Source organism: Mytilus galloprovincialis, chromosome 10, assembly GCF_965363235.1.
Source record: "Mytilus galloprovincialis chromosome 10, xbMytGall1.hap1.1, whole genome shotgun sequence".
Taxonomy (NCBI): Eukaryota; Metazoa; Mollusca; class Bivalvia; order Mytilida; family Mytilidae; genus Mytilus; species Mytilus galloprovincialis.
In genome coordinates, this window is record NC_134847.1 from 63764555 (window position 1) to 63908733 (window position 144179).

General features: G+C 32.0%; 3 protein-coding genes and 2 long non-coding RNA genes across 6 annotated transcripts in view; 2 read left to right on the plus strand and 3 right to left on the minus strand.

Annotated features, from left to right (window-relative positions):
• The first annotated feature begins 2124 nt into the window (after window positions 1–2124).
• Window positions 2125–24102, plus strand: LOC143048097 (uncharacterized). Its single transcript, XM_076221547.1, has 13 exons — window positions 2125–2411; window positions 9021–9193; window positions 10027–10134; window positions 12782–12875; window positions 14088–14137; window positions 14745–14826; window positions 15315–15400; window positions 17308–17502; window positions 19853–19945; window positions 20335–20452; window positions 21809–21945; window positions 22825–22904; window positions 23152–24102. The coding sequence occupies exons 1-13, from the start codon at window positions 2246–2248 to the stop codon at window positions 23576–23578; spliced, it is 1809 nt and encodes a 602-aa protein (XP_076077662.1). The 5' UTR covers window positions 2125–2245; the 3' UTR covers window positions 23579–24102.
• Window positions 24103–39938: 15836 nt separating this feature from the next.
• Window positions 39939–64852, plus strand: LOC143048100 (organic cation transporter protein-like). The gene is made up of 10 exons (XM_076221551.1): window positions 39939–40179; window positions 52002–52182; window positions 53448–53551; window positions 54270–54424; window positions 55272–55440; window positions 55733–55954; window positions 58414–58637; window positions 58975–59156; window positions 62601–62752; window positions 64095–64852. Exons 1-10 carry the CDS (start codon window positions 40028–40030, stop codon window positions 64165–64167), a joined length of 1614 nt encoding a protein of 537 aa, XP_076077666.1. The 5' UTR covers window positions 39939–40027; the 3' UTR covers window positions 64168–64852.
• Window positions 64853–67350: 2498 nt separating this feature from the next.
• Window positions 67351–106434, minus strand: LOC143048101 (perlucin-like protein). Its single transcript, XM_076221552.1, has 7 exons — window positions 106352–106434; window positions 98779–99039; window positions 76087–76169; window positions 74812–74899; window positions 73860–73973; window positions 73145–73246; window positions 67351–67427 (listed from the first exon to the last, which is right to left on the minus strand). The coding sequence occupies exons 2-7, from the start codon at window positions 99014–99016 to the stop codon at window positions 67420–67422; spliced, it is 633 nt and encodes a 210-aa protein (XP_076077667.1). The 5' UTR covers window positions 99017–99039; window positions 106352–106434; the 3' UTR covers window positions 67351–67419.
• Window positions 87833–98517, minus strand: LOC143048102 (uncharacterized). The gene is made up of 5 exons (XR_012969739.1): window positions 98424–98517; window positions 93220–93307; window positions 91308–91421; window positions 89121–89222; window positions 87833–87915 (listed from the first exon to the last, which is right to left on the minus strand). It is a non-coding gene; the product is annotated as an uncharacterized LOC143048102 (long non-coding RNA).
• Window positions 106435–122198: 15764 nt separating the features above from the next.
• The window catches only part of LOC143048103 (uncharacterized), a 24760-nt gene continuing 2779 nt past the window's right edge, over window positions 122199–144179 (minus strand). The window contains exons 1-11 of one of the 2 annotated variants that reach the window (XR_012969741.1): window positions 136339–136429; window positions 133890–134039; window positions 131991–132147; window positions 130668–130771; window positions 128700–128854; window positions 127996–128164; window positions 127350–127574; window positions 126391–126617; window positions 124898–125079; window positions 124382–124533; window positions 122199–122468 (exon numbers count right to left, since the gene is read on the minus strand). This is a non-coding gene — a long non-coding RNA (uncharacterized LOC143048103). Of the gene's footprint in view, window positions 122469–124381; window positions 124534–124897; window positions 125080–126390; window positions 126618–127349; window positions 127575–127995; window positions 128165–128699; window positions 128855–130667; window positions 130772–131990; window positions 132148–133889; window positions 134040–136338; window positions 136430–144179 lie in introns of those variants that run through there. The other variant, XR_012969740.1, reaches the window with a different exon arrangement.

Genomic DNA, 144179 nt, shown 5'->3' on the forward strand with positions numbered 1-144179 from the left:
TTACAATCACCAAAGTCTCCTAGAGTGATGCTCCCATCCATATATCATTTTTTTAAGATTTAAAAAGAGAAAAGAAAACATGGAAAGAAAAATTAAAATATATCTGAGAAATAAAAGGAAGTCAGAAATATTATCAGAGTTCATTTTTAAATCTCAAGCAGCACAACCGATGGAAATTAATTTGGAATTGCATTTGTCTCGAATTTGGAAATTTTCTTGAGAGTTTGATTCAATTCAGTCAAATATTAAAATAAAAATATCTCTAAGAGATCCAAACAGCTCAACTCGGGTTGTATAAAATTGTCTGATTTTGTATGGATTATGCATGAAAAACCCAATTTTGTGTGATAAAAAAATACACCATATAATTTGAAGATAGCTCTAATAATATGCTTTCAGATAAGAAAAAGAAATAATGAGATCACCCGACTCCTTTTCTGGCTAAATAATGATACAAGTAAAGTCACAGCACATTCTATTATAAAAGTTACTTTATCTGATTTAACTCCTCTTTTATTATTTTTGGATAAAGTACAACCGTAGATATGATAAAATAAACTCATCATAGATACCAGGATTGAAATTTTGTATTTCCACTAGACGCGCGCTTCGTCTACAGTAGACTCATCAGTGGCTCTCTAATATTTTTTTTTATTTATAAAAGACGAAAAAAGTACGGAATTGAAGAGCATAAAGGACCAACAATTTCTAAAAGTTTTGCCAAATACACCTTGGGTAATCTATTCATGAGGTAAAACAGCCTTTGTATTTCAAAAATTCAAAGTTTTGTTAACAATTAATTTATAATTATGACCGTATCAATAAAAATTCATGTCAATACAGATGTGACGACAACTGGGTTGATAATACCCTCGGGGAATAAAAACTCCACCAGCAGTGGCATCGAGGTTGTAAATAAACTTATCAGAGATACCAGCATTGAAATTTTGTAGTTGCGCTAGACCAAGTGAGGAATTAGACAGTTGTTGTCTATTCGCTGAATATGTTTGAGCTTTTGATTTTGCCATTTGATAGAGGACTTTCCGTTTTGAATTTTCCTCAGAGAACGGTGTTTTTGTTATTTTACTTTTTATTTTCTCTAACCTGTCCTCATATTTTAACATAGCCAAAACATATAAATATATATGTAAGAAATCTTCCTATTTCAGACATAATAGCAAAATCACTTGCTTTTATTTTGTGTAATCTTTGAGATATGTCTTTTGAATAAACCTTTTGTCAAATGTATTAATTTTTCTTCTTACATGCAACTGAAGTGGTTGAGTTCCCCATATTTCATTGCCACCATACATTAGAATAGTTTAATTGTATGACCATAAAGATGCATTAAAGTGTAGACACTAGGATTTGATGATGTTAGGCATTGTTGTAATTTAAAACAAGCTTTCAATATTTCTTGCATAGCTCATCTTTACACTATGTAAATATACTATACGTTTATCGCTTCATTTTATATGTCAACTTGTATTTGTAAAGTAGAAGGATCGAGTGCTGGATAAATGTTATAAAACGTTTTGAAGGGGGTTTTCTCCAATTCGGAGGCAAATAGATTTACATTGACGGACACATTTTGAAAATCAATAATTATGATTATATAAATTAATTAGTTAAACAATATATTAATTGACAATTTATTACAGAACAGTTCATCAGTTAAAGTCTAAAATTTCCCGAATACTCTTTCTAATCGTTAAAATGAAAACAAACCGCATTTTTCAATGCAGTGTTGTCATATTATGCTCATTGTTAAAGGCCGTTTGGTTACCTACAGTTTCTTAAATTCACTTCAATTGTACTCTGGTGAATATATGTCTCATTTGCATACCACATCCCACATCTAATTTTCATGATAATCGAATTGAATATGTTACGAGAGTGTAAGTGTCAGACAATAATCCTTCCGTTACAACTATATTTCCCTAAAGACATGTAATAATGAATAAGAATATAACAACTAAGAACTACAAATTATCGAATTTATGAATAAATAATTCGGATGATGCACATGATAAAGTTAAAAGATATAACTCATCACGATTCCGAATGATATTTCTGTTAAATATTAATAAAGATTGACGTTTATCGTCATGGAACAAAATATTTTCAAAGCAAGCGCAAAAACTACTATATATGAGTTTAAAACATGACAAATGGATGTTACTAAGGAAAAGTTAGAATACAACAATTGTTTTTCGACCAATACTTTTGAACGTTTAAAAAGAAAATGAATGACAAAAAAAGTACGGTAACTTTCAAAATTGACGAAACATCTGAAGATATATCAAGTCAAAACTCTGAGGATAAAGATGAGGAGTGTAAAAAGGTCATATATCCAGAGGAAATTTCATCAGATTTTGATACAGATTTGGATATAGTACCCCCCAAAAAAGGTAATATATAATATTAGTATTTTCTGTCCGTAAGGAATAAACATGGCCTAAAAGTATTCAATTGTATCAGTTTTTAAATAATAGGATAGGAAAGTTGTCCATTTGATGTTCAGCAACTAACAGATGAAGGTTCTGTTCATTATTTAAATAACAAATTTATGAGGATCCAAACAGTGTTATACATTAGTAAAAATGCTTAAATTTTAAGCTTAACAAAAGGATAAGTAGGCAGAAGCGACCAAGGGAAAACAGATTTTATCAAACAGGAAAAAGACAGTAACATGACCTGAAAAAAAAAAATAACGACAGATCACAAATACTATTGTTTATAAAAGTTATTATTTTGAAACTTAAATACCGAATTCATATAGTTTCTTAAATACGACCAACATAACTGAATGTATGCTCTGGATGTTTCTATTCGTTTTCCCATTTTTATTAGCTCACCTGGCCCAAAGGGCCAAGTGAACTTTTCTCATCAATTGGCGTCCGTCGTCCGTCGTCGTCGTTAACTTTTACAAAAATCTTCTCCTCTGAAATACTGGGCCAAATTTAACCAAACTTGGCCACAATCATCATTATGGTATCGAGTTTTAAAAATGTGTCTGGTGACCCGGCCAACCAACCAAGATGGCTGCAATGGCTAAAATAGAACATAGGGGTAAAATGTAGATTTTGGATTATAACTCGGAAACCAAAGCATTAAGAGCAAATCTGACAGGGATAAAATTGTTAACAAAGTCAAGATCTATTTGTCCTGAAATTTTCAGATGAATCGAACAACCGGTTGTTGGGTTGCTGCCCCTGAATTGGCAATTTTAAGGAAATTTTGCTGTTTTTGGTTATCATCTTGAATATTATTATATGTATAGATAGAGATAAACTGAAAACAGCAATAATGATTAACAAAGTAAGATCTACAAATAAGTCAACATGACTAAAATGGTCAGTTGACCCCTGAAGGAGTAATTGTCCTTTATAGTAATTTTTTATCAATTTTTCGTAAATTTTTGTAATCTTCTACGCACATCTTCTCCTCTGAAACTGATGGGCGAAATTGAACCAAACTTGTCCACAATCATTATAAGGGTATCTAGTTTAAAAAAAATAGTGTGCGGTGACCCAGCCAACAAACCAAGATGGTCGCCATTGCTAAAAATAGAAGATAGGGGTAAAATGTAGATGTTTGCTTATAACTCTTGAAACCAAAGCATTCAGAGCAAATCTGACAAGGGGTTAATTTGTTTATCAAGTCATTATCTATCTGCCCTAAAATTTACAGATGAATTGGACAACTGGTTGTTGGGTTGCTGCCCCTAATTGGTAATTTTTAAGGAAATTTTACCGTTTTTGGTTATTATCTCGAACACTATTATAGATACAGATAAACTGTAAATAGCAATAATGTTCATCAAAGTAAGATCTACAAATAAATCTACATGACCTAAATGGTCAGTTGACCCCTTAAGGTTGCATTTCTGTAAATATTGACAATGCAATTTCCCATAGAAACTCCTTTTACGGCTAAAACTGTAACACTTTTACTATGAATTTTTGAAAAAAGCTCAAAATATAGTGCTGTGTGGCATATTTTCAACGTTTATATGCCCTGAACTTGTCAGAGTTTAAACTAACACTAATTTTCTTAACTACCCCTACCTCGAATGAAAGGTTACCACAGATTTCAATATAAACAGTATGCACATGTTTATTTACTGGTAACATTCACAAGTTATGTCTCTGTGAGATGGAACACAGAGAGCATAACTGGGAACCAGTATGTAAACAAACTTAATTTTCAATGAATATTCAAGATCTCCCCAAAAGAGGCGTGTTTTGAGAAACAGCTGTATTCACAAAGTGCAACCTTAAGGACCTATTGCCCTTTATAGTCAATTTTTAACAATTTTCATTAATTTGGTAAATTTTTGTAAATTTTTACATAAAATATTTTCCTCTGTAACTAAAGGGCCAAGTTCATTATAGATAGAGAAAATTGTAAGTAGCAAGAATGTTCAGTAAAGTAAGATCTACAAACGCATCACCATCACCAAAACACAATTTTGTCATGAATCCATCTGTGTCCTTTGTTTAATATGCACATAGACCAAGATGAGCGACACAGGCTCTTAAGAGCCTCTAGTTTAAGGGCTCTAGCTCTTAAAAAATCAGTGTCGACTTACATGTATGTGATATTCACAAAATCAATATGGCTCGCCTCAAAATATTTAAAAGCAACGACACTAAAAACAGTATACAAGCGTTTTGTGCTGTGCATGTACTAATTTTGTGTCATAGACGGATACCCAATAATTTTTGTTTTACTATTATGGTGAACGTGTTACGATTGCCACCATGATTTGAATTCCGTTATGGGGTATCTACGTCACATATAACCACAAATATGTTATAAGTCGAAGTCATAGCTCCATGGTGTCCTCTTTCCGCGGTTGTTAAATCATGGAAAAGAAAATGCACACCTTTTCACAGCACATGAGTTCGCCTCAGCACTTGGTTTGTTTTTCTGTTTATTATGTATTTTAAGGGCTGTCGTGCGTCGTTAAGTCGTTGTTTTCTTTTAAGCGTGATGTTCCTGTTTTCTTCGACCTTTGCTTGTTTTATTTTTAACCACCCACCCTCCCACTAATTTTTGGTTTCGCACCCTTTGTATATATTTATATATATGGTTTACATTTTTCTTGTTATGATTTAAATGATATGTACGGAAAATTTAATGGAGAATGATAAAGTTCCGCTGACTAATTTTCGTTATCAGTTAACGTGCGTCTGGCGTACTGAATTACAATCCTGGTACCATTGATAACTATTTACACAACTGGGTCGATGCCACTGCTGGTGGACGTTTCGTCCCCTAAGGGTATCACCAGCCCAGTAGTCAACATTTCGGTGTTGACATTAATATCAATAATGTGGTCATTTTTATAAATCTCCCGTTACAAAACTTTCAATTTTTCGAAAAACTAAGAATTTTCTTATCCCAGGTATAGATTACCTTAGCCGTATTTGGCACAACTTCTTGGAATTTTGGATCCGCAATGGTCTTCAACTTTGTACATGTTTGGCTTTATACATATTTTGATATGAGCGTCACTGATGAGTCTTATAAAGACGAAACGCGCGTCTGGCGTACTAAATTACAATCCTGGTACCTTTGATAACTATTTACACCACTGGGTCGATGCCACTGCTGGTGAACGTTTCGTCCCCGAGGGTATCACCAGCCCAGTAGTCAACCTTTCGGTGTTGACATGAATATCAATAACGTGGTAATTTTTATAAATTTCCTGTTTACAAAACTTTCAATTTTTCGAAAAACTAAGAATTTTCTTATCCCAGGCATAGATTACCTTAGTCGTATGTGGCACAAATTTTTGGAATTTTTAATCTTCAATGCTCTTCAACTTTGTACATGTTTGGCTTTATATATATTTTGATATGAGCGCACTGATGAGTCTTATGTAGAAGAAACGTGCGTCTGGCGTACTAAATGACAATCCTGGTACCTTTGATAACTATGTACACCACTGGGTCGATGCCACTGCTGGTGAACATTTCGTCTCTGAGGGTATCACCAGCCCAGTAGTCAACATTTCGGTGTTGACATAAAGTTCAATAATGTGGTCATTTTTATAAATTTCCTGTTTACAAAACTTTCAATTTTTCGAAAAACTAAGGATTTTCTTATCCCAGGCATAGATTACCTTAGCCGTATTTGGCACAACTTTTTGGTATTTTGGATCCTCAATGCTCTTCAACTTTGTACATGTTTGGCTTTATACATATTTTGATATGAGCGTCATTGATGAGTCTTATGTAGACGAACCGCGCGTCTGGCGTACTAAATTACAATCCTGGCACCTTTGATAATTATTGATACGTTTTTCGTATGTTATCGTTGTCACAACTATTTACATTTTGTAAGCCCAAATGGATCCGTTGTTGATACACAATCGAGACAAAATAATACCTACACAGTAATAATTGGGACATGTTTTGAAAAAGTAAATGTCAGTTCAATTTAGACTGTTCGAAATCTAGATTTAATTCAGATCTAGTTTTATCGGGTATTATCAAGGCAAATCAAGTACAAATTATACGGTCATTTCAGTTGATTGAAATTGGCCATTCAACCTTTTCTTTGCCTGTAACCAATATTATACCAGAATAAATCAGCAGGCCGCAAATGTTGTATATGTTTCCAAGCTGAATCGACACTCCCGGGCTTGTGGTTCTTACCAGGTCTGACTTCTTTGACTTCGACGTTTTTGAAATAAGGGTTCTTATGATAGTATATAGTTATCACGATAGAACTATCGTCATATTCATATGTTTTTTCGGACGACATTATGATTGCTACTTACAAGAAAGCTTTTGAAGCAAGGGTTCTAAATAGAAATGACGTGTGCATGATTTGTTCATTATTATAAAACACTTTTATTTTTGAAATTCTTTATTTTCTATTTCCTCATCTTTACAATACGTAAATGCGTTGTGTTTTTTTTTTTTTTTTTTATATTAGAAGAATAATAATTATAGTGTTATTAACTGGTTGTTTCTGTATTGGCACTGGTATAGATTCAAGGTTTTTCTGTATTGGCCTCGAGACCCGTAGGGTCAATACAGAAACAGCCAGTTCATAACACTTTTATTAAATGATTATAAGTTAAAAACCGGAAGGGAACGTCCCGTATTAGTCTATGGGTCAATACGGCTTTCTCCCGCTTTTTTCTGTATTGGTCCTGTATTTTCCGTTCAAAACTTTAAGACGTTACAAAACATTGCACATCATTCAATCTGTTTATTTTATGATTTTAATTTTAAAAATATTATACAAATGTTTTTCTGCATGACGATACTTCCAAAGTTAAGTAATGGCTTAAGAAAATTGAAAACCGGAAGTGGACGTCCTGTATTAGCCCTAGGGAAAATAAGACTTTTTTTCCCGCTTTTTTCTGTAATGACTCTGTTTTTTTCCGTATTGGCCCTGTTCGAAGAGCAATATTAAATCTTGATTTATATCGACAGTGGAACGTTTTCAGTATTGCACATGCTGATTTATCCGTATAAAGGCGTATTTGCTCATATCATTTAATAAAATATAATAATGACTTGAACATAAGTGTCATTGCTTATATTACATAAGCCCCCCTCCTCCAATATAAACTTAATAGAATAGACTATTATTGACGCAACCTACATGTACAACATTAAAAACATATACTGACATATTGTGTTGTTATGGCCTATACAATTACAGGAAAAACTACATTATTTTTTACATAATTATTTATTTAATGAAACACTTGAGTCATTGATGCACATAGATAGGTTCATTTAATGAAACAATTTATTCTTTCACTCTTTTATGATACCATTAAATGCCAATCCAGTGCTGCTCATTACCTTTCCAGACAATGCAGTATGTTGTTGATATATACAGTTAAATTTTATTCGTTTGATGTGTTTGATGTGGTTGATCTTTTGATTTGGTCAACAATTAAGGGACTTTCCGTTTTGAATTTTCCTTGAAGTTCGATATTTTTGTTGTTTTTCTTTAAACTGAGCGAATATTCGGAACATCAACTGAACAGATCGTAATTGACTTTAAGCGAATTGCCTGAACAGTACTGCATTAACTGCAATGGATCAATTTTTGAAAGGATTAAAAGACCAAAAATGACTAAATAATTTATTGTTAAGTTTTTCAAGATCTCTTAAGATCAAAATTGGTTTACTATCGAAGACAATGGGTTTATGCAGAGTATTAATTTGCTCCTGTTTCTTATTCTAATGTTTAGAATGCTTAAAACGTATACTACTAGTATGTTTGTAAATAAGGAGATGTGATATGATTGCAAAAGAGATAAATATCCCCCAGAACATTATCACTTGTCATAACTTGGGCAACACAACGGGTGCTACATGTGGAGCAATGTTCACCCTTCGGGAGCACCTGAGATCACCACAATTTTTTGGTGGGGTTCATGTTGCTTTGTCTTTAGTTTTCTATGTTGTGTATTGTGTTCTATTATTTGTTTGTTTGTCTTTTTTCTTTTTAAGCCATGGCGTTGACAGTTTATTTTCGATCTATGAGTTTGTCTGTCACTCTGGTATGTTTCACCCCTCTTTTACTTCATACCAGATACCGGTAATGTAGATACAACTGGTTTCACAGATCAAAATAAGTTTACATGAAAACAAATACATTTGTTTTGAAATCAATCTGAAATACCGATACTATTGTATTTGCCGCAATGATATATAGCAGAAGGATGTGAACATTGTGATTGTAAAAATAAATGCCTTCTGTTGCATCGTCTTCATATTAAATACAGTTGTTAATCCGAGAAATAGACAGTTCACAAACTCTATACAACTAGTTAAGCATTAGTGTAGAATTTATGAACATATTTTGTTCAAAAATTGAGTTCTTACTTCAAATATGACATAATCTATTTTACTGCTTAACAGATAAAATGAAAATCACATTGCATGGGAACTTGCTCCAAGACAGAAACACCTTTACACAATTAATGATTAACTAAAATGAATGTTAACGTTAATACGAAATTGCATTTGTAATTTTAGAACAGAAAACAAATGCAGAAACTTGTATTCATATATATAAAACGGCTTGTTTCAATCTTGGAAATCATACTCCGCAGCAGAAGATAATAGATACTTTGGATAAACCAATGATGTCTTTATCTTCACGATCCATAGGACCAACAGCAATTAGACCACTGTGTTTGGCTTTAACAGTAAGTAAACTAGGATAGATAAGGTCAAGATCCTTAAAATGTTGTTGGGTCCTTAACCTTCTTCAACTTCGTAAATAAAGGCAAAAGCAGTATACCTCTATTCAAAGGTCTTAATTTGACCTTTTTTAAATATCTTTTGTGATTCGGATGTAGCTGATGAGTCTTTTACAATTGAACCTAATATCTATGATGAGTTTTTTTACTGGATGGCTGACACAAAGATTCAGCTTAACAACCTGACCACTGTATTGATGATATATACATGACCAATAGGAAATAAGTCAGTCAAGTACTGAACTACTAAAATGTCTTAGTTAAGACCCACAGGAACATACCTTCAACGAAATACTGACTTTTGACGGATGAGAGACAAGACTAAATTGTATCAAATAATGATCGAATTTAAATTCAAATAGAGAAACTAGTTCCATGGACGTGTCAAATATTTTAACATAAAATATTTAAAACATTCTATAAGATATATTGAAAAAAATCAAATCAGGGATGGAAAAATAAACATTTGCATAAACATTTCTTTACTTTATAATTTACAAAGTTATTTCCTACACATATTCTCCATTTTACGTCTTTTCGTATTCATTAAAAAATCGCTTATATAGCTTTTCAAGTTCTTCGTTTTGTGTTTTCATTTTTTTCATATATTAAACAAGCGTAACATCAACAAACCAAACCAGTGGAATTATCATTAAGTTTTCCTGTCAAAGTTCAATTTATTAAAGTCTTGGTCGCATTTTGATTATGATATTTTCAAGCAAACTCGTATGAAGCGACTTGTCACATATGATATATAGCTTAAATGACTTATGTTTTAGGAAAACATGAAAATAGAAACACTTAACCTGGATGCAGTTGACCTTCAGGATGAAGGATGCAAATATGTTTCCGAAATGTTATTGGAAAATTCTTCAATTTGTAGACTTGTAAGTTATGTATATCAATAATATAACCAAAATAAAGGCAAACATTAAAAGAAGGCATGTAACAGACACCTTCGTGATTAAATCCAGAATGCGGACAGCTATGACTGTTCTAATGTTACCAGCTCCTTTACCAAAGTAGACTTCATTAGTTATCTTTGATTACCAATTTAGATATAGCATCACTTACTTAGTTTCAAATTGAGTTTGTCATTACATCGATATGAAACGAGAGGCAGCCTGGTGATGATAATTACGAAGAAGTTTTTTGAACCAGCGCATGTATATATATTAAGTCCTATGTGAACGTTTTTATACGCCCGTCGTCTTTTAGACGGGACGTATTATGGTATACCGTTGTCCGTCCGTCCGTCGTCCACACTTCGGACAATAACTCAAAAACACTTTCACCAATTTCCATGAAACTTAAGTGAATTGTTTATATCTATTGACGTAAGCTCCCTTTCAATTTTTATAAATTTCAGATTTTAAGTTTTGGATTTATGGGGCTTTATTCATAAAAAAGGGGGATTTTCAACACTTCGGACAATAACTCAAAAAGGCTTTCACCAATGCCCATGAAACTTTGGTGAATTGTTTATATCTATTGATGTAAGCTCCCTTTCAATTTTTATAAATTTCAGATTTTATGTTTTGGATTTATGGGGCTTTATTCATGAAAAAAGGAGGATTTTCAACACTTCGGACAATAACTCAAAAAGGCTTTCACCAATGTCCATGAAACTTTGGTGAATTGTTTATATCTATTGATGTAAGCTCCCTTTCAATTTTTATAAATTTCAGATTTTAAGTTTTGGATATATGGGGCTTTATTCATAAAAAAAGGGGGATTTTCAACACTTCGGACAATAACTCAAAAAGGCTTTCACCAATGCCCATGAAACTTTGGTGAATTGTTTATATCTATTGATGTAAGCTCCCTTTCAATTTTTATAAATTTCAGATTTTATGTTTTGGATTTATGGGGCTTTATTCATGAAAAAAGGAGGATTTTCAACACTTCGGACAATAACTCAAAAAGGCTTTCACCAATGTCCATGAAACTTTGGTGAATTGTTTATATCTATTGATGTAAGCTCCCTTTCAATTTTTATAAATTTCAGATTTTAAGTTTTGGATATATGGGGCTTTATTCATAAAAAAAGGGGGATTTTCAACACTTCGGACAATAACTCAAAAAGGCTTTCACCAATGCCCATGAAACTTTGGTGAATTGTTTATATCTATTGATGTAAGCTCCCTTTCAATTTTTATAAATTTCAGATTTTATGTTTTGGATTTATGGGGCTTTATTCATGAAAAAAGGAGGATTTTCAACACTTCGGACAATAACTCAAAAAGGCTTTCACCAATGTCCATGAAACTTTGGTGAATTGTTTATATCTATTGATGTAAGCTCCCTTTCAATTTTTATAAATTTCAGATTTTAAGTTTTGGATATATGGGGCTTTATTCATAAAAAAAGGGGGATTTTCAACACTTCGGACAATAACTCAAAAAGGCTTTCACCAATGCCCATGAAACTTTGGTGAATTGTTTATATCTATTGATGTAAGCTCCCTTTCAATTTTTATAAATTTCAGATTTTATGTTTTGGATTTATGGGGCTTTATTCATGAAAAAAGGAGGATTTTCAACACTTCGGACAATAACTCAAAAAGGCTTTCACCAATGTCCATGAAACTTTGGTGAATTGTTTATATCTATTGATGTAAGCTCCCTTTCAATTTTTATAAATTTCAGATTTTAAGTTTTGATATATGGGGCTTTATTCATAAAAAAAGGGGGATTTTCAACACTTCGGACAATAACTCAAAAAGGCTTTCACCAATGTCCATGAAACTTTGGTGAATTTTTTATATCTATTGATGTAAGCTCCCTTTCAATTTTTATAAATTTCAGATTTTACATTTCCGTGTTATGAATTTTTATGCTTAAAAAAGGGGGGATTTTCCAATTTTGGGACAATAACTAACACTTTCACAAAATTTTATGCAACTTTGATAAATTGTTTATATCTATTGACATAAGCTCCCTTTCCATTTTTATAAATTTTAGATTTTACTTTTTCTTAAGTAATGAATTTTTATACTTAAAAAAGGGGGATTTTATGAAACTTTGGTGAATATATTAATGTAACATCCCTTTTGATTTGTATATATATTTCTAGTTGATCATATAAATTCATTTAAAGCATAAAAGACAAGTTAAAAGAGCAACGGGCGTATCATGTGCTAAAGCACAGCCCTTTATTACATGTTATTGAAATAAAATCCTATACGTGTTATAGACAAAAAATAATCATAGGCTGAATGTTGATCATAAGCATGATTGCTAGTTAACTTTCGACCTGATAACCAATCAAAACAGAAAGAATGTGGTGAGTGTAAACATTTTTCAATAATAAAGAGCATATAAAAAAGAAGATGTGGTATGATTGCCCATGAGATAACTATCCACAAAAGACCAAAATGACACAGAAATTAACAACTATAGGTCACCGTACGGCCTTCAACAATGAACATGTACGTATTTCATAATTTCTTTTATAAAATTAAGTACTATACCAAGTTTAGTAGATTACCTTTCATTTCAATAACGATGAAACTTTATTTGTTATTTTTTTCAGAATATTTCCAAAAATGGACTTGGTCCTACAGCAGCAAAATATTTATCGATTGCTATGATGCAATCACAGTTTCTCCAACAACTGAATTTATCAGGTAATAACATCGATTTGATAGATAAATGTTTTTTTCTTCACATTTATAAATTATTTGCGAGTGTTGAATAATACAATTTGTGAATTAGCTGTAATCTAAAGGATTATTAGATTATTAAAATCTGTTACACGGTGTCTTATGTAGACGAAACGCGCGTCTGTCGTACTAAATTATAATCCTGGTACTTTTGATAACTATTTACACCACTGGGTCGATGCCACTGCTGGTGGACGTTTCGTCCCCGAGGGTATCACCAGCCCAGTAGTCAGCACTTCGGTGTTGACATGAATATCAATAATGTGATCATTTTTATAAATTTCCTGATACAAAACTTTGAATTTTTCGAAAAACTAAGGATTTTCTTGTCCCAGGAATAGATTACCTTAGCCGTATTGGGCACAACTTTTTGGAATTTTGGATTATCTATGCTCTTCAACTTTGCATTGTTTGGCTTTATAACTATTTTGATATGAGCGTCACTGATGAGTCTTATGTAGACGAAACGCGCGTCTGGCGTACTAAATTATAATCCTGGTACTTTTGATAACTAATCACAACTGAAATACCGTTAAATTATTAGTTAAATGTTCTGAAACTGGGACGTTCTCAATATGTCACAAAGTGTTGTTGTACCATATCGAAAACATTACAAAATTGCTACACATTAAAACTGTACATTTCTATTTTCATCTGCGACAGATGATCAATCTATGACGTCCAGAAAATAACCTTCATTGCACTCTTTCAAAATATCCTGATATTTGAATCAAGCTCTTTTACATTATTTCGACTATAACATTAACAATTTAACTAAAATATGTTATTTATCAAGCATAAACTGAAAATGGAAATTGGGAATGTGTCACAGAGACAACCACCCAATCATAGAGCAGACAACAGCCGGAGGCCACCCATGTGTCTTATTTTTACAGTGTACTTTAGCAGTGTACTTTTATTGACAATTTATCTATTACAATATAGACAATATTTTATTAGCACAAACACATTTACATTAAATGGTTATGGCATACAAAATTAAGACAATAAACTGACAATAGTTAAATTGATTATAATTATATTAGAGTGACAGTGGTATTGTATGTATAAAAAGTTTTAGAAACGTCTGATACAGAGTACATAGGATAAAATTAAGTGTCATTAATTGAAATTACATAAGTTTTTTTTCTAGAAATATCATTTTTTTTATTGTAGAAAATAAGTTTGACTTTGAGGCCGCTCTTAGTTTATCAAGAGCTATTGCAGTAAGTTGAACATATTTAGGAACTCTCTTAATTAGTTATTTTATGTAAAACATTAACGTATGAGATTCTGTACGAATAAAAATAATACCTTTAAATTATCAATCAATTTAACTAAAAACAAATTTAAACAATAAACAAACAAAAAACCTTAAAAAAGAAAACCGAACACAATTATCAAAAGATGTGGTATACTTGACAATGAGACAAATCTCCAACAGAAACAAGACAACCTATAAGGTAAGAAACTATATAGTATTTTTCTTTGTTAAGTTAATATAATTTAAAGAATACTAGACAACTTTTTTAAATACTTAAAAAAAACACAAAAATCATTGCAATAACACTATTATGGAATTGCTCGTCGCTTTCAAAAGGCAAAGTTCTGTCCCTATCCAACATGCCATAATTTTAAAAATGGCAGTTTGAGGAATAAAGCTTCCTTTAAATCTTCCTCGACCACCTTTTTCTACTTTCTACTGATTGTTTATTTGATCTCGTCTTGAATATGCATACACTATTTGTCATTTGACTCGAAGTAAACAATATTCAATCAATCAATGGGAATATTTTACAGTGCTAAAACTTTATTTACATGTATTTATTTCAGAAGAATGATAGAATCTACAACATCGATTTAAGTAAGAATGGATTTTGTTCAAGAAGTGGAAACGTTTTAGGTTCTGCAATAGGTAAGTTTTTGTATGAACATTATAAGTATTTCATTAGATGGATATCAAAAATTGTATGTATGCCCCTGCTTATGTATAATTTTCAATCTTTATCATCGTTTACTGTAATTGTTGCGAATTTACATAAACAGGTTTATAATCAGAAATTAAACATAACATTTCAATTATTTGGATATGCAAATAAATTGATAGCAATCATACGCAGTAATTTTTCTTTTCTAATTATAAACTGATGAATTCTTATGATGTCCCAATATCTATTATTTTTTTCTTCTTCTAAATTTCTGACATTAATTGGTCATTGAAGCCGATAATTATAAAAACTCTTACAAGAGTTAGTTGCATAAGCACTTGTCTCAGTAATAAATAAATCTTATATACCTCAATATATATTAAGGTATACAGGAAAACTTTTTCTGTGTTTAGTTGTGTTCATTGGCATCTTGAGAAAATGCTCAATAAGATTTAGATATCATTTGTTTTCATAGCTGAAAATAAAAAGCTGGAAAAACTGAATCTGAGTTGGAATGAGATCAGAGGTAAAGGTGCCGTAGCAGTTTTTAAAGGAATTATGGTAAGCATTGTCTTTGAATATCTGTATCCAAACTGATGGTCATTCATTAATGAAGCATACTTTAAAATTTGCAAAGCTAAAAAGAAAACACGTTCATTATACCGGTTTTCTATATTGATTTTGTGATACAATTGGATCTTGTTTCGAATGTGACCTATATAAACGGACAAGAGCTAAGGCATAGCAGGCAATGTTTACACAGTCGATACCTACTCCTATCCCAATTAGGGGCAATATGATCTTTATTGGTACAGTTGTTGAGAATTGTATTCATGAAGTCGATCGAACGATATGTTATGTTTAAAATTTAACAGACAATTATAGATATGTACGACATAAGTCAATTATGCCAAAAATATTGACAGTAGAAAATGCAAATGGGGTTTCAAACCATCACCCGTTTCTTGTCCTGTAGATTTGTAAAAAGTCAAACTAGCGCAGTCTTAAATTTTATACACATTTCAAGAAATTTTTTTTACATTTTGTTTGCAGAAACACATGTTATTTTCACTTTTTAAAAATATAATTATACTGTGCTGTCGACTTTTATATAAAAAAAAACAGTATTGCGTTAAAAACAATATGTTGGCAGAGTTACCGGTGACCATTGGTCTTTTGTGATCTAAAATATCCTTGTTCCTGTTCTCCTTCGCATCGCCATTTAAAAAGATATTTGCAATCGACAATTCTACAATTCATCATTGATGTCTCTAACAAAGTATAATTTAAATCTCCTCATACAAAGCTCTGATTCCTTTCACGGATTTGGCTATACTTTTTGGAACTTTTGGATTATAGCTCTACATCTTTTATATAAGCTTTGGATTTTACATATTTTGGTCACGAGCATCACTGAAGAGACATGTTTTGTCGAAATGCGCATCTGGTGTAGAAAAATTGGTACCCTTAATGTTATTACTACCACTGGGTCGATGCCTCTGCTGGTGGACTGTTAGTCCCCGAGGGTATCACCAGCCCAGTAGCCAGTACTCCGGTACTGGCATGAAAATACGGATTTTTTGTGTTATTAAATTTGCTGTTCCAAAATGTTAAAAATTATTATAAATTAAGGAATGTATCTCCCTCATGCAAAGCTCTGATTTCTTTCACGGATTTGGCTATACTTTTTGTAACTTTTGGATTATAGCTCTACATCTTTTATATAAGCTTTGGATTTTACATAGGTCCAAAAAGTATAGCCAAATCCGTGAAAGGAATCAGAGCTTTGCATGAGGGAGATACATTACGTAATTTATAATAATTTCTATCATTTTGTAACATTTTAATAACACAAAAAATCCGTATTTTCAAGCCAGTACCGAAGTACTGGCTAGCTACTGGGCTGGTGATACCCTCGGGGACTTATAGTCCACCAGCAGAGGCATCGACCCAGTGATAGTAATAAACTAAGCTGACTCCATGCATGCATGGACGAAGGCAACTAACTAAATCTGTTGTGTAATTCAATGCAAGCATGGACTAAGCTAACGTTAGTTGCCTTCGTCCATGCAAGCATGGACTAAGTATGTTGTGTTAGTCCATGAAATCATGGACTTATTCAGCGTTAGTTGCCTTCGTCCATGCAAACATTGATTAAGCGTAATTCCGAGTTTTCAGGTTTACATAACACGAAAAGATTTAGCCATACTATCAAGTGTGTGCAATTTATTTCTTAAGATGAGTTATAATGCACTATATGTCTTTAAATCATAATGAATAGGTTGAATATGAAAAAATCAATTTTTAAGAAAAAAATGATAGTTACATCAAATTAAAAAAAAACTAACTACATTATGAAATTAAGCTATAAGAAGAAATGGAAGTTTTCTTAACTTGATGTTGATTTCCAGTTTTATTTAATACCTTGTTTTTATAGATTGTGCCTGTATAAGACATTTTGGTTGTAGGTAAATACATCCTTGAATTCCATAGATTTATCTTGGAATGGGTTAGGTTATGAAGGCACCTTATCGTTGTGTGAAGCATTGAAAAGAAACAGAACTCTTCAGACCCTCGACATTTCAAATAATAGAATTAACTGGAAAGCTGCTGAGATCCTTAGTAGAGCACTATCAAAGAACACTACTTTACAGGTTTTAAATGTACGATATGATTTTTTACATTTACTTGATTTATAGTGACGCATTATCAGTTTCTCTAATTATCTTACTGTTTGAAACATGCGTAAAATCAAGTAAGCAATATAACTGTCATATTCATGACATCAGATCATTTAAGCAAACACCTATTGTAAACCCTTTGGATATTGATACACCTCTATGGTTTATCCGACTGAATTCAACCAAGAACTTAAACATGTACTAAGCATGCGGCATTTAGGAATAAAAACAAATACTAATCTTGTCGGCTTCAAAATAGACTATTTGTCGGAACAGGTTGATATTTCATCCTGGTGACTCTATACTTTTTAGCTCACCTGGCCCGAAGGGCCAAGTGAGCTTTTCCCATCACTTGGCGTCCGTCGTCCGTCGTCGTCGTCCGTCGTCGTTAACTTTTACAAAAATCTTCTCCTCTGAAACTACTGGGCCAAATTAAACCAAACTTAACCACAATCATCATTGGGGTATCTAGTTTAAAAAATGTGTGGCGTGACCCGGCCAACCAACCAAGATGGCCGCCATGGCTAAAAATAGAACATAGGGGTAAAATGCATTTTTTGGCTTATAACTCAAAAACCAAAGCATTTAGAGCAAATCTGACATGGGGGTAAAATTGTTTATCAGGTCAAGATCTTTCTGTCCTCAAATTTTCAGATGAATCGGACAACCCGTTGTTGGGTTGCTGCCCCTGAATTGGTAATTTTAGAGATTTTTTACTGTTTTTGGTCATTATCTTGAATATTATTATAGATAGAGATAAACTGTAAACAGCAATAATGTTCAGCAAAGTTTGATTTAAAAATAAGTCAACATGACCAAAATGGTCAGTTGACCCCTTTAGGAGTTATTGACCTTTATAGTCAATTTTTAAACATTTTTCGTAAATCTTAGAAATCTTTTACAAAAATCTTCTCCTCTGAAACTACTGGGTCAAATTAATCCAAACTTGGCCACAATTCTCTTTGGGGTATCTAGTTTAAAAAATGTGTGGTGTGACCCGGCCAACCAACCAAGATGGCCGCCATGTTTAAAAATAGAACATAGGGGTAAAATGCAGTTTTTGGCTTATAACTCAAAAACCAAAGCATTTAGAGCAAATCTGACATGGGTTAAAAGTGTTTATCAGGTCAGGATCTATCTGTCCTGAAATTTTCAGATGAATCGGACAACTTGTTGTTGGGTTGCTGCCCCTGAATTGATATTTTTAAGGAAATTTTGCTGTTTTGGGTTATTATCTTGAATATTATTATAGATAGAGATAAACTGTAAACAGCAATAATGTTCAGCAAAGTTAGATTTACAAATAAGTCAACATGACCGAAATGGTCAGTTGACCCCTTTAGGAGTTATTGCCCTTTATAGTCAATTTTTAACCATTTTTCGTAAATCTTAGAAATCTTTTACAAAAATCTTCTCTGAAATTACTGGGCCAAATTAATCCAAACTTGGCCACAATCATCTTTGGGGTATCAAATTGAAAAAAATGTGTTCGGTGACCCGGCCATCCAACCAAAATGGCTGCCACGGCTAAAAATAGAACATAGGGGTAAAATAGCAAGATCTATCTGCCCTGATATTTTCACAAGGATCGTACAACCCGTTGTTAGGTTACTGCCCTGAGTTGGTAATTTTAAGGAAATTTTGCCGTTTTTTGTTATTATCTTGAACATTATTATAGATAGAGATAAACTGTAAACAGCAATAATGTTCAGCAAAATAAGATCTACAAATAACTTTCATGACCAAAATAGTCAATTGACCCCTTAAGGAGTTATTGCCCTTTATAGTTAATTTTTTGCATTTTTCATAAATTTTTGTAAATTTTTAGAAAATATTTTCCACTGAAATTACTGGGCCAAGTTCATTATAGATAGAGATAATTGTAGCAACAAGAATGTTCAGTAAAGTAAGATCTACAAACACATCACCATCACTAAAACACCATTTTGTCATGAATTTATCTGTGTCCATTGTTTATTATGCACATAGACCAAGGTGAGCGACACAGGCTCTTGAGAGCCTCTAGTTGAGCTAACTAGTTAAAATATTACTCACGTGCCGGTCAAATACAAATGTACTATTCTGTTATTCCAAAAAAAAGGTAAGTGTAAAAAAATATTATATGAAGATGAATGATTATAGATGTATAAAGATATTTGGATTTATTAATGGAATATCTCCAGAATTAAATGTAATTCGTTTTTTTTACCGTAGTATTTCCAATTTCCATAAAACTTCTCTTATCCGAAAAAGGGTAAGTCTACTTAATCTTTGTTGCCAACATTGGTGTTGCATTACACTTCGTATTTTAACATAGGGGTTTTGTTATTAGATAGGAAACAATCCAATAACCACAACAGGTGCGATGGACCTTGTCGAAGCTGCAGAAACAAAAACCAGCGTCTTGAAATCACTGGATCTGACGGTAAATTTTACTCTTCATTCTAATCAGAAAGATTTTATCTAGTTGAAAAAAACCTATGCAGCTATTTTTAGGGCTTTATTATTTGCCAGTCTGTAACTTTTACCCCTTAAATGAACATCCGCTTTATTGTTTATCGTTAAACACAGTCAGGTTTACTAGTGGTGCCGATGGTTTAATAGTTAATGCTTGCCTCAGGCGTAGGATTTCTTTGGATTGTTCAATATTTTGGATACTAGTGTTAACTTTCCAACCTTTCCGAAGTATAACATCCTACAATTACTTCTGTAAAAAGCAGATCATGTCAAATAAATAATTGAAAAGCTAGAGAGAATATGTATATATTATTTGACATTAAGTTATATAATAATACATTATTTATTTCTATATAGGATATACCTGTATTAAGTGAGACAACCCTTCTTGCATTTGTGATAAATAGACAAAGACCTTTCCAGTTTACACATGGAGATGTAGTCCATACACCAGACGTTCTTGGACAAAGATTTGGTATGTTACTGACTTTTGAAAGGAAACATCTGATACAAGATTCTGATATATACCATGTATATAATGCATATACAAAACTTATTTCGGACAAATTTTCATTTTAAGACAAGTTTTACGTTTAATCATTCTAGAAAAACATTCAAAATATAAAACGTATGGATAAGGATAAGATTTTTTTTTAAAGATACCTGTGCGTTTGGATAAACAGTGTAGAGTACTAGACTACATTGACCATCATAAGTTTTTAATTTTGAATAAAAGTCATATGAAAAGAAAGACCGGTGAAAAATAAGTTTTCCAATTCTTAAACCAATGCATACATATATCATCAACTTAGTCTTCTGTGTACGATATTATCATTTTTTTCGCTTACATTTCGTTTAATGGTCAATAAATATTACAATCGGTCAGTGTTGTTGTGAAAATATGGCAGGTAATTAATGGCCGTGTTTTGAAGCCGAAGTTTAAAGATTATCACCCGTGTGTAAACAATCAACACAGAAGCATTGATATTCAGGTAAGCACGTGTTTAACAGGTACAATAAGATATAGTTTATCTTGATGTCGGGCGATGTTTACGTGTAATTTTCCTTTCGCACTTGCGTATTGCGATCAACGAATTTTTATGAGAAAGATCATGCTGCATACGGAAAACTTGTCGGCGAATTGTTTGCTGGAAGCAAGCAATAAAAAAAAGTAAACTTCTTTTATATTTGGACAAATTTAGAATTTTCCTGAGAAAAAAGTATACATACATACGTTATATATTAAAAACTAACCATTTTGTTATTAAAAAACCATATGCATATTTTTTTTTTAAATTTGAAGTTTCATATGACTTAAGCATATATACGAAATTAAGAAAATATTATAATTCAAGGGGAGGTAGGTGTTAATTCCATAGATTTTTTTTAAGAATGTTGTGTGATAAAAAAATATATTAGAATTTAAAAGTTCAATTTGAAAAGATAGCTCTTATAATGTGATTCCAGGAAATAAAAGAAAAATTTGGATCAGTGGTCATGGTACTCATTTTCGTGCTCCAACACAGAATAGGTGAAATCATGATACATTCCTGTATAAAAAAAGTTATCACTCCTTAATTGACAATGTTGATAGATATAGACGCAAACAAAACATATTCTGTATTTGTAAGAAAATTATAAAATATAATAAACTCAATATTTTCTTCATTTAGTTGAAATACATTCTTCTCTCGAATTTGCCCATTTCATTTAAGATCTAGACCGATTATTTCCTCCTATTTCACAATCCAATTTGTTTGAAGAAACCCCACCTACCTTAAAACAACTTTAAGAATTGTTCTTCAAATATTACAGACAATTATTCTTACAGTTTTACAAGCAACAGCAATGCAGCGTTTACTGGCTTACATGAAACGTTTAGGAATAAGACCTGTGGAACTCCTCAGAGGATTTGATAAAAATGTACAATTTGACATTACAAAGGACGAATTCATCAAGCGTTTAAAGGTAGTTTTAAATCTTCAGTATAAAGAATTTATTATTTCCCTTTAAGTCGTATGAAACGAATGACTGGTGAAAAAATATTGTTTCTTGATTTCTTATACTAATGCATGTATATATCATAAACTTAGTCTTCTGTGCATATAATTTAATCATTTTTTACGCATCCATATCGTATAATCGTGATTTGTTTTTCTCTCAGTCTGTTATGATGTGAAAATATGACAGCTTATTAATTGTCGTGTTTTGAAGCCGTAGTTTACCGATTGTCCCCTTATAGTAAACAATCATAAAAAAACATGGATATTGAGCACGTGTATAGCATTTACAATAACCTAATAGTTTATTTCAATGACAGATCCATTCGTATAGCGATCACCTGATTTTTACGAGTAAGGTCACGGCGCTCAGTTCACTGCATACGGAAAACATATCCGTATTCAGCGAATTGTTAACTGGAAGCAAACATTTAAAAAAAAGTAAATTATTCTAAATTTGGACAAATTATAGAATTTACTTGAAAAAACAGTATTTATAAACAAGTTTTATAATAAAAACTAGCCATTTAATTGTAAAAAGCATATGTAGCATTCATTTTTTAATTTAAATTTTCCTATGACTTTAAAAAAGTAGACATATAAATTTAAGATGTTTTCGAGTCTTGTTTTCCTTCTACTCATATACACAATACCATAAAGAAAGAAAAAACCCTGATACTGTTTAATAACCAAACGCTTATATGGACATATATTTCTCAAACTGAATCACTAAAACAGGAATCCATCCATTTTTGTATACAACTTTTTACAATAAACAATTAAATTTTATTTTCGCCGTTGCTAATCAGCAATTTTTTTTTAACTAAATGTAACATTATATTTTTAGAAATGTGGTGTCCATTTGTTCAAGTTTGAGATGGATGCACTAGCAGACTCTATAGCTGTACATGGAAATATAAATTACAAGTATATATTAAACCAACATTACATTACAGTGAATTTTAGTATGACTTCAATGAATAGAGCCGATTTATTAAAAAAAACTACGGTTAATTTTACAAAATAGTTAACTGAATTTCCTTTTTTTATTACAAATGTATTCATATTGAAACAATTAAATGAATTATTTCGACAAATACTTGAATTGCATTGTAATCGAAGTCTCCTATGACAGTGGTAGAGGTCGACTAAATGTCTGAATTTTGTTTGTCAGGAAGCTTGTGGACGCAGTTAAGGAAGAAATATATGGCGAAAGAAGATTGAAGATCAAAGAAAGACAACAAATAAAAAAAGTCAAAGAACATCACAAACGAATATTAGATCTAAACCTACCAACAAAAGTTGTATCTACTGATGACGAAGAGCTTATTGTAATAACAAAACAACAAGGAGGCACACAAATAAAGAAACTACCATCGATTGCTTCTACAAGTTATCACAGTATCTTGTCGTCTGCTAGTAAAATTTCAATATCAAATAAGGAAGATGAAACATTATCTGCACGAGGTAAAAAGACAACTGGTATATCTTACAGTGCGCCGCTTGGTGGAACAGCAGAGAAAGCTAAAAATAGAAAGAAAAAACGACGCATAAAGAAACAACCTAACGTCAAGAGTTGGATGTCCAAAGCTGCAGTTTGATAATGAAAATGTACTTTAAATAGATACAGACATGTTATTATTTTTATAATAGATAATATGTTAGTTTGAACGTACAAAAGTTCTGTTTTAAAATAAACAAGCTAAGAGTTTCTTTTCAAAGATAAGAAAAAGATCACAGGATACCAGTCCAGTACCAAATGCAGTCCATAAATAAATCCACAATCTTTTAAATGGGATATTGTACCGAGATAGAAACGATGTAAAGGTGCTTAAAATTGTAGTATATATATTTAAACTGTCAACTCCTGTTAAATGTAAAGTAATATAATTGTCTGTGTTTCTATATTGGGTACAGAAGTACGTGATTTTGCAATTTTCTTTAAATTTAACAAGTTTATATATAGCAAATGTTAAATGGTTGCCATCGACACCAATTTACACCAATTTACATATTTTGTTTTAAGTTTCATTGCACAGTTACGTTGTCCCCGCAGATAAAGCCCCAAACAACATCGTTTTTGTGTGTAAAACTTGTGGCGAAAGAATAAACTATTAGTTTCTGATTAATGTTTTATTAATAATATAGATGTTACAACAATACAGTCCACATTGATACTGATTTAAAGTTCTAATTGTTTGTGTTCGGCCCACGTTTTCAAGGGAGATAATTTCTGTTCATTAAACAAACTTGCTAAAATAAGTATCACAAATTTCTGATAATAAATGTAAAGTTAAACTGAATTGAATTATTAATAGTCCATATAGAAAAATATTGTTCACAGAATGTCAGTTAATAAAATAACTCGCGTCCTTCGCGACACTCCCAAGGAACAGAAAGTATTTAACACAAATTAAAGTCAATGTTCACTATGAAGACGTCCACTCATGGATTTTCTGTTTTGCTTGTTTCGCAGCACGTCTCTGAGGTCTAGTAAATGTGGTTTGCGTCTCACACTTTGAGTTTTGTTCAACATTATTAACATTGTCAGTTTGTTCAACATTGTTATCATGACATTCCAAAGGATATAAGAAGTTCAAAGTTCTGTTTAATGTTTTCTTCGATGGCAATAATACCTTTGCTGATCTACATTGTTCGTCACTACTTTTGGATAAGTTTATGATTTTACCAATTTTCCACATTCCTCTCGGAAGATTGTCCTTGATCAAAACAATGTCACCAATCTGTGGATACTGATTTGAGCGCACTCTTTTCTCTTTAAGTTTCACGGTTGTTCTTTCACGAATGCTGAGCAGATAATCATCACGCCACACTTTCCAGAATCTGTTTAAATGTTTTTGACCTTTTTTTCAAATTTCCAAAAGATTATCAGTTGAACTAAAGTGTGGTTTATATTCTGGATCTTCATCATTATCGGTTCGCTCTGGTATTCCGGTGTGTTTATTTAGAGTGAGGAAACAAGACGGTGTTAACACAATATCAGAGTCAATATCCTCACCAATGTATGCTAATGGTCTACTATTTACCACGGCTTCAACTTCTGTTAAAAGTGTTCGTAATTGTTCAACGCTCAAACAAACCTTTCCTATGGTTTTTCGCAATGAACGCTTTGCAAGTCCAACTAGTCTCTCGTAAAAACCACCCATCCAAGGGGCTAATTCTACTATGAATTTCCAACTTATGCCCTTGTTAGACACATAGTTTTGAATGTCCGAATCATAAAGAACCTTTTTCCATTCCTGTTGTACTACATTACTTGCAGCTTTAAACTGTAGAGCATTATCTGAAATAATTTGTATTGGGGTTCCACAACGGGCAACAAATCTTCGGAATCCAAGTAAAAATTGATCGATAGTCATATCAAGCATCAGTTCCGGATGAATTGAACGCACAACTAAGCAGGTGTATAAACAGACCAATACTTTTTCAGATCCATTCACAGTTTTTACATAAAGTGGACCAAAGTAGTCTATTCCGGTGTACGTGTACGGACTTGATTCAGTTACTCTGTTCTTGGGGAGTGGAGGGATGAGCGGCATCTTATACGGCCCTCCTTCATAACGGATGCAGTTTCCACAAGTTCGTAAAACATGTCGGACTGTTGATCTACCTTGCGGAATCCAATATTTTTGTCTTATTTGTGATAACGTTTGAGCAACTCCAACATGTAACAAGTTCCTATGGTAGCTGTAAATCAGAAGTTTTGTAAATGCTTCTTTCTTTGGTAGCAAGATAATCGTTTTGCGTTTTCGGAAATGTCTGCCTGTTCAATTCTACCTACACATCGAATTAATCCGTTGTTGTCTATTGTAAGACCCAATTGACGTATAATATTACTTGACTTGTTTTTAGTTATATCATGAATCTCCTTTGCAAAATGTTTCCTTTGAATGTGAACAATCCACATGAATTTTGCATCTTCAATTTCCTTTGCCGTAAGCGGTCCAGAAATAGTGCCCTTTTTTAGTTTTTTTAATAAATCTTTGTACCCAAGCAGTTATTCTCAATAGTCTAATCAAACTAGAAAAGTTTTCGCATTTCATACCATACGGTGATTCTAATTTACGATCGCAATTAACTCCTGAAGGGGGCTCCCCAACAAGAAGTTCGGTCTGTTGGTAACTAGTGTTTGGTTTAATTTCTGATTTATAAAGATTAACATTTTCAGTTGTCAAATTATAAGACCAAGTTGGCCATTGATCGTTGGAAAACAGGAGCCAAGACGGTCCTTTCCACCATAGATTGTTCGATTTAATTTCACTGAAATGTGTTCCACGGCTTGCAATGTCAGCTGGATTTATATCGGTTGATACATAACGAATTTCGGTATCAGTGCATTTTCTGATTTTTTTTAAACGATTTTCGACAAATGTTGACATTTGTTTTTTCGACGCTATCCAATGAATGACACATTGCGAATCTGTCCATAAAACTTTCTTCTCTACAGTGATCTTGAGATTGCTTTCAATAAATGCTAAGCATCTTATTCCAATGATGACGACAAGAAGTTCTAATCTCGGTATGCTGACTTTCTTAATTGGAGCAAGGCGGGTTTTGAAATAAATCAAGTCGACTCGGCATGATTCATCTGTTTCATGACGCAAATAAATTGCACAAGCATAAGCCTTTGTTGATGCATCACAAAAACAAAGTAACTGATATGAACACTTGCCATCTAATCCTATGTACCTATCAAAGGTATGGGTTTGTATTTGTTTAATGTCAAATGCAATTTCTTTCCATAAGTCGCAGTCATTTTCGGATAACTTAAAATCCCATTCAACTTTTTTACTCCATAATGTTTGTAATAATAATTTTCCTAGCAAAGTAGCTGGTGAAAAGAATCCTTACGGATCAAATATTGATGCAATTGATTGCAAAATTTCTCTCTTCGTACTTGACAATTCTAAAGTTTCTAATTTGGGTCCAGACATTGAAAGTTTATCATCTTTGATAGTCCAATTAATGCCAAGTACTTTCATTCTCTCTCTGTTTGTTTGATCCTGCTTTGGTATATCGGACATGAACTGTGCTGAGTTTGAACACCAATCCCTAAGATTCATTGAAGCTTCTTGAAAAATGCATTTCGATTCCGTATACAGTTCTTTCAATTCATCATTAGTATTGACTCCTGTAAGCAAACTATCTACATAGATATTATCTTGAATCTTCGTAGCAACTGGTGTATTATACTTCCGCAGATGCAAATCAATGGTTGCGGCCAAAAGAAACGGGCTTGAAATTACCCCAAACGGAACACGGCAAAATCTATATATCTGAACGTTATTGATATTAAATAACGGCATTGTTCTGTCTTTTACCCAGAAAAATCTGGTCACATCTCTGTCTGGGTTCTGTAAGCCGAGTTGCAAAAAGGCTTTTTCGATGTCAGCAACAGCGGCATTCGGAAACGGAGTAACAATCCACAAAGATCTTTCAACATCACGGGTTCTCTGTATAAACAGTTATTCAGACTTTTATTATCATCTCTTGTTTTCGCTGATGCATCATACACAATCCTAACCTTTATTGTCGGCTTTGTTGAATCTACAACTGCATGATGTGGTATATAATGAGTTATATGATCCTCATGTTTTTGGTCACATCAACCTTTTCGATAATCCCTTTTTTGCATTGCTCATTGATAATTTTATCATAATTTTCAAACAGTTCCGGTTTGTTTCTCAATCTAAGCAACAAGGACCGATATCTTCCGTACGCAAGTTCCTTGTTGTCATTAAGTGTTTCTAGTTCGGATTTCCACGGCCAACATACCAAGTATCGTTCATTCGTGTACTCAACAGAATTGTTAAATTTTTCTAATGCCTTCGTGTCATTACAATATTCAGACGGTTCACTGATGCCTATAGTTTGAAGATTCCAAAAATCTTCTAGCGGTGGTTTTATAGGCATTGATTTGTCAATAGCAGTAACGGCTCATGAGTCTAATAATGGGAGAGCATTTGTTCCATAGTTTAAGATTAACATACTGGGCTCTTCAAAGCCGTCTGATTTTTCAGAAGTTCGACCGGTGATAATCCAACCAAATTTTGAACCTAGCAAGTATAGTCCTGGCTGAATTTCAATTTTCTCGGGTAAAATTATGTCTAAGTAATAATCGTTACCTATGAGGAGCTCAATTGTTGTTTTCTCATTTTCTGTTGGAAGGGTGTCCGCAAGAGTAAAGTTATTCCACAAATATTCATAATTTTGACAGTTTTTAATCGAAACGGGTCTCCTAAGTACACTTCCTGTAATTTTCGGAACTACATTTGCACTTATTTTCATTTTTTCCCATCCACTAATTTCATCTGTAGTGTGACCTTTTCTGTTTTCACTAATTTCGGCTTATCGGACCCAAAGGTAATAACAGATACTTCTTCAACGGATTCAACTTTCAATCTAAGTTTTTTAGCTAATGTTCCAGAAACATATGTGCGTTGAGTCCAGCAACACTCTTATTTCCTCATTACAAGTGTCTGACGTATTGGTAAAAACGGTTTTCGCAGTCTGCATTAACACAATATCACCCGACGAAAGAAAGGATGGCTCAGTTGTAAGACTAACGTTAACGGATTCTGTTGATTCGACAGCTTCATCGACTAAATTAGAAATTTCAGTTCTATTCGTGGGAAATTTCTTCAAACACAAACTTCTGTGGTGTTTTTTCGTTTTACTACAATAAACACATTTACGGTCGCTTGAACACTCACGTAATCTATGACCTGACTTTAAACAAATATAACATAATCCATTAAGTTGTGCTTTTCTGTCTTCAACAGTTTTATACAGACTACACTCATCTGACCAGTGGCTGCCTTTGCAGTAAATGCATAATTTCTTCACTTCAGTTCGTGTCGGTGTAAACGGCATATCATTTGTTGTGGAAAACAATGCTTCACCGGAGCTTCTCACATTTTGCGGTTTACCATATGACGGTTTATATCTAGACTGCACGTTTGCATAAGACGGCTGCTGCGGTTTAGAATCATTAGTTTTTTCCTTTGACTGAATTTCTGCGGCTTCACGTGCGGCTATGTAGGATTTTAGTAAATCACGTAGTTTGTCGACTGTCCATCTATCAGATCCTTTCTGGATTTCTAGTTGAACTAACACCGCTTCAGGAAGTTTGGTTGTTATCATTGAAATAAAAACATCTTGATCTATATTCCGATTAAGCGCTTCAAGGCTTCTCAAATTACGTTCAATCTTGACATAGAGAAATCTGAGTTCTGATGTACGGTTTGACGCGCACGACAAATTTATAAGTTCAACGTAATGTGCATTCACTGCGTTCTGTATATCACCAAATCTGTCTTTTAGAATGTCTATCGCAACATCATAATTTTCATTTGATAGCTGTAACCCAGATATTGCACTTTGAGCTGTGCCATGTAATTTACTCTTTAAGTATGAACATTTTTCAACATTTGACAGTTTAGTGTTTTTGTGAACAGTTACTTCAAATTGGTCCCAAAATTCTTTAAACTTCTGTTTATCTCCATTATAACCCATTATTTCCAGTTTTGGTAATTTTACAGCTGCTTGATTTAGTTCATCATGTTGAGGTTTAGCATTTTGTAATTGCATTTGTTGCATCATTAAGGTCTTTCCCCTTCGTGAGGAAAGACCTTATTGTTTTTCTTCCGTTTTTTTTTCTTTTTCTTTTTTTTCTTCCAACATTTTTTTGACATGGCCTCCCCTCGTTTCTATTGGAGTTATTAAGACCAAATTTGGACCATCGCTAGACCTCACCAAGATGTATTACCAAATGACCCTGTTAAGGATTTCATCATCCCCTTTAGGAGTTATCTCCCTTTTATTGATTTTTTTCAACATGGCCCCCCCCTCGTTGGTTTTAAAGATATCATGACCTTAATTGGACATAATGTAGATCTCATCATGATGTATTACCTTGTGAGGCTGAATGGAATTTCATTGTCCCCTATGAGAGTTATATCCCCTTGAAATAATTTCTTTCCTTTGCATTTTTCTCAAAAAGTATAAGAGATAGAATCGATTTAAAAACGGCAACATGTAAAGGAACAGTTGGCAATGTTAATGAACATGTACAATCATTTTGTTATAAACCCTTATAAGGAGTTATTCCCCTTGAAAAATTGTACATAATTTTAGAAAAATTGTATTTCGAGAACCAGAAGTCGGAGAGACTTGGGACTTCACCAATAATCTTTAATTCATGTGACCTTTAATATGCAGTCAAGGTCAAAGGTCACTGAGTGCAAAAACAATTTACGCTGCAATTTCAAGCTTACATATTAGGAAAACGATAAGACTTTGCTGCATACATACAGCGTATAAAATGTTCCTCTCGACGAGTTCTTCATTTTGTATGATAAGTCTTAAAATGTCCGACTGTCTGTTCAAAAGTTACAACAGGATGATTCTTAAAAGTATAGTATTTTGTGTATATCTTTTTAAAGGTAACAGATATCAACCTACTATAAACTTCAAAGATGGTCAGTAATTCAAGACCGTCAATTTGTGGTCAATGTCAGGTCATGATGAAATTTCACCTTGACCTTCACAGTATACTATGACCTTGACCTTGAGATATTTGAAAGGTCAAGTGGTCCTGAGTTGAATGGTGCTAGTCCCATGTCCTGTCGACTTCCGGTTCTTAAGTTTAGTATTGCATCATATATTTGATGATTAATTGTGACCTTGGTGAACTTTGAAATTGTCCCAATCCTTTTTCTATAATATTGTCCTTCAACTGTAGATCATTTATCATTTAACAGATTTGAGATATCTATTGTCGTTTTAGAGATAATGTGAAGTTTTGCGAGCGGAGGCATGTATTTCTGAATCAACAAGAGCTTACCACTTAAAATGTTTTAGAAATTGAAGAGGTTAACATAGTTATATGTTTGCCCAAATACCAAAAACATTCCATGGAAAAAAACGCCAAAAATTCAATTTGAAATTTTCAAGTTTTGCATTGACTTTGTAAATTTCATAACTTCTATTTGTAGTTGATATTGCATCATTTTTTGCACTTTGTCAAATGGGGTCATCTGATATATCAAATTGAAGGTCTTAATAAACTCTACTTAAAAATGAAAATTTTAAACCCCCTTTTCATCCCAGAGGGACGGGTGGGGTCATTTAGTGCAAACATTCAAATTTCTCAGATGGTACGGTTGTCGCATATCAAATGAAAGAACATAAAGCGTACATTTCAAATTTCAAATTGTGGTCTCCCAAAAATGGGTTGGATGGGGTTATTGAGTGCAAAAAATAAATTTTCTTTTAAGATAGGGTTGTTGTATATCAAATGAAAGGTCATAATGTGTACATTTGAAATATCAAATTCCTGACCTCCAAAAATTAGTTGGATGAAGTGCAAAAATCAAACTTTCTGGAGAATGGCGTTGTTGCATATCAAATGAAGGATCATCAAGTCTTTGTTACATATATATCATACTTCCGATCTCGAAAATGTAGGCGGAAGAGGTCATTAAGTCTAAAAAGCGAACAGTGTCAGAAGGTATGCTTGTCATATATCAAACGAAAGGTCGTACAAAGTACATTACAAAAACATCACTTTTACTGGAAAGACCTTTCAATTGTTTTACAAACAATTGAGATACTAGTTTGTATTTGTATTTCTATTAATTGTTCAATTTTAGAATCTGGTTCTGGTTTTGATAAGTTTTTGTATTTTTCCTGTAGGAAATTGTCAATCAGTTTGAGCTCTTCCTTGCGGCTTGTTACCTCTGTTATTATATTAAAGTACAATTCACTTTCTTTTTGAAATGTTTTCAGGTCTTCTTCGGCTTTGGCAGTTTCTAATGCGATTGATAACCTTTCTAAAGTTTCTTCAAATTTTGGCCAAATTCATCAAATCTGCGATACGATTTGTTTACCTTTCTGATTTGGGATTCAAGATCAAAATCGGACACTTCCGTTGTCAAGAGTTCTTCAGATTTACCAAGTTCGACTTCTAATAAATTTTTATATCGTGATTTAAGGCCTTTCAGATATGCGAGTGACATTTTGAATGTTTACGTTTTGTCGTTTGTATGTATCGGAAATTATTGTCAGTTTCTATCACTTTCTCCCGGGTTCCGGCACCATTCAATGTGGCGAAAGAATAAACTATTAGTTACTATCACGACACTTACCAAAGAGGAAATCCTGGATAATCATAGGTCTGTTATATGTTCCTTTGGAATTTCAACCAAAGATGAAGAACTGGGTCTTCCATCACTGTATTGGATACCTATTAAACTACATAAGTGTCCTTACAAACAACGGTATATTGCTGGGTCTTCCAAGTGCTCCACGAAACCTCTTTCTAAATTATTAACATCCATTTTATCAGCAATCAAAGACGGGCTTCAAAGTTATTGTGAAACTGCCTATTCTGGAGGTGGCGTGAATCAGATGTGGATACTTAAAAATTCCAAAGATCTTTTAGAGTACATACAATCTAACTTTCTTTCATCTTGTAACAATATTAAAACATTTGACTTCTCTATATTATTATAATATTCCACATTCCAAACTAAGAGACAAATTGAAAGAGTTGGTATTGCTTTGCTTCATAAAAAGGAATGGCCAACGAAGATACAAGTATCTTGTCTTAAGGAGGGATAAATCCTACTTTGTAAAGGATCACTCTGATTCAAACAAAAAATTCTCTGAAACTGATATTATCAAGATGCTTGATTTTGAGTGACAACATATTTGTTACGTTCGGAGGACGTGTTTTTCAACAGATTGTCGGCATTCTAATGAGAACAAAATGTGCCCCTCTACTTGCCGACTTGTTTCTTTATTTTTACGAGGCTGACTTCATGCAGGAACTTCTTAGGAAGCAATATCCTTTAACTCTACTTTCCGCTATATAGAAGATGTTCTTTCACTAAATAATTCAAAATTTGGTGACTACTAGTATGTGGAACGCATCTATCCCATCGAGCTACAGATAAAGGATACTACAGTTAAGTCGGCCCCATATCTTGACTTACATCTAGAAATTGACAATGAGGGTCGGTTGAAAACAAAACTTTACTACAAAAGTAGCAACATTCAAACAACACCTGCATACGGGGTATACATCTCCCAATTGATACGATATTCACGTGCTTGCATTTCCTATCATTATTTTCTTGATAGAGGGTTGCTGCTCACAAGGAAGCTATTAAACCAAGAGTTCCAAATGGGGAAGTTGAAATCATCCCTTCGTAAATTTCACGGACGCCATCACGAGTTGGTTGATCGTTATGGAATAAGTGTTTCACATATGTGACCAGCCACGACATATCCAGGCTTATGGAGGTAGAAAGTCATTGTGAGAAAAACGCCATTAACTATATGTGACTAACCACTTTAAGGCTTAGGAGGGTACATTGTCTAAAATTTGCTTTTTGTATATTTATCTAGAAGATCTAGTCATGTTTTTATGACATTTTTGTTGTAAAAGCAACGAGTCATTTCGAATACCGGTATGGAAATGAGACTGTTCTATGACGACTTTTATTTATTGAAGGCACTAATTTATAAAACACAAAATTGTATTTATTGGCTCTTGGTGCTGTTCAATAGCGTATTTGAATAAAATATCAAAGACTTAAATTTACTACAATACAAACAATTCTGATCTCTATTTTGGAACATGTAATTTAAACTTGTTGAAATGAAGTTAGCTTAAAATTTGTCAATATAAACTTTAAAAATTCCTTTTTTTTAATTTAGATTTATTATGCATGTCTCTAAACATAGTATGCGACGCGTAACAGTTTATGAGGTGTTCTCATATATGCATTTAATTCGGTGAATTTATTATGGATATATTTCAGACTTCATTTATGAAAAAAAATCTTTAGAGCAGTCTCAGCATTTTTGTTTTGTTTGTAACTCTATTCTAGAACATGTAATTTAAACTTGTTGAAATATGTTTAAAATTTGTCAAAATAAGCTTTAAGAATTCCGTTTTTTTTTAGATTTATTATGCATGTCTCTTTACATAGTATGCAACACGTAACAGTTTATAAGTAGGTGTTCTCTTAAATGCATTTAATACGGTGCATTTATTATTATGGATATATTTCAGACTTCATTTATGAAAGGAAATCTATAGAGCAGAAAATTTTTTTTTTGTATCAATTTAAAATGTAGATTCAAATATTTTTCACTTCACACAATAAACTAAAACTTCTTCAAAACTTATATTATGATGTATAATTTGGCGTCCGCAAAAAAGAAGCCAAGGAAAGTGTTCATCTCTTCTTTGCAATACGTGTTTCATTGAAATTGTTAAGATTATAACACACTATTGACTGCTGTACTCCTATTTTTGACAATTTACCTATATTATTTCTGTTTGTTTTGTTCACACATCGTTGTCAATGTAATGTATTTTGATGCCACTGTCATACACGTGCAAGGTTTAGCTAGTTATAGAACCAAGTTTAATCCTTCATTATCTAAGGAAATGTCTGTACCAAGTCAAAAATATGACAGTTGTTATCCATTCGTTTGATGTTTTTTAAGCTTTTGATTTTGAATTTTCATCGGAATTCAGTATTTTTGTGCTTTTACTTCTTATATAGTTATCAAAAGTACCAGGATTATAATTTAAACGCCAGACGCGCGTTTCGTCTACATAAGACTCATCAGTGACGCCCAGATTAAAATAGTAAAAAAGCCAAACAAATACAAAGTTGAAGAGCATTGAGGACCCAAAATTCCAAAACGTTGTGCCAAATACGGCTAAGGTATTCTACTCCTAAAATAGAATTAAAACCAAGGAAACAGGTCACATACAAGAGGAAAACTATGGAACAACAGAAACACTGAACTGTTGTATAAACAAACCAAGAATAAGAAAAGACAAAGGCAAACAAACACAACATAGGTAACTAAAGACTAAGCAAAATGAATCTCTACAAAAACTGAGGGTGATCTTGGGTGTTCTGGAAGGGTAGGCAGATCGTAGTGTTGCTCATGTTAGTACAAACCAGGTAATAAGTTTAATTCGGTAGGACACATTCGGGGAAAGGGGACAGGATTGTAGTTATCACTTGGAACTCTTGGTTTAAAAGCTTCCTTGTGAGAAACAATCATCTATTAACGAAATCATGATAGGAAATACAAGCCCTGGAGTATCATTTAAACTGGGAATGATACAACACAAAAATGAAGTTCATTATTTGGAACCAATCGTAACTAATCGGCCATTCTCGGTAAGCAGTACAATAACCTCGTATGCACTACGGAAAAAATAAACTTATATTGTTCGCCGGAAGTATATACCCTAGCTTTAAAATATAGTTCCTCGGAAGTGAAACTAATCTAAGATGGAGTCGAAAATAAATCTCGCTAGAGAAAAACTCAAGACCTTTCCATTAAAAGACAAACAAATAGATACTTTACAGGCTTTACAACTTGGGAATGATTGTGTTAGCATTCTTCCGACTGGATACGGGAAAAGTTATTCAAATGCTGTCATGAGTCCGTATAAAAGAGGAAACTGGGATTGTTATTGGTGTTTGCCAACTGACTTCAATCATGCAGGATCAAGTGATGGCTCTTAAAAAAAAAGGTATCCGTGCTTCATTTGTAAATCTCCAAGCAACTAAAGTTTACAGTTACAGCAGTGATAATGAGGACTCCAATGAATCCAAGCCGCAAACTGTGAGTATTACAAAAAAAATCTGAAGTTAATGCAGTTAATGCTTGTGCTAACAATTGCATTCCTGCCACTATATGCGGGGATTTCCCCCATGGAGGCTCCAAAATGAAAATTTTGAAAGAAGAATTCTGTTCTCAATTTTAAACAAAACAGTAAATTTTACAATGGCCATAGGCTTGTTATTTCTTCGTGCAACCAGAAAGGTCGAGTAGTTCCGATTATATTGGGAACCTTAAATCATATCTTTTGTCGTAACGTTTTCTTTCCAACCGACCCTTTTTGTCAATTTCTAGATGTAAGTCAAAATATGAGGACGACTTAAATGTATTTGCTGGATCCTTTGTATCAAGTTTGATGTGATAGATGGATTTAACATAATCACCAAACTTCGAATTATTCAGTATGAGAATATCATCTATATAGCGGAAGGAAAGTTAAAGTATACTGATAACGTAATTCCTTTCTTTCTTTTTTCATTCTTCCAAAGAAGTTTCTGTGTAAAATCAGCCTCATATGAAAAAAGAAACAAGTCGGCAAGAAGAAGGGTAGAGTTATTAACTCTGGGTATGCCTCCAAACGTAACAAATATGTTGTCAATCAAGAAATCAGGCATCTTGGTAATGTCAGTTTTAGAGGGTTTTTTTTAAGATTGTATTTACTCTATAACTTTGAAAACCGGCTTTGATTTGCTGACAAATTGTGTTAATAATTAAGAAAGAGCTTGAATGACCTAGCAATATTGCTGTTTGTAAGGATTAATATGTAATTTAGGCATCCAATACAGTGATGGAAGATCCAGTTTTTCATCTTTGGTAGAAATTACTACGGAACAAAGAACAGACCTATAATTACCCAGTATTTCCTCTTTAGTAAAAGTCAACTTTTCAAGTGAATCGGCAATGCCTAATTCATTTTTCAAGCAGTTTATCTAATTTGATTATAAAGTTGATTGGACTTCAACTTCATCAAAAACTACCTCGACCAAAAACTTTAACCAAAATTTTAACCTGAAGCGGGACAAACGGACAAACGAACGGACGCACATACCAGAAAACATAATGCCCATAGATGGGGCATAAAAATGATGTTACTGTCGGCTTTACCTGCAAGGATAACAATTAATTGTCAGGTTAGTAGGACACGTGTTTTGCATCATTTGGGTCTTTAAAGATTGATGTACCATGTGTAAAAACAGAAACATTTTTTATTTTACTTTTTCCTTCCAAATTCTGATTTGTATCAATGACCTCACAGACTTATTCAATTCTTTCTCTCGTTGATTGAGGTCTTTCCGTTTTGGATTTTTCTCGGAGTACGATATTTATGTTTTTATGGTTTTTTTTAACCTATTGCCTGTCATAATGTTCAATGTTTTAAAGTTGTGTTTTCAATTGATGGATATAGGCTAAATATATTTCTGGTTTTAGGACAACAAATTTCGCATCCAAGAGTTATTACTAATGTTAAGGTCACCAGTAATAATGTTTCAATCCTGATGATAAATGTACGAGGAACTACCACAGGTGAAATCAGGAGGTTTAGACTTAAAGTCGTCAATATTGAGATTCTGCAACATGTGTTTATTATTGAAAATTTTAGCTGCAATTGATTTAGATTAGGTATATATGTTTTCCCCATTTCTCTACAGAAAAAGAAAAACATATACAAAGACAAACAAAATGAATACTGTGACACGTAATAACAATGATAAACAACGGGTGTACTTGTAATCTATCAGGACCATCATGCATTTTCGAAATTTGATAATAGTTATCAAAAAGGGTTGGTATTTTCCGATGATTTATTTAGAAACTTTCTTATCATGCCATGGTGAATTTATATAAAGTCTTTGTAGAAGCTGCAAGCTCTAGAATACCGAATGAGCTGGGAAATGTATATCTCATATGCCGGTGAAGTTTGTGTACTAGTGCTTATGTAAATTTCGTCTCGTAATACGTTATCAAATAAAATTAAATATGAAATATAAATGTCTAAGTTGTAAATTATTTACTGTCACAAACCGTTTTCAACACCGGCTGTAATTAATGTATCTGTAATCATTAACGAACGCTGATGTATGTTTTTTTTTTATTTTATTCTATATACGGGCTTTAGTGAAAATAAAGACAAATACATCTTACTATTTTCTTTACTCTTTTACTGTTTGAATGAAAATTCCACTTAACAGTTTTATAATCTGTTATGTCCTAGTATGTAAGGGATATCAAGGAGTCTATCTCTAATTAAGGACATGTTTTCTAGACAAAAATGCGCTTCTTAAAATCGGGTTAAGGCATGGCTAATTGATTCCATTTAAGTGGACCTAGTAGATACAATATATGGCTTAAGACTTTTCACTACTGACAAGGATCGTAAATCCATGTTAGCGATAAATGTCTTTAGAATCTGTGATTATCAAACAAACCGAAAAAATAGGTGGTAGGTTCCAAAAAGAAATTCAGGGACATAATGGAAAATCAATCTACCATGCCAAAAGTATAAGAGTATACCAAACGCAACACATAAAACTAATGACCACGAACCAGCGAAATAACATGTATCAGTATTTGATCTGATCAATAATACCTTGTTATCGTATTCATGCAATTGTCAAATTCAAACAATGTAAAACAATTTCATTGTTTGGTATTTTAAATGTAAATAAGATCAGCTTAACAGTTATTCGGTGTAACGGTTTCAATTAATACATACTATTATACATTTCACTATGTACCTTTAAATAAACGTGTTCGCTTTTAACTTCGGATCAAGAACAATGACATAATGAGATTTCAAACAATAAGTTGATATACAAAAACAAAGTTAAATAAAACGATATAATCATAACAAAAGAATTATGATTCAAAAATAAAAATCACTTTCAATGTTGAATTAGAATGAAAAGTAGAAAACATAGAAGAATTGTTTTTCGATGAGTGTTATATTTGAAAATAAGATGATGTGGTATGATTATCGATGAGACAACTCTCTACTAGAGAACAATGTTGAATTGGAATGAAAAGAAGAAAACAAACAAGAATTGTTTTTGAGAAGTGTTCTAGATAAAAATAAGATGCGGTATCATTATCATTGAGACAACTCTCTACCAGAGATAAAATAACGTAGAATGTTAGCAACTGTAGGTCAACGTATGTCCTTCAATATTAGCAAAAATATGGAGATTGTGTTTGGTAGTTAGATCAATGTATAATTAGGAAAACTAAAAAAGATTTCTTAAAGTTGAGAAGCTTTACAGTTTTTTTTTATGAAATTGAAAAATAAAGACCTATTGAGATAGATATTATACCTAGGGAAGGTTGTGTGTTGCATTCATGAGTTAGACATATATCTGTGTCTTAAATGCAATACAAAGGGAACCTTGGAATTTATTCATTTCATGATACATGATAATCAATGTTTTCATGAATAATGTCTCCGATTACAATGTAATGTTGTGTGTACTTAAAACGAATTATGAATGTGCAAAAGGTTTCCTGTTTGGTGACAATGATACGGATTACCCTTGGGGAGGGGAGGGAATGTTTCAGTCATGCAGTAAATTACGACCGGAAAGGAGGGGGGTTAACCATTCATGTATGGTAAACAGTGATTGTTTGAGATAGTTGAAGATCATAACTTCTGGGTGTTGGTTTTATTCAAAACAGAGAAATTGTCAAAGGCAGTGAAACCAATTAATAATTGAATAATTCGGAAAACAAATAATTATGCGCTTTACATTTTTTGAGGAAAAAAACTGTTGGTTTTTGATACGGGATAAGCATATATTTTTTGTGAATAGTGTTTTCAGTGTAAGAAAGGACACAAATCAATTGTTATGTAAATATTGCACACAGTTAAGGCCGTGAACATGTTAACATACTATGAGCCAAGGCTCCGTGTTGAAGGCCGTACATTGACCTATAATTGTGAACTTTTATAAATTGTTATTTGGATGGAGAGTTGTTTCATTGGCACTCATACCACATCTTCCTATATCTATGAATATGAACCATACTTTGTTTGCAAATGACCTGAGAGATAACTAACTTGCCATAGCGAAGAAGCGTGCTCTTGTATAAGTTTTGATGTCTAGGTACATATGAACACCTAATCATTTCCACCAAAAAATATAATGTAATTGCATTCAGTAAATGGACATCCATGTAGTTACGTACACATTCAATTTGTTTTCAACACGAATCGCTTTATATTGTTGCATAATGTGGAGATCTGAACAATAATTCAAATGATATTATTCTGATTTCATTAGCTTACAGTCTGATATCCTTGGGTATGGTTCGGTGATATTAAATGTACAATTTAGTATTTAAATGTGAACCACTTCACGATACGCATTACTGTAATTATGTTGAATAAGGAATACGACAGCATTTTTCAGCACTTAGGTGGATTTGGTATATATCAGAAATTTCAATTACTGTTGTTAGCACTTCCAACTTTATTCGATGCCACTACGACGATGATGCTTGTTTTCATGTTAGGAGATCAACCACACAGGTAATAATCTATCAATTTGATGTCCATTTTTCCATTTCATGCACTTTTAGATAATTCGTGTAAATTCTGCGTTATTTTCTCATAAATTATGTTACTACAATGTGTTAAATTTTATTCAAATGTCAAAGTCCGTTTTAGACTGAAATGTAGGTGCCAATGAAAACCACTTTACTCTATAATGTCGGAATTACAGATCTGCAAAATATAGTTAAGTGGAAAACAATGTTGTGAAATTAATGGAGTTCATCAAAGCAATCTGCGGACCGTAGTCTGCAGAAATCCCTTGTGGGCCAGTTTCATAAAGCTGTCTTATGATAGTCCGAAATAAGAAAATCTCTTAAAGTTTGTCATAAAGTGAGGAGTACACGAGAGGTGTCTTATGATAGTCATACGTTTATTTATATCAATTCAACTCCTCGTTTTAAATATTAATTTTGCAAATTATCTAATTATCCATTCTCCTTTCGCATGTGTAAGTTACAAGTCAAATTAATGAAAGTTTCCTAAAATAAGAAGTGTCCTCAATGTGGTCCAAAAGTTAGAATATATACGTATTATAGGTAGTCCTAATAGTTACGATGTTCAAAGTTGAAATAAAAACAACAAATATGTAGTAAACTAAATATTTAAAATACTTTTGAATACAATATTAAACTTTTATACATTAGAATAAAACCAATTAAACCAAATATTCTAATATAATATTTATTTAATATACAATTGTGTTGCATAATTTAAAATTTGTATAAAAATTTGATCCTAAACATACTTCCAGATATCATTTATAGTATTCAATTTGATCTTTTTTTAATAATAAGCATATTACAAGAACTCTGTCTGTGTGTTCTATAACTTAAATGATGCATATGAGATATTCCGGAGTCATTCGGTGAGCTGCTTTTATAACTAAAATTGATTTTCTATATACAAAATAATAAGAAATGGGCAGCAAGCATAGCTCTACAAAATGTTTTAGTGACGATGTCATTTTATCAAGCTTATTTTAAAAAGTTCGTGAAGCTATTTTTTAAATTTTGAAATTAGATCATCATCAGCAATTGTTTTGCTCCTCAAGACATGGTGAAATAAAAGTTTAAATGTGGAAACCATTGGACTTTTTTTTCAACTAAGACTAATAAAATACATGTATGGAAATCGAGAGGACATTTGGACAAAACTAGTTTATATAGATAAAATTTGAAGCACGAATAACGCACAAAGTTTTGTGTCTAAACTAAGGTTTGTCTTTGTATGAAATTAAATGAAATTCATTTGTATTGTTTTTAATCATAAATAATAACGTTTCTACTATTAGGACTATTCGCATATAAACCGTACATCTATTTAAAATCTAATAGATCTTTTTAATGTATCAATTACCATGTTTATGCTATATACGTAGACACGCTAATTCATACATTAAAAAAGTTGTTTTGAATTTTAAAGAGATATACGCATATAAAACTTTTTTAATGTATGAAATAGCGTATTTAAAGGGGCACTAGCTACGAGATGTATAAACAATCTAAAATATGATTTTTGTTGTTCAATCATTAATGAAAGTGATGTGTTGAAATAATAATTCGTTTTCAGAAGCCATTATGCTTCACTTTTGTCAAAACAATAGAAGAAACATTGATAATGTATTATTCACTTACAAGTTAATAAGTCAACCTAATTTAACAAAATAGTCTAGAATATTTGTTATATATTCAATTATGTTGCACGATTCGAAAATTCGTAAACAAACTTGATCCATAACATACTTTAAGATATCAGTTATAATATTTCATTTGAGTTTATTTTTGTATAATAAGCATATAACAAGAACTTTGTCTGGGTGTTCCAGAACTAACATGATGCACATGAGATATTCCGAAGTCATTCGGTGATATGGTTATAAAACTAAAATTGATTTTCTATATACAAAATAATAAAAAATGGGCAGCAAGCATAGCTCTACAAAAATACTAGTTACGATGCCATTTTTTTCACGCTTATTTTAAAAAGTTCGTGCTGCTTTTTGTAAGCTTAAAAATTATATGATCATCAGCAACGTTTTTGCACCTCATCATGGTGAAATAATAGTTTTAATGTTGAAATCATTTGACTTCTTTTTCAACTAAGGCTGATCCAATACATGTATGGAAATCGAGAGGACATTTGGACAAAACTAGTTTATATAGATAAAATTTGAAGCACGAATATCGCACAAAGTTTTGTGTCTATACTTAGGTTTGTTTTTGTATGAAATTGAAAGAAATTCATATGTATTGTTTTTAGTTATATATAATAACGTTTCTGTTAGGACTATACACATATATAACGTTATATATATTAAAATGTAATACCCCGTAGGACCCTTTTAATGTATAAATTAGCATGTTTACGTTATAATGTATACTTAAGGGCATACAGTTTTGATCCCATGATGAGATTTTGATGAAAATTTGTATATAGGCTATTTTTACCTGATTAAATCAAATGTGTAATGAAAAATATACCTTCATGTCCTACTTTTGCGTAACATGAGGTCGAAAGTTCAGATATTTGCTCAAAAGTTTTATTTGTGGACGTATTTTCCTTTCGATTGCAATCAATAGCTTTTGTTTTAAAAGATAATTACAAGCTGTTTTTGTTAAATTATTTGTAATTTCTGTTTTATAGAAACGTCCTGTATAGTTATGCATTTTATTTTTACAAATAACTCATAATTATCAAATGTTCATGAATGTAGAAAAAAGTAGTTTTTGCTGTATATCTGTCAAATTAAAAACAAATGCATTGTTGACTTTTTTTCAAATAATCTTCAAACGTCATCAAACTTAATGCCATTTTATAAAAAAAGTCCATGAACTCGTGTTCAAGTTAAATCAGTTTGAATGATAAGAATCAGTCGAGCAATGCATCTTTTCCCGATATGACACAGCTTACGTCGTAAAAATAACATTTTACGGTAGCACCGTGTAGCTGTAGCGTATGCCCTTTCAATTGCTACATTAAAAAGATGCATTATATTTTAAATTGATATACGCATGTATAACTTTTTAATATACCAATTAGCGTGTCTCAGTTACATTCTTAGACATTTATATATATATATTTATTTATTTACACGAATTAAATATACAGACTATAATTTCAGACTTGTATCACCATCACTAGTGATCCACTGGATAAAATCTGGCGTAGAGTTATCACTCGTTCAGACGTACTTATAATTTAATTATTTCTGTGACTGCATCCTACATTACTATGTAAAATTTTCGACGAAAGATAATTCATCTGATCTGTAATATTCCATCTGCATGCCTTTTATATCATGTTATGTATTACGACGCTAGAAAAAAAAAACTGACGAAGAAAGGTTAAATCAGGATATAAATAAGAGAGACTTTTATCATAACCGCACAAATAAATAATTGTAAGACTGACTATTTCTCAAAAGCTGTACAGACTAATTTAAAAACGAGTGAAATCTCAAAACATCTAAAAGATTTAAATGCAGAATCAAAATCCCCAATAGCAAGTGTAACATTTCAAGGATCTAATGTCAATGAACCAGAAAAAATTTCCAAGCTGTGTATAAAATGAAAGAAAACATATTTTATACATACATTCGTATAAACAAGTGAAAACTCTACGATAGATGCATCCATTAGATTACAAGTGAAGTCAAACACATATTGTACTCATTATAACCCTAAATATCAGCACAACAATGGAAAATCTGCTTATTTGCTGGGATTGCAAATTTTGCAAATTTGCAGATTTAACGTTTGTGTGCTGATATTTAGGATATATATAGTTTGCAAGAGACATTAGGCTTACTGAGTGAAATCAAATAAATAATGTTGGAAATAAAACGATATTAAAAAAATAAGTTCTAACCAAATGGATGAGTGTCGCTTATATATTTCTGAACAGATTTAAAAATAGAAGTATTTATAGTATACGAAAATAATCGATTTCCTACGGAATCCCTAGAAGTTAATGACTATAATTTTATCTCAAAAAGACTGTGATGATTAAAATTTTAATCCTCTGGCGAATGCTCCCTTTCATAGTGAATACGATATATTATGTCTTCTTGTGAGTTGTGTTGACTAGTCCATGATATAGTAAAATTTGATTTCGGTGTTGGACAGAACGTTTACAGGTATGCGGTAAAACCGAGACTAGGGGGATCCTAATTTAAGATTGTATTTATTAGGTTTAAATGTCATAGACTGAAGTAATTGGAGAACAAAAAAATATTTCTTTCTTGTAGGCATTTTAAAGGAAAGATAGAATAGATAATTCAGTTATCAAAGAGTATGGGGAATCAAGCCGTTTTTAAAACAAATACGTATATCGGGTATAATATTACTTATTTTACTGTCATGTTTGTTTGTTATATCCCCTGATCCTATGTTTGATTGTAAGAGATCAGTTTGTCCATACATTCCTTTTTCATTCGTTCTCAACACAAAAGAATAAAATGAAAATAAAATTTTACTGATTTCAAATTTTGGCATAATTTTGATTCCATTTATTTATATTTCAAAATGGGCTGATTTGAACTTTTTATATTTCATTAGATTTTAATGAGATGTATAGGCACACCAGGGGTATCAATGTCATTTTCCATAATGCACATTTCCAGGGATATTACTGTCAAAAATGATTGCTTCAATTTTCGAACGAGTCATATTAATATAACTTTTAGAAAATGTTCACGACTCTTTTCACATTTTTGTCTCAGCATTATTTAAAAAAAAACCTTTTATTCCTTTTTTATGTTGATAACGTTGCAGGGTCGAATTGGGAATGGGGAGGGAGTGAAGACAAATAATCGCTCTGTTATTTAGTTTTTGAGACGCATTTAATTAACCTTGCTTGTTTGCAGTCATATCAGCACATAGCTTGTTATTTCACTAATTTTTTTTTTATTATGAAAACATTTTATGCTGGTCATTCGTAGTCTATTTTTAAAACATTTGTCAGCAAAATTTTTTTTTTTTTAAATTAAACTAGAAAGACCAGATAGTACCGATTCATATTGCCATAGAAAAATGTAAAATCACAAAACTACTGAAATCCGAGGAAAATTAAAACGAAAATCCCCTAATCAAATGGCAAAATCAAAAGCTCAAACACACCAAACGAATGAATAACAACTGTCATATTCCTGACTTGGTACAGGCATTTTCTTATGTAGAAAGTGGTAGAATGAACCTGGTTGTATAGCTAGCTTTATCTCTCACTTGTATGAAAGACGTATCAAATTTCATTAAATTGACAACGATATCGATGTGTCAACAAAACAATTAGACACAATATGTAAAGTCATAAATGGGTTATAGCAGACAACATTGTGTTATAATCTTAATCACTATAAAAACAAACAAATATGTAACAAAGATGCACAAAAAGTGCTATATCAAATTTAACAACCTGATTTATTGCTTTTTTATTATACAATTTTATTAATCTATGAGTAATCAACCTATATAGGTGCATTTCTGTAAATACCTACTATGCAATTTCCGTTTACGGCTAACACTGTACCACTTTTACTATGAAGTTTTGATTTTTTTTTAATTTTTTCTCCTATAATGGAAAGTTCATATGCAGTTACTATTTTTTTTCAAATGTCAAAATATAGGGCTGTGCGGTATATTTTCAACGTTTATATGCCGTGAACTTCTAAGAGTTTAAACTTACACTAAAATTCTTTACTTCCTCAACCTTGACTGTAGGGTTCCCACATATTTCAATGTGACCAAAATGCATATGCCTATTTACTGGTAACATTCCCAAGTTATGTCTCTACGAGATGAAACATAGAGATCATATATGTGAACGTTAACAGAACTAATTATCTAACAATAGTATACATATCCCCAAAAGAGGCGTGGTTTGTGCAACCTAAAAAATTAAAAGAAATTCAGTACTGGGACCGAATCCTTACCCTGACAGTCATATGGTTAGATTAACATTATGTCTGACGTAGAATCGCGCGTTTGATGTACATTAGTTGATCAGCATGAAAACTTCGCACAGGTAGATATAAAATAATTTCGTCGTTCAAAGTATGAACAGTCTATAGTTCTTATCCGCATATCCGCATATCCTCTGCAGAATCTAAATAGAAGTTTCCCTTTTCCTTACTGCTGCTTGTCTATATGCTATTGTGAACTTCCAAAAAAGAGCCACATCGTTATGTATCAAAGAAACACAAAAACTTTTTTTTTTAGTTCTGTGATTCAAATTTGGATAAGTGAAATCCATGCGCTGTGATAAGGTATCAATTTGATAATAGAAAAAATAGACGTAATCAAGATTTCATTCCAAATCTGTAATTATGAAACTTCTTTTTAAAGTGTTACTGTGTCTGCGAAATTTGAGATGTTCAAACAGTTTCTTAAAGAACTAATTGCTCTTAAAGGAAAATAAGTAAAGCTAAACTATGTATTTATTACTTTTATGCAAATCATAAGAAGACGACACCTAACACTCATATTAACAAGATATAAAGAGTTTTTGGTATCTATGAAACGTTTTCTAAAGCCCAGATTAGTTTTCTCTCAACCGATTAATGACTTTTGAACAGCGGTATACTACTGTTGCCTGCATTTCTATCTAACTTTTAGTTATGGGTGTGGTTAGGTGACATTAAAAATTCTAGAATTTGAAATTGATACTGTTAGTCACAAGAGCATTTAATAATTTAGTTAAGGAAAAAAAAATAACCTAAACATATTGACAGATATCTCTTTTCGAGATATTTGATTTTTTAAATGACGTGAAAAGGTTGACTCGGACCTTATATTAAACATTATCATTAAAAATGTCTTTTAACGAGCTACTGAAGTCTTTTGTGTAAAGAGAATGGGTAACATGGGACAAACTATACTGACGAACTTAAGAAACGCAACACTAGTTAATTTGTTTTAATTCCCATTTTAAAATTTGCCAGACGTTTTAATTTAGATTTCATAATGACATTAATTACTTTTTTGTCTAAAAGAAGTTTGCATTTTGAAAGTTGTACTGATTACGTCATTTTTAATATTCAAATCAAATAGTATGAACTGTAACCATTTTCCATTTTATCGATGAAAGGCAATGACTACCTGTAATCGACGTCAACATGACTGTAAAAAAATAAACCAATGTGAATTCTTGTTGGAAGGACAGAAAGAAGGGTTTCTATCGTGAAATTATCCGGTAACTACACGATCATGTTTTCATGCCCGACATATTTTTATGGGCTGTTTTACAGAGATACAACGTCGATTAAAACTCATTTAAGTGAGGGTATTGTAGTCCAGTGGCTACAAGCATATTTCAGACGAATTGTGCACATCCTGCTACAAGCATGAAAACTGTCATACACCTTCTTAAACTATTAAATTACTCTTTAAATTCAGATAGGGAGGCATTTGAAAAAAATGTCTCACTTCCGGTAAAATTAAAAAAGGCGGACATCATACCTTACTTAATCAGCCAAATATCGAAGACTATTATGTGAAAAGGTGTTATTATCATGCTACTATCGTAATATTTGGTTTAAACCTTTTCTATTTACTACTTTTAGACAAATTATATAGATTAGATGTCTTCAAAAACACTTATTCCGGTAAAATCCGTTATTGTGGACATTGTAAAACATAAGCTTATTTTTTAGGCAGAGAAATTCAAACGTGTTTTAACGTATTGCTGCTATCACTATATTGTGCAAGAACCTTTATTTGGTGCTTCTCAAATATGAAGGTATGGGGCATAGTCTTCAAAACCCCTACTTCCGATAATGTCCAATATGGTGGACATAGAAATGTCAATTTTTAATTTAAATATTTCAAAATGTAAAAAAAAAGTTTTTTGCTGGTCATTTAACTTTTGGCTTTAAGTTGTCCTCAAAATTACTAATTTTCTATTATGTTTTAAATGTTTTAAACACTTCCGGTAAAAAATAAATATGGCGTAAATTTCAGAGATGTGTCCTCAGTCCATCTTTATATCTTCGATGTAGAGTTTTGGATAGATTGATTCAAACAAAATAAAGTTACTAAAGTATTATGCTTTAAAAAACATTTTAAGAATTACTACTAATTGTCCACAAATACATGTCTCACAATCAACATCACAAGCATTCAAAGCAGTGCACGGGAGACCCGATTTTCCACAATTATAACGACGGCGGCATCCTTTCTTACATCCTTAATGTACAAACTCCTCACAAGATGTTGAGTCCTCAGAAAAAGTTTTTAAAAGGATTCCCATGGATCCTCTTTATCCCATCCAATAGCGCCTGGACTGGATAGCAGAAGAGCCAATTCCAAGCTCGTCCCCTAACACCCTAAAACATCATATCTCCGACATAGTCCTTTTTCCTTTTCAAGCAAACAAAGAACCGTATCACAACTGGTAAAGGCAGGAATCACAGGAAGTGTGATAACTTATGGCCTATTGCTTTTAAAAGGTCATGCATAGAAATTTATGTAAAGCTTATTGCCCTTCCAAACACAAGCAATAAGTCGTCTACCCCTATGTCACGGAATAGCGAAACAGTAATGACAGCATCATCATTAACGACTGTTCGAATCATGACTTGTTTAAGTCCGTGTTTTACTGAATCAGACACATGCATCATGATTCTAGTTTCAGCCTCGTAATGTGAACATGGTGCTAAACTTGAAACATCATCATTTGGGGGATAAGATAGAACACCCTAAGCATTTGTTGCTACAACTACCATACGCATCCAAGACTTCATCCACTCTTGTTACATTTTCTAGGTGTTTCTTAAGGTAAGGTCTTAATACAACATACTCGTTAGGAAATACTTATTATTTATTATTACAATTTTTCTATAGCGCTAAATCTAAAACAATATTACTCAAAGCGCTTTACATCACATGTTAAACGAAATATACACACAGACAGTGATAAAAATATAAAACATGAACACACAAAATAAATATTTAAGTGTTAAAACTTTCCTAGATAAAAGGATTAATAATGTGGAAATTTTTACAAAAAAGTGGAATATATATATCAATGAATCAAAATAAAATTATACTGAATAAAGTTGGTAAAATAAAATAGCCAAAAAAGTCTAAAATAAGATTGCTATTAAAAATTATCAAATATAAGTTAAAAATTTGAAAACGTATTCAAAAGATGAAAAAGGAATATTACCATGTAAAAATATAATTACTGAAATGAAAAAAAATATGTGTGCTACTAAAAACATACAATGTACATATTATAAATGAAACATATCTCCAGTTAAAAGAAAGGTTCGATAAATCAAAAGCAGGCTAACGTCTATGGCACAATGTATCACAGAAACGAATTTAAGGGATTAAAAATGCTTGTCGAAAAAAGTGAGTTTTTAAGTTCTTTTTGAATACAGGCACTGACTTTGCATTTTGAAGTTTTTTTGGTAATGCATTCCAAAGGATGGCCGCTGCTTGATCAAATCTTCTATTGCCGTAGGTTTTGGTTCGCACAATAGGAGTTACGAGTGTTAAGTTGTTTTCAGACCTTAATGATCTTGATGGCCTGTATAAATTTACAAGTTCACTAAGATATAATGGCGCTTCATGTTTCACGGACTTGAATACATATAATAATATTTTGTATTGCACCCTGTATTGCACAGGCAGCCAGTGAAGAGACTCAAGTGTCGAAGTAATGTGTTCGTATTTCTTTTTTCTTGTAACCACTCGCGCAGCAGTGTTCTGAACCCTTTGTAGTCTCTGAATCATGTAAGCTGGTAGTCCATAAAGTAAAGCGTTGCCATAATCCAATCTAGAAATAATTAACGAATTGACCAGAGTTTTACATGCATCCTCGTTGATGTACGGACGTATGCGGCCTATATTTCGTATTTGATAAAAACATGATCTCGAAACTGAACTGACTTGTTGGTGCATTGACAGAGTCTTATCAAAATGAACACCCAGATTTTTAATACACTCAGAACTTGTAATGATGTTTCCTTTAAAGGTGAGATTGCAATCCTTCAAATCTTTCACTCGGTTTTTCGGAGCAAATAGCATCAGTTCTGTTTTGTCCTCGTTCAGTTTAAGCATGTTTTCACACATCCAGGAACTTATATCGGCCAAACAGTCCTCAATTCGATTCGATGTGTTTTTCCAGTTATCAAGAGGTTCGAAAACTAAATAGATCTGCGTATCATCGGCGTAACATTGATAAGACATGTTGTGACGTCTACAGATTTCGCCGATCGGCTTCGAAAATATAGTATATAGCTTTGGGCCAAGGACGGAGCCCTGCGGCACACCGCAAGTAAGACGAAATTCGTTGGAGTGGGCCGAGCCTACTGCTATACGCTGTGTCCTATCTCGGAGGTAAGAGAGTAACCATTTCAGAGCAGAACCTGAGATTCCAAAAGCATATTCTAATCTAGCTTCGATAATGTTATGGTCAATCACATCAAACGCCGCTGAAAGGTCGAGCATCAATAAAACGGCACAACAGTTTTTGTCTAGCGCACTTGCAATGTCATGGTGAACTCGAAGTAACGTTGTTTCGGTTGAGTGAAATACCTTGAAACAACAGTAGGTGTAGTCTCGGCTGCGTACATAGACAATAGTTTGAAGGCTTGTAACAACAGTGGATGTAGTCTCGGATGCGCACATAGACAATAGTTTGAAGGTTGCTACTAGAAGAAAGAGCTAGGAGAAAGGGAATACACAGACGAGTCCATGTTCAAAACAAATCCTACAATTTTGCAAAGTTTTTGAGAAATGACGACAATAATAAAGAACTTTTAAGTTTTCATTCACAGCATCTTGCTCAATAAAATTTTGAGGAAAAGGTAGTTGTAGCAACAAATGCTCAGGATGTTCTGTGTTATCCATCACATGATGATGTATCAAGTTTAGAAACATGTTAACATGAAGAGGCTGACACTAGAATCATGATGCATGTGTCTGATGCAAATGAGTCATGTTTCGAACAGTCGATACTGATGTTGCTGTCATTGCTGTTTTGCTATTCCGTGACATAGGGGCAGACGAACTTTGGCTTGCGTCAAACACACGAAGCAATGCATGTGTTTTTTTTAAATTGATAGATGCATTTTGTGCTTTTTTGTTAAATACTTGTTTATTTTGAGATTGCAAGAATTGTTTCACGAAGAAAACAAAAACAAAAATATCATCCCTGGGTTCAAATTTGATTTCGCTTTGAGAAGTTTGTTCGACTTCAATTATTCGGTATGCTACACAAAACATGTTTCACCCCACAGGGTTTTGCGCCTGTCTCAAGTCAGGAGCCTCTGGCCTTTGTTAGTCTGGTATGTTTTTTTTTTATTTTAGTTTATTTATATGTTTTGGAGTTTAGTGTGACGACCATTTTCACTGGAATAGTACACATTTTTGTTAAGGGGAGATCTGAATCCTCCTGGTGCCGAATTTTCCCGTTGTGTTAAAGACCAATTGGTTGCTTTTGACTGCTTTCTGCTTTTTTGTCGGGTTTGATGTCTTTTTGATACATTCCATTTTTCTGTTCTCAATTCTATCAATACCATCAGGTAAGTGAGATGTTGAATTTCTTAAAACATGGTATGGTTAGCCTGAATAGTAGTTATATGAGGATCAATCATGATTTGGTAAAATAAAAAAATCAACACAAGGTGTGTTGCGGTTTAGTATATTTTACCCTGTATCGTAGGGAAAACACAAGGAGTTCGAACATCGGACAAACATCCCTCTAAACCTGACATGACTTCATCCTTTATGGAGTATGACATATTTGTACTTTTTTCTTTTTTTTTATTAACAAGGTATATATTTTCATTTCAGATGTCGACTTCCTGACGTTGAAGACAATGTGTATTCACACCCACCCATCTTCCATTCGGGTGCCTTAAATATCAGCGCATATAATACTAGTCAATGCTATCTGAACATAAATGGTACAAACAGTCCGTGCAATGACTGGGTGTATGACACAACATATTACCAATCTACACTCATTTCAAAGGTTGGTATCATTTGATTTTTTGTTTAACAGTAATTGTCTTCCTGTAACTTCATTATTCATATTGTTTTCAAATTTTGCAATTTAAAATATACCGCATGCAATTTAAGTGAACCTTCTTAATCTTACAGATGATATGAGTTTCATCCCCGTGTTTTAACTATTGTAATTGACCTAACTATATATATTTACAATATTGTCACTTATCTTTTTTGTGTGTGTATTTATCTAAATTTAACACTTTCTCCCTATTTAGGATTTATATCCCCCCCCCCTAACACATTTTTTTTAAGACCATTAATTGCCTTTTTGATTTGGCAAGTGTGAGTTTACGAAAAACGTCGACCATGCGAGGTGACGTTTAACTGGAAAGAACACAATTTATTTGCAGATAAATGTAAAAGAAAAAGAAAATCTGCTTACATATTACAAAATGTTATAAGAAAAATTGTCACCGTAGTATTTTTCGACTTTTTTAAGCATATATTCACAACTTCACAATTGTTCCCAACGCTTTTAGTCGCTTCGACACCTGCCTATTGTTGAAGACCATGCTTTTACCTCTTAATGTTTTTCGTGCTTTTGTGTCACTCATTTGCATACTAATTTACGTAACTACACACCTCTATTTACATGAGCAATCACACACATATCTATTTCTTTTCTTAAATCTTCTTAATGGACTTATGAACATGAACCCGAAAGTCATAAATATTTGTTAACTATATGTATGATTTGAAAATTGATAAAAATTTCGAGGTATTTTTAAACGTTTCTGGCATAAATTGAATACACATTTCATCATATTTCAGAAATTCTGATAATAATCTTAGATGGCTCCCTGATTATATTTTATTGAATGTTACGTTATTACTGAATTTAGGTTATCTGCATCTCATATATGTACGAAACTTCTAGATATTTAAAAATGTGCTTATATTCATGAAAATGTCTCCTATATTTATATGTACAAAACTTTGATGTTTAAACATGTGCATGAATTCGTCAAAAGGTCTGATAGATTTCTTCTTATATATAACTGAATTATAGGCAGTCCAATTTTACTAAAAGATCTTTTAATCAAATACTATAAACATATATTGTTTGTACCAGGAACATGTATTTTGCGCAATAGATCGATATCAGTATGTTTATGTCTGTACTCTCTAACAATACTGTGTCACATGCTGCTATAATCACACGAAGCATTCTAACGGATGTATTGATATTTAAAACAACTTTTTTCATTGCTATTTTTTGTATTGTAGTTCAATATGGTTTGTCAGGACAAGTTTATGCGCAGTCATATTTTACTTTCTCATTTCTTTGGAACGTTTTTTAACGCCATTTTTTGTGGACTGCTTTGTGATGTGTAAGTATTATTTCCAGTCCATAATATATTTTCCACGCATTTACTCCATTTATAATTCTTTGATAGAAAAAAGTTATCAAAGGTACAAGGTTTATAATTTAGTACGCCAGACGCGCGTATCGTCTACATATGACTCATCAGTGACGCTCATATCAAAATATTATAAAGCCAAATAAGTACAAAGTTGAAGAACATTGAGGATCCAAAATTCCAAAAAGTTGTGCCAAATACGGCTAAGGTAATCTATGCCTGGGATAAGAAAATCCTTAGTTTTTCGGAAAATTCAAAGTTTTGTAAAGCTGTTGCTGATGGAGAAAATAATCACGTCAATTACATCAGTAGTGTATTGAAAAGAATGACAACAATAATCTTTCCAAAAAGTCTGTTTGACCTTAACATTTTATATAACCACATGTTGTGTTGTCACAACAGCAAACATTTGTTAACAAAGTACCAAAAAAGATAGTTTTACAAACGCCATTGTACCAATCTGCGCAAAAATGAGGTCAGTACTCTGTAGCGAAGTTGCCGTACTCAATGTTTTGAAAAAGTACAAAGATACGATGTTGGAGATCAAACAGTTTAAAACACAACCACGAGGATGAAATAAAATGAACTTCATTAATATGTCACTACGCTGTAGGTTTGTTTACACTAATCACTAACTAGCGTACTATTTTGTTATTTATATTTAATCATACATTTGTATTCTTTGCAGATGGGGTAGAAAACCAACGTTGATTTTAGGAATTTTTCTTTTGATTATACCAAATGTCATTCGTCCTTGGATTCCACACCTATTTCTAGTTGCCATATGTGAATTTCTTAATGCAACTGGTAGCAATTTATCATACGTCGTTCCTTTTACTATGTGTAAGTTGTGTTATATTTATTTTTTCATATTGCTTATTATTGTATCTAAGAATTCATGTATCGGTTAAATTCATTAATCTATTCATAGGAAATTTTAACCATATAAATGAGATAACATTTAACAGTAACTAGTTTTAATGGCTTTTGCTTTAGAATATGTTTAGATACAAAAATAAAACTGTATACTAAAGTTTGGAACTATAGGTTCAACTCTCCCGAATTCCTGTTAGCAAAGTTATATATACAGTGCAAGTGTTTTATTAACTCAGGAATAGATTACCTTAGCCGTATTTGACAAAACTTGTAGGGGAATTTTGGATCCTCAATGCTCTTCAAATTTTGTACTTGTTTGGCTTCATAAATATTTTGATCTGAGCGTCACTGATGAGTTTTATGTAGACGAAGGCGCGTCTTGCGTATTAAATTATATTCCTGGTACATTTGATAACTATTATAAGTAGGTTTATACATTATCCTTAGTTTACTTTAACTAACAATTAACTATCTATAATGATAATTGAATAACAAAAAGCCAATGGGCGGCGATGCAATATATAGACAATCTAAGCTCGACAAATACAGTCGAGCAATACGAGCCAATTGTAAAATTAGAACATCATGAAGTTCCTGCACTGTTTTAGTAAATTGATCTATGGTCATTTGATTTAATAGTTTAGTGCGTAATGTTTTTGCCTCAAAGTTAAGTTTGTATATGTTACTCATTTACAATAAGAGAAGGTGCTCATTTTTGGTTTCCTATGTCGTTGTGTTGTTGTTATATTAACGCACACCAACGCACACCCTGACTTAAGTTTTAATCATACAAGACTTATTTATTTTTTTCTAGTGACAGAATTGGTAGACCCTGCACATCGTGTTCTAGCTTCCTTTACAATATATATGGCATATTGTATCGGATGTTACGTTTTGTTGGTATATGCTTATTTTATCAGGGATTGGGAAACCCTGATACAAGTCGTCTCCGTGCCTATAACGATTTGCCTTTTCGTGATGTTGTAAGTAATTCTGCAATGTTACAGGAAGTTATATTTCCGTACACCAAACTTCAAACAATAATTGTAGTAAAATATGTATTGAATTTATAAAGAGTTAATGAATAACGTAAATCTTTGAAAGTTTCTATGGTCATGTGATATTTTCAAAGCAGAAAAGAAATCTGCTTGCATACTGATACGTCGACAACTCTTATAAAATTCATATATTAACTTTAAAATAAATACATACATATAAAATTGACAACTATCCTACCTTTCTTTGTTCGACCTATTTGATATTTTCTCTTCACAGATTTGTGCCGGAATCACCAAGATGGCTTTTGCTCAAAGGTCGAACGAAAGAAGCCATGAACATTTTCAAACGCACAGCAAAATTTAATAAAACTAAAGTTGATTTTAATCCAGAAGATATTACAGTAAAAGAGGGGAAACGGTTATCATTCACAACAGGCTTAAAAATAATGTTCAAATCTAAGCCAATGATGGGACGGTTTTTTATTTTAATGATTAACTGGTGAGTAATTTAAATATTTCCTCTATTACAGTAACGATACATTTGTATCGTAAAATTTGTGTATGAAAACCTATTGTAGCTTTATTTCATTAGTGGTGTCCAAAGGGAAACCGATGCAAAACAAATATTGTCCCTTTTTGAAGGCGCCGGTCAATATTAGACGTTTAGTACAATTGTGGAAGAATTTGTATTCCTCTATACGTTTTAAAAATATAACATCAACAACCTCTCGAATGAGAGATGAATCAAAATTAATCTTCTTTTAAATGTATTTTTTTTACCTAACGATGTATTCTGCTGTGGCTATCAAAATATTAATGGATACATCTTTGTTTGCTGATTGTTTTAAACATTTTTTTACTACTAATTGTTTATAGATATAAAAAAATGTGGTAAGATTTTCAATGAGACCACTCTCCATCCAAGTAACAATTTGTAAAAAGTAAACCATTATAGGTCATATTACACAGAGCCTTGACTTACAATTAACAGCAATCTATAAGGGGCCCCAAAATAACTTAAACAGTGTAAAACCGTTCAAACAGGAAATCCAACGGTAAATATCGACAAGCGGCAAAAAGAAAAGGTAAATTTCTTATTTACATTCTGCAGAAGATATGCCTAAAAGAACTATAGATTATATTCTTTACATGCTTTGAACGACAAAATCATTTTATATCTCTACCTGTGTGTCGTTTACATTTTGACGTCAAACACCCAATTCTACGTTAGACTTAATGTTTATCTAACTATTCGGATCTAGTACTTAAAAATATTTCAATTGTTTATGGGTGGATTTGATATGCGTATAAATAAAATTCAAAAATAAGAAAGCAATGAATGAGGTTGTTAAATTTGATATATGCCTTTTTGTGCTTCTTTGTTAAATATTTGTTTGTTTTTATTATGATTAAGATACATGTGGTACTTGTACATCCTGGCATTTATGTTATTGTTTATGATAATTCTCGTATTTTTGTTTTTCATTTTTGCTAATGTGCTTTGTCTATATGCCTTTTAGTGATTCTTCAATACAGATAGCGTAGCTCTGTACTTAAACATTCCGTTATTGTGCTATCGTAAAACATATTTGTTCGCTTGTCTTTCATTTTTGCTATGTGCTTTGTCTATATGTCTTTTTATGTTTTTTTGATACATATATGACGTGGCTCTGTACTTTTACATCCCGTCATTGTGTTATTTTACTATAGAAAATTTGTGTATTCTTGTCTCTAAATGTTGCTAATATGCTTGACCTATATGCTCATTTTGTGCTTCTTTGTTACATTTTTTTTTTAGTGATTAAGATTATAACACAATATTGACTGTTGTACCCCTTTTTGACATTTTTATCTATTACATGTATGTTTGTTTGTTTTATTCACGCATCGTTGTCAATATAACGGAATTTGATGCAACTGCCAAACAAGTGAGAGGTTTAGCTAGCTATAAAATCAGGTTCAATCCACCATTTTCTACATGAGAAAATACCGTACTAAGTCAGGAATATGACAGTTGTTATCCATTCGTGTGATTTGTTTGAGCTTTTGATTTTGAACTTATATCTAGAAATTGACTATGAAAGTCGGTTGAAAAAAAAAGAGTTCCAAAGGGTGATATTTGAATCTTCTGTTCGTAAATTGTACGGACGCCATCACGTGTTTGTTGACCGTTATGGAATATCCGTTGCACAGATGATATCGGATATAATCCTTATGTCGTAACTACAAGCCCGTTTCCTTTTAACGAATGTGACCTACCGAATTAGACTATTTACCGGCTTTGTATAATATGGGCAACACGACGGCAGCCACATGTGAAGCAGGATTTGCTTACCCTTTGTAAGCACCTGATATCACCCCCAGTTTTTGGTTGGGTTCGTGTTGCTGTTGTTTACCTATTTGTAAAATTTCTACCTAATGTGTCTGTTTGTTTTGATCACACATCGTTGTCAATATAATGGAATTTGATGCGACAGTCATACAAGTCAGAGGTTTAGCGAGCTTTAGAACCAGGTTTAATCCACCATTTTCTACACTTGAAAATGCCTGTACCAAGTCAGGAATATGACTGTTATCCATTCGTTTGATGTGTTTGTGCTTTTGATTTTGCCATTGGATTCGGGACTTTCCGCTTAGAATTTTCCTCGGTAGTTCAGTATTTTTGTGATTTTATTTCTTATCTATATAAAAAAAACCGAGAAACTTATAAACACCGTCAACAAACGACCTTTAGCTGTATCTAATATCTTCAATTGTCTTATGAATTTTGTTGTTTCCGTAATGTTCAGTACGATCTTAACTTCCAATACTAACCATTGAGTTGTGTGAATGCTAGTACATGCATATTAATGAATTGCACTTAAGACAATTTGGCATATTGTTGGGTTTCAGCCAGAATTACGAATTCCAAACAAATCAATTTTCGTTTGTCAATATTTACATGCTTTTATTATTTAGGTTTGCCATCAGCTTAATATACTATGGAATTTCCATGAATACTGGTGATCTTGGGGGCAATGTATATGCTAACTATGCAATCTCCACAACAGCCGAAACTGTTGCAGTGCTATTGTGTTTTTACGCTGACAAATTACCGAGAAAGAAAATTTACTGTACAGCTATGATATTGGGTAGTACTGGATGTCTCAGTACAATTTTTACATCTATGTACGCAAGTGGAGGTAAATATCTTAAATTTTAAATGGGGTAGTTTCGTGATATTTCATTACTTAGCATTGATATTATATTTCTTTTAAATCAATTCTACGTTCAACTTAGTCACTATTTGTACCCAGCAAAAATGTATTTAAATTTGATAACTTTTGAAAAGGTATCATGTTTTATCTAGAAGATATAATTATATTTTTGTTTTAATTATTCATATAAAAAGCCGCAAATTCGATGTAGTAATTAGGATGAAACATCAGTAGCTATCTAGTTTTTAATCTTTTGTAAATGTGCAATAGATTTGTCAGATTACATATTTTTTTCTTTTAAATGACTTAAACATTTTTTCAGCACTACATTGGGTAACTATTGGACTAGCCATGATTGGAAAGTTAGGCGTTACAACTGCTTTTTTTCTAATTTATCTCATCACATCAGAATGTTTTCCAACAGTAATACGCGCCTCTATGTTCGGACTATGTAGTTCTGGTGCTAGAATTGGATCAATGTCTTCTTCTTACATTGGGAAATTGGTTTGTACTTTTTATAAGCATTTTTTTTATCATTTAAAAAAAAATACTGTTTTAGAGGTTTAATATTTTGATATAACACCAAGTCAATCGGAAAATAAATCAGTGACGTATTACTGATTTAAGACTAGTGCTGAATATGTAATATCTCATTCAAATTAAAATTTCTATTCTCCTGTGTTTTAATTGCAATTTTTAATTAACTCCTACATGTATGAAAGCAACACCAGCCATGTGAATTAATCCTCAGTCAAAATATCGCAATCGATAATAGGAAACGTTAGGTTAAACTACAGACGACTATACTGATATCAAAAGAGTGTAAGACCGCGAAAACATGTCGTTATTGAATTGACACACCATCACAACCAATATAAGAGGTTTACCGTGTTAGTATACAACACCTGTTTATGAAGTTTTCATAATGTGAACATGCACGAGCGTAATGTATTACATTAACTGAGATATGAAAATGCCGTACGAAGGAGGAGAGGGTTTGTGACTGCTGTGTCAAAGTAGAAGTCGTCCATCTATTTCAATATCGAGAAAAAATATTTATTGAGTGACACAAATCAACAATATATCTGAAAGTGACAATTTGCAATTAACAGCGTTCTAATCAGTTGGATTTATGCCAATGGCGAGTTGCTTATATTCAAGTGAACGAAATATAAACATTTTTACTAAAAGAGAGATGAAAGATATCAAAAGGACATTCAATTTCGAAAGTCGAAATTATCTGACCACCCCATGTCAAAAAAAAAGTCTAATACAAACAATAATACACAAAAAAATATTATATAAAAACTAAAGACTGGGTAACACTAAGCCCACTAAAACAGGGGATGATCTCTCGTGCTACCCGTTATAATTCAGAATCTGAAACGGTCATTACATAATCAACAAATAAACACGTTTTGAACTAGCTCAGAGAATATCTTACAGTATTGTTTGCGAATGATGCTTATACCGGTTTAGTAATATGTAGAGCGAATAATGCTTATACCGGTTTAGTAATATGTAGAACTCTCTTTTAAAAAGTGAAGGTGTTGGTACGTAAATTAATGTTTCCATCAGAAACTATGCTATTGTGTGGAAGTCGGTAAACTTACAAAATATTCCAAAAATGGAGATACCTGTTGTTGAGTTATATGCATCTAAATACCTTAGACATACTAAGGGTGGTTCGTTTTGATTTAGTCATTAAAGACTAGATTGAGAAAAAATAGTTTCCTAATAGAAGACACCTTTGTTCATTGAATTGTTGTTCGATCGAAAATAAAAGACGAGCATTGATTGGTCCATGAATGCAAGATACACAAGGACTATATAAAAAAGAAGATGTGGTATGATTGCCAATGAGACAAATGTCCACAAGAGACCAAAATGACACAGACATTAACAACTATAGGTCACCGTACGGCCTTCAACAATGAGCAAAGCCAATACCGCATAGTCAGCTATAAAAGGCCCCGATAAGACAATGTAAAACAATTCAAACGAGAAAACTAACGGCCTTATGTATATAAAAAAGGAACGAAAAACAAATATGTAACACATAAACAAACGACAACCACTGAATTACAGGCTCCTGACTTTGGACAGGCACATACATAAATAATGTGGCGGGGTTAAACATGTTAGCGGGATCCCAACTCTCCCCTAACCTGGGACAGTGGTATAACAGTACAACCTAAGAACGAACTATAAAAATCAGTTGAAAAAGGCTTAACTCATCAGATGGACAAAAATACAAGTGGACGTGGCCGGGTACTTATACATCCCGACACAAAAAGACACAATGAACATATCTGAGAGTACTCGAAGTTATCTTATAGATAGTTCAAAGCCACTAACAACTAATAAAAAAATCATGCATCTAAGACTAAACTATCAATCCGTACACATCCAACATGCAATGGATTTAGTGTAAAGACGTCATAAACAGCCAGAGAAAAACATGACCTTGTGCAATGCCAAGTTACAGGTATCGACAGATTGTAGATCCATGAATATGTATATGTATATAACATACTAGCAATATTTAGTTAGCTTTTAATTTACTGATAACAAAATCAATATTTATACCAATAAAAACAATATTCAATGATCTTATTACAGTGTTGAATAGGTAACCTTTTAAAATAAGTTTATTTAAAGGAGCGACAAGTTTACATGGATCATTTATAAATTTCCGGGCACGGTTAACAACATTTCCGTAAAAATGAGGATGTGCTATCCCGTTTGAAAACAACTAAACTTCTAAACCGAATCTTTATATCTATGGAAAAATTTAGTAAAGGTTTTAAGTAATTTATGGTAACGATATCCCTGCTTTAATAATTTACCAGTAATACATAGATTGCGTTCGTTGAAATCTAAAACGTCACAACAGACACGGGCATAGCGAACGAGCTGTGAAATATAAACACCGTCAGGTGGTGCCAAAGGAACATCACCATCTAAAAATGGAAAATTAACAGTAGGGAACAAAAAATCATCTTTTTTTGTCGTAAACTTGAGTGTGGAGTTTCCCGTTTAAAACCGAAATATCTAAATCCAGGAAAGGACAGTTATTACCGAATAAATTTGATTTATTTAAAGTAAGTTCCTTGGGGTAAATTTCAGCAGTATAATGAAAAAATTCTGGAATATTTAACGAAAAAATATCATCAAGATAACGGTAAGTGTTGTTGAATTTATCAATTAAATGCAATTTCGACGGGTCTTTACTGAGTTTAGTCATAAACTGTGATTCGTAACAGTACAAAAACAAGTCTGCTATTAAAGGGGCACAATTAGTGCCCATGGGGATACCTACAACCTGTCGATAAACTTTGTTGCCGAAACGTACATAAATATTATCAAGGAGAAAATTAACAGCTTCAATCATCTCATCACACCTCCAGTAAGTATATCTAGCATATTTACCTTTCTCATTAGAGAAGAAGGCTTTAAATGAGTTGCAGCAAATGTATTTGCATTCAGCTTTACCAAACGACCATTTAATTAGATAGGAACACTTTTGTTTAATAAGATAGTGTGGAAGTGTAGTGTAAAGAGTAGAAAAATCAACACTGTCAACAGAATCAAAAGGACCACCAAAAGCACGTCATTTATCTAAAACATCCAAAGAATTGTTTACACTCCAAAAATGGTTTCTACCACTATGTTCATATATTTTATTACAATAGTTTATGATAAGCTCTTTAATAGTAGTTAATGAACTAGTTAAGAGCACTGAAAGATTAGTTGTAGAACACTTACTAAAGGCCGAGATGAAACGATATTTAAATGTTTTTTTGTGTAGTTTAGGTAGCCAATACATAGAAGGGACCTTCAAACTTTGTTGAAGAAAACCTTGAAATTACTTATTATATGTTTTAAGTTTTTATTTATTGTTCATACTTGATCCGTTTGATAGTAGATAAGTAATGCTCATTGTAGGGAGTACTGATAGATACAAAATTTGGAACTGCTCTACCTCTTATAATAGTTGGATCTGTCGGAACACTAGCTGGGATTCTGTCTTTGTTGTTACCAGAAACAAGAAATACTGAATTACCCGAGACATTCGAAGAAGCATTGCATATTGAAAGGTTAGTATGACATGTTAGTTAGTATATAATATTATCAGCATTCTTTGTCCGTTCTCATGAACTTTTTATGTGTTTTGATTGGTTTCCGACCCTTGAGAGAGAAAAAATATTTAAAAACAAAAGTTGATGCAAAAATGTTAACTCATCACGTGTTCCATGGCGATATAAACCTTTAATGGTGTTTACAAGTAGGATTTTATTTATTGTTTGAACGATAAGAAAGCTAAAAAAAAAATCGTCGGCATAACATATACCGGTATTGACAAATGTATTCAATTTGTTTTCATATTACTACTTAATGAGAATTCACCTTTCAAAAATATTCATTATGGGGAAACATGGTCATGAGAAATTCTTCATGGTGTAATGGGCCAATATTTTACTGAAAGATATAAAATATATGACTGAAGAAAGTCGGGCTCGTTTTGTTTCGTTTGTTTTGACTCAGGTTCTTTAAAATGTCGCTGTCAATTGAATTCACTTCTGCTATACCAATATACTAAATCATACATCTTGAGAAGTTGCCATATTCTTGACTTAGTGCAGGGCATTTTAAGAAAACGAATAACTTGGTATAGTTAGTTATCAAAGGTACCAGGATTATAATTTAGTACGCCAGACGCGCGTTTCGTCTACATAAGACTCATCAGTGACGCTCATATCAAAATAGCTATAAAGCCAAACAAGTACAAAGTTGAAGAGCATTGAGGATCCAAAATTCCAAAAAGTTGTACCAAATACGGCTAAGGTAATATATTCCTGGGATAAGAACATCCTTAGTTTTACGATTAATTCAAAGTTTTGTATACAGGAAATTTATAAAAATGACCACATAATTGATATTCATGTCAACACCGAAGTGCTGACTACTGGGCTGGTGATACCCTCGGGGACGAAACGTCAACCAGCAGTGGTATCGACCCAGTGGTGTAAATAGTTCTCAAAGGTACCAGGATTATAATTTAGTACGCCAGACGCGCGTTTCGTCTACATAAGACTCATCAGTGACGCTCATATCAAATTAGTTATAAAGCAAAACAAGTACAAAGTTGAAGAGCATTGTCATGAACTATTAAATTGAGGGACGGGAGTTTAGATTAGTGTATGTTGTTCAAGGGCAATGAATGGAGTCATGCGATGAATAAACGAAAAAAATACCGTTTGTGATTAAGGTCTGTATATAAATTGAATATATTGATGCACTGCTATAGTAATGACCATACAAATTCACTCACAATATAGCACTGCACTTCCTTATATATTTGTCAATATAATAAGAAATTATAAAGGATTAAGTATTGAGTTTTTGAACTGTGCTGATATTTTAAATCATTGATTTCAGCAATATCGAAGACCAGTCACTAGACTCTTCTGAATCAAAAATCGCTATGGTATCAGTTAAGGATGAACAGTGAAAGAAAATTAATGCGTCATAAAAAAAAATAAAAAAATAGTTAGTTCACACTGTATGATTGTAAACCATGATTGGTACTTTTACATAGAATGACTTTTCGAACATCTTTGATACTATTTCCTTTGATACTGGGCATTTTTTCATTGTAGCCTTTTAAAAATTTTACACATGTTTTGTCAATGAACGTTATTATTTTTCCATTCATATGACAGGAAAATGTACATTATAATTTAGAAACGAATGGAAAATTCTTATCGCTCTTAAGATAGATTATCATTATTTAACTTATAAGTTATATTTGAAATAAAGAGTTCCTTTTCTTCTTACACTATCGCACAATAATGTAAAAACAACTTTATACTATGTTTTGCGTTATTCATTTCCTTTCGGTTTCCGCTACTGAGATCAAACAAGTATTACATTAGGTACTAATAGTGCACCCTAACTAGCCGACTTGTATCTGTAGAAAAGTTATTTCAAACGGGATAGCACATCCTCATTTTTACGGAAATATTGTTTACTGTGCCCGGAAATTTAGAAACATGAACCTGGTAAACTTATCTATACTTAAAATAAACTTATTCTAAAAGGTTACCAATTCAATACTGTAATTAGATCATTGAATATTGTTTTTATTGGTATTAATATTTATTTTGTTATTAGTGAATTAAAAGCAATCTGAATATTATTGTTATATGCATATTCATGGATTTACAATATGTCGATACCTGTATCTTGGCATTGCAAAAGGTCATGTTTTCTCTGACTGTTTATGACGTCTTTACACTAAATCAATTGGATGTTGGGTGTGTACTGATTGATAATTTAGTCTTATATACGTTATTTGTTTTATTAGTTGTTGGTGGCTTTGAATCAGCTATCAGTAACTGCGAGTACTCTCAGATCTGTACTTAAGTGTCTTTTTGTTGTTGGGATATACAAGTACCTGGCCATTTCCACTCTGTGTAGTATTTGTATCCATCTGATGAGTTGAGCATATTTCAGCTGAATTTTATAGTTCGTTCTTATGTTGTACTGTTACACAAATGTTCCATGTTAGGGAAGGTTTAGGATTCCCCTAACATTTTAAAACCCGCCACATTCTGTGTGTATGTGACCGTCCCAGGTCAGGAGCCTGTACTTCAGTGTTGTCGTTTGTTCGTGTGTTACATATTTGTTTTTCTTTCATTTTTTGTGCATACATTATGCCGTTAGTTTTCTCGTTCAAACTGTTTAACATTTTCATTTTGATGCCTTTTCTAGCTGATTATGTGGTATGGGCTTTGCTCATTGTTGAAGGTCGTATGGTGACTTTTAATGGTTATTTTCTATGTCATTTAATCTCGTGTGGAGAGTTGTCTCATTGGCAATCATACCACATCTTCCTTTTTTTTTTACATTATCCCCGTTTTTATTAAGAAACCTTCTAAAAGTCAAACAGAAAAATTATCATAGAAAATACGTAAGACATATTGAAGATGACCTTCTACAAAAAAAAAACCGTTCCAGTGAGTCTTTGCATCTTTCATATTTCAATGAAACTGATACCATACAGAATAAAATATCTAAAACACATCCCGATATTTTCCAAACAATAAACTATGACAAACGTGATTATTTTGCATATGTTTACTTCTTGTTTCTCAGCTGTCCCATCGTTTAGCGTTTTCATGTCTCTATCAATAGGTTACAAGCATGCATGTTCGCTAAAACGAAAAGCGAACGATACCAAAGGGACATTCTAACTCATTAGTCGAAAATAAACTGACAACGCCATGTCTAAAGAAGACCAACACATGAAAAACAGTCCACAAAACTCAACATAGAAAAACTAAATACTGAGTTACACGAACCCAATTAAAACTGTGGAGTGATATACTATGGCGTGGGCTAAACTACTTTATCACAGTGATAAGGAAGGAAAACTAAAATCAAAATTATATACGTGTGATTTAAGGTCAGTATCACGAATTGGTTGGCTGATACGATGTTTGTGTGTCTTATCTCACTTGCTAAATGTTTTGCCGGCTTATCACTCACTCATTCCACACAATTCCGGCAGTCATTGTTTGTACACTTAGTAACTTTGCAGGCAGTATTCCTGTATTGACTACTATCTGGTTTGAAATTAAAGCAACAATAGTTTACTGATGTCCAAGGATAAAAGAATGCTATCTTATTAAGAATGATTTCAGCATTTATCAAATCCATGTACAACATCCAACTTAATACACCATAATCCAATCTTGGACTATCATAATATACAATCCATGCTCTTTCATTAGTATTGTTAGTTAAAACTTAAAAAAAAACTCTTTTTGTATTGGTATTACAAATACAACAGCATATATATCAACATTATGAAAAACACAACTTTGGCAAGATATCTGAAAGCACTTTCAAAACTCTCTGCAGGAAAGCAACTAAACTTTGAAACGTATTAACAGACATATTGTTAATGCTCAAGCTCAGCAGCAAAACTCAATGAGTTTGATTTAATTATATGTCTCATCAAATCGGATGTGGCACTGAGCGTCACTGATGAGTCTTATGTAGACGAAACGCGCGTCTAGCGTATCAAATTATAATCCTGGTACCTTTGATAACTATATGCAATACAACATTTACCAAACTTGAAAAAAGAAGTTGGGTAACATAATTTCACATATCATTTAAGAGCTCCCTTATTTTTCAATCTTAACGTTACGACAATCTAAAACCATAGATTGATCAAAATAATTATATATATAACACTTGAGCTATTGGTGCAAATTTGTTTTCGTTACATCTGGAATTCAGGAGGGTTTAATGCAGCTTAAATTGTCGTCCTTTCTTATCATTTATAACCTCTCTGGTTATTTCCTTGGCAATTCATTTCAACAATAGTCATGATTTGCTGTCTAATATATTATAAAGGCACACATCTCAAATATGCTTTTGACAAAATATAATCAACTTCATTTTGTATTACAACTTCATTATTTTGTACAGCTTAACAAGCATTCATTTTCCTACATTTGTACGTACCATCAATAATGACAATATTGAAGCAAAGATATCGTTTTCTGCCGTCGAGTATTTATATTCAATGAATTTGCAAAACGAGGAAACTATAAAATAAACTTGTACGGGCATCATTTCGTTGATTTTAATCAAAAAGACAAATAAATATAACAATATGCGATAGATTGATTGTACTTTATTCAGTTTGTTTTCAACTGCATGCAATCTTCTTTAACTCTAAATGAACTCCTTACACGCCTACAAAATAAAGTTGAAACATGTGTGAATACTGTAAATGTCTACCTCCGAAATTCATAGATTTCATTAAATATTTGAAAACTATCTCCATGTAATAAAATTGCTTGGTTTATTCATTGTTGGTGGAAAAACAATAGTACACAAAACACAACATAGAAAACTGAAGACTGAGCAACACAAACCCTAACAAAACATAGGGTTAATCTGATAAGCTCAACAAGGGTAGGCAGATTATATCCTACGTGTGACACCTGTCCTGTAGCTCACGTTAGAACAAACCCAGTGATTAGTCTTATTCAGTAAGTCACATTCGGGTAAAAGTGGACGACATTGTAAGAACATCAATAAGAGTTCATATTCGTAGTCAACTATGAAACGAATATTCCATAGCGATCAACTAACTCGTAATTGTTTCAACTGCACAACTTATACATTTGCACTCAGTCTAACATAGCTTACCTGTGATGACAAGAATGTGATCAAGCTTTGATATGAACAATTGAAGTAAGTATAGAAAAGAAAAAAAAAAGGTTTTTGTGTTCATTTTGGTTTCTTCTTTTTATTTAGCTTTTTGACTTTGCTTAACTTTTAGCGAAATAGTTTAATTTGCTTACTTTGCAATCTTAGTTTTGCTTTCCCTTTTTGTCGCATAAATGCATGCCTTAGCTTGTTATATATAGTTATATGCTACATGTATATGAATGCTTAATCTGTTGTTTTAGTTTTGCTTTTTTCATATGTTTAGTAAATGCATGTCATAGCTTGTTATAGATACTTATAGATATGCTATAATAAGTAATATTATATGCTAAATTTGTTGATTTAGTTTTGCTTGTTTCATATTATATCAAGTAAATGTATGCTTGAGGTATAGCTTAGTCAATGGGCAGCATTATGGTTAAAACTTGTACATACACAATTACAGAAATGTAAGACTAAATTTATGATTTAAATTTTTTTGACGCAAGATATAAATCTTTTTACATCTCAACAGTGTAACGGTCAGAACATTGATAGTTTCAAGTAAAATATAATGAAGTATATATCCTTTATTCATGTATCATTACCACTTAACTCTACATTTCATAAACAAAAACTTTGGATTTAAACTATACATCAAGCATGAATTTTTAGAGGAAATCACTGTCAGTTTAAGTGAGCTGTATTATATGTTGGTGATTCTTAGATCTCTCTTATCTATCTATATAATGCCTTGTGTAAGTTAACATTGAGATGTGAATTGCAGATGACATCATGCAGTACTGACGTTGATATGAATTTTAGGCAAGTTTGACCAGATCAGATGAGAGAGCACAAAACAATGGACATTTTGTGGTAACGTGCTTCTTGTGTGATCTCTTTTCTTTTGCCATATTGATCCTGTTCATTATTCAATGTATAATATAGTTTACCAATTTGAATAAATATTTTATGATAAAGGTGTCAAGATAATGACATGTATTACAAATAATGATGTAGATCAATATACATTAAAGCTTAAATATACTAAAAACAAATTTAAGTTATCTCCCCTTGACCACAAGTGTAAATCTGCATTAGAATATGAAATATCTTAGTCTTTTAAATGTGTTTCCCTTTAACTTGTCTTTGTTTATTTCATGTATATATTTTATATAAAATATGGAATTTTGTTACTTGGCACATGTATGGTATATTTTTGAAGCAAATAGAGCATTATGTAAACAGTCCTGATATCTCAACTGAACCTTTCATTCCTTTGTATTGGCAGTTGTCCACTTTCAATTCTTTGAAGATTTATTATTGTAATGGAGGGTAAAAATATTAAAATAATGTCTCATAATTGTCAAGGACTTCAAATGAAAGAAAAAAGGGGGGACATTTTTAATCATTTGCATTCAAAATTTTTTGATATATATTGTCTTCAAGGCACACACTTTGAAGAACAAGATGAAACCCTGATAAGAAACCAGTGGAAAGATCACTGTATTTTCAATTCTCTCGCATCTAATCAACGAGGAGTTGCTATCCTGTTTAAAAATAATTTTGAATATAAAATACACCAAGTTAAAAAAGATGAGGATGGTCATTTTTTGGGATTGGATATTAATATTGAAGACAAGAGATTTACTCTGATAAATGTGTATGGGCCGAATACTGATAATCCTTGCTTCTATGACAAACTAACAGAAATCATAGACTTTTTTGATAATCAACTGTGTCTGATCTGTGGGGACTTTAATCTTGTTCAGAATTTTGACCTAGATACCCATAACTATAAACATATAAATAATCCAAAATCAAGGGATAAAATTTTAGAAATTATAAAATATAAGACTCTTGTGGATCCATTTAGAGAGAGATACCCCGATCTTAAAAGATTTACATGGAGAAAACAAAATCCATTTAAACAATCACGGTTAGATTTCTTTTTGATCTCTGAAAGTCTTATAGATGACATATGTGATATAAACATTAGCAATAGCTACAGATCAGACCATTCACCAGTAATTTTGACCTTAAAGATAAATGAGTTTATAAAAGGCAGGGGGCTCTGGAAATTCAACAACCCTCTCCTTCAAGATACTGAATATGTAAAATTAATTAAAAAAAAACAATTATTAGCACAGTTGAGCAATATGCAGTGCTAGGTTATAGCAGAGATGCTTTAAACAGTATTATTGATGATTTTGATATACAATTTACAATCAGTGACCAATTATTTTTTGAAACACTTCTCAATGAGATCAGAGGTAAGACTATTTCTTATTCGCCATATATAAAAAGGAAAAGGGTAAAACAGGGAAAAAAACTTACAGAAGAAATACAAAAACTAGAACAAAACACAATCACTGAGGACAATATAAATGTAATAGAGATTAAAAATGTGAACTTAGAATTTTGCGACAAAACAAGATTAAAGGTCAATATGTTAGGTCAAGAACCCAGTGGATTGAAGAAGGAGAGAGACCAACTAATTATTTTTGTAACCTAGAAACCCAAAATTTTATAAATAAAACTATTAAAAAAATTATTATTAATGATAACACTGTAGTAGAAAATCAAAAAGATATATTGACGCAAACAAAATTATTTTATGAGAAGCTTTACAGAAGACAAGAGTGTATAAAAGATGTCAATCTATCAGGGAAATTACCATTTCAAACACCTAAATTAAAAGATAATGAAAAAGATTCTTTAGAAGGTAATATTACATTTAGTGAGCTAACACAAGCATTAAAAAGGATGAAAAATAACAAAAGCCCTGGTTCAGATGGCTTCACAGCAGAATTTTTTAAAGTTTTTTGGATAGATATTGGAAAATTTGTCTTCAGGTCAATAAATGATGCATATGAAATAGGGGAAATGTCTGTCACACAGAAGCAGGGAGTAATCACATGTATCCCAAATGAAGGTAAATCAAGACAGTTTTTAAAATATTGGCGTCCAATTACCCTTTTAAACTCAACTTATAAATTAGCATCTAGCTGTATAGCAGAGAGAATAAAGTCAGTTCTTAATAAACTAATTAATTCTGACCAAACAGCCTTATTCCGGAGAAATTTATTGGGGAAAACTGTAGACTAATATACGATATTTTACATTTCACGGAGGAAAATGACATCCCTGGTATATTACTCTTGATTGATTTTGAAAAAGCATTCGACTCTATCTCCTGGTCATTTTTATTTGAGACACTTAAATATTTTAATTTTGGAGAATCCATCATGAACTGGATAAAAACATTTTATAATAATATTTCTTCAACAGTAACTCAAAATTGTTGTCTGTCAGATTTTTTTCGTGTGGAAAGATCTTTGTCTCTTTACCTTTTCTTGCTATGTGCAGAAATACTTAGCATTTTAGTCAGAAATAGTAATGATATTAAAGGTAATACGATAGATGATACAGAGTTTATATTGTCTCAATATGCTGATGATACATCACTTATTTTAGATGGATCTCATTCCTCTTTAGATGCATCCCTCCGTATCTTACAATTCTATGCTGAGATATCAGGACTGAAAATTAACTTAGATAAAACAAATGTTATATGGATAGGAAAAAAACATAGTCAAGATAAAATATGCGTAAAGTGGGGATTGAAATGGGGTTCCAGTACCTTCAAATCATTGGGTATCACTTTTTGTGTTGATTTGAATAGAATGTTAAATCTAAATTATGCTCCTCGAATTCAAGAAATAGAAAGTATTATACAAAAATGGTCAAAACAGTCGCTTACTCCGCTTGGTAAAATAACTATTATAAAATCTTTAATTATATCAAAATTGAATCATCTGTTCTTATCCATCCCAAGTCCAGATGAAAATGTACTACAACAACTCAATAGTAAAATTTATGCTTTCATTTGGGATGTTAAACCCGACAAGGTAAATCGGGAGCTCTTATGTCAAGAATACTGCAGAGGTGGTTTAAAAATGATTAATTTGAGAAATTTTATACAAGGGCTAAAATTGTAATTTTGACCTGGGTTAGAAGATTATTTAATTCAAATTCAAAAGTGTTTATTATAGAAGTTGGGCACAAAACGGGGTATGGACTGTGAATGACCTTCTAGATGAGCAAGGAAATATATTGTCGTATCAAGATTTTGAACGGATATATACTTTGAAACCCACATTTTTACAATTATATGGTATTAAAGTAGCATTAAAAAAATGGTTACAATCTATGAGAATCAACACTGAAAGGGAAAAACAACAACAAGCTTTGTTACCTTTTAATAAACATTTTTTTCAAGTCAAACAAAGGTTCAAAAGACATGTATAATATATTAAATCAATGTGTGATACCAGTTGTAATAGCAGCTGAGAGAAAATGAGAGGGTATATTGAATAACGTTGTAGGAGATTGGAAAAAATCCATAACTGTGTCACTAAAATTTCAAAAAATACCAAGCTCTGTTGGTTTCAATACCGAATTATTCACCGTATTTTAGGTACTAACTTACTTTACTTTTAAAGATGAACCGTGTACAGTGTAATTTATGTACATTTTGCAAGGAAGAACCAGAAAGCATAGAGCACTTATTGTGGGGCTGTCATATTGTAGCATACAATTGGCATCATCTATATGCCTCGATTTTTGAAACAACACATATTGAAATTCCACTTAATGTAAATGTAGTCATATTTAGACTTTATGATAACTATAAACTAAATTTTATAAAAAATGAAGTCATTTTACTAGTTAAGTATTTTATTATACAGATCAAAGATGCAAGAGGAAAAACCTCATATAGACGGACTTAAAAACTATATCAAAGAAAATTTAATTTTAGAAAAAAATATTTCCTAAAAAAATATGAGTGTGAAAGATTATAACATGTACTGGAACCCCTGGGACAAAGTCATTAATTAATTTAATAGTGATCTTATGTATAGATGTGCTTGAAATGTAATTTCCATTATCACTATATATTTTTTGATGAAAATGTTATACTTCATCCATATTCCGTTATATCATATCGTATTATTAGTATTATTTTTGTTTACTCTTATTTGCTTGATTATGCTTATTTTTCTTGCTTGCTTTATTATGTGCCACTATAGATAATTTATGTAAATGCCTGTTAATCCATGATAAATGAAAAAAAAAATTATAAAATCGTTACTAAGTGCATGTCCTTTAAAAGATTTATTATAACCGATTCGCCAAAATCATATTCTGTTTCACTTACTAACAATCACGATATAAAAAAGCATTTTCATACTTACATTTATGAGTTTCACAAATATAGTTTTTGGCAGATGTGCACTGGTAATTTGTCCAGTATCCGTACTCATGACCATACAAGTAAACACATCTTGGAATATCACCTAAAATAATTAACTGCATGTATTTTAGTGTTTTTATAGACATTTCATTACCGTTAAACGAAACCACAAAGTACAATTCATAATCGAATACACCTGCTTAAATACAAGTAATATAAAATGGTCCGACTCTAACAACAATTTAAAGCTTTAGATCGCGGTAATGTGGTCATTTTTTATGGCCATACAGCAACCTCGGAATGTCTTAGTCTGTTTTCTAAATAATTTATAATTTCTATAAAAACGTTTACGTCTTTAACCTAAGCATCATTTTGACGTAAGCACATCTGCAACAATGGACACATGTCAGATGAGTTAAAATTAATCATTTAAAAAAGGTGACAACATTCATACTAGCAAACAAAGTAGTCTGGATAAGGATTACTTTTGATAAACTGAACAACGATCTCCGAAACATAGTTGTTTTACCAGGAATATCATATTCACAAATGTACTTTAACAAGAATAAGAATGTATTTTGACGGTAAATATACGTGTTTGAAGATCTGTTTACTGTTTAACGAAGTATCAAATAAGCATTGTTGTCGCTGCCATCTGGGATACTTGCGTTAAAGAGTGGATATCTAAAGTTTTAAAAATATGTATTAACACTTACTGTTTTTCGTTGGATATCCCTTTTTAAATTTAAGAAAACTAGGTCTCTTCTTTTCATTGGTCCACTTCCATTGATAATTTACCTCAAACGATAAACCTATCCAGTAATATCCACCTGAAATTGATATTCTCAAATAAAAGTTAAAATTCTTGGTTTTTTTCTTTTTCTGTTCATTTAATTTTCAATAATATTTCTTTTATCAACTAACAAGCAGAGAGATTAGAAAAAAAAACTTAATTGAAAGCAAATAAAAAGCTGCTGGATTTACGGCTAAATAATTAATCTTTAGTTCATATTATTCAGTGTAGCAGACACAATGCAGTAATTATTTTAAAAATGATTGAAAGTTCCATTTACTCACTATCACGAGAGTTATTTATAAAACAATATCATTCATTTCCGTTTGCTTAAAATATATTCAATTTGGATTCGACAATCATGAGTTTTAAGTATTGATTTCTAACACTGCCTTTCATTAAGAAACATAGTTTCAATTTGTGATACAAGTCTAGTGTGTTACAAAAACCTTTGTTTTAAAATGGTCTGGTTCTCAATCATATTAGTAAAATTACATGAAGGTTTTTGTTTTGCCTTGAATCAATTTTTCACATTTTGTAAGAGCTTTAATTCTTACCGCGAAAATAGAGAAAAGGAAACTGCCGCGAAAATGTTCCTGTTAATCGCACTCCGACAAGGACTGCTTAGACATCCATTGTACCTGATTTCATTTTTATTAGAGTTCTTGTTACTCCATATATATTTGTCGGTTTTGTGCAGTACAAATAGGAAAAATTGCAAAGCCTACGTAATTTTTTGGCCCTAAAGCACATAAGTATTTAATAAAACTTGAGTTGAGAAGTATTTTAAAGTATTATACTGCCACTTATATTTACACAAGGACGCCTCATTACACTACATTTTTAAATTTAGCGGGTAAACTTTAATTACTCACTTTTCTTTCGTGCTCGTTCAGTAAGCCATTGGTTTTCTGTTTCGTTGTCAAGTTTCACTAAATAACCATTTACCTCCTCACATCGTTTCTGAAAACACATGTACTATTATAAAAATCTACTTTTCATTTACAAGAGCCAGATCGATATTTAGTATGAACTCTTATTACGAGAAGTTCCGATATATAAATTGTTCCAAAAAAGCAACACCCTCCTCCCGAACTTGAGTAACCGTATACATTACTATCCGTGGTCTGGTTTCATACAATTTCTGAATTATTAATTATCAATGTCAGGAAAGAAAATATTCACAAATTTTAACATACAACATTTAAATCAAATTACGATCAAAAGTAAATATGAGGTAAACGCCAATGACAACAAAAAGCCAAAAAGACAACCAGCTGTATCGTGCTCCGTATGTGACACACGTCTTGTTGCTCATGTAAGTACGAGCCCGGTGAGGTAGGTCAGATTAGATGAAAATAGGACGGAACTTTGATTACAACAATTTGAATATATCCGTCTTAATCTATAAAACAGATATTCCATAAACAGTAAACCAATTCGTCATAAAGTCAGTTAAAAGAAACAAAGGAATGATTTCAACTTTACCTCTTGGAACTTTTTTTTTTAAAAGCAATCCTCTATCAAGGAAATCATGATAGAAATTGCATTGTGTGAAAAATGGTATTAAATGGAAGATATATACTTTATATGCAGTCGCTGCTGGAATGTTACTACATTGACAAGGGAAGTTTACAACTATCAAGCAAACATCATCTTTTTTGACGTAAAGAACTGTTTCCATTTTAATTTTTCTATGTCATTCAACATATGAGACAGACATAAATGTATTTGTTGTATAGTTTATTTCAACATATTAAATTATGGAGTAACAAGAACACCAAACTTTGAATGATTTTGTTAGAGAATATCATCTATACAGCAAAACTGAAGTTAAAGGATAATTCAAACTTCTTTTTTTTCCAAAGACGCCTCATGTCAATAAAAGGACTAATGGACAAAAAGAAGGATGCCAATTTTGTCTAAAAAGGACATAATATATGAATTCGCCAACAGTTATTACAGCCTGAGCAATTAACAATCCATCAGGTAAAGTTTTCATTTAAAAAAAAAAGATTTTAAGGATTTGTACAATCATGTCCAATAGCTAGTTTGATAGCTAAAGCATTCTATTTAAATTAGAATCTACCATATATCATAATAAACAAATGTTCAAACTGTGTATATATTTAAAAACAGTCTTTACACACCTTAGCTTTTTCCCATGGCAGTGTGTCTTTAGAAAAAATATAGCAGTGTCCATTGTGTTGTTGTTCATCAGACCATTTTCTCTCTTGAAAAAAAATACATGCATTATTAAACCAACCTGAATATTATCTTCATTTCACATGCACATGTTGATATCAGAAAGCAGAAAGTAGAGATGGACTATACTTATCTCTTTTGTGCCACTCACATATAGCGAAGGAATAATGTCGCTTGTTGTTCCTCTACCCTGTATCTAAACCCAAATCAAAAATACAAAATGTACATTTAATTTACATCTTTATTAATGTTTGCAAATATGGGCAACATTAACTGTTTATGTCAGCAAAAGCTTCGGTATTTTTAGTACAAGAAAACCTCACTGACTTACTATAAAATATCTTATTTACTTCAGCAAACTCTTTCTCGATTTTTTTAATGGACTGACGCAAGGTAGTGATTGGTTCTTTCGAAGTGTAGGATCCATGACATTTATCTAGGAATTTCTTTACATCTTGCATCGGTCCACGTAATTCTTCGTACTTCTTAATTGCAGGTTGAGAGATGCATTTCGTTGATGCACAAACAGAACTGATGCTGAAACATGCTTACTGCCTGAGACTAGAAAATGGCCATATTTATGTAAAGGGGCGTAACTCATATAAGCTTATCGACTTTTGATATTATCTAACATGATTCGTCTTATCATTATTCAAAAACATATATAAACATTGTGACGAGGTTAAACGAATTACGTTATCATTTCGCATGTTCAGTAAAGATTACAAATTGCTAACATTGTCTAAGTCTAAGAATAACTAGAACTTAGTTTGTCAATGAGACAGCAACATAACGGCACCGAAACCAGAAGACATTTTGAAGTCAACGTATAATTGATCTTCAGCAAAAAAACACGTGGTATCTATACAAAATATCAAGTTATCAATGTGTACCACATACTGTAGCCTTTGATAATAATTATTAAAATAGTTGAATAGTGCTTTAGATATATTTTAGAACTTGACCAAGTGTTGTATATAAATAAAAACAAACATACACGCTCAGTCAATTAATACTGTCTATAAAAAGTACGAAAATACCAAAGGAACGACCACTAACGTCAGGCAGCAATAGAGATAAAGAATTACACGAATAGAAAAAATGTCAATAAACAGAAAGCTTGAGAAAGAATAAAACAAACTTTACAAGACCTTTTAAAGGAACTATCAAGTGGCTATCATCGCATATTAACTAGGTATTGCAACGCACGTGACACCATATCAAAACACATTCTAAGATTTAGAAATTTGCAGTGATTGATTACGTTTCTATCACAGTAGATTGATAAATGCCTCTAGTTTCATCATCAAAAATAACAAAATTTTGAAACCATTAAAAAAAAACCATCCTCTAGCCCTAAAACATGACCAAATATGAAAGCTTTAGTTGATAAAATATTTTTTTTGCAGACAAGATATACATAGCATAGTCATATGAAACTTTATACTACAAAAATAAAAACACAAGTAGGAGTAATAGGAATATAATTGAGAATGGAACCCCACTTAAAAACATTTAATCTATTTGAGAAATAAAACTTACTCTTCTTTCGCTATTGCGTAGTGTCACGTTTTGGAAATGGACGTGCAGAGTTAATATGTTAATTTGATACGAACAGATGGCATCATTAAAATGAAATATATACCAAATCGTAACAAACATTTGAATCATCGAAAAAGAATATGTTTTCTTGTGTTACATTTGACATTTAATCCTAACCTTTAAAGATATACAAGTCATGTTGTCATGAGGCAAAAAAGAGTGCATATTTAATTCAAAAGTGAAATTACAAAAATAATTATAAACGGAAAGTCATTACTCCAATATCAAAATCAAAGGATCAAAAGCAACAAACGAATGGACAAAAGCACATAAGACTTATTACAGAATTAATGTTGTTGATATGAAAGTATTGAGATGTGTTATGATATTTCTAATGAGACAAATATCCACTAAAGTCCAAATGACATGGATTTAACAAACTTTATACTGCACTCGTTCTATTTAAGCAGTCAAAATTCGTTGACCGTATATTTCTCTCTCATATACAGTCACTGACCTGATATCACTTTTCCTCATGAATATTTAAATAGAAATTGTCGAATTATTCATACGACCTCTTCAACCTGTTAATGTTTCCAATGTAAACAACGATGCGTTTAACGACTCAAACTTGTTTCTTTTATAATTTTTGGGAAAACATATTTCACTTATTAATATTTTTTGTTTGCAACCTATAAATCATTATGTTTTATGTTTATTGTTGATATTTTAGTCTGTAAACAAACGAATTCGTTCACCATTGATGTACATTTCATCGTGTTGTATATTTCTCCGCCTGTGTGATATGAGGCCTTTTTAAAGGGGGATTTTTCCCAATATTAAAATCAAATAAATAACATTAACACACTAAACAACAATTGAATTTTTTTTTTTTTTTTTTTAGATTGCAGTATAAAGACAATAATAGTGCATTGACTTGACATATCAACGATATATCAAGTCAATGCACTATTATCGTCTATATAACTAGTACATACTTTCAATTAGAGGCCAGCTGAAGCACGCCTCCCGGCGCGCGACGTTCTCAAATGTCTTGAAGACCCATTGTTGGCCTTCGGCTGTTTTCTGCTCTTTGGTCGAGTTGTTGTCACATTGACACATTCCCCATTTCCATTTTCAATTTTATAGGTTATAATGCATATGGCGTTCAACAAATTCTTGATAATCTCAATATTTGCACTTGTTGAATGTAGGCAGTAATTGAGAGAAGAAGGAATAATAATTTGCAGACAGAATTCAAATATAATAAGAAATTAACTAACAATTTGATATTTTGGTAAATCCGACCACACGTTTTATATGTTTCCTTTTTCAAATTGTTTCCCTAGTTACTGGTTTCAGGACCAGTTACCTACAAATACCACTTACGTTAGAATTTTAGAGAAAACATCTCATACATTATACGTTCTTTTGTTAAGATCCGATTATAAAGTGAACCCGCATTTTCTATTATTTAATCGTGTTTTAGGAAGGAAGAACTTTTTCGCTTTATGTATTTTTCGAAAGGCTTATTGTTTTAAGACAAAGTAAAAGTTAAGAGTTAACAAAATTGTTTGAAAAGAGTTTAAAAAGATTGATTTGCTATAACAGCGTTTTACACTGAAGTTGATAAAATGTTGTTACAATGCAACTTCTTTTTTCTCTTCTGTATCCTTACTTTGATTAGCTAATTTGTTTTTGCTTGAAAACCTGTCATATAAAAAATCTCTGCAGGAGCTTCTACTAAACGGATATAAATAATTTGAAACTGAACCATAGATACAAGCCCTTTGATCTTGAATCTGGCCAAATCGAAGAACAACACACACCATGATATAGCATTACTTATTTTTAGACACACATTTAAAAATGTTCTCAAGTTTGATTTAAACTAATGCATGTATATAGCACAAACTTAGTCTTCTGTGCACGATTTTATCATTTTTTACGCATTCATATCGTATAATCGTCAAATAAATATTTCTCTACGTCTGTTATGATATGAAAATATGGGAACTACTTAATTATCGTGTTTTAAAGTCGTAGTTAACTGATTGTCACCTTTACAGACAACAATAAAAAAAAAGCATTGATATTGAGCACGTGTATATTCTTTACATTAAGATTATACTTTATTTCAATGACATGTCCATGCGTACTGCGATGACCGGATTTTAACTAGAAAGTTCACGCTGGTTTAACTGCATATGGAAACATATCGGCAATTTGTTTAATGGAAGCAAACAAACAAAAAAAGAAAACTCTTCTAAATTTGGTCAAATTATAACTATATATCTAACTTAAGACATGCAAGGAGAAAATGAACTTCATCTTCATCTTCCAATGAGCATAATTTATATAATCTTTGATTTAATTTAATTCAAGAATGTCGACCTTTTTCAAATTCCAGAACATGGGTACTCTTTCGAAATTGGGTTAAATATTTTCGTTTTCTGAAGTCCCCCAACGATCAATTATTTTCAAAACTAAAATTAGATTTAAACTTTCTGTATGTCCTTAATTTATTTCCATGATCTAGCTTAGAATAATCTTTAAATTCTTGCCCTTGCCAAATGTTTTTATATTTTTCTTTTATTAACTGAAAGATTAATTTTCTATTATGTTTTGTCTTATTAATTGCTTCACTAGCAGTGATGCCCAAAAAACTAAATAAAACATGAATGCAGTCAATCCAGGAAGATTTATGGTTTTGATGGGGGACTTTCTGAGGTCAGAAAAGCATTTCTTAAAAGAATATCATTGCTGTCATGTAATCTAACATAGAATGAAATCATATTAACAATAACTTCTAACATAAGAGGCAAGCGACCCAACTCTCCCATAACTCCTGCTGTGGTAGATAAACATAAAGGTAAAAATAGTTGCCCTTCCTCATGTCACTTTAAAAATGTCATGGGATTTGTATAATTGCGAAGTAAAAAGTTAATCGGGAACGTCATGATTAGCCACAACCTTTTGGAATTTTGGAATTTCGGGTCCTCAATGCTCTTCAACTACAAAATGTATATATATTTGTTTGGCCTTTAAACCATTTTGATCTGAGCGACACTGATGAGTCCTATGTAGATGAAATGCGCGTCTGAGTATCAAATTATAAGCCGGGTACATTTGGTTATTAGGCGGCGATAAAGGTGATATAAACTGTGTAGATTGTAGCAAACAAGGCACATTTTCTATGTTTAGGAGACCATGGAATTGGAGTCGAATCTCTAATTTGGTATTTTAATGCGAAAGATCATATGATAGGGAACATGTGTACAAGCATTTATAGCTGACTATGCAGTATGGGCTTTGCTCATTGTTGAAGTCCATACGGTGACCTATAGTTGATAATGTCTGTTTCGTTTTTGTCTCTTGTGGAGAGTTGTCTATATAGCTAATTGACAGTCATACGACATCTTCTTTTTTACATATAAGCTTCAAGTGTTTTGGACTTCAACTTAATCAAAAACTACCTTGGTTATTAACTTTAACATGATGCGGAACAGACGAACAAAAGAACAAACTGACGGATGAACGGACTTACGAACAGACACACAGACCGAAAAACATAATGCCCCTAGTTAAGGCAAAAATAATTTAAGCACATACCCACACATTTATATATTTACAGTGGTTCGGTACTTGTACATCCCGTCATTGTATTGTTATGCTATGGTAAATAATTGTATTTATGTCTTTCGTCTTTGGTAATGTGTTTTGTCTTTATGCCTTTTTGTTGATCTTTGTTGACATATTTCTTATTTTTAATAGTGATTTTTAAAAATAACAAAACAATATTGACTGCTGTATCCCTATTTTTTTTATATTTTTATCTATTATTTCTGTTTATTTTTTTCAAACAAAGTTATCAATATAATGTAATTTTATATCACTGTAAAACTAGTGATAGGTTTAGTAAGCCATCAAACCAGGTTTATCGCAGATCAAATTTATTTTTTCATGGTGTGTTGATTTACGTTTTTTATTTGAGTTAAGCCTTCCAATTGATATTTATCTTGTGTTTTTCTATGTTGTGATGTTATACTATTGGTTCAGAAAAAGGGAGAAGGTTTGGTACCATTTAAACGTTTTTAAATCCCGCTGCAAATGTTTGCACCTGTCCTAAGTCAGGAATCTGATGCACAGTAGTTATCGTTTGTTTATATAATTTATGCGTGTTTCTCGTTTCTCGTTTTTTTTAATATAGATTAGACCGTTGGTTTTCCCGTTTGAATGGTTTTACACCAGTAATTTTGGGCCCCTTTATAGCTTGTTGTTCGGTATCAGCCAAGGCTCCGTGTTGAAGGCCATACATTGACCTATTATGGTTTACTTTTATAAATTGTTATTTGGATGGAGAGTTGTTCATTGTCACTCATATCACATCTTCCTATATCTAATTTATCCACCATTTCTATATAAGAAATGCCTTGACCAAGTGCATTCCATTCTTTGATGTGTTTGAGCTTTTAATATTTCTATTTGCTTAGGGTTTTCCATTCAGAGTTTTCCTCGGAGTTAGGTATTTTTGTTATTTCACTTTTTTCTTTATAGGGGCTTCCTTTTTATACTCTGTTTACACACACAAAGATTATTTGACCTTTTAAAAGAGGCGAAAGATACCAGAAGGACATTCAAATTCATATATTGAAAACAATTGACACTGCCATTTGCTAAAACTGAAAAAGACTCTGACGCCGATTATAGTTCAAATACGCCGAATACCCCGATGAACTTGTTGCTGTATTAAAATAGAAATGGTATCCCCAACACACAGAACAGGTCAAAACCTTCGTTAATCAATGCGATAGCTATAAGAAGCTGTCATACGGAACAACGGTGGCTCTAACCGACACTGAATGTAGAAAACAAGACAGTAAGTGTGTACCACATTATTTCTATTAATCGTTTTTTTTTTATTGACAATAATGTTTGTCTGCAACATTTAACGATTGATTAAATATTCATATGTACCGTGAGTTTATGCAAATGTTCCGGACCATGTTAGTATCTGGACCATACGCGTATGGTCATGACCATATGGGTACATACTCATATGGTCCGACCATACGCGTATGGTTGGACCGTACGCGTATTGTCGGGGTAATCAACACGTATACTTTTTAACTCTTCATTAGGTGTGACCCTTCTGGTCGTTACGTCACTAAAATGTCATTTTATTATATATTAAAAAAAAATTATTAAAAAAAGCAGTTTCACACAGTTAATTATACTTACTATTTGAAAGTACAATTATAAGATGTCAAAATCAAATGAACATATTGTAAAAGGAATTTTATTGTTTAAAGTAGGTGACATCACCGGCAAGGTTCATGATATTTTTAAAGACATTTTTGAAAATGATATAAAAGTAAAATATTGAAAGTTTATGTTTCTTTATTTTTTTCTATTCTTTATTTCTATACTTCTATTTTAATCTTAATTATAATAACACTAAAATGGCATTTAAGAGGCATGAAATAGCCACTGCCTTTACTTATTTTGATCTGTAATATTCATTTTACGATATTGGAGATCTAGAGTTTCTTAAAAACACCGTAGACACATCGGAATTGTCCGAGTCGATATCACTGCACGCAGCCATAACAAGCAATCGCAGAATAGCTACATGTATTGCACCGTGTAAATGTCATTCTAAGCATACAAAAGCATACACGAATACAATTAGCGATAAAAACTTAGATTAACTGACTGTGGCATCTATATTTAATATTTATGTAGCTTTTGAAATATAAAAATAATACTTTTTTTTTGTAAACACATTTGTTTTTTAATATAAAGTTTATTATATTAAATCTATTGTGTATTTGAAAAAATACCTATATGGTCCAAATACTCATATGGTCCGGCCCGTTAATAACCAAACGAGTATAATACTCAAATGGTCCGACCACACGCGTACGTATGACCATACGCGTATGGTCCAAATACTCATATGGTCCGGAACATAAATAAACTCATCATAGATACCAGGACTAAATTTTATATATACGCCAGACGCGCGTTTCGTCTACAAAGGACTCATCAGTGACGCTCGAATCCAAAAAAGTTAAAAAGGCCAAATAAAGTACGAAGTTGAAGAGCATTGAGGACCAAAATTCCTAAAAGTTTTGCCAAATACAGCTAAGGTGATCTATGCCTGAGGTAGAAAAGCCTTAGTATTTCAAAAAATTCGAAACTTTGTAAACAGTTAATTTATAAATATAACCATATCAATGATAATTCATGTCAGCCCAAAAAGTGCTGACTACTGGGCTTGTGATACCCTCGGGGAAATAAATCCCCACCAGCAGTGGCATCGACCCAGTGGTTGTAAATGAACTCATGATAGAACATTATTAATCAAATTCATTAAGTGCATATAGTTGCGTGTCGAAAGATTGTCGGAAGAGATTATAAAAAGTACCAGCACACAGGTTATCGGGTAATATTATGTGTCGACCTTAGTGCTCCCTCTTTAAGGTAGTTGCTTTAGACGTTTGGAAGAAATTACTGCCGTTTTTTTTTTTAAATAAGATTATCCTGGTGAACGTTTCGTCCCCGAGGGTATCACCAGCCCAATAGTCAACACTTTGGTGTTGACATGAATATCAATAATGTGGTCATTTTTATAAATTTCCTGTTTACAAAACTTTTTTGAAAACTAAGGATTTTCTTATCACAGGCATAGATTACCGTACCCGTATTTGGCATAACATTTTGGAATTTTGAATCCTCAATGCTCTTCATTTTTGAACTTGTTTGACTTTATAAATATTTTGATATGAGCGTCACTAATGAGTCTTATGTAGACAAAACGCGCGTCTGGCGTACTAAATGATAATCCTGGTACCTTTGATAACTATTTACACCAATGGGTCGATGCCACAGCTGGTGGAGTTTCGTCCTCGAGGGTATCACCAGCCCAATAGTCAACACTTCGGCGTTGACATGAATATCAATAATGTGGTAATTTTTATAAAAGAGTGGGTCCGGTAAGGACCGATTTTGGTCTCAAAAAGTGTCTATTTCATTTGATTCAATTAGTTTATGTGAAAGATTTTAACTGATTAAGTCCTTAAAACCGATCTGATTCAACCTCAGATATGAAAAATCTACCTAATATGCCGAAAAATGTAACTTTTTAGATGTTTTTTGTCAAAAATGAAAGTGGCCGCATCCGTATTCATCCTCAACCTTTATATATGTTTATCTATCCAAAATTCATGTATTTGGTTTTGATGTTATATTTGTTATTCTCAAAGGATTTTGTCTAATGCTTAGTCCGTTTCTGTGTGTGTGTGTGTGTTACATTTTAATGTTGTGTCGTTGTTCTCTTATATTTGATGCGTTTCCCTCAGTTTTAGTTTGTTACCCAGATTTTGTTGTTTGTCCATGGATTTATGAGTTTTGAACAGCGGTATACTACTGTTGCCTTTATTTATGTATTATCATCAAATACAACTTTAATTTCAATATTAAGGATGAACAAGAATGCGGCCACTTTCGTTTTACATGGGAACCGTCTAGAATTTAACTAAAATGCTAGAATTGTGAAGATTTCAGTAATTAGCATGACTTAATGGTGCTAGTACCCGATATATGTGCATCGTATTGTCAAAAACAGCCCATATTTATTTACCAGAAGCATTCTTCTGTCCAATAAATAACTAAAATTAACATTTTAACAATTTTGTAAAACGGCTATTTTTTGGGGCCAAAAAGGAATCTTACTGGACCTACTCCTTTCCTGTTTACAAAACTTTGAATTTTTCGAAAACTAAGGATTTTCTTATCACAGGCACAGATTACCATACCCGTGTTTGGCACAAATTTTTGGAATTTTGCATCTTCAATGCTCTTCAACCTTGAACTTGTTTTACTTAATAAATATTTTGATATGAGCGTCACTGATGAGTCTTATGTAGACGAAACGCGCGTCTGGCATACTAAATTATAATCCTGGTATCTATTGATAACTATTATAAAAAAAAAACACTAACCTTTTTACATAATGGACTCATGTCTTCACAGATTGGTTTGAACTTTGTGTATACGGTTCAGATAGAAGATCAAAATCCTCTGAAAGTATCCGATCATACGCTTATTACACCTATATATAAAAGTCTCACAGGGTAGTCTTGGTAGAAAAAAAACCCGGCTAAACTGGGGATGATGCGATAAGAATACATAATATGAAGCAACCAGAGATAACAGCTATTATAGATATAGACAACCTGGAAAATGTGTCTAGTGAAACTGGCGACTTACATCATAATGCTGGTAGGAAATCTGTACCTAACTACAGAGAAACAATCCCAGTAAAAACAGTGTGAAGAAGTATCTTGAAGTAAGAAATAAGTTATGTTTTAAGGCAGTCACAGTTCGACTATAGAAAGTATCAAGATATTACATTGTAACAAGGCACATAAAGTATTGAAAAAAACACAAAGGCGTGCACACGCTTCAAACATTCACTGCGAAAAACCTGGAAGCATTTTAAACTTGTGACGAGCTAACGAAAATGCAAGAACTATCAAATTGATACTATGGTATAAAATGGTATTGAAGAATCAGTATCCAAACTAACATGGTAAATGTTGTAATTAGAATATATATCGAAATGTAACTGTCAAGGTTAAGAAGATTATCTTTACCCAAGAAATAGGCGACAGATAAGGCAGCACTCGCATCCTCAAAGTGGAAAAGGATTAATATAAGTTGTTTCCCAATCCACTATAAATAAATATGTTTAAACTAAGGCGCACAGATATGAAATTTTCTATAAAACGTTATTATAATACTTGTAACAAATTAACAATCTTAGAGGCATTAAATTTGTAAATATTCGAGCCAGATTAATTTCAGCATCTACTAGATATAATTCATGTAACATTGAATAACACACGTGGATTTGTATCTATCAACCCAACAACCACTGCGATTGTGTTATTAACGAAAGTTTAGCAAGAACTAAATGTGTATTTAGGAAATAACAAGATTGATCAATAATTAGGGGGTTGTCTTGAGCATATGAGAACTTTACAAAACAGAGTCAATCTTGGAGACCGCTTACCTTAGCTGTATTCGGCAACACTTTAAGGAGTTTTGGATCTCAATGCTCTTCAACTTCGTACTTTATTTGGCTTTGTTTTACATTTTTTGATTTGAGCGTCACTGATTAGTCTTTTGTAGACGAAACGCGCGTCTGGCGTATCTATGAATTAAGTCCTGGTATCTATGATGAGTTAATTTACTATATATGTCTTGCATTAGGAGCCTCTGGCCTTTGTTAAGTCTTGTATTATTTAAATTTTAGTTTCTTGTGTACAATTTGGAAATTAGTATGGCGTTCATTATCACTGAACTAGTATATATTTGTTTAGGGGCCAGCTGAAGGACGACTCCGGGTGCGGGAATTTCTCGCTACATTGAAGACCTGTTGGTGACCTTCTGCTGTTGTTTTTTTTTTTCTATAGTCGGGTTGTTGTCTCTTTGGCACATTCCCCATTTCCATTCTCAATTTTACCTAAGCTATGTATCAAGAATAAAAGCCACTGATGATCTCAGCACATTCTTGGCAAACTAACGCCTTGCCAGGGAGTCATTGAGGTCCTGAGTTGCACGAAAGATGTCATTTTTAATTTATAGATACCAGAACTGCCTTAAAAAGTGGCTTGTATAATTAGAATCATAACAGTCACTGTAAACCGATCGATTCCTTCAATTTTTAACGTATTAATAAAAACAAAACCACCGTTTAATAAACAATTGTAGACAGAAAAATCATAATGCCAAAACAGAATACTAATTCATTCATAAGAACATTAGAATCGACGTTATCTTAATATAGAGTTAAAACAAATGTAAAAACAGGAGGAAATGTACTTAAGCAGGCATCGATATTATGACATGGCCGATCGGAAATCTACATCTAATATGGAACTCTTAAAAAAAGCTTTGGTCAAGGTAAATAAAAAAAACAACAAAGGACTAAAACACTAAAAGAAGTAAAGGCACTACCGTTTCATGCTCAAATAAAACCTCGACGAAAGTCTCATTTGTTCAAACATAGGATGATTGGCATTTATTGGAAAACTGAGTTTTGATAGGAGTTTTCATCCTTACGCAAATGAAGAAGAAAAATGACAATTTGATGCTTGAAATTTATTAAATTTGATTCAACTGTAAACATTCTTCTATTCCTTTCTTACTTTATCTCTACACGCCTACAAAATAAAATTGATATACTAAAGGTGTCTTCAACCTAAATAAGTAAATTGATTGTTGTTACTATCAAATTCTATGGGTTAAAAGTTTCTACAAATTGCATATGTACAGATATATCAATCCCAATCAATCCCAATATTGCATTCTTACAAAGTTCCTATAAGTACAACCAACTAACATAAAAAAAACCGCATCAATTTTAACACACAATTCGTTCTGTAAAGAATCAATGGATTTACATATTTTTAGTGGTTAAAACAGATAGAAAAAATAATTTGACACTTTTTCGTTGGAAGCAAACTATTCAAATTAAGTAGCAAAAAAACTCAGTATGTTTGCGGTTACATTATTTAAAGAAAACTTTAGAGCATGTTTGCATTTGAATGATTGACAAGCATTTGCGTTATGGCAACAGTTGTAATACTGCTTTTCAATGGTCATAGATCGATTAAGCGAAAACAAATCAGAGTCACGAACCAAAACCTGAAGAAACACTTCAACTATAAGTGAAAAATATCGGATCAACAGAAAACAACAAAAGCAAACGCGAACATCCAGAGAAACTATTTAATAACAACTGCCAAATTACTAACTTTGAACAGGACAATTTGAGAAAGAAAAAATAAGATGGGTTGTAACTGTTTATATGGTAAGCCAAACCTCCCGCTTATATGACAATGCAATAATATTACATGAAAGACAACCTGACGTAATCGAAAAAAAACCACAATTAAACATTAGAACACACAAGACTGAGAAATAAATAATTGAAACATATACATGTACATTACAACATGTACATCACATAATAACAGCGGAAATCTCCCATGAATTTACGACAGTACACCAGGACAACACAATTGATTAATAGCATTAGATTGCATTTAGAAATTTCAGTTTTATACATGAAGAATATTATGAATAAGTAAATTAATATAAGAAACAAAAATATACAGGTCATACGATGATAAAGTTGGATAGTTTAAGAGTGAATTAAGGTCACCAAGTTTTTCGAAATCTTATAAATTAAATAAGAAAATACAAATCAAGATGAAAAAAAGGAAATCGTATAATTCCAAGACCTACATTACGTCCAACGACAGGGTACGTTTCCACTGATATGCATGCAAATTCACCAAAAACAAATTATCATTACGTATACACTAAGTAATTTGGCATTATTTAAAATGTGTTTTAGACTTACATTTATCAGTCTCACAGATGTAGTTTGTGGAATAATTGCATTGGTAATTTTGCCAGTATCCATAGTCGGAGTAATACAGGAAAACGCATCTTGGAATACTACCTGAAATTTTAATTACTAGAATTATTTAACGGATATATGTATAAAGTTCTACAAACAGTCGTGTATGTGTGTACTTCGAACAAACAAACCATCAATTCATTTTCGTATGGTACTTGTCTTATTATGTACGCATATTTTCAATTCGAAATTTTCTTTTACATGAGTATTGCAAATTCTTTAAGTTGATTGAATTTAATTAGATGGAAATTGAATTCGTTTTTTGAATTAACAAAATACAAGTGTACTGATAATATCGAAAAATCATCGTATGCTAAAATGAGCATGTGAGAGTTGAGCCATAAACCGCCGATCATTTTAAAAGTCACTTGTACCTTGAAACCCAAACGATTTGACGTTGTAAAATTTAGACCCTTCTTCTTCAACCCTTATACATTGATTTTTTTGCTGCTTGTCTTATTTATTTTTAGATGTTCAAGTGGTCATACAACTATCCGTCATGGTAAATAAAGGCAATAATAGTATACCGCTGTTTTATAGTCATAACTCGATTTAACTGAAACAAAAGCGGGTCACAAACTAAAACCGAGGGAAACACATAAACTTTAAGGAAAACACGTAACAACGTTAACAGAAACACTGAACTGCTTCAAAGACAAACGCCAATCTACATAGATACATATATAAAAAAGAAGATGTGGTATGATTGCCAATGAGACAATCACTACAAGAATCATATATGACACAGAAATTAACAACTATAGGTCATTGTATGGCCTTCAACAATGAGCAAAGCTCATACCGAATAGTCAGCTATAAAATGCCCCGAAATGAAAATGTAAATCAATTCAAACGAGAAACTTAACGGCCTAATTTATGTACAATAAATGAACGAAAAACAAATATGTAACTCATAAACAAAAGACAGCCACTGAATTACAGGCTCTTGACTTGTGAAAGGCCCATACGTAGAGAATGTGGCGGGATTAAACATGTTAGCGGGATCCCAACCCTCCCCCAACCTGGGACAGTAGTGTAACAGTACAACATAACATCGAACTATAGAAATCTGATAACAACTGCCATACTCCTGATTTGGTACATGCAATGAAACACAGGCACACAACCGGCCAAGAATTTACTTCGTTTAATGCAGACTATGGATAGCCAAGCTTCCCCTCATGAAATATGGCTGAATTAATCGCCTACTAGTGATTCAGTGATTAGTTCAATCGTCATCAAGGTATTATATCGAATACACAGAAAAACATAACAGATGCACTACCATCATTGATGTTCCCCTATTAGTCTTTTTTAAATTTGCACTTTTTAAAATGTTGTTCAGAATTTATCGTGGTTTCAAATATAGCATACGTTGCATGAGTTTTATACTGTCCAGAACTATAGAAAAAATCACATGTCATTTCATTGCATATAAGAAAATAATCATCACTGGAAGATAACCAATCAAGTTTTCATTTTTTTGAACCTGTGGACAAGCTTTAGTAACCATGTAACCTCAAGTTTCAAAAAAATTCTATGGAAACATCAATTAAAGAAAAATGGTGTTCATAAAGTTATTATTGTGTATTTTGTATGATTATATATTTGTATTGATGATGAATAAATATGCTTAAACTATAAACACCCAAGCTAGATGTTTATAACCCAGATTATTTTTACTTCAATGAAATGAAGGATTTATTTCCTTCAACTGTCAAATTCAAGGGAAAATAATTTTTGACCCTTTTTCGTTTGCAACCGGATGTGACGTACTATAATGTGGTGATATTACTTATAATTTAATCATAAATTCCATTTGAAAAGAGTTAAACATAGAAAAACGTTGATGACGCCATGGTCCATTGCCAACATTGTGTCTATGAGCTGATAAAAAAGTACAACCAAATCAGACAACGTGTTACATCCAAAAATCTATGTATTTTTAAACTCCGCTAACCTCCTTATAAGGTAAATACCACTGTGATTGATTTAACAAAACAAAAAACTCTCCTTTTTCTTTACTTATTTGTAACAAAACAAAAACTTTAATATTTTTTTTTAAATTATTTGTAACAAAACAAAAACTATCCTTTTTTTCACTTTTCTGAAACAAAAATATCTTACTGTTTTTCGTTGGATATCCTTTTTTAAATTTAAGAAAATCAGGTCTCTTCTGTTCATTGGTCCACTTCCATTGATAATTTACCTCAAAAGACAAGCCTATCCAGTAAGTTCCACCTAAAAAGAAGCTCATATTTTGACAAACGTAATCATTGTTTAAACAGTAATAAATTGCTTATATTTGAAATGTGAATTCTTTTTGTTCCGGAAACTTTGAATTGTATTTCAATTTTTTTTGTATACAAGGAAGCAGTTTTTTTAAAGTGTGTTAACTAATCTTCTTAAAACAGATATTGGAAATTACTAAAACGGTGTTACCCATTTAACATAGACTTATAAATACAGCTTATCAAATTATTGATGTATTTAGTTATTCAAACCATTGTTACAAAAAATATCTACGGCACAAAATGATTTGTTTGTCATGTGGTCTCTTGTGGAGAGTTGTCTCGTTGGCAATCATACCACATCTTCTTTTACATTGTAAAAAAAACTCTGATGAATAAACAAACTCGTTTGACATAAACTTTCTGTGATTTTGATACATCCAACGAATCTCCCTCCTTTCAAGTGAAATATAGGTAAAAGCGACAATATAGAAAATAGACATATGAACATATGCACATCATTTTAAAAAGACAGTCGTCAGATGATTTAAAACAAATAACAATTTTACCACACGAGTTATCTTGATTCTAAATTTGATAATGGCAAATTAAAATAGCCAGTGGTTGATGATGAAACTAATCAAACATTATGCAAACAATAAGGTAAAGTAACGAGTTTCCAGAGTCGGGGCTACTCATCGGCTCCAATATCTGCACAAATTGTTGCCCGTATATTGCAGAGAATGATATTCTTAAAAGAAATAAGTGTTCTCCTGCTTACAAGTACTTGGTTATGTGGAAAAAAAATGAAATAATATAGGTTGTATTGACATCACAATGTTTGGATTACAAGTATAAAAGAGATATCAGTGTTATACCATGTGACTTATGATTTTGTCCAATTGTACTCAATCCTGTCCTATTCCCAATATTCACCAAAATGGATAAACCATCGGATTATTACTTGAAGTAAGAACCAACACGAATGGATCGGGGTATAGAGGAACTGATTATTTGCAATACCCCAATTCAGCACTGAGTCAAGTTTGGTTTATTTTATAGGGTTCGTGTTGCTCAAACTTTATTGTTCGGGTAGGTTTAATCTTTGTTTGGCCTTTCATCTCTTTTCTGTTGGCCATGGGTCTGGCTGTCTTTCTTTGACTAATATTTCTAACTTTCCCCGTTTGCACCTCCCCTCGTTATTTCCTCAATTTTCCCGGATTCATTGCGATATGGTCAACGATGGATGATAACTGTAGACGAAACGCGCGTCTGGCGTATATACAAAATTTAGTCCTGATATCTATGATGAGTTTATTTAAACATTTAAATAGACAAAATAACCTTAAATAACTGAAATAACTGAAAATGAACAAGATCAGGAGCCTGTAATTCAGTGGTTGACGTTTGTTGATGTGTTTCATACTTGTTTTTCGTTCATTATTTTGTACATACATTAGTTTCCACGTATGAATTCTTTTACATTTGTCATTTCGGGGCCTTTTGTATCTGACTTTGCGTTATGGGCTTTGTTCATTGTTGAAATCCGTACAACCTTTAGTTATAAATTCTCTTTTCTTTTATAAAATATTGACTAATATGATTACTATTTACCATTTACAATCAAGTAAATTATTTGAAGACGAAATCTGTTCTTAAATACTAGGAAAGATAAACGTGTGTGTAATAAGTGTATTGATTATCGACTTTCCGTTTTGAATTTTTCTCGGAGTTCAGTATTTTTGTAATTTTACTTTCCACTCATCTAATTACTGTTACCAGTTAACTGCGAAATTTCATTGACTCACTTTTCTTTCTTGCACGTTCGGTTATCCATTGGTTCTCTGTTTCATTGTCAATTTTCACTAAATAGCCGTGGATCTCATGGCATCTTTTCTGAAAACATATTATATGTTTAAAATATACATTACTTGTAATATAAAATCAGATATTCTTTTCACAAACTTCGAGTATTTGCGGTACATATCTGCAAGAAGGGCTAAACAAAAAGATAAAACATTTTATCTTTATATAAGAGAGGGACGAAAGATACCAAAGGGACAGTCAAACTGTGTGAAGATACATGTGACACAATAAAAGATGCGTTAGCTATGAATTCAACAAACAATTAAAATAGGAAATTTGATTTGTCTAAAATATTCATAAAAGGGTAATCAAGAAATGCTTCTTCTCTGTTTGTTGTCAGTTTGGTTTCATCTTTTCAAAGGACAAGGTACGATAAGCATCAGAGAACGGCCCCCTAATTTCGTTCAAATTAAAAGTGACTTGCTATTAAATATAATACATTATTTTTAAAGTTTAAAACCTATATTTTTGTAAACATTAATAGATTTGTCAACTTCCGTTGATATTATTCATGCCCTGTTGCTGTAAAGACCTCAAGATTCTGGAAAAGGGCAGAAAAATGGCAGTTTCCAAACCTTTTTCTGCATTTTAAGCTATGAGCGTACCTACGACCCACGATCATATTTATACCAGGCATTCCTTGAACATAAATGTTGATGCAGTTCAAATATTTTAGTGGGTCGTAAGTACGCTCATAGTTAAAAATTCAAAAAAGTGACAAAAAATCGTCGTTGTTTTCATTGAATCATCGAAATTTTTAACCGAACTGCGGACCGGAGATGATTTCCGGTATTTACTAGATCCGACGACGGAAATGTATTCTTGCTACGCTATAATAATGGCTAGTTTATTTAGGAAGAAAAATAAACATATTTGAGACAGGAAAACAGGATATTCCTTTACTCATTATTCTTGAATTTAAAGTGACATTTTAGCAGACCGTCGAAATATGACCCAAAATTAGACGGAACTGTGATAAACTTCAGAGAAATACTGGGAACGTTATTGTGAATGAATATAATAACTGGTTCATACTCAAAAAGTGCATATACGTATTTTGTTTCATTATTGACAAAATCGTCGCCCTGGAATGTTTTAATCTCCGTTGACACTTTGTTGAAAAGTGCTTTCTTTCACGTCCGCATTTCTACCAAGTATGGCATGCCAAGTTAACATTTTAGACAATCATTTAATAAAAATACAGATGGCGAAAATAAACTACAGAACTGTGAATAATAACATATATTGTTATTCATATCACATAAGTAGACACCATGTGACAATTTTAATTAGTTAATTGTGTAAGTGTAACAATAATCAAGATTAAACAAAACTATCCAACACTTTTATGATCTAAATTATGTATCTTGAGTTAATATTTTTTTGGTCATGGTGTTGAATTTATTGGACTTATTATTTGTAATTGTCACCTGCCTTCTCGTTGTTCTATCTTGACGACAACGCGTGCTACTTCGTATTTCTTCTAAAATAACAGCACTACATGTATAATGAATTTAAACATATTCAAAAGAATAAAAGCTTCTTTTATTTTTTATTCAGATATTTACACGTCAAAGAAAATAAAATAAGTATGGAATATGAAAGGAATAAAACGCATCATAATTAAAGATATCTTGCTTGTAAGACGTGTGTTTCGCATACAAAAGACTCATCAGTGACGGTCGAATAAAAAATGTCTAATGACCATATTAAAAAGGTTCAAAATTCCGATTTTATTTTTTTTTTTTTGTAAATAAAGTTTATTTATTCCTGAATATATTATCCGTAGTTTTTGCAAACAACAGTTTTGTTAACAGTTAATTCATAAAAGTTACTATTTCAATAATAATTCATGTTTACACAAAGTGCTAACTTTTGGACATCATGTTGCTGCATGGGTTGTTTGTTTCATTAATTGTTATTGTGCTATACCTTAAAAGGTTACAGTCCGTTGGAAGACATATTACCCTAACTTGACACTCCGATCCAACTAGTTGATTAACGGAAATCAGCAAATACCAATTTTTAAGTCTTAAGTTTGACCAGGCCGGTGTCAGAACCCACGATATCAGGCGTTTTAATTCATTTATTATATTTATTAAATTGTACAATGAATTAATAAAAGGGTGCATACTGTAAGAATCCATCTTATATGAATCCGCGCTTAAACATACACATCCACCCAAAAAAAATAACTTTTGCAACATAGAGTGGGAGGCCCATATTCGCCGGGGACACAATTTCGCCGTTTTATGATTTTGAGGTATAAACACTTCAAAGGATGGCTGAAATGGAAGAAAATATGCCGATAAATTAAAATTTTTTAACAAATATGATTATTTTTTAAACTTTAACAAAATTACGGCACTAACTGCAAAAGACCGAAAAACGGACAACAATTTCCTGAATGAAAAACAGGATTTTCAAAGATTTTTTTCTTAGTAATTTTTTGACTGATTGGCCTAAATTTCTGTTTTTTTACACCTTTGAAATGTCTGCCGTTCATCTATAATGAAATTTATTTGATAAATATTATAAAAAGCTGCATTTATTTGGTTTTAAATAGATGTGTAAAAACGGCGAATATGTGCCCCCATTGACAAAACTTCAGGAAATTTCAAGCACCCTTTAATCTAACTTTACAGATGATTATTTTCAAACAAACATGTTTTCAAGCTTAGGAACGTTTTGCATTTGAAGTTATCTTCATATAGAAATATCAGTATACTTCAAAAACATAACTATTCTTCTTCTTTTTTGGAATTTTATTCTCATACACACTTGTCCCGGTCTACACTTATTTAGTTTTTATACATTGACTTATGATATTTGGCATACAGTGTATAGCCATGACTCAAATATCATAACAGTCTAATTTTGTTTATTTTCTTTGGTTACATCTTCTGACATCAGACTCGGACTTCTCTTGAATTGAATTTTAAATGTACGTATTGTTATGCGTTTACTTTTCTACATTGGCTAGAGGTATAGGGAGAGGGGTTGATATCTCATAAACATGTTTAACCCCGCCGCATTTTCGCGCCTGTCCCAAGTCAGGAGCCTCTGGTCTTTGTTAGTCTTGTATTATTTTAATTTTAGTTTCTTGTGTACAATTGGGAAATTAGGTATGGCGTTCATCATCACTGAACTAGTATATATTTGTTTAGGGGCCAGCTGAAGGACGACTCCGGGTGCGGGAATTTCTCGTTACATTGAAGACCTGTTGGTGACCTTCTGCTGTTGTTTTTTCTATGGTCGGGTTGTTGTCTCTTTGATACATTCCCCATTTCCATTCTCAATTTAAAATCATTATGACATTTACCGTTGATCTCAAGGTCCAATTAATTGACCTTTAACTTTCATGGTTAAATGATTGTCCAACCCTTAAACCATATATGTTCTTACAGGCTATGCCAGTTTCTTTACTGCACAATAGGCTTAATTTCTTAGGTCAATTAATGCCTCGTTAATAACTCCAAAAATGATTTATACACCCCCCTTTTTTGCCTTGATAAGTCGTTTCTAATTCACCATAGGTTTTGTACCCATGCAGAGGACACATTCCAACCCCTACATCATATTAAATCGTAATTGCCTGGATTAGACATTTTATTCCACACAATGTCTGTAAGTGGTACAAGTCACGTCTCTTTCGTTCCATTAACTGTTAAGTATCTTTAAAAGCTGTTCAAACTCATCTCAAATTATTAAATCCTATATATTCTTGTTTTCATGAAAAGACTTTCACATTGAAACAAAGATTTTGCAGTGGTCTACAATTTAAAAAAATGTTTGATGTTGCTTAGCAAGATGTGGGATTCTATACTCGATATAGGATTCGTCCAAAAAATAATGATAATCTAGATGTTTATATTATAGTGTAACACCGTATTAGGAAGTATATTCTTAAAAAATAACTAAGCTCATACTTATAAAAATATAAAGAACCTATTATTGCATGGTTGATATGCACTTGTTATGTAACTTAGTTGTTGATCAGCGTGTAGTGACCTACAATTGAACTAAGTTTTCATTTCTAACTAAACATGTTCACAAACAGACAATCTGCATTGCGTTCAATTTAATTTGTTCAATAAAATGACTTATTGATTTGTAGTTGGCTTTAATTTAAACATGTTTTGCTGTTGCTAAACAACACTTGTTGCTATGCTCAATACGGAATTTGTAAAGAATAAAAAAAGATGTATATGAAAAAATATTGGAATGAAACACCAAATGGAAAGAAAAATCTTCAAACAACAGCTTAATTCATACTTAAGAGGGGCAAGAACCAATTTTTTAACCGTTGCTAGGCAACATTTCTGTTGCCAAGGTTGTTTTTAAGCATATAATAAACAAAATCAAAGGGTATTTTCATTTGTGACTTCAAGTTCTTCTTGGACAAACAATAGCATGTGCAAATATTTAAATTTTTACTGATAAAGCAATTAATATGTGATAATTTTCATTCTTAATAAAAACCGTTGCTAGGCAACCTTCCTTTCACCGGAACACAATAAAATCATTATTTTTTCAAGTGTCTACACTAAGACCATCATTGATATCAATTTAAACTTATTTGGAGAGGGGGCCAAAAATAGCCCTTATCATACCTTGTCCTTTAGCAAAAACATTTGCAAATCAATAATTTAACCTTTTTAAAGGTAAAATTGTCAAATTTGGTATTTTTAAATTGTTTCTATTGGCTTAATTTTAATGTACACGTAAGTGCATAATTTATGATTTTTTGCATTTCTGGTATGCGTGTTTACTTATTATAAAGCATTGAACGTCGATATATTTTATTATAACTTTATGTCTTTTTACAAATGTATATGTAATTGAGTGTAGGTCATCCAACAAAAGTTCAGGGGACATTTGTAGTATATATATAAAAAAAGAGACAAAAGATATCAAAGGGATATTCATATTCATTAGTCGAAAACTATAAAACTGTAAATAGATGTTTGAATAGTTCAGATTGAGTATGTTTATCGCACAATTATAACATTCTTTCTTTTAAAGTTTGACCATAAAACTGGAATTTTTTGTGATTTGTTAAAACAAAAACACTTATGAACTTGACGTGAAATCTTAAGAATTATCTAAGCATAAAAGTACTTATGTTGGAATTGTCATTACAAACCTTGGCTTTTTCCCATGGCAGTTTGTCTTTAGAAAAAATATAGCAATGTCCATTATGTTGCTGTTCATCAGACCATTTTCTCTGTTTAAAAAACAACATACATGTATTGATATATTCAACCAAACTCCAATAATATGACAATTTAATTGACAAAGATGGTACAAGTACGCAGAAAATAGATAACGAATGTATGGGGTTCTATTGTACACATTTTTATTTCTTGAAAATTGTCTAATGTACAAAAAATGACATTTGTATATACATTTGCAAATATGGACCAAATGAGCAGTTTTAAGGTCAATAAAAGCTTCTAGTATTTTTGTTTTTACAAAACAGTAAAAGCTTACTGACTTACCATAAAATATCTTATTAACTGCAGCAATCTGTTTCTCAATTTTCTTGATCGACTGACGCAAGGATGTGATTGGTTCTTTTGAAGTGTAGGATCCATGGCATTTATTTAGGTAGTTCTCTATATCTTGCAACGGTCCACGTAATTCTTCGTACTTCTTAATAGCCGGTTGAGAGATGCATTTAGTTGATGCACTTACAGAGCTGACGGTTATCAAGACCACAATATATATGATAATCATCTTTGATAATTAAGAACCTAAAACTAAATAGTGTATAACACTTTAAGATAGAAATAGTTCTTCATTTTGTCTACTGATTTCTTATGAGTCCAATTATGATTTTTTATGAATTTTGAATTCTCTCAAAATTTTAAGCAAAAATTCAAATTAGAAAGTCCTTTATTAATGACAATACCGAAAGCTCAAACATATCAAGCGGTTGAAAAGCAACTGCAATAGTTCTGTTTTTGGTACAGACATTTCCATATGTTCTAAATGTTGGATTTAACCTGGTTTTAAAGCTAGGTAAACCTCTCACTTGTACAACAATCGTATCCATTTCATTTTATTAACAAATATGTGTTAACAAAACAAACAGACATAGATGTAAAAATGTAAAATATAGGGATACAGCAGTCTACATTGTGTTATAACACTAATCACTATTAAAAAAACAAGCAAATATGTCATAAAAAAACCCAAATGGCATACAGACAAGGCACATAAACAAAAATGAAAGACAATGATACAAAAAATAACCATAGCCCAATAACCAGCGGAGGATTCAAAAATAATAAGCCACAACAACAGGATATTACCAAAAATGAACTAAACAGTAAAGGTTAAAGCTTCCAATGACACTGTTTATTAATAACATATAAATTATTCAAGGTGCTCATATCAACATTTGCATTGATTCTTTTAGTCTTCAAGGAAAAATTTACGATTTTTTACTTATTATCTAATTATGTTCATAATAACATAAATTATTCACCAAGTTTCATCTGGATATGAACACTCATAAAGAAGAAAATTGTGAACTCTGTAATTGTGTGTTCAACGCTCCCGATAAACTTGTTAAACACTATACAACGCAATATATAACAAACTTTGAAACTCAAAATGATTATACCAAATATAACAAACTTTGAAACTCAAAATGATTATACCAAATATAACTGAGTACGTCTGAGTCAGTGACAACTCTACAACAGATGTATCCATCGGATCGCCATCAATGATGGTGATACATGGCTGTGTACATTATGTAGTAGCATGGGTTCGAATCCCGGCGAGGGAAGAACAACAAATTTGCGAAAGCAAATTTACAGATCTAACATTGCTGGGTTGATGTTTAGACGAGTTGTATATATATAGATAATATATCTGTACTGGATTTCCTATTTTTCTTATTAAAATAGATTGATTGAATTTGTCCATTGATCTACATCTGTTTATTCTCATTTCATTAAAGTCATTGGACGTTCAATATCTGTTAATGAATATTGAAAATTAATTGGTAGATAGACAAAAAAAAAAGAACAAAATGCCTGGGAATTTTATTCATTTAAATATTTTTCGGATGGTAATAACGTCTTAGCGTTATCCTCCAGTAATAAGTTGCATATATATCTAAATAACCAGATTAAAGCGCATTTGTGCGATTATTTAATTTTGCCATTTGATAAGGGACTTTCCGTTTTGAATTTTCCTCTGAGTTCAGTATTTTTGTGATTTTAATTTTTTAATTTTTTTTATAATACTATTGATCATGCCTTTTGATATTTAACAAATATTCATTAAAACAAAATTTCTATTCTTAGATTTATTGCACAAAAATCGTTATTTGTATTTTGACTTTGAACGAATTGTAAAAAAGGCATGCACATATATTACATTTTGTACAAAATTTAACTAAAATTAACTTAAAACTTGACCAATAATTCATAGTATAGATTTAGTTAAAAATAAAAGCATTGAAACAAACTATAGAATGTTTATTTAATGACCACGCCCCACAATTAACCTTATTTACAAAATACAATAATACAGTTTAACTTGTTTGAACACGAAAGTGAATTATGGCATCGAGTATTGCACAGCATCTTTTGGATTTAACATTACGGTTTTGAAGTGTTGCACCTCTTTGAATTTACATGACAGAAACCTCTGACCACTATCTTTTAAAGATTTTAAACTGCTTCACGTAGCGTAGGTTGAAGTTAATGAACCGTTGTTCCAATGAGGAACCCAATTCTCAAGAAATAATGATTACTAAGGCATTTCGATGATCAGTTAGGGCATGATCATACTTAGGAATTGATCATATGAAATTATCCCCCAAGGCCTACTCTGATAATTTCCATTTAGTTGTATTGGTTAGATATTCGCTTTGGTTCTGTTGGACATACATTGCAGGGTTTCTTGCAAATAAGATTGTTGTTTCAATGTTCAGGAACCGTTGCTGCGAATGAAGCTGTGTGTGTAAACAGCTTCAATTTGATTTCTCGGCAATATTCTTTTTAAATTCATATTGCGGTTCCAATGCAGAACAGAAATTCTTCAGAAAAAAAAAATAACACTTAAGATATTTTGAGGATCAAGTTCTGATATTTTCCGTTGCGTTTAATTGGTTAGTTATTTCTGTGAGATCTGTTGGTCAGACAGCGCACGCTTCCTGTGAAGTATAATTGTTGTTTAAATGTAAGAGTCATTCTGATTGTCACTGGTGCTAATTTCTATTCAACCATCATAAATATCACTGCGACTAATATATATTATACAATCAGAATTGTCATTGATGCCAAACTCTAAAATACTATCAAAATTATCACTGGAGGTGTTAATTTCAATTGTACTACCAGAAACAACTGGCACGACTGTATCAAATACTTTTCCCCGACTCCAACTGGATTTTTTTTGTAATTTGGTTATTAATTAAAAATTTAACAGTGTGTATCATTTTTATCATATTAAACGTTTAATTTAAATCATTGTAAAAGTAATAAGTTGTTTTAACAAATTTTTGTATTAAATTTGTACAAAGTCAAAATACAACATATAATTTGTACAGTTTTTTTGTATAAGTTATAATTTGTACAGACAAAAAAAACATATATAAATAAGGTGATGTGGTATGGTTGCCAATGAGAATTTTATCCGCCAAAGTTCAAATAAAATTGAAATAAGCAATTTTAAGCATTCGTACGGTCTTCAACAATGAAAAAAAGGTACCTTAAAGTCGTCTAAAAATGTACTGACATGAAAAATATAAAACAATTCAATTTAGAAAACTAATGGCCTTATTAGAAACAAAAGGAATTTAGAAAAAAAATATTCTTAAAGACTTAAATTAACGACAATAACAACAAACAAAGACAGAGAAAGGGTATTTTATACACCTGAGATCACCCCTAGTTTTTGGTGGGGTTCGTGTTGTTTATTCTTTAGTTTTCTATGTTGTGTCATGTGTACTATTGTTTTTCTGTTTGTCTTTTTTCATTTTTAGCCATGGCGTTGTCAGTTTGTTTTAGATTTATGAGTTTGACTGTCCCTTTGGTATCTTTCGTCCCTCTTTTATACCTAACTAATATGTATTTTAATTTTAAAAAAAACTGAATGATTTACTTTTTTTTTTTAAATAAGGGAAAAGAGTATCACATTATTTGGAAATAAAATGTAAATCAAAATGTCTTGATATATCTATTTTAGACAGATCAAAATTATGACATTTTCTTGCCTTCAAGCACAAAAAAAGTAATTTAGGTGTGCCTTTTTTCAGTTAAACAGTGTATGTTAAGCTGTTACAAATTAAAAACTATATACATGAATGTACAATTCAGTTACGGATCCAGTAATTTTCAACAGGGGCTCACTGACTTCCATTTGAGGGCGGCCACTCCACTAAATATTCAAAAACATGTTTTCCCAAAAAAGGGAGGGCGGCTCCCCTGCCCCTAAATTCGAATCTACAGAACATAGTGCCAATAAAATATGGTTGCATTGAATATTCAAAATATTGAATAAATATAGAAAAAAAGCATTGATTATTTTCTTACCCCTGCAAAAAAGGTCAAATAGAACTGATGAAATAATTGAAAGAAACCGTATTTAAATAACCAATTCAACTGTTATATATCTTTTTGTTGTATCATTATGACTTAATCCATCTTACAAGAGATGCCTTTTTTCTTTAAATATGTGTTTGACTAGTATATTGTAGTATGTTTCATCATGAATAATAACAACAACAAAATACAAAAAAACATCATTTAATATTTATTTAAAAAAAAAAAAAAAACAGGCTTTTCTACGTGATACATCCATATACAAAAAGTGGTCAGGTTATACATGTTAATAGGGCTTTACCCTCCCTAAACCTTATACAGGGGTATATTTCCTTTTATTATATAAGTAATGATATATAATTGATATAGTAAACACAGACTATTTTTTTATAATTGATTTGCTTCATTGTAAAAAATAGACAATCACATGTATTAACAAAGGTATAAAGAATTGAATATTCACAGGAAGGAATTCTTAAATCAAAAAGATCAATTAAATATATAATAGTATAACATAAGGTTAAACACAAATAATCATCTTATAACTATGATAAGGAGTGAATTTGAATTCGTTCATGGATACATGTATCTATCGATTTGTGGTATTTTTCCTAGGAGTTTGGTATTTTGTGATATAACTTTTTATACACCATAAACGACATAATTAAATATTCTTAAATTTGTTATATTCCTCTTTCGAGAGGTTTTAATTGAAAGAGTTTTTTTTCAAAGTTTATATGTTCCTTTAAATATTTTTTTCAACCCATTTATATTTGGCAAAACTTCTTGTAATTTGATTTTTCGTTGGTAAATATAGTATTTCGTAAGCAGAATTATCTCTTTATTGACTTAATTCAATAGGATATTTTTGAAGTTACCAAATAGAATAATTTTGGCATTCAAAGGCAGTTCGAAATTTGTCAGATTTCAAAGATCCAGTTGTTTAGTGCATGCCAGAGACTGGAGACTTTTTAACACTCCAAAATAGATGATCCAGTGTCTTTGGTTCTTCTTAGCAAAATTTCAATATATTGCTAATATTTATTTTCAAATTGTAAAGTAATGTATTAGTTTTCAAAATTCTAAGATAATTCTTTATTGGAACCAACAAATGTTTGTGCTTCTAGTATATTTTGTACACGATATGTGTACTCCCATTTCATTCCAGTCAAATTAAGATGGTATTCTCAAATTTGTCCTTTGCAGCAAAAATAATACACTTCTCATTCAATACCTTGTTAATGTCCTTTGAACCATTCTTTGAGTCAAAGACAATACTTACATTGAACGGTTGTCTAGTTGTTTTCTCCTTTACATCAATATTAAACCCGTTTTACCGATCTTCAAGCAACTGTGATATTTCATAATTATTTAAAACATTTTGGTCAAAATTTAGTCAATTGTTGGAAATTTTAATTGATATCATTTTGCCTTTATCCAAGTTTTTTTTGATAAATACTTGAACCACCAATATTTATATTTTCTCTCCACTATGAATAAGATAGGAATTCAGCAATACATCTTGGTTTTTTTAATTGATTAAGGAATTTACAAGCATAAAAAAACCTCTTGTCAAAATAGATTTGATGACCTTTCATAGGCTTATGTTTCTTAGTTCAATAAGATTTATTGCTCCAAAAAATAAATAGAAAAGAAGATGTGGTATGATTGCCAATGCGACAAATCTCCACAAGAGACCAAATGACACAGAAATTAACAACTATAGGTCACCGTACGACATTCAACAATGGGCAAAGCCCATACCGCATAGTCAGCCATAAAAGTCAGCTATAAATACATATGGAATTGGGCGGGTACTTTTACATCCCAAAAATTAAAAGACACTAAGTACAGGTCTGAGAGTACTCGCACTTATAGACAGATAGTTCAAAGCAACTAACAACAAATACATCATACATCTAAGACTATTATCACCTGCTTTAAATTTGAGTTATGAAGTCTTTTAATCCTTTTAATTTTCAGTCCCTGCACTTTTTAATTGAGCGTTTTATAAACCTCTTCTATAATGATTTCGACATAAAAGATATCGCTTAACCTTATCTGGTTATTATTTCAAATGAATGCACACATTGAATTATTACATTACGTATCATATTCTCATCTGGACTGATGATATATAAAAACAGATGATGTAATTCAAATATGACCATTTTCTTTTTTAAATTGTAATTTTTCCAAAGGTAGTGAGATATTGTTTTGATTATTTTTTCTTTAAAGTGTTGTCTATATAATCTAACACTGGTCTTGAATTTACATTAATTATTCTAGATAGATCAATTAAGCATTTCGAAGGAGCTTAAATGTACTAGAGTCTCATTTCAATTTCGATTTAAGAGGTCTCCAATTTCCTTACAGCATTGTGTTTTGATCTTGAATATAATTTGATAAAGTCAAGTCTCGAATGCACCTCAAAAGCTACCCAAACCTTTAAACAGACTTACTTGGAAAGGATTTAGTTACGATACTATTGTCAAGTCATTAAGGATTGCATATTTGGATATTAATATTGATTCACTCATAGGATCTTGGCGTCGGAAATAAACATATTTTTTTCTAAACCCAGTTATTGGCATAATACGGGTTATGTTCATCTCATATATTTTTACGATTATATGATAAAAATAACCTTTACAGGAGGGATTGTTCTTGATTGTCATATGATGAAGACATAATCTTTCAATCAGTTTAATTGAGGTCTGGAGCTGGCATTTCAGTAACTGCTAGTAGTCCTTTGTTCATTTGTGTATCATTGTCATTTTTATTAGTTTCCTTTGTTACCTACTCTGACATCGAACTTCTTTTAAACTCAATTTTACTGTGCGTATTGCTATGTATTTCTTATTCTAAATTTGCTAGAGGTATAGCAAAGGGTTGAGATCTCACAAAACATGTTTAACCCAAATGCATGTTTGCGCCTGCCCCAAATAAAGGCAACAATAGTATACTGCTGTTCGAAAGTCAAAAATCGTTTGAGAAAAAAAAAACAAATTCGGGATACAAACTTAAACTGAGAGAAACAAGTCAGGAGCCTCTAGCCTTTGTTAGTATGGTACATTTCAAATTTTTAGTTCATTGTCAAGGAATTCAGAATGACGTCAATTTTTGCTGAACGTGTATACAATTTTATTTAGAGGCTAGCTGAGGACCTCCTCCGGTTGCGGGATTTTCTCGCTGCTTTGAAGATCCATTGGTGGTCTTCGACTGTTGTCTGCTCTTTGGTCGGGTTGTTGTCTCTTTGACATATTCCCCATTTTCATTCTCAATTCTACTAGTTATTCCAAATTGTTCTCTTCAAAGTTTACTTTTAAAAACTGCAATTTTAATAAAAATAATGACCATACGGACCATTTGTTCTAAATCTAATGTGATTATATTTAGGTTAGGGAATTATAGACCTAAACTAAGGCAAACTGAGGGAAATAATGAAGAGCATAACGTACCTAATGATATTCACTATGTACATATTAATTAAAGAAAATATACTTACTCGTATCTCGATAAGGCGTCGTGTCCCGTTTTGGGAAATTGTCGTGCAGAAATAATATTGTGATTTGATACGAACAGATGGCATCATTAAAATGAAAAAGATACCAAAACGGAACGAAAATATGATTCATCGAATAAGAATATTTTTACGGTGTTACGTCTGACGTTGAATCCTAACCTTTACACATATACAATTTCAATTTAATGTTTCATTACCTAACATGATGACATAAAGAAAAGTGCATGCATCAATTAATAATATAGATGATTAATTGTTTAAATACTTTGACAAAATATACGTCATTGTACAAACGGCTTTTAGCAAGTTTTTAATCCATGATGCAGTACATTAGATAAGAAGGAATGGAAATTTGTAGGATGAATGAAACACAACAAAATAATGAAATAAAAGATAGTTGTGTTGGTCAGTTCCACAGTTAAACGATAATCGTTTTATTTATTTCCCTTAACCAATTCATTCACTAGTTACTTGTCGAATGCCAGTAACCTTCAAGTTATCGTCACTTGACATTGTACTTAATATCTCAAACATTGAATTAATATAACAAACTTATGTTAACTTCAGACAAATATCTAACTTCATTCGTAAAATGTGTTTTGTTTGGTCAGATTAAAAAAGTAATGTCGGGGTGTCTTGTAAATAGACGCATTGAACATGACACCATCATATTCGAAATTTCGAAATGTTTTCCACCAGGATCAGGATGAACAGAATGTTAACAACTTTTGGTCAATGTTGAGCTGTCCAAAATAAGATACCCGTAAGATTTAGTGTGCATAATATCATGCCGAAATCTAGCCTCGGTACATGAGTATTTAATTCGGATGCTAAGATACCAAACTTTATTCAGGTTGGAACAATGCAATTTAACAGTTGAACTTATATTGCGTAAAATATTTTACAAATAATTCCTGCAAAAAATTGTGAAAAACTTGGTTTTAAACTTTTTATCTTATTGTCACAAATGGAAAACATACTTTTACGGGTTTGAAAAATTGCAATAGTAAGGAAACACCTAAGTGCATGGGGTGTATCTTAGCCTGATATAATAAATTGGCATTGGGATTTTAGTCAATATATTTTGTTTTTTTCACAGAAGTTATTCAATTTAAAAACTTCTAATCGATATTGGACGCCTCAACTTGATGTATTTTAGCGAAATAATTTAAACAATAGTTATCTTAGTCGACTCGCCGACTTTACATCGTTTTTTCCTCTTCAATTGTTTGAAAATCTTGAATTGTATTGAATAAAGTAAAGAATTGTTAGTATTATAGTAACTTTGATAAAGTTGAGGTTTCAGTGTAGTTTAACATCATAAATGCACACATGTGAAATGCATTGAAAGGTCGTCTTATCTAATATCCGACAGATAATTATGTTTCGACGGCAGTGTAGACTTTTATATTTCATAAACTTTTCTAGAAACGGAACCTTTAAGATCAATTAGTTCATACGCTGATGTCTAAATATATTAAGGTTATATCAGCAGTTGGATTACTTTTGTGCTGTGAAATCTATTTTCATCAACATTCTTTAATGCGTTTGGGAGTAAAGAGATCATTCAGTTTGCCACGCTTTCAAAAGTTTTTATGTAGGAAAGTGAATTACATTATTTGCTAGCTAATCGCATGTTGTATTGGTTTAATAATGAGAGAATTGTAACAATTCAGTGGCAGTTATACATATATATCTGTTTATAAACCAACATACAATTAACAGAAATTGTTATATTATCTAATATTCGTTTAAGTGTTTAATATTTCAGTGCTTTGTGACTATCAAACTACTATCAGCACCATTCCTATACAGGACAGATCCACTATCTTCGTATTGTTTACTACAACGAAAGTCGTACATGATTGTTTATAAATATACAAATAAAATGCATTATGTTTAAAGCGAAACTACAACAGAACTGATTCGCCAAATTTAAATGGATCTCAATAATCTTGAGTACAAACCTATCAAATTGGAATTTTCCTATACACAAATAGTCGAAGCATGATTTCTTTAATTAACTGGAACTAGAAAAAGTATAACAAATATATCGGACTCCGAGGTAAATTAAAAAATATATAGACCATAAAAAAGAGATTTGTTTGTTAGTGATTTTTCTCCGCTCTTTGCAATTCATTTACAATTATGATAATGACAAATAACAATCTGCTTTCTTTGAAGTGATATTCAACTGATCTGATATTTTACAAACCGGCTATTAAAATGAGCCGACGTCAAGTATACGTACAATACTCAGCTTTACTATTCTAGTGCGACTTATAATTTTGTATCTGTTTATTGTAAAGTCGTTTTGATAAGTTGAAAGCTAAGGTGAAAAAGTAGTATATTGAGAGATTGCCAATTTATATACCTATGTTTTATCTGAGACACCAATTTTAATTTCTAAATGCATCTTATGAACGACATTATTTTGAGCAAATGGTTTTGTAAATATGGTTTTATAGCAACATTTGAGAAATCTATTTATTTTGTTTTAGTCTTTGTTGGTTAGACGTAAATACAGGCCTTGAGATATTTTCCGCTTCTTGGATACTTTGAGACAATGGCATGTTTTTAGTCTCTGGAAGAGCAAACGATAGTAAACCAGCACAAATACCAAAAGCACCAAAAATTACCAGCGGTAAGGCAACACCAAATTGTGTATCAACCAATACACCCTACAAATATATGAAGTAAATTTACTGGAAACATTTTACAGTTTATATTAATTATAGTTGATCCATGAAGAATCTGTAATATGTTACTTAAAAGAAAGAAAATAAAGATGTATATATATATATCTTGTTAACATTTCGTGACTTGTATAAAATAGTATCAACATACAGGAATAAATATGACATAATCTCAAAAACAAATATTTACCAAATCACCAACATATGCGGACACCATTGATCCAGCATACCCAGCTGAGCTGCCAATTCCAATCGCAAATGATCTAAGGTTAGTTGGGAAATTTTCCGCCACCATTAGATAAATATTAAAGTATGCCACTGTTATTGTGAGTTTTCCTATCATAGCTAAGGTTATCGTTAACCAATGAAGGGCTGTGGTAAACCAAAAAAAATTATGATGAATGAATACTGATTAAATGAACATATCTGCTTATAAAATATGAAGAAGAAAAAAAAATGTTATTATACCTTGCAAACAAAGTTTTTGTCGGACATGGTTTAATTACATTTAAATACAACATAGATGAAAAGAAAGAAGCTTAAGGATAGAGGTGTGGGAAGGACTTTCAAGTGTATTACTAGCTATCCTCCTTTTGACTTACAATTGTTTATTGAATGAACCATGTCATGGTAACTCCTTCTACATGGTTTGTTGTATCTACATAAAACTACATTGATATATACTAAGACATATGTGGATGAATATTCGAAACACAAGAGTTCCTCGATAAATGAATACATGTCATATTTTACAAAACCGGATGGATTATAATTTTAGCTTGTAAAATTCAGTTTAAAAATTATCAGTCTGAATAGCTATGTATTTATCATAGTTTATGTATATTTACAAATACGTACGTTATCGGCATTTAAGATAGTTCATTTTCTTAATCTATGTCGTTATATTGCTTTTTCAAACGTCTTTATTTTACTTCGATTTCAATTAAAGCTTTTGAAAAGCGTTTAAAATATTACTTACATGGGCCACCGTTCAAAGATGAAAATATTGTACACAGACAACCAATGCCACAAATTAACATAGAAGAACTGAATATATTCTTTCTTCCAAGTCTTTCCACCACATAAAGACATATGAATAAGGCAATTACTTCAGCTGACGTGGATATTAAATAATTAACATAGACATCCCCACCTAAGTTACCAACTTTCATTGTGATCCCAAAAAAAAGTCATACTTATTGAAAACCTGTAAAACAATTTGATATTAAGCTACATTTTCACCTTAATAGAAGAAAGTGTACTAATACATTTTGTACCAAACAAACATTCACCAATGTCAAAAACAGTACATAAAATACAGTTTATTATTTCATCAAACTTTCTCTCACAATCATTTTTTTTACAGAAAATTTGAAGCATAATATTATTAAACATACACGTTTAATTTTATAACACATGCATTGTTCAACTCTATAGTGATGTCGAATACGTCAGTGATTCCCTGTTAACTTTACAACGTGTTAACTATTCCTTTCAGATTTGTTTTATCTATCATATTTTCATTTGTTAAATAACTTTTTGTTCGGTTTCTCCTGTTAACGGAAAATATACTAAAAATTAAGTTATCAAATACGTGTTGCTGGTGTGAGAAGAAATGCCAACTCCGTCAAATATAATTGTTTAACAGCTACATCTATATTGTGCCTTTTGTCTGAACAGCATTAATGGAAACTGCTGGTACTGGCATGTAAATACCGTTGTTCAATCTGTGCATATTTTGTAACTTTTTATATAAAAATAAGATGTGATATGATTGCCTATAACTATCCATCGATCGTTCAAATGCATTAAATGATAGTATCATATATGATTAATACCAGTATTGAGTAGAAATTGCTTTGCTTGGATACGTCATAAAATGAATACACCGCTTGGTATCGTGGTAGCATGATTGCCTTAAGTGTTTGATATCGTGTGGTCGATTTCAGGTAGTTTCAAATGAAAGCCTTGACCTTTTAGCTACCTCCCTGCCAAATATGCGTCTTCAACTAGTGCGAACAGACTGATTGGTTCGAAGTCATAAATATGTGCCTGGTTATGGTAACATGTCCATCTGCTAGCTTTTAGCTTGTTAAATAGCACATTGAATATCGGGCTACGCGTGCCGGTCAAATATAAAACTGTCACCGGACGTTCAACAATAATTCAAACTTCCATGCTGTCATCATATGGTATTGCTAAATAAAATACTCCGAAATATAGCTGCCAATAATATTAGTTACATAATGTGCTAGTGACCTAATACGGTATATATGGGGTCAGTAAATTCCATATGGGGTGAGAGCGAAGCTCGAATCCCCATATGGAATTTACTGACCCCATATATAACGTATTACGTCACTAGCACACTATGTAACTAATTTATCTTACCGACTATCTTAACGTGTGAAATTAAGACCAGTGATTCTCAAAATGAGCAAGTCTTCAATACTGTTAGCACTAAGAAAATACTTCCATTGATCCTACAAAAACAGATGCCAACAATAACGACTTGTAAGGTTTAAATGTGTTTTATGAATTTGTTTCAATCTTAATCATCAATTTCTTCGTCTGTTGGATCTTTTAAGATTTTTTCTCAGTACCGTTTTGTTTTTTATAAAGGGACATAACACCATTACTAACCGTGTATGAAATAAGCTCCGCCCCCTTCTTACCTAATAAGGTATATAAAGGGACGTAACTCCACTACTAACCGTGTATGAGATAAGCCCCGCCTCCCTACTAACCTAATATCAAATATACAAGGTTTGCACGCGGACGCTTTTAACCAATCATATTCCTGGAAATGTATAGGAGGTAAGATAAATTGATGTACTTACTAATTTACAAACGTGTATATGTTATTGTTTCAAAATACTTACCAATTAAACATAAAAATAGCCAATCGAACGGTTAGAATTTTTGACTTGAAAAGCTCTCCGACGGCTGTACAAAATGCAACCTTTTCATGTTTTTTATCAACCTTAATTTTCTGAATGTCAATGTCAAAATTAGCATTATTTTCTTTTGCAATATCCTTAAGAATCATTTCAGCTCTCGATAACTTCCCCTTCGCTATCAGCCATCGTGCCGACTCTTTCTGGAATCTGAAATATAGTACATGCATTTCTAAATATAATGATTTGCATTTCTTAGAGAAAATCGTGTGAGGGGCTAAGAATTATGTGCGCTGTTTATTAGAATTTTTAGACGAAACGCACTTTCGTCTGGTTTCTTAAACAATATTTTTGTTAAAACTTTTTTCGAGTTAAGATAGATCTATATTGTCAGTTCTTCCTATATTTCATCATAATTAAAACACATGTAAATGCTTTATCGAGTCTATTAATTTGACATTTCTAACAAATGACAACTGAAGAACAGCAATAATAATCTTTGTGTTTCCATGTACGCGTAGTGATTTTGTTTCTTGAAATGTTTTGCAATATCCTGTCGTTTCCATAAATTGTCTAAAGTATTTTTATTATTTTATTGCATTTAAAATAAAACTATTGAGTTTCTATGATTATACTTGATAAATATCTACATACAGTAATGAGGTGAGAAATATTCCAACAACTATTGATGTTGACCAGCCCAGAATACGCCAATCCCTGATAAAGTAGGCAAGTATTACCAGCACGTATTCTCCAATACAGAAGGAAAATTAATAGGCAAAGTTTGCGAACACTCTTTTAGATGGATCGACCAATTCAGTAGCTAGAACGAAAACATCTAAACAGATGAATATCATTTATATGCACAAAACATATTTATATCCTACATATTTTGAACTGTTACTGTGAGGTTGTTGTTTCAAATCAGAATTAAGAAACTAAATGGGTCTATCTTTAAAGACCTAAATGTTGCAAAAACACTTATTCTACCTCCACGACAAATATGTTGTTGTCCCCGCAGATAAAGCCCCAAACAACATCTAACCAAAGAGGAAATCCTGGATAAGCAAAGGTCTGTTCTATCTTTCTTTGGAATTTCAACCAAAGATGAAGAACTGGATATTCCATCAGTGTACTTGATACCTAAACTAAATAAGTGTCCTTACAAACAACGGTATATTGCTTGGTCTTCCAAGTGCTCCATCAAACCTTTTAAATTATCAATATCAATTTTATCAGTAAACTAAGCCGGGCTTCAAAATTATTGAGAAACTGCCTATTCTAGAGGTGGTGTGAATCAGATGTGGATACAAAAAAATTCTAAAGATCTTTAAGAGTACATACAATCTAACTCTCTTTCATCTTGCAATTGTATTAAAACATTTGACTTTTCTACACTTTACACAAGTATTCCACATTCCAAACTTAAAGATAAATTGAAAGCGTTGGTATTGCTTTGCTTCCGAAAAAAGAATGGCCAACGTTGATACAAGTATCTTGTCTTAGGGAGGGATAAATCCTACTTTGTAAAGGATCACTCTGATTTCAAACAAAAAATTCTCTGAAACTGACATTATCAAGATGCTTCATTTTTTGATTGACAACATAATTGTTACGTTCGGATGGCGTGTTTTTCAACAGACTGCCGGCATTCCAATCGGAACCAATTGTGCCTCTCTACTTGTCGATTTAGTTCTTTATTATTATTAGGCTGACTTAATACAGGAACTTCTTAGGAAGAAAGATAAGAAGTTAGCAATATCCTGTAACTTTACTTTCCTCTATATAGATGATGTTCTCTCATTAAATAAATAAAAATTAGTGAATATGTTAAACGCATGTATACCATCGAACTAGAGATAAAGGATACAACAGATACAACTAAGTCGGCCTCATATCTTGACATACATCTTTAAATTGACAATGAGGGTCGGTTGAAAACAAAACTTTACGACAAAAGAGAAGATTTCAGCTTTCCAGGTGTGAACTTTTCATTTCTCAGTAGCAACATTCCAGCAGCACCTGCATACGGGGTATATATCTCCCAATTGATACGATATTCCCGTGCTTGTATTTCCTATCATGATTTTCTTGAAAGAGGGTTGCTATTTACAAGGTAGCTATTAAACCAAGAGTTCCAAAAAGTGAAGTTGAAATCATCCCTTCGTAAATTTTACGGACGCAATCACGAGTTGGTTGACCGTTATGGAATAACCGTTCACAGATGATATCGGATATGTTCCTTAGTCGTAACTACAAGCCCCTTCCCTATGATGAATGTGACCTACCAATTTAGACTATTTACAGGATTTATTATAGTATGAGCAACACGATGGATGCCACATGTGGAGCAGGATCTATTTACCCTTCCGTCATGTTTACTATTATTAGTTATCAAAGGTACCAGGATTATAATTTAGTACGCCAGACGCGCGTTTCGTCTACATAAGACTCATCAGTGACGCTCATATCAAAATATTTATTAAGCCAAACAAGTAAAAAGTTGAAGAGCATTGAGGATCCAAAATTCCAAAAAGTTGTGCCAAATACGGCTAAGGTAATCTATGCTTGGGATAAGAAAATCCTTAGTTTTCGAAAAATTCAAAGTTTTGTTAACAGGAAATTTGTAAAAATGACCACATTATTGATATTCATGTCAACACCGAAGTGTTGACTACTGGGCTGGTGATACCCTCGGGGACGAAACGTCCATCAGCAGTGGCATCGACCCAGTGGTGTAAATAGTTATCAAAGGTACCAGGATTATAATTTAGTACGCCAGACGCGCGTTTCGTCTACATAAGACTCATCAGTGACGCTCATATCAAAATATTTATTAAGCCAAACAAGTAAAAAGTTGAAGAGCATTGAGGATCCAAAATTCCAAAAAGTTGTGCCAAATACGGCTAAGGTAATCTATGCCTGGGATAAGAAAATCCTTAGTTTTCGAAAAATTCAAAGTTTTGTTAACAGGAAATTTTGTAAAAATGACCACATTATTGATATTCATGTCAACACCGAAGTGTTGACTACTGGGCTGGTGATACCCTCGGGGACGAAACGTCCACCAGCAGTGGCATCGACCCAGTGGTGTAAATAGTTATCAAAGGTACCAGGATTATAATTTAGTACGCCAGACGCGCGTTTCGTCTACATAAGACTCATCAGTGACGCTCATATCAAAATATTTATTAAGCCAAACAAGTAAAAAGTTGAAGAGCATTGAGATCCAAAATTCCAAAAAGTTGTGCCAAATACGGCTAAGGTAATCTATGCCTGGGATAAGAAAATCCTTAGTTTTCGAAAAATTCAAAGTTTTGTTAACAGGAAATTTGTAAAAATGACCACATTATTGATATTCATGTCAACACCGAAGTGTTGACTACTGGGCTGGTGATACTCTCGGGGACGAAACGTCCACCAGCAGTGGCATCGACCCAGTGGTGTAAATAGTTATCAAAGGTACCAGGATTATAATTTAGTACGCCAGACGCGCGTTTCGTCTACATAAGACTCATCAGTGACGCTCATATCAAAATATTTATTAAGCCAAACAAGTAAAAAGTTGAAGAGCATTGAGATCCAAAATTCCAAAAAGTTGTGCCAAATACGGCTAAGGTAAGCTATGCCTGGGATAAGAAAATCCTTAGTTTTCGAAAAATTCAAAGTTTTGTTAACAGGAAATTTGTAAAAATGACCACATTATTGATATTCATGTCAACACCGAAGTGTTGACTACTGGGCTGGTGATACCCTCGGGGACGAAACGTCCACCAGCAGTGGCATCGACCCAGTGGTGTAAATAGTTATCAAAGGTACCAGAATTATAATTTAGTACGCCAGACGCGCGTTTCGTCTACATAAGACTCATCAGTGACGCTCATATCAAAATATTTATTAAGCCAAACAAGTAAAAAGTTGAAGAGCATTGAGGATCCAAAATTCCAAAAAGTTGTGCCAAATACGGCTAAGGTAATCTATGCCTGGGATAAGAAAATCCTTAGTTTTCGAAAAATTCAAAGTTTTGTTAACAGGAAATTTGTAAAATTAGTCTTTTTCATTTTTAGCCATGGCGTTGTCAGTTTATTTTCGATTTATGAGTTTGACTGTTCCTCTGGTATCCTTTTTCCCGCTTTTTTAACAATTGACGTAAAGTTGAATTATTCCAAATGAAAAAGCATATTTATTATTTTCGCTAACTGTAATTGCAATGCGTCATTAAAAATAGAATAAATTTTGACTGTCAATTGTATTAGTCTTCAAATTCGTTGTCATGTTTCCGTTTAGTTTACATTAAAACATATCCCCACTAATCACATACAATTATGGGATAAGATATAAACAGCATACCTAGAAAATAACCTGTATCATACACAAGCATGCTAAAATATCCGTTTGCAAAAATCAGGAAACCAACAAGTGGAAGAGAGGAAACGAAAGACCTTATCAAATTTGGTAACATCATTCCTATAAGCGCTGTTGTCAAAACAGGTCGCTTATTTAATCTGAATTAGAAAAAAAATATATTGTGTGTGAGTTGGTTACCAAATTAAAAAAAAAACCAGTTTGAACAGTATGTTTCTTCTAGTGGATTTATTTAAGAAACTTATAAACCAAAGAGAATCGCTTATTAAGTTGATAGAGACGGGATATGATCGTGATCAGTCATATTTTTAAAAGTGTTAACACAGTTATTTGTTTCGCCTGAGTGTCATTTCGGCTACGTAATACAAAAATTAAAAAGCAAACACTCAAATCTGTTAACTATTCTAACGTTTCAAAGACAGTAGACAATCGAGTAGATTGCAGCGCCAATTGGTCTCAATGGAAATAAATGTACCTATGCCAATTGAACTTCCTGCCAAATATCATTATGACGTCTTTACACTTAATCCATTGGATGTTGGATGTCTATTGTATGATAACTTAGTCTCAGACGCATGATTTTTTTTTATTATTTGTTATTGGCTGTTTGTTCAATTGGTTTTTAATACTTATAATGTATTGTAACACCACTGTTCTAGATAAGGAGAGGATTGTGATCCACCTTACACGTTTAACCTATTTACATTCTATATGTATGTGCCTGTCCCAAGCCAAATACCCGTAATTCAGTGGTTATCAATTGTTGCTATGTTACATATTTGTTTTTTTGTTCAGTTTTTGGATCACTAATTAGGCCGTAACTTTTCTCATTTGACTTGATTTACAGTTTTCAGGATTGGGACTTTTAATGCGGATAATGCGTTATTGGCTTTGCTCTTGTCGAAGGCCGTATGCTAACCTTAAATTGTTAATTTCTGTGTCATTGTGGAGAGTTGTTTCATTGGGAATCATACCCCATCTTCCTTTTATTTTTATATACAGTAAGTTCATACAGGATAGGACATACACTCTAATTCTTACGGAAATGTTGTATACCTATCCCGGTAAACGTACCGATCCTTTAAATTAATTTATGCGAAAATGTTACTAATTCAACAATGTAATTAGGTCTTTAAATGTTGTTTTTATTGGTAAAAATTTTGATTTTGCTATCTGTAAATTAAAACCAAAGAAAAAAAGTATGGTTATATGAATATGCATATTCACAGCTCTACAATCTGTCGACACCTGTAATTTGATATTGCACAAGGTCATGTTTTTCTCGAACTGCTAAAGACGTCTTTGCACTAAATTCACATGCACTGATTGATATTTAAGTCGTAGATATATAATTTTTCAGTAGATGTTATTGGCTTCAAATTCATTGTCAGTAACTGAGAGTATTCTCAGATTTGTAACCTGTAAATTTTGTATAGTGGGATGTATAAAAACCCTGCCACGTCCGATCTATGCTTTTCTAAATCATGTTTCTGCTTTTGATCGATTTTAAACTCTTTTCAACTGCTTTTTTTATAAGTTTGTTCTTATGTTTTTTGTTACTCCACTGTCCAAGGTTAGGGGAGAGTGTGGGGCCTCCAAACATGTTTAACCTCGCTATATTCTGTATGTGTATGTACCAAGTCAGAACCTGTAATTCAGGGTTTTTTGTTTGTTTACTGTATATCCTATTTATGTTATCTTCATTGTTTTGAACATAAACCAGGCCGTTAGTTTTCTCAGTTGTTTACATTTGTCATTTAGGGGAATGTATAAATACCTATGGAGTATGTGTTTTGTTTATTGTTGAAAAACGTAGTGTGACCTATAGTTGTAAACTTCTATGTCATTTAGTCTCTGGTGGATTGTTGTATCATTGCCAATTATAATATATCATCTTATTCTTATAATATCTGCGATAATTAGTGTGGCTCAGAGAAGATTTCACTCAAGAGACAATACACCATTAGCATTTTGATTCTAAATCTTCAAATATGATTATGGCGTTATTATTTCAAATTAGACAGACAAAAATTCATATTTCAGTACTATTATTTGACATCTCAAAACTCCTCTTAGATACATAATTATTAAAAATGTTGTCCTGTTATATTTTTTTCTTCGCTGTATGTGGCTGATGAAGAACAAATGAGGCTTGTCATCAGATAGCCCTACGACGTATGTCACTATAGGTGCAAACCTTCTTGGAAGTTCGGAAGGTTTTGTGTTGTTAATGATTTGTTTTTAAAGGACCTTTGTTTTGTTTACTTTTGTGTCTTTGTTTTCTTTTTTTGCCATGCTGTCGGCTATTTTTCAATTTTTGTGTACTCTATACGATTGTCGATTGACGTGTATGCATACGTACGTGTCGGAAAACATTCCATATGTCATAGCACCACAAAAAAGTCCAATATAATGAAAAAGCATCGTGTCACTTCTTACAAATTTGTTGTCGCATACCATATCAAACTGAAAAATGGTAATGCGTGAATAATTTTCCGGCACAAACTGTAACCAACAACTTGAATGTGAAATACTTATGTACAAATAAGCCTGTTGTGTTGTTAGCATATTACTTGGTTAACACGCTTTCTGTTATTGTTTTCATTGACTGCATTTTTTAGCGTACATTATCGTTTGTTATTCAGCATTTAAACCCGCTGCATTTGTATGTAACTTTCCTAAGTCGGGATCCTGTTGTTCAGTGGTTGTCGTTTGCTGGTGTGGATATATATATATAGTTATTCTTGTCTTTCGATTTTTTTATATAAAGACCAGATAAATCTTTTGAATGGCTTTAGACTAATCATTTTTGGGTCCATATTAGCTTGCTGTTCGGTGTAAGCCAAGATTACTAGTTAAAGGCCATACTTTGATCTATAATTTTTAACTTTTTATACATTGTGGCATGGAAGGAGAGTTACCTCATTGGCAATCATGCCACATTAAATATTTTTTTAATTACAAGACAAACTGGGCAAGAGAAGTTTCCCTCTCTACCCCCCCCCCCTACACACACACACACACTGAATTAGAATGACGGCAGCCGAAAAGAAGAAACTCTTAAGTTAGTTGTACGCTATTCTTACTGTTGAAATAAATGTAGATTTGTACTGACTTTGATCGTAGACCCACTCATTACAGGCTGTTGTACTACCATTTTGATACACAAAGCATTCAGAAATGTTTTCAGCCATATTAACAGTACTGTTAAATGGATCCACCATGGTGTTTGTCATTTGGCATCTGCATTATATTGACAAATAAATCAATTTTTGCAGGAAAGATTTTCAAATTAATCCATATGCAATTTGCATTATCATATAAAATTAAAATCTTCGTTTAGCCTAAGGTCTCAGCAGACATATTTTGAAATGCTATTATTTTACATATTTTCTCAAAATTGAGACAATAAAAACAATGTTGTTGCCTGTTTTTTCTCTCTATTCGACATTTTAGTTTTTGATTGCCTCTTGGTATTTTCTCTCTCTTTTTTTCTTCTTTAAAAGTCAGAAAAATAACAATTGGATCGTTTCTCAACGGCTCAACAAGATGTACCTCTGTACAATTTCCCCTATTTTTTTGTGGCTTTTTACGTATTTTCGTAACGTGTTATCCAGCCGTTTTTTGGAAGGGAAGTGTCATGACCTCATATTCAGATGTTTACAATGAAAGATCAATCAGCATTTTCTTTGTCATAGAATCAGCTGTTGAAAATAGTCTTCAATGTCGATTTATAAAGGAACAAAAATAATGGCGAATTAATTAAAAACATTTTAAATGTAACAAGACTACTTACTTAACAAACATTACCTACACCGGATTACCGGATATCACTACGGCATATACAATTATTACGTTTTTAATTAATAGCAATTTTTTTTTCTGTAGTGTATCGCGTATTGTAATTATCATAAATTCTTTTTCTGTGTTTTATTGCGTATTGTTGTCTTGCATGTATGACGTCATTGGATCCAAAAACGAAGGAATCAATAACAGAGCCAGCATGCGTTTCTGAAAACGGCCAAACCCGCCAATCTTCATTAGAAGCTTGTCGTAATTCATGTTGTTCCTAACAAAAAAGTCAAATCGGCAAACTATTTTGTTTGGATAATTTATTACCACAAGTAAAGAGATTACTTGTAAACGAATTATTTTTTGCGAAAAAATGTCCAACATTGTTTTTTTACATCCACCTCATTGGGTCTCTAGTGGATGGTAAGCAATCGTACAGCATATACTTTTTATGTTATAATAAACCTAAATCGGATGCATCTAAATAAATGAGGCATTATGAATGAATGTTCTATATTTGAATTATGTTTAAAAATGCATTACTTTCCGTTTATCGCCAAAATATGCAAGAAACAGGCCACCATTGCAGTTTTAGTACTTGGTTTTATTGAGTAATTATAGAATATAGAAAAAAGAAGCTGTGGTATGATTGCTGATAAGACATCTATCCACCAGAGACTAAACGACGTAGAGTAAGCAATTATTGACAAAAATGAGCAAAACCAATACCGCATAACAAGCTTTTATAATATTTTAACATTGATAAGGATAGAAAAATGTCTTTTCTGAACATTATCGAGTTGTTTCAAAATATCATAAATTCGTGTATATTTTAGAATATAAGTCATATGATTTACCATCGAGATGGTCTCTGAAGAATTTTGTAGGCCATAGACATAAACATGTGCAATCGTATAATAAGCAATTTTCTGGATTGTCATACACTAAAACTGTTATCTTATAGCGAAATCTTATTTCACGATTCGCTTTTATACATGTTTGGAACAACATTATAATAGTATGATTTTTTTGTCCACTCCGTAGCTAATTCCCTTTTACCCATCTTCAAATAATCAAATTTAGAAGTATTTTGTAACAACATATTCCACTTTTGTAAGAAATTTATATATATCAAGTTGGTAGAACTTAGTATAGTTTGCTAAATTCTTACTTTTCAAACAAATAGGTTCATAAGATCTGTTCAACAACACAAAGTTCTTACCTTTAAATCTACGTACTCAAATTTTCTTTCAAAATGAATCGTTATTATAATTACTATCTAGAGAGAAATTCTAATTCAATAACATTGACACAGATCAGTAACAATTACAACTGTAAAGATGGAAATTTAACTGGTATGTTATTTATTAACAAGAGACAGAATTTTGTTTTGTTTTTTGTTTTTGGTTTGTGACCCGGATTTGTTTAAATAGATTCATGACTTTTAAACAATTTGTCCAAAATGGCCTACAGTATACTCATACATAAATTCAGTGGGGTTGTAAGAAAACTGAAGTTGATAGCGTTACCGATTTACAGCTTTTAAAACAAATCTAATATAAAAGAGGGGAGAAAGATACCAGAGGAACAGTCAAATTCATCAATCGAAAATAAACAGACAACGCCATGGCTCACTGGCCAGAAGAATTCCTGAAGAGAAATCACCTTTAACAATAGAATTACCCCTATACAAATATGTAAACATTATTTCACATTTAAGCAAGTCCTGTTAGTGATGGCATTCCATCAATCATCTTAAATGAAGTTACGATTAATAAAACCCGTAAAGTTAAAACAATTGTAACTGTGTAAATAACCTGTCATCTAACATGAACTAATATTCTTACATTCTGGATTTGGTTTACATATTTGTATAAAAAAATTAGTGCTGTTTCAAAATCATGTTTTAATTAGATCAGAAACATTGGACGAATTCGTCCATTTATTACCGAAGAAGCATGCAAAATGTTAGTATGCTCTCTTGTTACCTCTCGTTATATTATCTAATAACATCAACGGTACCAATTTTCCTGCACCAGATGCGCATTTTGACTATACATGTCTCTTCAGTGATGCTCGTGGCCAAAATATTTAAAATCCAAAGCTTATATAAAGGATGAGGAGTTATAATCCAAAAGGTCCAAAAAGTATAGCCGAATCCGTGAAAGGAATCAGAGCTTTGCATTAGAGAGATACATTCCGTAATTTATAATAATTTCTATCATTTTGTAACAGCAAATTTTAATAACACAAAAAATATTCGTTTAAGTATTTCAGTCCTTTGTGACTAACAAACAACTTTCAGCACCATTCCTATACAGGACAGATCCGCCATCTTTGTATTGTTTCCTGCAACGAAAGTCGAACATGATTGTTTATAAATATACAAATAAATAGTTATCAAAGGTACCAGGATTATAAAATGTATTATGTTTAAAAAGAAACTACAACAGAACTGATTCGCCAATATCCTAGGGTACGAACTGTTGTCAAATTTTGATTTATCTATACACTTATTACTGTAGTTGTAATTTCTGTAAGCTATAAATGGAACTTGAAAAAGTAAAACAAATATTCTGAACTCCGAGGTAAATAAATATTCTGAACTCCGAGGAAAATAAATATTCTGAACTCCGAGGTAAATAAATATTCTGAACTCCGAGGTAAATAAATAAATGTGAGGTCCATAAAAACTGACAAAACTGTGAAGATTCTTTGCTATATAGATATAGGAAGATGTGGTGCGAGTACCAATGAGACAACTCTCCATCCAAATAACAATTTATAAAAGTAAACCATTATAGGTCAATGTACGGCCTTCAAAACGGAGCCTTGGCTCACACCGAACAATAAGCTATAAAGGGCCCCAAAATTACAAGTGTAAAACCATTCCAACGGGAAAACCAACGGTCTAATCTATACAAAAAACAAAAAACGAGAAACACGTATAAATATTACATAAACAAACGACAACTACTGTACATCAGACTCTTAACTTAGGACAGGTGCAAACATTTGCAGCGGGATTAAACGTTTAAATGGTACCAAACCTTCTCCCCCTTTATCTGAAACAATAGTATAACATCACAACATAGAAAAACACACGATAAAATAACAATTGGAAGGCTTAACTCAATCAGAAAACGTAAATTAATATTATTTGGTACTGTTTAACATTGATTTGACGTGTATTTTGTTGTTGTCTATACTACCGATAATGTAAAGTTAAATATTTTTTTCGTATAAAAAAACAACTGTTTTGCCACTGAAACTTATATTTTGGTGTTTAAATCTGTCCAGCGTGTGTGTCGTATCTAAAACATTAAAATAGTATGTCGATTAACGACTTCAAGCTACTTAGTTTTCTTTTGAATTGTTTTATATCAGTGATTTCGGGGTCTTTGATAGATGACTATGTTGTATGGGCTTTACTCATTGTTGAAGGCCATACGATGACTTTTAATTTCTGTGTCATTTTTTGTCTCTTGAAAGAGCTGTGAGATTGGCAATTATACCACATCATCTTCTTTATATATTTTTTTCCACGTGATATATTCAACTATTAATACTCATTCTCAGTTCCTTAACACATTTCCCATCAATTGAAAGAGATGCCATTTGTTGTAATTATAAAATATTATGAATTTTATTTGGTGTTTAGTGTTTTTCTCAGCTCTTTACAATTATGATAATGACAAATAGAAATTTGCTTTCTTTGACTGAATTTTAAACTGATCACATATTTTAGATTATGTTACATTGTGTTACATTGTAGTGTTGTGTCGTTGTTCTCCTCTTATATTTAATGCGTTTCCCTCAGTTTTAGTTTGTTACCCCGATTTTGTTTTTGTCCATGGATTTATGAGTTTGAACAGCGGTATACTACTGTTGCCTTTATTTACAAAATAGCTGTTAAAATACAGTCGAAGCCCAGTCATCAATGTAAGTAGTGTAAAGAAAAAAAAACCTCTAAGGATACTTTCAATACTATGCATCATGTTAACTATTCTAGTGAGAATTTTATGTGTTTACTGTAAAGTTATTTTGATAGGTTGAATGCTAAGGTGAAAAGATATAATTTAATGAAATCCCTTGAGATATTGCTCATTTATTTACGTATGTTTCATCTGAAACAGCTATTTTCTTTTTTAAATGCATCTTATGAACGACATTTTTATGAGCAAATGGTTTAAAGTATAGAATCATTTGAGAAATCCATTCCTTTGATTTAAGGTTTTTGTTGCTTAGACGTAAATACAGACCTTGAAATATTTTCAGCTTCTTGTATACTTTGAGGCAATGGCATATTTTTAGTCTCTGGTAGGGCGAACGATAGTAAACCAGCACAAATACCAAAAGCACCAAATATTACCAGCGGTAAGGCAACACCAAACTTTGTATCAACTAATACACCCTACAAATATATGAAATGAATTTACTGGAAATTAACTAATTATAATTGATACATGAAGAACCTGTGAAATGTCACCTAAAAGCTATCATTATTTATCTTATTTTATTTCTATGGTTATTCGTGTTCCTATTATAATTCTGACTGTTAAATCTAACCTTCATTTTAGCATGTTTCTCATGTTTATGGATTTTTCATATTTCATAAAAGCAGGAAATTAAATGAGTTTTGAAAACAAAATTGGTTTTGATTTGGTAAAATTAAAAATATATATATATTAACATCTTGTCAAAATTTCTTTCCTCGTTTCGAAAAATGGGCACCATAAAAAAAAGATTGGAAATAATCTAAAAAAATACATATTTACCAAATCACCAACATATGCAGACACCATTGACCCAGCATACCCAGATGAGCTGCAAATTCCAATCGCAAATGATCTGAGGTTAGTTGGGAAATTTTCCGCTACCATAAGATAAATATTAAAGTATGCCACCGTTATTGTGAGCTTTCCTATCATAGCTAAGGTTATCGTCAACCAGTGAAGGGCTGTAGTAGACAAATGAAAATACGATAAAAACTATGTTATTATACCTTGCATACAAAGTTTTTGTCCGACGTGGTTTAAATGCATTCAAATACAAAATAGATGCAAAGAAAGAAGTATAGACTTCCAAGTGCATTTTGGTATTACTATCTATGTTCATTTTAACTTATAAATGTTGATTGAACGAACCGTGTCATTGTTACTCCTTCTACATGGTTTGTCGTATCTACATGAAACTACATTGCTATATGCTAATACATTCGTGGATTAACATTCGAGTTCCATAATGAATAGATATAAGTCATATTTTACAAAGCCGAATTGATTATAAATTAAGCTTGTAAAATTCAGTTTAAAAATTATCAGTCTGAATAGTTATGTATTTATCATAGTTTATGTAATTGATTTGGATCAATGCAAAACCAGGTATTAATTCCAATGGGACGATAGCGAAAAAAATCGTATATATATCTATGATCATATCACCTGTTATCATTGATAACTAACAGAGAAATATATGATGAATTTAAAGAGCTAATAGTGGGAATGGAAAACGACGAAAAAGTATGTTATCTTAATGTGGAACAAGCAGTTTCAAGTATCTTACAATTGGTGATATTAGTGCGAACCAAACTAAATTTTTCTACATTTTCATCTGCTATTGCAATCTATTTCAACTTTTTTCAGTTCTGATGTTTTATTGAGTGAATACAATAGCTATTGCTCTGTGTGTAGTCTATTCACCGGTACCTTTAAATTTCTTCGCAAATAAAAGTTTAAATAGATTGAAACTGTGGAAATGTTTCATTTGTTTCGCCATATTTTTTGCATGCAGCTTGTGCATTTTAAACCGTTCGTTTAAAAAAGATAGACAGCAAATATGAAAAAAAGTCATTGACTCCAAAAAATAAAATAAAACACCAACGAATTATGTTATGATACAAAGTCTCGAAGCAAGTATATGTTGGGTCGCTATGAAGTGTACCTGATTATAAAAATAATAATCGTTTGCGTATATAGAGTTCCAAAAATTTCACCTCCACTTATTGACAGTGAAAACTATACTATTTGTTTCACATCTATTAAACAAACGGAAAAGCGAAATGAATTGTACATAATATAATGTATTTCAAATCATCGACGGAAAATGTTCACATTGGTTTAACTCCTTTACAAATACGTACGTTATCGGCATGTTAAGAAAGCTCATACATGTATATATTAAAGTTATGTAATTACGGGGCTTTTTCAGAAGTCTTTATTATACTTTGATTGCAATTAAAGCTTTTAAAAGTGTCCATAATTCTACTTACATGGGCCACCGTACAAAGAAGAAAATATTGTACACAGACAACCAATGCCGCAGATTAACATAGAAGAACTGAATATTTTCTTTCTTCCAAGTCTTTCTACCACATAAAGACATATGAATAAGGCAATTACTTCAGCTGACGTGGATATTAAATAATTAACATAGACATCACCACCTAAGTTACCAACTTTCATTGTGATCCCAAAATAAGTCATACTTATTGAAAACCTGTAAAACATATTACAATTTTATATTACAAAGCTACATTTTATCATAACACAAGAAAGTCTACAAATATCAAGTAAACATTTAATAAAAAACAAAAACAATAACAAAATGAAAAGTTTTAAACACAAAACATGCATTGTTAAACTCTATTGAGATGTCAGTGTTCACTGTTGACTTGATTATGCTTTTGCTATTCCTTAGATTTTCGTTTATTACGTAACTTATTGATGATGATGGAAGTTTTTAACGACCTTGAAAAATTGCTTTGCTTGGGCATGCCATGAAAGGAATATACCGCTTGGTATCATGGTCTCATGATTGTCTCGAGTGCATGATATCGTGTGCTCGATTTCATGTTTTTTCAAACAATATGCTTTACCTTTTAGCTACATCTCTGCTAAATGTGCGTCCTTAAGTAGTAAGAACAGACTGATCAGTTCAAAGTCATAAGTATGTGTCTGGGTATGGTAACATGTCCAGCTGCTATATTTTAGCTTGTGAAATTTCACGTTGCATATACGGCTTAGCATGTCGGTCAAATATAAAACTTGGTTCAAAGTCATGTCACATTAAGACGTTCTTGTCCTTATATGTAGACAATATTTGTCATCGGACGTTCAAAAACAATTCTTTCACCCATGCTGCTATATCACGACATTAAACAGCTAATAAATTGATTGATGTACATGCTGATTTACAAACGTGTTTATGTTATTGTTTCAAAGTACTTACCAATTAAACATAAATATAACCAATCGAACAGTTAGAACTTTTGACTTGAAAAGCTCTCCGACTGCTGTACAAAATGCAACCCTTTCTTGTGTTTCATCAACCTTAATTTTCTGAATGTCAATGTCAAAATTAGCATTATTTTCTTTTGCAATATCCTTTAGAATCATTTCAGCTCTCGATAACTTCCTCTTAGCTATCAGCCATCGTGGCGACTCTTTCTGGAATCTGAAATATAGTATTTCTGAATATAATGATTTGCATTTCGAAGAGAAAATCGTGTGAGGGGCTAAAAATTATGTGCCCTGTTGATTAGAATTTTAGACGAAACGCACTTTCGTCTTGTTAAAATTTCGAGTTAAAATAGATCTATATTGTCAATTCTGCCTATATTTAATCATAATTAAAACAAAAATTAAATGCTTTATCGAGTCTATTAATTTGACATTTCTGACAAATGAAGAACGGCAATAGTAGTACTGTTCCTTTTATCTTTGTGTTTCCATGTACGCGTAGTGATTTTGTTTCTTGAAATGTTTTGCCACATCCCTTCTTTTCAATAAATTGTCCAAAGTATTTTTATTATTTTATTGTATTTAAAATAAAACTATTAAGTTGCTATGATTTTACTTGATATATATCTACATACAGTAATGAGGTGAGAAATATTCCAACAACTATTGATGTTGACCAGCCTAGAATACGCCAATCCCTGATAAAGTAGGCAAAAATTACCAGCACGTATTCTCCAATACAGAAGGAGAAATAGTAGGCAAAGTTTGCGAACACTCTTTTAGATGGATCCACCAATTCGGTAGCTAGAACGAAAAACATCTGAACAGATGAATAGCATTTATATGCACACAACATATTTATATCTTACATATTGTGGACTGATATATTGTTCCTTTTCGAAATGAATTGTCCATCTGTTATAAAGGCACACGAAATAATGCGCATAGAATAAGAATAAGAATAAGAATAAGATTATTCATTGAATCCAATTAAAGGGCCCGTTTCCGAGCATATACAATTATATATATATATATACAAATAAGATAAACAAATTACCAGCAGTACTTATGAGATTGGTTACTACTATTTAATAATGGACGTTAGGTTGAATAATTGTAAATGAGAATCGCAAAATTTAATTTTCGCTAACTGTAATAGCAATGCGTTATTAAAAATAAAATGAATGTTTTTTGTTGAATTTTACTTCTTATTCTATTAGTCTTCAAATTCGTTGTCATATTTTTGTTAGATTAACATTTAAACATAGCCCCCCCCCCCCCCCCCCCCCCAAAAAAAAATCACATATAAAAACTGCGATATATAATGTAAACAGCATACCTAGAACATAACCTGACTGATACACGAGCATACTGAAATATCCGTTCGCAAATATCAGGAAACCAACAAGTGGAAGAGAGGAAACAAAAGACCTTATCAAATTTGGTAACATCATTCCTATGAGTGATGTTGTCAATACGGGTCGTCTACCTAATCTGAATTTAAAAAAAATATATAATTCTGTGTGATTTGGTTACCAAATTAAAAAAATCAGTTTAAACAGCGTGGTTCTTCTAGTGTTATTATATAAGAAACATATTATCTCTCACAATCAAAATCGACAATGTAATTGTGTCTTTAAATGTTGATTTTATTTGTAAAAATATTGATTTTGTTATCAGTAAATTCAAACCAAATAAAAAAAAAGTATGGTTATATACATATGAATATTCACGATACCTGTAATTTGGCATTGTACAAGGTCTTTTGTCTCGAACTGCTAATGACGTCTTTGCACTAAATTCGTTAAATGTTGGATGTGTTCTGTTTGATATTTTAGTCTTAGATACATAATGTTTTATTATGTGTTATTGGCTTTCAATTAACTATCAGTGACTGAGAGTATTCTCAGATGTGTACTTTGTATATCTTTTTTTATTGCAGGATGTAAAAATACCCTGCCAAGGCCGGTCTATGCTTTTCTAACTTTTGTTTCTACTTTCGATCGATTTGATGAGTTAAACACTTTTCAGGTGTGTTTTTTTATAGTTTGTTCTTATGTTTTCCGTTACACCTCTGACCAAGGTTAGGGAAGGGTTTGCGGTTTAAAACATGTTTTCCGCCACATTCTGTATGTGTATGTACTATACACCTTATCGCTATTCCCGGCTGACCCGTCCGCTTGAACTTTTGACGTCAACAACAATCACTTTTCCATTGTGGCGTCAGACATTTTGTTTTATGACGTCAAAATTTTACGGGAACCTGTGTGATTTCCAGCAATGGCGGACAAATAGCGATAAGGTGTATTTAGTAAGGACCTGTTATTCAGAGGTGTTCGTTTGTTACTGTATATCATATTTTGGTTTCGTTCATTGTTTTGTAGATGAAAAAGGCTGTTAGTTTTTTCGTTTTAATGGTTTTTATTTGTCATTTAGATGCATTTTATAGCTACCTATGGAATATGTTTTAGTTCATTGTTGAAGGACATAGGGTGGCCTATAGTTTTTAACTTCTATTTCATTTAGTCTCTGGTGAATTGTTGTCTCATTTGCAATTATAACACATTAACTTATTTTCATAATATATGCGACAGTTAATGCCTTTTTTATTTTAAGCCATGGCGTTGTCAGTTTATTTTCTATCTATGAGTTTGACTCTCTCTCTGGTATCTTTTGTCCCTCTTTTAGTGTAGCTAAAATATAATAACACTCTAAAGACAATACAGAAATTAGCATTGTGATTCCAAATCTTCAAATATGATAATGGCGTACATTTCAAATAAGATAAGAAAAAAAATCGGATTTCAGTAGTATTATTTGACATCTCAAAAATCCTCTTAATGATGAGCGTATGATTAGTCTAGTGGAGAGCTGTTTCATTGGAAATCATACCGGCCACATCTTCTCATTTATAACGAGTTTTAATTTCAAGGGCGCATCGACCTGTAAAGTCAAGTACCCATTTTTTATACTAAATTTCACGATTTTGAATATGACACTCTTGTATTTACATCTACATTTTACAAGTCGACCTTTATAACTATATTCTCATGTGCGCGGCTGATAAAGAAAACATGATGCGTCAGTGTCATCAGTAAGCCCTACGACGCATATAACTATAGGTGCAAACCTTCATAATATTTGCAGCGCTTAAGTTCGTAAGGTTTTGTGTTGTTAATGATTGTTTATTGTTTAAAAGACCTTTGCTTTCTTTTTGTTTGTGTTTTCTTTTGTAGCCATGTTGTTTGTTATTCTTTTCAATTATGTGTACTCTATACGACTGCAGATCGCGTGTGTGCATACGTACGTGTCAGAATACATTCCATATGTGAAGGCACCACAAAAAATTCCAATATAATGACAAAGCATCGTGTGACTTCTTACAAATTTGTTGTCGCATACCATATCAAACTGAAAAATGGTAATGCCTGAATAATTTTTAATGCAAGCTCTAACAGTAACTAACAATTTGAATGTAAAATACTAATGTAGAAATATTTTTTTTTGTGTTGTGAGCATACTGCTTGGTTAACAATCTTTATGTTATTGTTTTTATTGACTGTATTTTTAACGTACATATTCGTTTGCTATTTGGCCTGTTGCGTTTCATCCCACTTCTTTTTAATGCACCAGTCCTAACTCAGGAGCATGTTGTTCACTGATTGACGTTGGTGTGGTTCATATATAAGTGTTTTTGCTTCATTTCTTTTTATAAAGATCAGACAGTTGTTTTTAAATTGCTTTACACAAGTCAGATTGGGGCCTTAATAGCACTCTGTTCGATGTAAGCCAATATTCCGATGTAAGCCAATATTCCTTGTCGAAGGCCATACTTTGACTTATAATTGTTTTAGATTTATACATTGCGATTAGAATGAGGAGATGCCACATTGGGACTTACGTCGCATCGTATTATTTATATAGTTTCTTAATTTTATTTTTGAGTTTAGGGTGACGAATTTATAGAGAATCAATGTTCTTTTTTCCTTACCCAATTTATTGCATTACTAGTATATTTCGTATTTATGTCTTCACTCTTGTAGTTATATATTAAGATTTTCTTCAATAAAATATGTTAACATTAACAATCAACACGTTCGAAAGCTTATTTTGAGAAAAAACGAAATTGCGAAAAGTAACATCTTATGAACTATTTTATAGAGGTACCCCCCCCCCCCCCCCAAAAAAAAAAACAAACAAAACAAACCAAAAAAAAAAACACACATCCACACATATTAGACACGGAAAAAAGATAACATAGAATTATGGCAACAAAGCGAATTAAAATTTTGATGGTACCAATAATACGTTTTACAGTAATATAAATGAAATGATTACAAAATGTCAAATATTTTTTAAAGACTGTAAAGACCAAATCAGTTTTTTTTTCTTTTTTTCAAAATAGTGCGTTCGTATGCCAGCTCAGAGTGTATTTACTGTTTGTTTGAAACTATACCCAGCATATGATTTATACTTTGTACTTCCTTGTATTTCATCAGTGTAATCCTCGTTTTTTAGGACGTGAGGATCATGCATTCCAAATTATTTGATATGTGTACATTAAGGATCATTAAGATTGCAGTTTTTTGTTTTCTAGCATACCAAAAACTTAATTGTATGCAATACTTACTGTTGAAATAAGTGTAGATTTGTACTGACTTTGATCGTACACCCACTCATTACAGGTTGTTGTACTTTCATTTCGATATATAAAACATTCAGAAATGTTTGCAGCCATATTTAGAGTACTGTTAAATGGATCCCCCATGGTGTTTGGCATTTTGCAACTGCAATATATATTGAAAAATTAATTCATGTTTATAGGAAAGCTTTTCAAATTATTCCATATTCAATCCATACTCATCATATACAATTTAATTCTTCGTTTAGCCTGAAGTTTGTGGTTACAGCAGACATATTTTTAAAATGCTATCGTTTTAAATATTAACTTAATATTGAGACAATAAAAACAAGCTATTTCAATTTTGCTGTCTTGTTTTTTTTTTTTTGGTTTTTTTTTTCGACATTTAATTTTTTTATTGCCCTTGGTATTTTCTTTTTCTTTTTTTCTTCTTTAAGTCAGAGAAATAACAATTGCATCGTTTCTCAGCTGCTGAACAAGATGTAAATCTGTACAATTTCCCTAACTGTTTGTGGCTTTTTACGGTTTTTTTGTAACGTTTTATCTAACCGGGTTTTTTTTTAAGGATGGTTTCATGACCTCATATTCAGACGTCCTAATCATAAGAGTGCTTCGATAAACAGGCCCCTGATATATACAGATCGTGAATGTCGATTTATTAAATAAATAATAATAAAAAATAAACCTTGTCTTTATTTTAATTTCCAAAATGAGAAATTCGATTTATTATATTTTATCCTGTTGGAGAAATCTTACTTTGTAGTTTTCAACGGAAAATTATTTCTAAATTAATTTTTGTATTAAAAACTTTTTGTATTTTATATTTACTTTCTCATTTATTCAAAACACGTGAGGTAGTATTCAGATATTGTATTTTATGATAGATGTTTAACGTTTTAGAATCAAAAGCTTTAATTTATATATTATACCTATAATTTTCATTTTCTTATATCTTAAATATTCAGAAATAATGAATTCACAAACTAGATGGAATAATTTCTATACGTTCGTCTTAGTCGGGAAAAATAACGGTATAAAGAAGACCGTCCATGCTTTTGTATGTCCGTCTGTCAACACTAGCGAATTAGTTCGTTACGGCAAACTTCTGAAATGAACGCAAAAAACCCACACATCTAGTCTGATAGATCCAAATACACTGTAAGTTAGCTAGTGCCATCTTTCATTTCTTTTTTTATTTTCAATAATTTCGCTAATGAGGGGCAGAGGACAAGAACAGACTTTCCTAAAAAACAAAAAGCGGCGTGAAAGGTTATTTCAAACTATTTTCCATTCCGACGGATGGTGTTTCTAAAGGTTAGTATTGTGCGGCAACAACATCATAAGATCTGATACTGATACATGCATTTGATCTCTTGTATTACCGGATAATAAAGTAGGTGAATATAGTTGTTATTCTTGGAAATTTATATGTGGGTTTCAAACGTCCAATTATGCTTTTAGGTTTGATATAAAGGATTTTTTTGAGAGTTTAGATAACAAGCAAATATTATGTTAATATTCGGGAAAACACGAAACTGAGGTTGCTTTAGTGACAAAACTAAGTCGGTGACCCCCAATTTTTTTCATCATATTTTGTGCCTCCAATTATGAAATACCTTCACACAAAATTTTAAGGAAAAATCACTGGTAGAAATGAATAAGCTGCTTGGTCTTTAACAAGCATTACATACACCGGATAACCGGCTATCACTCCAATAATTACGTTGGAAATTAATAGCATTTCCTTTTTATTCTTTAGTGTATTGTAATTATCAGTAATTATTTTTCTGTATTTTATCTCGTATTGTAATTATCAGTAATCATTTTTCTGTGTTTTATCGGGTAGTGTTGTCTGTCATTCCGATTGCAATTTAAAAAAAAACTTACCTGTGCTTATGATCTCCAAGAATAAATGTCAGCATGTATGACGTCATGGGATCCAAAAATGGAGGAATTATTAACAAAGCCAGCATACGTTTCTGAAAACGGCCAAACCCTCCGATCTTCATTAGTAGCTTGTCGTAATTCATGTTGGTCCTGACAAAAAAGTCATATTTCATTAAATGGACAAAAAATCGGCAAACTATTCAATTTGCAATAAGAAAAATTGCCATAGATTCCATAGGCGGCCTTTTATGTTTTTTCATTAAATTTGAATAAGAAGGCACCAAAGAAGAGTGTTGCCAATGGAATTTGAGCTGTGAAAAGTTCCATTCGATCTGACGGTAAAGAGTTAAAAGTTTTACTTTAGTATGGTAAATAGTAGAGGATTTTCTTTCTAATAACTCAATGTCCTGTCCCTTTACAAGAACAAGAAAGACATGGTTGGGACGTTTTTTATCCGTTGCCTTCAACACGGAGCCTTGGCTCACACCGAACAACAAGCTATAAAGGGCCCCAAAATTATTAGTGTAAAACCATTCAAACGGGAAAACCAACGGTCTAATCTATATAAAAAACAAGAAACGAGAAACACGTATAAATTACATAAACAAAAGACAACTACTGTACATCAGATTCTTAGGACAGGTGCAAACATGTGCAGCGGAATTAAACGTGTTAATGGTACTAAACCTTCTCCCTTTTTCAGAAACAATAGCATAACATAACAACATAGAAAAACACACGATAAAATATCAATTGGAAGGCTTAACTCAATCAAAAAACGTAATTTAACACACTATGAATGAATAAATTTGATCTGCGATACCTGAATCAAATCCGTTTCAACGGTTCCGAAGAACAATGGGACATCTATCTGAATATACTTTTAATCTGGACATTAAAAGTTTATTATGTGTACTGATATTTCTTCCATCGTCTGAATACTAGATACAAATCGTCGTTTATCAGATTATATAGAGTTATAACCAATAAATACGGCTCCTGTTGAAAATACAAAATTCATACCTGCCAAAATTTTCTGCGCAACGAATTGGAGAGGTGATGCCAAGTAGGCAATTTTAGGTTAGAACAAACCAATACCATTATAACCAATGGTAACGTGTGAATTACAGATGTGTGGAGGCTTCGAAGCGATGAATTATTTTAAGGTTAGTAAAAGCAGGATTTTTTTTTTTGCACGGAATGTTCCGATAAAAAATATATTCTCAGCAAGCAGAAGTAGACGAACCCAGTGTTCTGTTTTCTTAAACATCCATCGTTGAAATGTATTTTGTACATTTAAAGTAAATCTGAAATTCGGTTTTGGAGAACTGCAGCAGACAAGTTTAATTTGAATGCCGTGGTGGAAGATTTTTTTTTCATCATTATCAATAGTAATACACCTTTCTTTAACATGTATCTGATACTTATTTTGCACGTACATGATCCTTCTTTTACATGTATCTGATCCTTCTTTTACATGTATCTAATCCTACTTATTCTTCTTTTACTTGTATCTAATCCGTCTTTTATATGTATCTAATACTTTCCCTATTTTCGATATTTAGAGTGACTCTATTACTACAGAAACTGCTTATACTTTATGAACACTTGCTCTTTGTTTTTGTAAGTGCGGTTTTTCTATATGTTTTGTTTAGTTTAGTTGGGGGTTTGGGGCTGTTGTCTTCTGTTTGTTTCTAATTCATGCTTACTACAAAATAGACCATTCAGCCTCTGCATTGGAGCTGTTATATATTTCCAATACTGACTGGAATGAAATAATTTTTTCAGTACTTTTTGTGATTTTTCTAGGTTAAATGGGATGAAGAACAAAATGTTCGAATGAACAAGATACAACAAGAGGCTCAACTGCATAACTTTTCAGCAAAAAAGGAAACACAACAGTTGCAACATATGGCTTATTTGTAAATTTGATGTTTAAGTAAAAGAAGACATGAATGGACATTAATCTGCTTATTTCTAATTAATGTAATATTTATTTAGCGGTTTTCTATTTTTTTTTTTTCATTCGAACAATATCCGGTTCCTTGTAGATTCATTCTTTATAAATGCAATCCAATACTGTTAATGAATGTCCACAACCATCCCCCTCACCCTCCCCTGTGTGATGCAAAATATGCAATCCCATGCGAAACATTACATTTAGACTAAATATTAACATTTAAACCAAGAAATTTTTAATTCGAATTTAGCTGTAGTTCTATGATATTGAGTCGATTCTATATACGAAATACCGAAATAGGTTTCCGAAAAGAATTTTTTGTCTTGAGCCTCAAAATTTGCGACAAAAAAACTCAGGAGCCTTTAGAAAACTGTGCAATGGTTACGTCTGCTTCTTCTATCTGGAAATAAATTATGGATCATTCCGTTCAGTACAAAATATTATTTGGTGTTTACTTTCTAAAAAAATTGTTTTTATACTTTTTCTTACCTTTGTCGTTTTTCTAAGCTTCGAAGTCGCCAACCATGTCAAACATAGTTAATATGCCAAATGATGCGTTCAACACAGTGATATATGTGCGGATATATTTGCATGATACAAAAAACAATTTAGAGACTGGGTATACACGGTAAGAGCGACAGCAACCCCACAGTACTATAAACAAAAAAAGGTACATACAGGTCACTTTCTTGTGTCACGATGGAAAAAAATACCTTGAATGTCCTGTTCTGTTTATGGCTTATATGAAAGTAATTAGACAATGTCAAAGCATGTTTTTGTTTACACGGCTTAATCAATTAACCATAATAATCTCTATATGCGGAAATCTTGGTAATCAAGGTCAAATGTTTACAGAAATTCGATTAAAAATTGGTGTAAATATTAAAGTTGGACTTCCTGATTGATACAAGTAAAGAAGGGTTTAAAACAAAACATGATGTAACATCAGAATATTTCCATTCTTTATGCAAAGTACATGAAGGCGGATTTTCATTTCATTAGTAAGAAGCTCACTAGTTATCTATTTTCCCTGTTTACAAATAAAAACATTTACATTTATATGATAATTGATTTGAATTTTACAGTGCATATTTCAAAATTATGTATATGTTGACGTACTTCTTCATTCTAATGGTTTTTTAGTGTTTTTTTCTTCTTATTTTAATTTATTATAAGAGTACTGATAATTGAGAATGTAAATGGGGAATGTGTCAAAGTGACAATAAACTGAAAAAGAGCAGAAAACAGCTGAATGCCACCAATCGGTCTTCAACACAGCGAAAAAATCCAGAAGCTTCAGCTTCAGGTCAATAACTCCTTTAGGGGTCAACTGATGATTTTCGTCATGTTGACTTATTTGTAGATCTTACTTTGTTTAACATTGTTGCTGCTTACAGTTTATCTCTATCTATAATAATATTCAAGATTATAACCAAAAATGACAAAATTTCCTTAAAATAACCAATTTAGGGGCAGCAACCCAACAACCGGTTGTCCGATTATTCTGAAAATTTCAGGGCATATAGATTCTAACCTGATAAACAATTTTAATCCATGTCAGATTTGCTCTCAATGCTTTGGTTTCAGAGTTATAAGCCAAAATCTACATTTTACCGCATATGTTCTATTTTTAGCTATAGTGGCCATCTTGGTTGGTTGGCCGGGTCACCGGACACATTTTTAAACTAGATACCCCAATGATGATTGTGGTTAAGATTGGCTTAAATTTGGCCCAGTAGTTTCAGAGGAGAAGATTTTTGTAAAAGTTCAACGACGGACGACGACGACGGACGACGAACGACGACGACGGACGACGGGCGCCAAGTGATGAGAAAAGCACACTTGGCCCTTTGTTTAGGGGCCAGCTGAGGACCACCTCCAGGTGCGGGATTTTCCCGCTGCGTTGTCTGCTCTTTTGTCGGGTTGTTGTCTCTTTGACATATTCCCCATTTCCATTCTCAATTGTATTTTTATTGTAAGACTACAATGGGGTGACAAGGTATAATTTGCAGTTGTCACTACACATAGGCAGACTTATACATATATATTAATTTACAGTGATTGTATGCTTCTGAAAATAGATTAGCATCCTGAATTATACTGAAGAGATGAGTAGATGATCATTTCTGTACACTAAAAAGAATACTTCGTGTATTGTATCAGATATCCTTGTTTAATTCCTACGAGAAGGTAACACCTCCCGAAACGAAAGCTTATTTTTATAAGCTATAGTCAGAGGAGGGGATAAGGTGTCTGCGCAATGCTAGGCGGTTTTGTCGTAGAAGTTAGAAATACAAAGTACAGGTTCCAGCCCCGCTCGGGGAGGAAGTTACGAATCAGATCTACTCTAAAATCGTTAGGTTGATTTTCTAGGCACTTTATACATATTCTAACGCCTTGTATTTCTTAACCATAAGAAATCCGATGGACAAGGTATAATTTGAAGTTGTCACTACACATAGTCAGATTAATATATGCATCTGAGTCAGTGACAACTCTACAACAAAGCAAATTTACAGATCTACCATTGTTGGGTTGATGTTTAGATGAGTTGTATATATATTTTGTAAATTTGCTTTCGCAAATTTTTTGTTCTTCCCTCGCCGGGATTCGAACCCATGCTACTGAGATATCGTGACACCAAATCGACTGCACTGTAGACGTCCCGCTAGACCACACGACCACCTGGGCTTCACAATAATAAAGCTTTCGGTGGCCGTGTGTTACCTTTCCTTGTCAGTTTTAATATAGCGTTGTACTACAGTATATGATATATAAGGCATGGAGATGTTATTGTTACAGATCAGCTCAATTATCTATAGTAAAGGATCCTACAAATTAATGCAAGATACAGTCACAGAAAATAATTATATTTATAAGTACGTCTGAGTCAGTGACAACACTACAACAGATTTATCCATCGGATCACCAGCAATGATGGTGATACATGGCTGTGTTCATTATGTATATACAACTCGTCTAAACATCAACCCAACAATGTTAGATCTGTAAATTTGCTTTCGCAAATTTGTTTTGTTCTTCCCTCGCCGGGATTCGAACCCATATATATATAGTGTCTAAAAATAGCAACAATCAACATTCAATCTATCTAGGTGTGGATCAGTTTGTAAATAAACTGATGCAGTTACTAAATTAAATTATATAAGTGTCTAAGAATGTAACTTTAACACACTATATTTTATATATTATTCACGCAATATTCCGCTAAACAAATTAGCTTCTTCGGGCGTGTGCATCTATCTAGGTGAAATCGGATGCATGACAACAAATATCTTTGTATCTTGAGCTACACAAAATTTGTGTAAAAGTTTAACACATTTATTGATGGTCTATATAAAACATATTTTTGCCGTTTATTGTACATAACAATTTTTAAATCTAAACAAATAGTTGTTTTAGTTAAATAGAATAAAATTCAGGATTTATTCCTTTGGTTTTGGGTAGAACTGTTTTTCATCCCTCTCATTAAGTCCATCAGGTTCAAGAGTATGTAGCTGATGTATCCAGAACCTTTCTCTCTGTTTTCTCCTTTCGGAGTCCCAATTTTGGTTTACCTCAATTATTTGAAAGGTGATATTATCAAAAAGTTCTTAAGAGGGGTCTTGTAATTGGACAGTTTCTTCCTTTTGTATAAAACGACCGGTGGTTGTTAAGTCTGATGTTGAATTTAGTTCATATTTTAAATAGTATACCAGCTTAAATCGGTCAGGACTGTTTATTGGCACTGTATTTCAACGCATTTGTTTAACATCTCAACTGTCACCACCTTTGGGAATTTAGAGTTGTGCCAGTTCACAAGGTAAATAACTATTTTCATTTTGGCATATCTTTGTAGTCTTTGTGCCGTGTTTGGAAATTGTACCAGCGTTCGCTTAAATTGTATAAATTTCAAGATTTTGATAGAGTCTTAATTTGAATTGACATGATTCATTTGACATCGTGCTATTACCGAGGAATGATATCTGTTATCCGAAATATCTAATTTATTGTTCGTTTTACTGTGTTTTTTGGTGATGTTGTACCCTTTTAGACTTGTTATATATATATATAAGTACGTCTGAGCCAGTGACAACTCTACAACAGATTTATCCATCAGATCACCAGCAGTGATGGTGATACATGGCTGTGTACATTATGTATATACAACTCGTCTAAAAATTTACAGATCTAACATTGATGTTTAGACGAGTTGTATATATATATATATATATAGGCGTAAAAAATAATTTTTACATGCGCATATATATTTTCATTAAATAAAATAATAAAATAAGTAAAAAGTTAACAGTTCCATTCTATCGATTTCATCCTTCCATTGGGACTCTTCAGGATAACTGATGTAGTGTCGCTATAGGCGACGTCGTTAAGGAGGTTTATGACGTTCCGCCATTGTTCGTTATTAAAAGTTCTCTGGATTTAATTTCGATCGGAACGTTGCTATGAAATAACGTTCCATCTCTTTTCTATATGCTTCATCCAGTCTACATTTAAAAAAAGGCATTATTTGAAAATGCTTTTTACCACAAGTGTCAAGATGGGCACTAATTGGCGAATTTCTGTATTGTGGGTGTTTTATTTGTTCTTTGTGAACTCGCACCCGTTCACAGAGACTATTCCCGGTCTGTCCAATATAATTTTCGTGACAACCAGAACATGTGACACCGTAAATAAGATTTGTTGTCTTACAAGTCATATTGGCGTTCACATGAAATTTTTTGCCATCTTTAAATGATTTCATTTTACCCGTTTCTAAATATTTTGAATCAGGGTTTTAACCTGCAACTTTTAAAACATGGAAAAGAAGCCCTACCGTCATATCTTGTCAAGATGTTATGAATCTTCACGTAGATGTAAACATAATCAATTTAAAATAAACTTATAAAAAGCTAGAATATAATATATTGATCGTTACTTTTTCTCTTTCCTACAATCAGGAACATAGTTTTTAGTTGAAAACCCAATGTTGAATTACCCCCAACCCATCCCACCCCCTTTTTCAATTGAAACACGTTATTAATAGACTTCCCTTCTGAAACATATTTTTTCCTTTGACAAATTGGTTATAATAGAGAATGAGCTTTGAAGGGGTAGCGAAGTTCATTGGCAGTGCTTTTTAATCAACGATCAGGAGAAAGTTCATTACTAATTAACAGTTAATTAAGCCGAAGAAATGACCCACTGTGCGTCAATTTCGGTAGATTTATTTTTAGAGCTAAAAATATTGTTGAACTTTACACGCAATTATCTCTGTAATTAGTGGACCAAATTGCATCGATTTTTTTTTTTTGCATTTTTGTTCTATTATTTCAACCTTTTAGATAAGAATTACTTGTTATGTACATGTTTTAGTACCTCTTTAATGTTTTGACGTTAACCGGTACAAATTGGAGCTTGACGATAGAGAAAAACGTTTTGAAATAATATCGATGTTACCATTTAAAAAAAGATACACTAAAAGATAGTACCAATTCGCCCGTTAGGTCCTTATATGCCCAAATAAGATAATCACAGGGAACAATGTTACATCTTCTTCTACTAAAATAGAAACATCAGAGAAAATGGTTTATCAGCTGGGTCATCACATTAATTTAATCATCAACATATAAGTCGATTAACCAACCTCTAAATGATGAGATTTTGAACTTGTAAGTTCGGGCTTAATTCATGTAAAATTCTGGGGCCAAGTTTTCGAAAGTATGTTATAAGATGTCATAAAATTTGTCCTAAGATATATCTTATGACATATCTTAGGATACTTTCGAAAACCAGGCCCCTGGACTAATGACGCAATTTGATCACACGAAAGTACATAATTTAACTTTGCCGTAAAGAGTGCAGTAGGTAAAGGAGGATGGAAAAGGTTTGATATAGCCATATTTAATATTTTTTTGTTAATTTCAATTGTCTTATTGACAAAGTAAAACGGAAAATATTAAGACAGTATTTTCTTTTATTTCTATTATTATATGCTGATCAACACAGTTTTTTAATATACATGTAATAAATAACGCGTTGGTGATATTTTTTTAATATCAGCTTATAATTTATTCTTAATGAAACTACTTTATTTCTAAAGAAATATGAAAAAAAAGTTTGACTTGCATTAAATCTAAAATTGGGTTCAGACATCCGTGTACTTAAGTGTTTAAAGAATATTCAAACGAAATTCTTGAGAGTCTATACTTTGAAATCGTTCGATTTAATTTCAAATGTATATACATGTATATGTATAAAGCAACTATAATCAAATCTAGACAAATCAAACAATAATCTTATTAAACGTAAAAGCCACTGGTCTGAAAATTATTTCAAACTTGTCGAAGTTGTCTTAAAAAGTGGTCTGTTTTCGTTTAAGACCTCCGTCTATTTTTCTATTTCAACGTCTGGTTTTTAATTATGTGTCTGTTTTCGGTCTTGACGTCTGCTTTCATTTAAACGTCTGTTTTTTTAAAACAAAATTCATTTTTTATAAGAAACTAAAATATGTCTTTTGATTGAGTTAAGCCATTTCAATTAATATTTTATAGTGTGTCTTTCTATGTTGTGATGTTACACTATTGTTTCAGGGTAGGGTGAAAGTTGGCGCCTTATTAAAACGTTTAAACCCGCTGTCTTTTTTTTTGCACCTGTCCTAACTCAGGAACCTGAAATTCAGTGGTTGTCGTTTGTTGATATGGTTCATAAGTGTTTCTCGTTTCTCGTTATTTTTATAGATTAGACCTTTGGTTTTCCTGTTTGAATGGTTTTACAGGAGTCATTTTTGGGACACTTTATAGCTTGCTGTTCGGTGTGAGCTAAGGCTCCGTGTTGAAGGCCGTACTTTGAGCTTAATGGTTTATTTTTACAAGTTGTGACTTGGATGGAGAGTTGTCTCATTGGCACTCATACCACATCTTCTTATATCTATATACATCCGAATTGGATGTTTGTGAATGGGATTATAATGCTTTATTATTTCTAAACAATTCACATAGTATTTGATGCAAATTTTGTGTTGGCTAAAAATGTTTATATAAAGCATCATATGTCAGAAGTTAGAAGATCTGAATGCATAATACATTGCATACAGATCTTATGTACGAAGATATTTTCTGATATTGACCTAATACTACATATTTCTTCTTTCGTATATATTTTGACGTAGATTAGATGATGAACATTGTACAGTCGAAAACATCTCAATAGAGACCGTACTATAAATATAATTTACCCTACATAACTTTCAACTTTCCCGTGTACTAACATAAAAGATGTACATCTTGCATCCTCGAAGTAGGTTTTGATTCGGTATTGGCACGACTTCAATGCTACATTAATTGTCTGTAAATTCCAATTAATAAATTACGTAAGTGCACTCAAACTAAGTTGGAACGTCCTCAAGCAAATTAGATGTAGGTATGACATAATAGTTTTCTGTTTATGACCTTTATACACGCTCTAACAATGTATATATTTTTTGCTAACAATGTTTTAATTTTGACCTTACTTGACAGAGGTTATTCCAAAAACATAATTAAAAACGGTTTGTTTTGTTTTAAAAAGACACATTCAATGTCATTGATTTGTAAAGGGAATAACACGAGAGTTGAATGTTAAGTTTGTCACCCGTCATTATATTTGATAGACACTGGTTACAATGCTTTAAGATCAGATCATTGGGTTGAGATAATAGGAACACTTGCAAGTATTCATAGAACTGTAATATAACACTATAAGGAAAGAACATTTATCTGTCATATTTTTTTTCTTCTTCTGCTATTTGCGATTTACTACATTTTGTTGTTTACTTTAGGTTCTATTTAAAATGCATCCTCAACAATAGAAAACAGTAAATAATAAATGAGAATTAAGTAAAATGAACACGAAAACAAGAAAACGCGTCCCCGATACCTTTTGTTTTGGGACAACATGCGCTGTGCCTAACTGTTGTGTACACATTGCCATTTTTGTAATAACATTACTTATATATTACTTTTTGTAGTGTAAATATATTTGTTTGGAAATCAAGGATAAGGTTCGTTTCGATACTATTGAGGTTGATTCTGTTGACGATTTAATATCTTTATCTTTGTATGTAACAAAATTATCTTTCGAACGAACTTGAGATATAAAATAAAAATGGACAATCGAGGCAATTTCTATTTTTTTTTTTTATTTTATTTTCGTTTTTCTGATAGAGCGAGGATATCTTTTTTTATTTTTTATGCGTTCCATAAGCCAAAACAGTTGTTATACGATTTAGTGTAGTAAAATGTTCTTTCAGAATCAATTGACACTATTACCGTTCCAGTGCAAGTTTATTTAATTCT

What these genes read in the sequence shown, in the direction of transcription:
- LOC143048097 (XM_076221547.1), top strand. Translation starts at nt 2,246, where the DNA reads ATGAATGACAAAAAAAGTACGGTAACTTTCAAAATTGACGAAACATCT. An exon ending in CGTTTTAGGTTCTGCAATAG is followed by an intron (nt 14,827 to 15,314) that starts GTAAGTTTTTGT and finishes TTGTTTTCATAG; the next exon opens with CTGAAAATAAAAAGCTGGAA. An exon ending in CATGGAAATATAAATTACAA is followed by an intron (nt 22,905 to 23,151) that starts GTATATATTAAA and finishes TTTGTTTGTCAG; the next exon opens with GAAGCTTGTGGACGCAGTTA.
- LOC143048101 (XM_076221552.1), bottom strand. Translation starts at nt 99,016, where the DNA reads ATGATTATCATATATATTGTGGTCTTGATAACCGTCAGCTCTGTAAGT. An exon ending in AGTTAATAAGATATTTTATG is followed by an intron (nt 76,170 to 98,778) that starts GTAAGTCAGTAA and finishes TTTTTTTTCAAG; the next exon opens with AGAGAAAATGGTCTGATGAA. An exon ending in GGGATATCCAACGAAAAACA is followed by an intron (nt 73,247 to 73,859) that starts GTAAGTGTTAAT and finishes TAATTATTTTAG; the next exon opens with GTGATATTCCAAGATGTGTT.
- LOC143048100 (XM_076221551.1), top strand. Translation starts at nt 40,028, where the DNA reads ATGTTGAATAAGGAATACGACAGCATTTTTCAGCACTTAGGTGGATTT. An exon ending in TGTGGACTGCTTTGTGATGT is followed by an intron (nt 53,552 to 54,269) that starts GTAAGTATTATT and finishes TATTCTTTGCAG; the next exon opens with ATGGGGTAGAAAACCAACGT. An exon ending in ATTTGCCTTTTCGTGATGTT is followed by an intron (nt 55,441 to 55,732) that starts GTAAGTAATTCT and finishes TTCTCTTCACAG; the next exon opens with ATTTGTGCCGGAATCACCAA.